Source organism: Anolis carolinensis, chromosome 6, assembly GCF_035594765.1.
Source record: "Anolis carolinensis isolate JA03-04 chromosome 6, rAnoCar3.1.pri, whole genome shotgun sequence".
Classification (NCBI taxonomy): domain Eukaryota; kingdom Metazoa; phylum Chordata; class Lepidosauria; order Squamata; family Dactyloidae; genus Anolis; species Anolis carolinensis.
In genome coordinates this window covers 74,429,150-74,573,328 of record NC_085846.1, presented here as the reverse complement: position 1 = coordinate 74,573,328, position 144,179 = coordinate 74,429,150, and the positions used below count along the sequence as shown (strand labels likewise).

Genomic DNA, 144,179 nt, shown 5'->3' with positions numbered 1-144,179 from the left:
AGCTCCTGCCAACCTAGCAGTTCGAAAACATGCAAATGTGAGTAGATCAATAGGTACTGCTCCGGCGGGAAGGTAACAGCGCTCCATGCAGTCATGCCAGCCACATGCAACTCCGGGTCTTCGGCTTAGAAATGGAGATGAGCACCAACCCCCAGAGTCGGTCACGACTGGACTTAAGGTCAGGGGAAAACCTTTATCTTTACCTAAGGTACTACATTTATGCAAGAGAAATTCAGAGGCACAAAGCTAAGATGGGTGATACGTGCTTTGACAGCAGAATGTGTGAAAACGTTCTCAGGGGCTTTTTAACTGACCATACATAAGTCTTTCTGATAGCAGAAGGAAAATTTGAGGATTCGACTATTCTAGTGTCCCACATGCATTGCTTTCCTTTTTCATGAATGCATTGTGAAGCTATGCTATCTGGCTTCCTAGCATCAAGGCAGCCGGTTTGGATAGCATTGGGAATGTCTTGGCAGAGAAATTTTGAACTGGCAATGGGGAATCCTGTTGGCAAATTAAGAAATGTGATTACAATGAAAACTGTCATTTTAAATTATATTTAAAGAGAGCTTTCTTCTATAAGCAGGAAATAATAGACTTGAACCAAGTTGACACTAGCTGGCATCTATTGGATTTATTTAACACATCATCTGTAAGCTTCTTTAAAAACTTTTTAAGACACCTGAGCAACTTCTCAGGAATGGGGGCAATGAAGAACAAAGAACACAGCTAAAAATCTCAAGTGTGGGTTTGCAACTATTGTAATGCCACAATCTTGTAAAAATTTTTTTTTTTTAAAAAAAACACCCTCTCCAATACCTTCGGCCACACTTGCACCACCAAAGTGTTACTGGAAGCATATGGTTCAGCATGGGGGAGGGAAGGAATATCTTTCCACCTGGGAGATTAGCCTTCTTGGCACCGCATTTGGCAAGGCTCATGCAGATTTGGAAATGATTCCCCGCTAGGGGTGCGCCCTGCTGTGACAATGCTGTCACTCCAATTGAAACGAAAGCTGTTGATTGTGTGGCAGGTTGCCAGTCCCCTTTGTGAAGTTGCTAGCTGGCATTCTACAATATATATAAGATGGAGGGGGCCGGGGAGTTAAACAGATGCTTCCAATGTTGTACTTCCTTAGTTTCAAGGTAAGTACATGAATTCAATCTGTTCCTTTCCACAACCCAAGAGTATAGTAGCTCTCATGCACATACAGTGTCCTTTACTCACTTACTAATTTGTTTATGGACTTACCATTGTTTCAGCATGCCAAGGCTTCCGAACTGATGACTATTAAAATAAATATTAAAAAGATTATTTACACAGGGTTGAGAACTATGCGGCTCATGGTACAAATGTATGTGATAATCACCACCAGATCTCATTTTCCAGCAAACTCCCATTTGAGACTGCTTCAAAAATCGTTAAAATTCTATAAAAGGCTGTTTTGATGGGACCTTTAATAGGAGATCCAAAAGACAAAAAACAAAACAAAACAAAAACAAAAACCAATGTCCCTTCAGGTATCCAAAATTGTGAGGATCTGCTGTGGTTCTTCAGAGCTCCAGAGAGAGAACTGAGTTGTACATCTCACCAATAGTTGGGATGAGCAAGGCTCCTCTCACACAACACAAATTATTATGGCATTATAATTCCATTTAACTGTTATGACAGTATCCTATGGGATCCTGGGATTTGTAGATTACGGTTCTCAGCTACATTTCTGCTCTGGCGCCTCTACAAACCCTAGGATCCATAGAACGCAGACATGACATTTCAAGTGGAATCATAGCACTTTTTTGTGTAGTGTCTCCTTTTGAGGGAGTCTTTTGCCCCTGTAGTGTGAAAAGGCCTTTATACTGGACATTAACCTGAATATTTATTTATTTATTTATTTATTTGCAATATTTATATTCCACCCTTCTCACCCCGAAGGGGACTCAGGGCGGATCACATTGCACACATATACGGCAAACATTCAATGCCATAACATAGAACAGAGACAGAGACAAACGCAGGCACGGGCTGGCCTTCGAACTCATGACCTCTTGGTCAGAGTGATTTGTTGTAGCTGTCTGCTAACCAGCCTGTGCCACAGCCCGGCCTATTTCCCTCGTTGCATAATAAAACACTGCAACTAATTTAAACCAATTTTCACTGCATAGATCAAAGCCGCTCACAGCCATTCATGTGCAAATACTGGCAACAAAGCCTAAAGAAATCTTGCAATGGGACTGTTTCCAGGTGCCTCTTTGATATGGTCACTTGGAAGCATTGCTGCTGGTATTATACTCCCTCCCCACCACATCCCAAATTATTTATCTCTGAGCCATGGTTCTAAAATGCAACATTTTGATTTTTCTCCTCCTCCCCTCCAAAAGCTCTTCTGATTCACATTTCCACTGAAGCTGTGTCCCACCTACAGCAGCATTTGTTATTTCTGAGGCTGTCACTCTCAAAGCATGATTCACTTTTTTCCCATGTTTTGTCATTTTTAATCTTTCTGTTTTTAAGACATTGTTGGGGAATATGGCAGGTGATGGAAAGATCTATGGGAAGATTGGGGAAAATACACCTTAGAGCTCCAGATGAGACAGATGGCAGGCTGTGACATTTCTAACAGTCTCTGTGGAAGGGATCCATCTTCAACCAAAAGGCATCAAAGATTCAGTTGCAGGGGATGTATAAACAAGCACAAATGAGACACATCAGGTAACAATTTTACTATACTCAGTGGAATGATCCTATGCATGTTTACTCAAAAACAAGGCCCACTGTATCCAATGAGACTTATCCTTCTGCAGTATGTTCAGGAATGCCTCCTGAACTATACCTTCTGGTTTTATTGAGGGAGTTGGTGACCTGACCAGAGACCTCCAAGTGATCCTGGGACTTGAACTATAAATGTCTTGGTAGAAAGGAAAGGCTCTAACCTAGTGAGCTTCTTGAAAGTAGGTATACTAAGGATTTAGGTCCTCAGTAGTAGAGCCAACCTTACTATTGGGGAGAATGAAGTAATCCTGCAGAGGCAATTGGTGGGCCAAGCTATGTTCTAGATACCTTGTCTGGACTCACTTCACCCTATACTAACCTACTGCCTTGAGATGCAGTGGAGAATGTTGTTTTTTCACCAGTACTAAAATATTGTTCAGCTCAATCCCATCAGCTTGTGAATACAGAATAGAGGAATACCATCTGAGGCGGTCCACTGGGGAGGCCAATTAAGCAGTCGCTTGTGGCGCAATCATTCCAGGGGCGCAGTTGAGGCCCCCAGGAGGATGACCGCACCCCCTCCCCGCCTCCTTCTTCGGGCCTTGCGGGCCTTCTTTGGCCCTTCTTCGGGCCGCCTGGCCCACCGGAAGACCCGACGCGGGCTCTGGAGTGCCCGATGTGGGCTCCGGAAGGCCCAGCACAGGCTCCAGAAGCCCGCATCAGGCTTTCCGGTGGGCCGGGCGGGCCTTCTGGAGCCCATGTCGGGCACTCCGAAGCCTGCGTCGGGCACTCCAGAACCTTGCACCATCCTCTGTGGCCTGGCACCAGCCTCCAAGGCCTTTGGCCAACCTCTGCGGCCTGGCACCGCCCTCCGCAGCCTTGCGCTGGCCTCCGAGGCCTCTGGCCGGCCTCCGCAGCCTTGCGCCACCCTCCACAGCCTCTTGCTGGCCTCTGAGGTCAGAAGCCCACCTATGGCAGGCATCCTCAGAGGTTGTGAGGGCTGTTGGAATCGAGGTAAGTGAGGTTACATATCTGGTCCTCAATATATGCTTATTATGTTGTTATGTAATGTACTTGTTATTTTTATGATTGGAAACTGCCCTGAGTCCCTTTTGGGAGATAGGGCGGTATATAAATAAATAATAATAATAATAATAATAATAATAATAATAATTATTATTATTATTATTATTATTATTATTATTATTATTTCCAGGGTGGGAGAAAGGATTTTTGGTGCTTAATTTGTAAAATCATAATGTAATTTGATGTTTAATAGGCTTTTCCTTAATCCTTCCTTATTATCCAACATTTTTGCTTATCCAACGCTTTTATTTTTCAGTGATTGGTTTGGGGGGGGGCGCCAAAATTCTGTTAGCTTACACTGGAAAATTATCTTGGGCCTGCCCTGAATACCATCTAATGGATGGGACATCTAACATTACTGTGGAATCTGTTCTCAGTTTAAAGAAGCAATTCCCGATGCTGAACCCTACCTCGAAGTAGGTTTGGTGCCTTGGATAGAGCCTAAAATCTGGGGCAGAATCACTACTCTGCTGATATTGGAGCCCCTATCCCATAGTAAAAAGGTAAAGGTTTCCCCTGATGTTAAATCCAGTCGTGTCCGACTCTGGAGGTTGGTGCTCATCTCCATTTCTAAGCCGAAGAGCCAGCGTTGTCCGTAGACACCTCCAAGGTCATGTGGCTGGCATGACTGCATGGAGCGCCGTTACCTTCCCGCCGGAGCTGTACCTATTGATCTACTCACATTTGCATGTTTTCGAACTGCTAGGTTGGCAGAAGCTGGAGCTAACAGCAGGTGCTCACTCCGCTCCTCGGATTCGAACCTGCGACCTTTTGGTCTGCAAGTTCAGCAGCTCAGCGCTTTAACACACTGCGCCACTGGGGTACCCTATCCCATAGGTATTTTATTTTTTGAGACAGAAAGCAGAATATCTTCAGTTGTCTGGAATTTGAGATTTTCAGAGAATAATCTATTACAAGTCTCATCACTCCTAAATGGTAAGATGCTAAGTATGCAAGGATTTTCTGCAAAAATAACAAACATGCAAAACCAACTTTGATTGTCTTCCTCTCAATGGAAGCCAGGCTGGTTTCATCCTTGTTAAGCTTCCAGAAGGCAACCTCATTTGCATTATTCCCTCTGCCCTTTTCTTCTAAAAATCTTTTTAATTGCCTTTTAAAATGCTCCATTTTCAGTCATGACAAAGGTTGAAATTATGCATGTACTATTGGACTTTTTGCAAGAACGTATTCAGTACCTGCTTTTGCAAGGTCACCAACCCCAGGACAATAAAACTGGGGATTGAGTGAAGTTTTTGTTTTGTTGCAGGAGAGATTTGTTTTTACTGCTTTTGAGAATTGGGAGGGAGGGAGCAAAAATATGCTTAAAAGCAGCCAAAATGAGATTGAAAGCATTCTCATAAATGTTCAGTAGACAAGAAATCAGAACTTTTGGTTTTGATGCAGACCGAGGGAAGCAGCTGGGCAGAGAGAACAGTCTTTCTGCCCTTTGTTGGGAAATGTGAGAAACAATAGTATAAAGTAGAATAATTAAGCTTGGCAAATAGAAGGTGAGCAACAGCCAACCCTACACAATCACCACATACCCACACATCTTCTGTAATAAAAATGCATGCAAATAGTATGGCACTTTCATGACATCCTGGAGGGAAAGACATTATAAACACATCCTTAGTGGTGGAGAGAGGGGGAGGAACTGCAGAATGAGACTAGGGACTTTATCACACAAGTCAGGCACATCACAATTCCAGCTGAAAAACAGTGGACATATCACATAATGGTGCTCCATTCCTTCTGTTTTCCCAGTGTGAAACAGCCTGGAAAGCTTTTCATTTTCAAATAGAAATAATCTGCAATTACCTGTTTTTGAGAAACATCTTCCAATGGTGCCCTCCTGGGAAAGTAGAGAGAAAGAAGTGACATCATGTGATAAGTCCAAGACAAAGAAGCTATTGTCTTGCTGTACAGTGTTCCTTCACTACTTCACGGTTTGCTTTTTGCGGATTTGCTGTTTCACGGTTTTTCAATAACCTCTAAAATAATATTATAAATCATAAAAAATTACAATTTACAGCTTAAGGAAGGTAGGAAGGAGAAGCTGAAGGGAGAGAAAAGGAGCCCAGGTGGCAATGGGAGGAAAAGGAGGTGATTTATCAACACACAATTGGTTGATAAAGACTTAAAATAGTCTATAACTACTAAAATAATGTATAAATATTAAAATAAATATAGTGTCCCTACTTCGTGGATTTTCACTTATTGTGAGTAATCCTGGAATGTTCACCACGATAAGTGAGGGAACACTGTAATTGCCTCATGTGATAAACTCCAAAGAGGTGACGGAAGAGAGAGGATATGGCAAAACTATCCAACAGAAAGTTAGATAAGCACGCTAATTCTAAAACATTCATACTAGCAGTTTAAGTAAACACAAAGGTTGGTTCTACTTCTGTAAGTATGTTAGAAGACATATGCACTCCTCCTGGCCAATGTAGGATCTCAGCCATTGCTTAATCTATGTTATTGCACTTTGCTCTTATAACCCTAATAAACAAAAAAGTGATTAATAAATTGTACAAACAGAAATCAGTCTATCTAACGATCTCTGAGCCCATCCAACCACCAAACAGTATCTTTCGCCAAACTTCAGGCTGTACATCTGCCTTACAGATCTTGGAGAACAGATGCTCCAGGCCTAGAATACAGCCTGTTATGGCCTCCCAGCTGCTTCTCCAGCACCTGTCCTACAAAATATGTTGAACAGGAAATGCCGCAAAGAGATTTTCTCTTCCTCTCAGCATGATGGAAACTCTGCCAACGGTGGTGATGTAGACTAGCAGGAATCAGCATGGAGCTGGAACAAATCCTACACAGTTTGAAGGCAATGTCAAACACACTGATTCAGCTGGTTTGATGATGATTGCTAATACCCGTCTGGGAGCAGTGTAAGATTTCATCAAAGGAAAACAGAATTATGAAAAATCTGGTATCAAAGATAAGGCTGGAAGTGAAGTGGTAACAGAAGCCAAGGGCTCACAAACTGCAGGAAACACACTTGTTGCTGTTGTTACTGATACTAGGGTTGTCAAACTGAAACTGGAATGGACTCTTGAATCTTTAATGGTTATTAGGGGTGTGTGCAATTTTGTTTTTGTGCACCGGATTCAAATGATTTGGTGGATTCGGTTACCGAATGCATGAAAACAAGACTGGGGTGGGGCAACCAAAGCCTTATCTGGTACAGATCACTGCAGCTGGATCTTTTCAGCTAATCTTTTCAGCCTGGTTGGCTGTGTCTATTCATTCCATTCTCTTCTTGTGGCATGCGCTTGGGTCTTCAATTCCCAGAACCCTCTCTTGTGGGTTTTTAAAAAAAGTTATGGTATTTTTTTTATAAATTCAAAAAAATTAGTAGATCGGTGAAATGTTTTGAAACTTGGCAGGCTTGCAGTAGAAGATGTGGCCTATAAGCGAGGCATGTTTCATGCTGATAGGCCTAAAATGACAAAGAAATGAGCCTCTAAAGTTTCCCCATTGGCACCAATGGATTAATCTTTCCGCCATGAAAACAGAAACCCCTCCTGAATTCAGAAAGTTCCCTAAAAATGGAACAGAGGGGCAGCCAAAAACAGAACATCGGACACCGAAAACAGCATGGATTTTTCCCAAATTGCACACCCCTAATGGTTATACAGGATAAGGCATTTCAACAGGTGTTGTATTGTACCTTTACAAATGTTTGACAATACATGTTTTCTCTAGGCATTTTCTAGGTCTTCCGAGCAATTCAAGCCATGAGGAGAAGTGAGTAGGAAATAAAATTATTATTTTTTATGACACAGCAAACAAGATAGATATGCTGGATTTTGTATCACAAGTTGAACACTTCCCAAGTGTCTAGGACTGTGTGATGTATTTTCGGATGATGCGTGCAGATCCCAGTAGGGTGGCCTTTTGCAGTTGGCAAATCGTAATTTTGTCAATGTCTATTGTTTCCAAATGCCGGCTGAAATCTTTTGGGACGGAACCCAATGTTTATTGGGTGCCGTGTCAAAAGATTTCGGCCGGCAGTAATAATAATAATAATAATAATAATTATTATTATTATTATTATTATTATTATTATTATTATTATTATTATTATTATTATTATTCTACGGTATGCTTCCATGAGAATTTGACCATAGAGTTCCACTGGAAGACTCAAAAATCACTAGGTCTTTGCTAGGTTCTCCTGTGTAGTTATTCAATCAATTCTGCTGGAAATCATTTGCTATTTCCCACCTACAGTCTCACATACAGAAACAAAGTTTACCTGCAGATATGGGGGGTCATATTGTATTTCCTTTTTAAAAGTAACTCTCCAAAATTCTGCAGTTTCGCATCTTAAAATCTTTTCATCCTAAACATGATGGAATTTGTGGATTTTGGTAAATTATTCTAAAAACAACTGAAACTAAATCTCTGCCCTTTTCTAGTTGACAATGCCTATGGCACAACTTGAGGTTCAAGTCAACCTTCGTGACTTGAAGGCTGGGTTGCTGACCTGAAAGCTGCCAGGTTTGAATCCCACCCAGGGAGAGCACGGATGAGCTCCCTCTTTCAGCTCCAGCTCCATGCGGGGACATGAGAGAAGCCTCCCACAAGGATGGTAAAACATCAAAACATCCGGACGTCCCCTGGGTAACGTCCTTGCAGATGGCCAATTCTCTCACTCCAGAAGCAACTCCGGTTGCTCCTGACACGAAAAAAAAAAAACTTGAGGCAGTGCTTTAATTATGATGAATAATAAGCAAATTACAACCTTGTCAATGCAGATGGGGATTAGCATAAAGTGCTACAAATCCAATTGCAATGCCAGGGGCCCCTCCTGATTAATCTCTGCTTCCTCCTGATTAATCTTTACTTGACCAGAAATCTTCAGCCTGGAAGACTCATTTACCACTTGGGGGAGTAGAAGAACTGAGTTATGATGCCTATCAGCACAAAGATCTTATGCAAACATTGGATCATAGGGGAATCCTAAATTGGCTATGGCATGCCAGCTTCATCAGATAAATGTTTTTGTGGGTATTGTGGCTGCTAAGCAGCCTCTGAATCAATGTGTTATCCAGCTCCAGTTGATTATGTCACCTTGAAACAAAAATAGTTCAAAATGTGTGTTAATCTACAGAGTGATCTACAAGCGAGGAAAGATGCTGTTACAGAAAATATTCCCTTGTTTTTTCATCACATGCTTTCAGTCACAGAAAACGATCTCCAGGAGTGGATATGGTAGACTAATCTAAGCCAAATTGTTCTTAAATATTATGTCCTTCCTTTTGTGATATTTCTTGTAACCATTTTTGTAGGCAGGAAAGCAGTTTGCTGGTTGACATGCATTAACGGGTTCTTGGCTTGCCAGCTCAGAATATATTCATCCATCATGAAAAGCAGTTTCATAATTTAGAATATGATCACATTGGGACTGCTCAACTCTAGCTAATGCCTTCCTAATTATCCAAGCTGCCTTCTTCCCAGCATTTCCCATTCATAGCCAATCAAGTAAGCAGAAGGCTGTATTTGCACAGCTTCTCTTGAAATGGGTTTTCAGACTTTTGAATATATGCTACTTGAAAAGGGTTCATGCTCTGCTTTTCTAAAAACATGAATAGAAAATATGAGCCAATAGGTTGCGCCCTGAACAAATTGGTTGAATTTTGAGCTGATAGATTATATCCTAAGAGGGGGGCAAAGCACTAAGAAGAGGAGGCAGCACCAGTAAAACAACCCTGTAATAACATCAATCAAATAAATCAGGACTTTAAGGTCCAATTACTGCATTTTTTAAAAATCCATATGGTCCATAAATACAACTAATAATCAGAGATATGCAATATCTTCTACTATTGCATTGTTTGTTCAATTAAAGTTATACAAACACTTGTTCTATCCTTAAAAATTGAAATCTCAAAAAATACAGGCCAGCATCCTGAAATATGTGATGTATCATCAAGTTCTGCCACTGTTGTTACTGTGTACTTCAGGTCATTATTATTATTATTGACACAAAGACACGGTATGACACAGCAAATGAGATATATATGATGGATTTCAGATCACAAAATCACAAGTCAAACACTTCCCAAGTGTTTAGGACTATGTGATGTATTTTCGGATGATGCGCGCAGAGCCCAGTAAGGTGGCCTTTTGCAGTTGACTTCTTCTTTATTCGTTCAGTCGTTTCCGACTCTTCGTGACCTCATGGACCAGCCCACGCCAGAGCTCCATAGGCCGTCGCTGCCCCCACTTCCTTCAAGGTCAAGCCAGTCACTTCAAGGATACCGTCCATCCATCTTGCCCTTGGTCAGCCTCTCTTCCTTTTTCCTTCCATTTTCCCCAGCATCATAATCTTTTCCAAGCTTCCCTGTCTTCTCATGATGTGGCCAAAGTACTTAATCTTTGCCTCTAATATCCTTCCCTCCAGTGAGCAGCAGGGCATTATTTCCTTATGGTCCAGCTCTCACATCCATAGGTTACTATGGAGAATACCATTGCTTTCACTATGCGGACCTTCGTTGCCAGTGTGATGTCTCTGCTCTTCACTATTTTATTGAGGTTGGCCATTGTTCTTCTCCCAAGAAGTAAACATCTTCTGATCTCTTGGCTGTAGTCTGCATCTGCAGTAATCTTTGCGCCTAAAACACAAAGTGACTACGTCTCCCCCTGTGTCTGTGTTCATTATCCAGATCTTCAACTAATGGGCAACTTTGTAGTGATGAGTGTCTCCATAGTTAGCTAGAGTGGTCCTCGGGCAGCAGGCACTGGGGGCATACTCAAAGTCATACCAACATAGTAGAACTTGCTAGAGCTTGAATTCTGTCGATATAGCCTTTGAGAGATCAGACTCATCTCCATGCTATGATGAAACAGCAGAATGGGGTTTTGCAGAGGTGGATTCTTGAAGTGTTGTGATACAATGACGGTGTCAACAGACTGCTCACTCCTGCGCTCCTTCTGTGTGTCCCCAGCCTGACACCCTATCTTTTGGCATTCCTTACTGCACAGCATCTGGAGAATGTAGTCTCAGACAGATGATGTGGTAGGTCAGTTGGAGGAGTGCAGAAGGAGACCTGTGCCAACTGGCAAACCCACAGGAGTTGAGCCAGATGTTACTTAGTTGAGGATAATTAACAAAATAACTGATCTTAAATGTTGCTTGAAAAAACATTCAAATGAAAAAATAAGTAATATTTAACAACAAGATAAAACAACATTTTGAAAACTACAGCAAGTCCAGGATTCTGCAGCCAGAATGTGACTGGAGACAGTTGTGGAACCACGGCATTGGTTTATTTCTGGGCACATGTCACAGTGTTGGTCATGACTCAAAAAGCCCTGTATAATTTAAGTCTAGTGTATCTGAAAGACCATAACTATATGAACTTGACATATTTGTTTGTATGGAGATAGGGATTTTATATCCACCCCTACCTTAAGATATCACATTTGTATCCTGCCTTTCCCAAAGGAACTCAAGGTAGCATAGGATGATCCACCTTCATGTATTTATTCCTGCAACAACTTTGTGAGGGATGCAGATAATAATATTCATATATATATATATATATATATATATATATATATATAGTGCTATACCAATTCACAAGAGTTCTCCCCCCGCCCCCAACACACACACACACACTTTTTAATATAATAAATTTGGAATAGAATGAAACTAAAGTGGAGCCCTGGTGGCAAAGTGTGTTAAAGCACTGAGCTGCTGAACTTGCAGACTGAAAGGTCCCAGGTTCAAATCCTGGGAGCGGAGTGAGCGCCTGCTGTTAGCTTCAGCTTCTGCCAACCTAGCAGTTCGAAAACATGCCAATGTGAGTAGATCAATAGGTACCGCTCCGGTGGGAAGGTAACAGCGCTCCGTGCAGTCATGCCGGCCACATGACTTGGTGTCTACAGACAACACCGGCTCTTCGGCTTAGAAATGGAGATGAGCACCAACCCCCAGAGTCAAACATGACTGGACTGGTCTGGAAGCCAGTATGACGAATGGCATAGGGAGCTGGATATGTTGAGCTCAGGGGGGGGGGAAAAGCTGAGAGGGGGCATGGTAACCCATGTTTAAATATTTGAAAGGATGACATATTGAGGGAGGAGCAAGCTTGTTTGCCCTGGCTCCAGAAGCTATGATACGGAGTGACTGATTCAAATAACAGGAAAAGAAATTCCACCTAAGCACTAAGAAAACCTCCTGATCCTAAGATCTGTTTAACAGTGAAATATGCTGCCTTACAGCACGGTGAAATCCCCTTCTCTGGAGGTTTTTAAACAGAGGCTAAATGGGCATATATCAGGAGTACTTTGATTCCTGCACGACATGGGGTTGGACTGGATGTCCCTTGGGATCTCTTCCAACTCTTGATTCTATGAATAATATCCCCAAGTGTCTTGATTTCATTCAAATAGTGAATTTAGGGTTGAGTGAATTTTAGAACTTCTGGGAGATTATTTCAGATGTATTGTATCTAATTGACTCCCCGAGAAGAGAACACAGTACTGAAAAGTAGCATCATCTCAAGTGATGCGTGAGAAACAGTGCAAACTCCCTATCATTGCTTCAGTAGTTCATTGAGAAATAATCATCACCCCCAAGTGACTCATCCTCTTTCCAGTCTAATTCACTGGAAAACTAACCAGTATGAAGTGACTATCAGATAGCTCGGGAGAGGCAGTTTCCTGGAACTATGTCCTATAGCGATCAGTGCATTTTTATCCACACAGAGAACATATACCTTTCTCTCGACTTGATTACATTACATATGCCATGCACACAAATGTCTTTCCATCTGTCCTTTCTGAACATTGCTTTAAATCATTACTGCTTGCTACCGGTAGCTTTTAGCAAGAGGAGCCAATAATAATTGGCCCTAGATTTTATTTCCCAGCACATTTGTGAACCACAAGGCAGGCACATCTTGTTCAACATCAGCCTCTTTGCACACAGAGTAATCAACTCCATCTTATATCCGAACCATCTCTGAATTTCAAATAATCTTTGACATTCTAATTCTTCATAGTGGGCTTTGCCCTTTGGTGCCATTGTGCATTGAGGTTAAATGACCTCGTTCCTTTCTTTATCAAAGTGGCAGCATTAAAATCCAGCAAGGGCATCAAAGTAGCAAGAGCCACCCAGGCATCAATGAGAAATGCTCGGCTGTGCATAAAAGCTCTCCCATGTGGTGAGTCACCAGGGCTGCTCTTTCAAGCATGTTATAGCATGGTGATACAGTCTCGGACTTTGAATTGGCCACGCAAGCAGAACACTGGGTCCTTCTAAACATGGAGTACAATAAAAATGGCCATATCTTCAATGGATTCTCTGTGCCAGTGATATTTAAGTACAGAATGAGCATCCCTTATCAAGATTTCTGAAATCTGAAATGCTACAAAATCCAAAACTGTCCACGTGGGTGGCTGAGATTGTGAAACCCTTGCTTTATGGTGATTCAGTGTACACACCTTATTTCATGTACAAAATTATTACAAATCTATATATATATAAGGGTAATGAAATTTCAGCCTAGGACAAAACAACAAAACTACACATCCCAGAGACACTAAACTTGGCAGCACAAACCCTCATCCATGCCTCTACGTTCATACAACAAAAAGAAAAGAAAAATAAAGTCCTAATTAGAGGGAGAGGAATAATTGTTTTTATCCAATTGCTGCCAGTTAGAAAGCTAAGTTCCGCCCACTTGGTCTCCTAGCAACTCACTCAGCCCAGGGGACAGGCACAGTTAGGCCTCAGGCCTCTTCCACACTGCCTATAAAATACAGATTATCAGATTTGAACTGGATTATATGGCAGTGTAGACTCAAGGCCCTTCCACACAGCTATATAACTCATTTATAATCTTATATTATCTGCTTTGAACTAGATTATCTTGACTCCACACTGCCATATAATCCACTTCAGTGTGCAGTCGGACACAACTGGACTTAATGTCAGGAGAAAACCTTTACCCTTTACCTTAATTACCACCAATTCCTCAATACTTTATTTCCCATACCACCATACTTTGCCACAGCAATGTGTGGCCGGGCACAGCTAGTATTTTATAAAAGGATCCTGGGAGGTCATAGAGGTTGCTTCATAGCTGTGGGATGTTCCCAGCTATGGGAACATAACTAAACCTATATCCATCACCAACATCCCCAGAGAAGCAGATGGCGAAAACAGGAGAATGGCCTGGCTCAGGGCAGCGTGCTTGCTCCATCAATGTTTAATATCTACACAAATGACTAGCCATTGCCAGAAGGCACAGAGAGTTTCATCTGTGCTGATGATCATGCCATCACTGCCCAAGCAGGGAGCTTTGAAATGGTTGAACAGAAGCCCTCTGAAGCTTTAGGTGCTCTTACTGCCTATTACAGTGAAAACCAGCTGATCCCTAATCAATCTAAAATGCAGACATGCGCTTTCCACCTTAAGAACAGACAAGCATCTCGAGCTCCAAGGATTACCTGGGAAGGAATCCCACTGGAGCATTGCAGCACACCAAAATAGTTGTGAGTTACCCTCACAGGGGCCGGGCTGTGGTGCAGCTGGCTAGTAACCAGCTGCTATAAATCACTACTGACCGAGAGGTCATGAGTTCGAAGCCCGGGTCGGGTTAAGCCTCCGACCATTAATAGCCCCGGCTTGATGTTGACCTATGCAGCCCCGAAAGACAGTTGCACCTGTCAATTAGGGAAATTTAGGGACGCTTTATGCAGGAGGATAATTTACAACACCATAAAACTGCCAGAAAAACACGAGGAAAGGAATGAGGAAGTACAGCCACTTCTGGACGGTGAAGCAACAGCTCCCCCTGTGGCCGGAATCGTGAAGCTGGAAAAATGTTAAAAATGCCTCTGAGTCTGTCTAATGCAGGGGTCCCCAAACTAAGGCCCGGGGGCCGGATGCGGCCCTCCAAGGTCATTTACCTGGCCCCTGCCCTCAGTTTTATAATATAATATTTTTATATCATTTTAAATAATCTATATATATAAAAGAGTGATGGAATCCTGGCGACCGACAAAACAACAAAACTAAAGGCCCCCCAACTCCGAAAACTGACAGCACAACCCCTCATCCACACCTCTAGGTTGATACAAGAAAAAGAAAAGAAAAAGAAAGTCCTAATTAGAGGGAGAGGAATAATTGTTTTTATCCAATTGCTGCCAGTTAGAAGGCTAAGCTCTGCCCACTCCTAGCAACCCACTCAGCCCAGGGGAAAGGCAGAATTAGGCCTCGCTTAGGCCTCTTCCACACTGCCTATAAAATACATAGACCCCCTCTGCCCTCACCACTTTCACAGTACACAAACAACCAAATGCATACTAAACATAAAGACAACCATACAACAGACATTCAATACAACTACTACCTCAACAATTTCTCACTAACACCACCAGACAATGCCACAGCAACGCGTGGCCAGGCACAGCTAGTATAATATATTGTATATACATATAATATTGATAATAATATTATAATGTTATACAATATAATACTAATAATAATACCATATAATAATATTAATTATATGTTATATATTACATATAATATTACAGTATAGTGGTATAGTTCAATGTAGTAATATATAATGCTAATATTGTGCTATGCTAATAATATAATATATTGTATGTACATACAGCTGCTCTGAGTCCCCTTCAGGGTGAGAAGGGCAGGATATAAATGTAATAAATAAATGTAGTAAATGAATAAATAAATAATTTTAGACTTAGGCTCGCCTAAAGTCTGAAATGACTTGAAGGCACACAACAACAACAATCCTAATGAACCTGACTATCTCATTGGCCAGAAGCAGGCCCACACTTCCCATTGAAATCCTGATAGGTTTATGTTGTTTACAATTGTTTTCATTTTTAAATATTGTTCTTTCATTGTTGTTGTTGTTTTGCACTACGAATAAGACATGTGCAGTGTGCACAGGAATTTGTTCATTTTTTTTTTCAAATGATAATTCGGCCCCTCCACAGTCTGAAAGATTGTGGACTGGCCCTCTGCTTTAAAAGTTTGGGGACCCCTGGTCTAATGTATGTTGTTTGTCTGTTGGCATTGAATGTTTGCCATATATGTGTTCATTGTAATCTGCCCTGAGTCCCTTTCGGGGTGAGAAGGGCGGAATATAAATACTGTAAATAAATAAATACCCTGGACCACGCCCTGACTTACAAGAAGTACTGCTTGACTATCAAGCAAGAAGTGGGCACTAGAAATAACATCATGCGAAAGCTGACTGACACAACCTGGGGATCACAACCAGACACAGTGAAGACATCTGCCCTTGTGCTTTGCTACTCTGCTGCTGAATATGCATGCCCAGTGTGGAATATATCTGACCACGTTAAAACAGTGGGTGTGGCAGGGTTGTTGTTTGTTTTTCAGGCTGTATGGCCATGGTCCAGAAGTATTCTTTCCTGACGTTTCGCCCACATCTATGGCAGGCATCCTCAGAGGTTGTGAGGTGAGTGGGTGTGGCTCTTAATGAGATATGCCGCATTATCACGGGATGTCTACACCCCACACCACTGGAGAAATTATACTGTTTAGCCAGCATTTTATCACCTGACATCCATCGGGAAGTAGCAGCCAGCAATGAAAGGACCAAGGCATTGACATCTCTGGCCCTGTTCTGATATCAGCTAGCACGGCAACACCTTAAATCAAGAAATAATTTTTAAAGATCTACAGAGACACTTGCAGGAACACCTCAGCAAGTGAGAGTCCAAAAGTGGCAGGCTAAAACATGGAATCTCAATCAGTGGCTGACACTGGATGAGAGACTCCCTCCTGGGTGCACAGAAGACTGGGTGACTTGGAAGGCGCTGAACAGACTGCACTCTGGCACCATGAGATGCAGAACCAACCTTAAGAAATGGGGCTACAAAGTAGAGTTCATGGCATGCGAGTGTGGAGAAGAACAAACCACAAACCACCTATTACAATGCAGTCTGAGCTCTGCCACATACACAATGGAGGACCTTCTTACAACAACACCAGAGATACTCAAAGTGGCCAACTTCTAGTCAAAAGACATTTAGTATAATGCCAAGTTGTTGTTATGTTTTTTAAACTTTGTTTTCAAATACATTACAACTTGTACCCTCGGTTCGCTTCTGACATGGTAGACAGATAAATAAATAAATACCTACATCCCACCACTACTGCACATTGGCTAATAAATGGCTGAACTGGGGGATTTCAGCAGGAAAAGATGGGATTTGGTGCGTTGATGGAGGGTGTTGCACATTCCCCGGGCAGCATATTTACGCCATCTCTCTCTAATCGAGGATCTCTGTCAATATTATACCATATCCATTATATTGGCATCATTTATTAGATAAAAAGGAGTAATATCCATGAGACCTCAGAGTGGTCAGTCAAAATCTGAACTTTTATTTTCTGGAAGCCAGTTGAGCAACCAAACTAGCTGCAATTAAGGCTTCCTGATTTTTTAAAAAGATGTGTTAATCATGTTGATGTTCAGACACTAAGAATAAACAGCTTGCCCATTATTGCTTCCAGAACATGGCATTTTATTCGGCTACCACCTCAGCACATTTTTCAGGTGTGAGAAAAATGTCATTCAGTGCGTGGCCATGTAGAATTTCCTGCAGTGACCCATTTTAGTCAAATGAATGTTTTCACTGAGGTTAATTTACACATTTCCTCTTGAGGAAATAAAATGATTTAGTATAAACAGACCCAAGATCCACTTAGTGTGTGCCTGCTGAGGGCATGCCTCCAGAACAAAGCAGTGAATCATTCCGAATGTGCAGTTCTCTCAGTCTAATATACCCCCTCCCACTACCATTACAAAACTGAATTGCAGAAAGAAAGATCCTGCTAAAACAGTGGTTTTCAACCTGGGATCCCCAGATGTTTTTGGCCTACAACTCCCAGAAATCCCAGTCAGTTCACCACCTGTTAGGATTTCTGGGAGTTGAAGGCCAACAACATCTGGGGACCCCAGGCTGAGAACCACTGCGCTAGAAGGAAGTGCTTTGGAAGATGACTTTACAAACACCAGCGCAACCACCGTTGGTCCTCCACATTTGTGTGTTTTATCCATGCTGGAGAACATAGAGAAAACTGGAGAGAATACTGCTTTGGGCATCTATATGTTATCCAGGGAAGTTCTATGGTCAGCCTACAGTGGATGTTTACTACAGCTTCCTCCTCACTCCTGTGAAATCAGGATCTGAAGCATATGAAAAAGATATAGGGCTTGTCTACATGGACTAAAACTGGTCAAAATTGCAATCTGGACATTCAACACCTTTTGCAATTCACTTGAACTATGTTTTGTTAGCTTCAAACTTGTTCAAAAATCTCGCCTTTCCCCATGCAGTTTTTCAGAAAATCTGGATTTTGGGGCATGTGGATGGTGGGAAGTGACTTGAGCCAGGCATCAACATGATCATTCCCACCAAAAACTAGTTCTATCCTAATGTGTTTTTTTTTTTCATTTAAGAAGGTGTGTGTGTTTTGGTGTTTGTGGATGCTTGCTTATATTAGTATTAGCACACCCCAGCTTAGCAGGAAATACATATACAGTAGAGTCTCACTTATCCAACAGTCATTTATCCAATGCATTTTTGTAGTCAATGTTTTCAATACATCATGATATTTTGGTGCTAAATTCGTAAATACAGTAATTACTACGTAGCATTACTGCATATTGAACTACTTTTTCTGTCAAATTTGTTGTATAACATGATGTTTTGGTGCTTAATTTGTAAAACCATAACCTAATTTGATGTTTAATAGGCTTTTCCTTAATCTCTCATTATCCAACATATTCGCTTATCCAATGTTTTGCCGGCCCGTTTACGTTAAGTGAGACTCTACTGTATTCACATGCATGATGATGGAATAGAAGCATAGCAGCCATGGCTAAAAATAATGTGAAGGATTGGAGATTGTTGACTACGCCCTTACACTGAGTGAGTTTGCCAAAGAAAAACATGTGGCTACTTATGATTTCACTATGGTGTGTGTGATACATGTGGTGATAATGGTGTGAAACAGTTTTGGGATTTTGAGGGAGGGGTTGTTTGGGTAGACAAAAGAGGAGCAGCAAAAACATAAACAAGGAACCAGCCATTTACTTCTCAGCTCATGAATGAACTCCTAGGAGCCTCCGGTGGCCTAGGGGATAAAAGCCTTATGACTTGAAGGTTGGGTTGCTGACCTGAAGGCTGCCAGGTTCAAATCCCACCTGGGGAGAGCGCGGATGTGCTCCCTCTATCAGCTCCAGCTCCATGCGGGGACATGAGAGAAGCCTCCCACAAAGATGGTAAAACATCAAAACATCCGGTCGTCCCCGGGCAACGTCCTTGCAGACGGCCAATTCTCTCACTCCAGAAGCAACTCCGGTTGCTCCTGACACGAAAAAAAAAGAACTCCTAAAGCAGTGGTTCTCAGCCTGTGGGCCCCCAAGTGTTTTGGCCCACAGCTCCCGGAAATTCCAGCCAATTTACCAGCTGTTAGGATTTCTGGGAGTTGAAGACCAAAACATCTGGGGACCCACAGGTTGAGAACCACTGTCCTAAAGTAACCTCAGCTTTTTAGGTGACATATTACATGGGAAGGTGAGGATGGGAGACCCACATCCACAATGCCAGTTCTGCTGCTCTTGCCATTTTAATACAGTAGAGTCTCACTTATCCAACATAAATGGGCTGGCAGAATGTTGGATAAGCGAATATGTTGGGTAATAAGAAGAGATTAAGAAAAAGCCTATTAAACATCAAAATAGGTTATGATTTTACAAAATAAGCACCAAAACATCATGTTATACAACAAATTTGACAGAAAAAGTAGTTCATTACACATTAATGCTATGTAGTAACTACTGTATTTACGAATTTCGAACCAAAATATCACAATGCATTGAAAACATTGACTACAAAAAATGCGTTGGATAATCCAGAACATTGGATAAGCAAGTGCTGGATAAGTGAGACTCTACTGTACTATGTTTCTTCAATTTTCAGACACCATGGACTGTAAGACACACATTAATTTCAGCACCACTAAGAGAACCCCCCCCTCTCTCTCTATATATATATATATATATTTATATATATACACATCTCCACCTGCGATTCTAAAACATACCCCATTGCTAATTGCAAAGCCTCCCTGAGTCCCCCCTCAAGGGTGAGAAGGATGGGATATAAATGTGTTAAATAAATAAATAAGTTTTAGAGATGTCCATATAGTGATAAAAATGTCTTAAAATCGAAGAGATGTTGAATCTGTGCTGGATCAGTCTGTCCCAGACTTGAGGCTGAACCACTTACTGCTCGGTGCTGTTGTGGTTCAGCCTGATGATGAAGAAAAGGGATTTGGGGATGTCCCTGGGAATGTGGACGTTTCTGAAATGCAGTTCGAACAGAAGTCTGTCCCTGGGAATTTTGATGTTTCTGAAGTGCAGGTGGATTCAGAAAGTGTTGACAGCTTAGAAAAACAGAGGTCCGTGGATGCCTCTGAGTCTAGCAGAGATGTTGCCAAAGTTTGTGATAAGGATGACCTTTCACTTGAATCTGAGAACTGTCAACAGAATGCAGATGGGAGCGAAGAGGATGAGTTTGTGTTAGATAGGGATTCCAGGTTGAAATTAAAAACAGGACTCAGATGGTCCGTGAGAATCGAAGGCAAGCGTGGGGCTAGAGCTCAAAGGAACATGTTTTTCAGTTGCAAGGAGGTTTTAAAGTAGATGTTTGGGGGAAAAGATTTTAGTCAAAGCAACCTCGCTTTTGGAGAAGCAACTCTTGCCTTGTTCAAGCCTTGAATCTGTGTCTGGATTACTTTTGAAGCTCATGTATTCATGTTACCTTGGTTTTACTGTGCTATTTTTGGATATTGGACTAATATCTACGAATTTCTTGAACTGTGTTTAAGGATTGCACTTGCAATGGGTTTTTACTTATTTTTTCTGCTTTTTAATAAGTTTTGCAATCTTTCTTCAATAAACTGAAAAGACTTAAGCCTGCTGTGGTGGAGTTTGTGTGTTGGAGCAAGGTGAACCAATGCTGAGGTGTGACAGGTGCCATCTTCCAGTTCTAGAGAAGATCTCCCAAGTTCCCTACCAGATGTACCTGTGGAGGTGGTGGGACAAAGAGAAGGTCCTGCGCTGAAGATTTCAAAACATGGCAAACTTGTGGTGATGGAGTCTGTGAAACAACTATATGGCTTTAGCAATCATAACCAACATGTTTAATTGTACCTAGTGGCTGTGGCCATGAAAGCAATAAACAAAACATTGGAGGTTAGCACTTGGTAAGCAACAGTCCAGTGGGGGACCTCAGATTTTGGTCCCAAATATGGCTATTTGGCTTTCCTTAGTCGGGTGATACAGGTTGAGTTATCCAAAATGCTTGGGATCGGAAGTATTTTAGATTCTGGATTTTGGGGGATGGGATTTTGGAATACCTGCATTTACACATATATGTACGTAATGACATGTCTTGAAGATTGGACCTATATCTAAACATAACTTTCACAAAGACATAGCCTATAGATAATTTTATACAGAACATTGTAAATACTTTCATGTTCATGTTCTATCTCAGCCACCTATGTGGACAATTTTTATGGATGAAGCAACGATGTCACTATCTTGGCTATCCATGTAATAAAAATTGGATTTTGAAGTATTTTGGATTTCAGAATTCTGGGTAAGGTATAGTCAACCAGTACTATACTTTGGTGGCTATCAATATTTATGTGTTTTCTTACTAGCCTAAAGAGGTTCCAGTAAGACTCAGTTATCAATAGTAAGAACTTCAAAGTAAAATGCATCCCACCTTTTTGTCATTGACCTTGCACACTATTGGAATACTGTACCTCCCTCCATACCTCCCTATGATTTGAAATTGAATTTGCCCTGCAAGTAGAAAGATATTCTTCATTCTTGCTTTAAAAACATGATATAAATGCCCGACATCCACCATGCTTGTGAGTTTCTTGCATGCATGAAGTAGAACCACATAGTTTGTAATCCCAATGTGTATTTGTGGATGCTTCTGGCCTCTAGTATTCATGTTTTTAAATTAAAGCCTGCAGCTTGAAAGCAATGAATAAATCACGATACACACAGAGATATGAATATCATAACTAGAGAGAGCCAAAGTACCAGAAAATAATTTGTCCAGTCAAGCAAGCAAAGGTGTCACAGTTGGGTCAGCAGCAGTAGAGATATCCAAGCAGTTTTTTTCCAGCTAACAATGCAGTATAATGAATTTAGATGGAATATTTGGTATCCTGATTAACCATGGGTGTAGGAATGGAAATTTGAGATGCCTTTTTAAAAAAAGATTTTAAGAATTCTGTTAGATCCAAGAGTACTGGGGAAATTGCAACAGATGGGGACCCAAGATAGTTCCAGAAAAGAATGGGAGAGAAGGTTCTGTTGTGCCTTAATTTATTCTCTTTTATAACCAGATGGACTAAAGGTTTGTTATCTTTTGATGACTCCTATTGTATCTGGTGCATATGCTTTAAACACACATAAACCGTACAATTGATTTACATCGGTTTTATCTCATAAATATCATGATTATGCATCAAATGAAGAATGTATTTAGTACAGGAACCTGATATAATGATGCATCTTATCTGTCCTCTATTTTCATTATGTTTGTAAGTAATAAACACAGAGAGAGAGGGGGGGGAGTTGCAGTTTTGTAATTCTGATAGCCAGCCATGGCCGAACTACGGGCTGTTTGCAATATTATATTTATTATTATTATATTTATTTATACCCTGCTTTATCTCTCCGGGGCCGGGCTGTGGCGCAGGCTGGTAAACAGCTGCTGCAATAAATCACTCTGACTATGAGGACATGAGTTCAAGGCCAGCTCGTGGCAGGGTGAGCACCCGTCAATTAAAAATAAAATATAGCCCCTGCTCGTTGCTGACCTAGCAACCCGAAAGATAGTTGCATCTATCAAGTAGGAAATAAGGTACCACTTATAAAAGTGGGGAGGCAAGTTTAACTAATTTACAACGTTGGAATGAGGAAGTGAGGAAGTACCATCAGAGTGGATGATGAAGCAGCTGCTCCCCCCTGTGGCCAGAATTGAACATCGCCTCAGGAGAAGGTTAAATTGCCTCTGCGTCTGTCTGTCTGTTGTCTCTGTCTCGGTTCGATGTGTTTATGGGCATTGAATGTTTGCCCTATATGTACATAATGTGATCCGCCCTGAGTCCCCTTCGGGGTGAGAAGGGTGGAATATAAATACTGTAAATAAATAAAATAAATAAATCTCTCCGCAAGGGGACTCAAAGTGGCCTAATATTAAAGCATCAGCATACAATTTAAACTATATAAATATGCAAACATTAAAACAGGATTAAAAATAAACAATATTTAAAATTCCCAGTTTAAAACCATTAAAACATATTCAAAGTTAAAAACCACTGCACCCCTTGAATTGATCTTTAAAAAAGCTTCTTCTCTTACAGCCTGTCTCAATAAAAAGTTTGTAGCCTGATGGAAATTAATGTTATACCTAAAAAATTATACAATGGCAGAAGATTTGAAAGGTATAGTCATATCTATGTAATCTCCACGACACACCAGCCACATTTTAAAGCATCTTGAAAAGTGGAGGAGGGATAATAGTAGTTGCTGCAGCTCAACTGGGACAAACTTCTGTGTGCCTGAAAGCTGCAATGGGTTTTGGAAATGGAGTAGTGCCCACCTGAGGCCTCCAATCTGTCCTTTGAGTCAACGCTTGCAGGCATGGGCAAACCTCATTCCACCAAAGGGAATGGAAATGCCAACCAGTCCTACAGCCAAACTCAAACCTCCTTGTCCTCCCTATGCCAAAGTCCCACACTTAGCTTGCTGTCCTCCTCATTTGCAGGTTCTTCAAGACAAATCAGCCACACAAGGGCTAGACCAGAGTATGTAACAAACTTCGAGTCTGGACTCTTTGGACTATGTGCCAAAAACAGAGGTAGACCAGAGGTAGCCAAAGTGTAGCCTGTGTGTGGTGTGTGCCATTTTTGCGCCCTTGAGGTCTTCCAGTGTCCCTAATGGATAAAAGTGAAAACAAACACTTCTTAATGACACCCAATAGCACCCCCCCATCCAAATTTGGAACCAAGAAGGACATTTTTTTTTCTAATAGGAAATAACATGAATATTGAGCTTCTGGTCACTTATTTTTAAAAGGGCATCTGCTGGGGACTAGAATTTCTCAGACCTTGCATTACCAGACTGAAAATGGAAGACAACCTTTGTACCTTTAACGGTTATGTAGAAAAAGGCAATTCAGCATATTTTTCTTATCACACAACTTTTTAACAAGCAACCTCAGCTGGAATTCCCTCTTCTAAACATCCATTACTGATAGAGGAACGCTTTCCAATTTCCAGTGGTACAGCTTCCTCAATAGTCTCTGGGGTTTAATTGTGTAGACAATGAAACTTCTCTAATTGTGTAGACAATGAAATTGTTTACACAGAGAAACTGGCATTGACAAATCTAAACTGCAAATCCACTGCAATTCAAGAGACTTAAAGATGTGTGTTCTAAGAAAGAACTCACTTTGGCAAGATTGGGAAATCCCAGAGAATTCTATCATTATGCACCTTTGCCAATGGGCATTCAAAATGGACAAGGTATACATCGCCCTCAGCTATATCATTACGGTTCTTCATGAGTTTACTTTATGGACCAATGTTGAAAGACATAATTCAAGAAATTACAATTTCAAGAATCCACCAGCCAATTGTTAACCATGCTGGATTAGGAATTTTTTTATTTCAAAGATGAAGCTGAAAGAGAATATTGTGTAATCGAGAATAGAATCCTAGAGTTGGAAGAGGCCACAAGGGCTATCTAGTCCAACCTTTTGCTATGTAGAAACACACAATCAAAACACTCCCTACATATGGTTATCCAGCCTCTGTTTAAAATCCCCCAGAGACTGTTTAAAATCCCCCAGATTCCTCCATGTTCCAAGGCAGCATATTCCACTACCAAACAGCTGTTACCATCTGGAGTTCTTCTGAATGTTTAGGTGGAATCTCTTTTCCTGTAATTTGAATCCATTGCTCTGTGCCCTAGTCTCCAGAGCAGCAGAAAACAAGCCTGCATTCTCTTCTATGTGACATCCTTTCAAATGTTTAATCGTGGCTATCATGTTCCCACTCAGCCTTCCTTTCTCCAAACTAAATACACCCAGCATTCTGCCAGAAGGTGACCATCTGAGGACCTAGACATCCCTGTTTCCCACTTTTACAGAGGTCATGTGCCCCTCAGCCCAGTGAAAATGAAGTGTTAACCATATTTTAGCTTTTAAAATGTTGTTAAATTAAAAGAAACGATGGCAGTGAGATGAAGAGTGACCTCCAAGATCCTGTGGAAGGTCAGCACAATCCCACCAAGTCCCTGTGTCAGTCCTTGGAAGCTATAGGACACAATGCAAGCTCACACAGGTAGTTCCATGGAAACACTTTATTGAAATCCTTCTTTCCAAGATGAACACAAAGCTACTACTAACCAATTCCCGCCCAGACCCTAGCATATCAAACTACTACTTCCCCCCAGACCACCTTCCACATTCACACCTATCTGTCGATAGTCCTTTCCCAGGCTTGAAAACCAGATCAGGCCATAAATCAATCCTCCTAGCCAGATGGCCCTTATCCTTTACGCTATTTCTACCCCAATTGCTTTTGGCAGTGTGAATGCTGGGCGATCACATCCTGACACCCTGTTGCAGTTGCCCATGCCATACACAAAGCCATTGACAGCATTCATATTGCATCTTTTCTATATAGAAAGGGGGAAAAAAGATTCAAAAGAATGGGAAAGGTAACAAACTGCAGTTTAAACATCCCCATATGTAGTTGGTTTGGGAAAGATTTGTTGCTGTGTCCAGCTGCAGGGGGAAAATGTTCATCACAAGGAAGACACATCTGCACAAAACCACTAAAGGGGGGGGGGGGGTTGTAAACACCATAATGTGCATCTGCAAAGTTTTTGCCTGATTTTTGTAGATTGTCTTCTGATTCCAAAGCCATACTGGTTCATAAGGATTATGTTCTGCTCAGAAGCTATGATTTGATTACAAGTTATCTTTCCCCCAGTACTAGAATCCATTGCAGTAGTAAACAGAGCCTGAAGCAACAATGAGCAAATAATGAGATTTAAAAACAAAAACAGTGGACTGAACAATGGACTGGGAAATCCCACCACCAGGAACGACAACAAGAAAAAAATCATATGCATGGTATTCCAATGTGAGCATCTAAGACTCTCAGTCTAATTTCATCAGCAAACGTGAATTATTTATATCCCTATTATTGCAGTCTCATTTCTGGAAAAAGCAATTGCAGCAGGGAAATGTGTAATCAAGGAAGTGAAGAAACATTTCAGTAATATCTTTGCAAATTTAATCTGCAACAAGGGATGCTCGATTCATAATAGGCCACCTGGGGAAGAGACATCTTTTTCAGATTTATTGAGTAAAATTTTTGCCAATGTCAAAGTGCCAAAACTGATTTGTGAGAAAGAAGTGGGTCATGTAGACAAATTAGAGGCAAGGCACCTGAACTATTCTGATGATGAATCAAAATATGTTAAAGAATGTTACTGCGGTCCAGTAGTTTCTAGTATGCTCACATTTATATACAGCACTCTCCCTTGCTCCACTGCAAAGACTATTTCTCTCATCTCTAAGATTCCTGTCCTCCAGGTTGTTTTTAAGCTCTTGGACCATCTACAAACACCACTCTTGACTTCTGGAAAGATTCCATCAGTGTTGCCTCCAAAAAAAATTCCTGCAAATTTATTGAGGGGGGCAAATGTCAGCATTCTAGAAGAAGCAAAGACCACCTGCATTGAAGCAATGGTCCTCTGTCATCAGTTTCACTGGGCTGGCCACGTGGTCCAAATGACTGATCACAATCTCCTAAAACAGTTACTTTACTCTCAGCTCAATAATGAAAAATGGAATGTCAGTGGACAGCAAAAAAGATTTAATGATGGACCTAAAGTTAACCTTCAAACATGTGGTATAAACACTGAGAACTGGGAATCTGTGGCATTTGAATGTTCTAACTTACGGTCAGCTGTTACCAACAGTGCTATGGATTTTGAAGAGGCACAGATAGGGGGCAAAGGGGAGAAATGTGCCTAGAAGATGTCAAGAAAACCCTTGTTGTGATTGCTTTCCATCTATGTCCTTATTGCAAAAAACCATGCTGATCCAGAATAGGTCTCTACAGTCACTTACAGACCCACCATCAAGTCTCTACGATTTACCCTTCTGTGCCTAAAGTTGAGGCAGGGGATACCCACATCATCTAGAGGGTGGTCTGGGGCAGATAAGTGGAAATGTAATGACTAAAATGTTGGGTTTTCTTTTTTTTGCATGTTGTCATGGCTAGTGCCAACAATGAGGAGGTGGAGGAAGAATTACTTCTCCCAGCATTTGAGTTGGGCTCAAACACAGAGCAAGAGCAGGTGCAGCCAGACACTGAAGTGGCCATCACTTTGGAACAGGAATAACAGCAACCCCAAATGGACAATGAAAGACTTACCACTCCTTTGGGCTCACAGCAATGGCAGGACTGGGACCTTGAGTTGGGAGACCAGAGGTTAAGTATTCCCAACCAGCTACAATTAAGGACAGATGGGGTTCAAGTGTGGAGATCTAGTCATTTGGCTGAGAAGAGGGCCAACAGGTGGGAACATATTAGAGATTTGCTGAAGTTTGAAATAGTTGCTGGTAGCGACATAAGTTTTTGAGCTGCAGCCTGAAGCATCGTGTCTTGAACTCTTGAAAGACAGATTGTACCTTGGATGTTGGATCATGGAGTATTCCTGGAAACTGTGTTGCTGAGATAACGTGACTTTGGAATATTGAAACAGACTTACGGCTAACCCTCATCTTATCTTTGCTTGGCTGATTGATTACTGTATCAGCCTCAGACTGTCCCTGGTCTATGTTTGTGTGCTCAGCTACTTTGCAGTCATGAGCAGGGCAGGACTTTGACACAGGCGGATGAAGCAATCTAAGGTCTTCTACTGGGCCAATGTTACCCTGAAGTCTAACAGCTGCAAACCCCAATATGAACAACAGTGTGATGGTACAATGGATGGTGTCTGTACCTCTTTTCTAGCTTCCAAACTGGGACAAATATTATAGCTTAGCTCTTCAGGCATCATATGTTGTAGAGAAGATGTGGAGAAGTCTCTGAATGCATTGCTGCAATAGCAAAATGCATGCATACTGTGACATTTCAACTTAAGATTTCTATACCTCTGCAAATGTTTCATTTTCAGCACATATTGTATGTATACCTCTTTTTTAAAAAAAATTATTTATGATTATATATCATATCCTCCAACTGTCTTGGTTGTGAGTTGCTTTTGTTTCTCTTCTTCTCACTTTTTGTCTTTAGTTTACTTCATTGCTGTCAAATGAGTTCAAAGTGCAAATGCTGTACTCTTCTCTCATTTTAACTGACTTAAAAGAGGTGAAACCTTGTCCTTCTCTGCCATTTCATGCAAAAGCAAGCAGCTGCACTGTTTCATAGCTTGAATGTTTCTCATTTATTTTTTGCTCTCTTGACCATGCTCTGATGTTCCTAGTTTTCATCTGTGAAATGCCTGGCAGTAAGATGTATCAAGTCAAAGTATGTAAGTGAAAACACAACAGACTTTCTAATAAAATCAATGCATGATACAAAATGTACTTATGGGTTGACAGCAGAAGAGAAAGAGATGGAAAAAAGTGCCTAGCTCATTGGCTAGGCTTGGAAAACAGGTCTTTCAGGGATATCTTTCTCACTTCAGCTGCCATTTCTTTTCCTGTGACAGGGAATGAGACATCAAACAACAAAGTTTATGTATTTATTTCTGGCAAAGCATGATTGTCATATGGCTCCTCTTCCTCATGGGTTGTTTCATGTTTTATAGGAATTTGATACATTTAATATCTCTTGATAGGACTTAGCTTCCCTCTCTTCCCTCTCCATCTCTGTCCCTTTTGTCTTATGTCTCATGTCTTGTAAACCTTCATGCAGGGACATCCTATTGGTCTTTTCAGGAGCCTTTTTTGTTGAAAAAAAAGGGTTTAAGTGCTGTGAATAATTAAATGCGGACATTAACACATTACAGTTTTATCCAAATACAGTGGGTTTTCATCAAACCAAGTAAGCCAATACCCTTGCAGTTTCCTTGAGTTGTTGACAAGATCCAAAAAGAAAAGCTGGTGGTACTTGGACGGGAAATCATCAAGTAATATCAGGTGCTATGATCTATATTACAGGGAAAGGAACTGGCTTGAAGGGACAGATACACAGTCACATTATTCAATATAAGTATGTGTAATAAAGAGAAAATTGCAGTCCAGTGTCATGTTTAAACTGCTCATCTCAATCACTTAGCTATTTTAAAAAATCAGTCATGTTACAATTTTAAGAGGCTCAACTATTTCCACAAAAACATTACCTGGAGGTACAATGGCAATGAATACTTTTTATCCCTGAAAGCATGGAACACTCTGAAGTCATGTTGTGTTGTCCTTATCCCTTTTCCTATAGCAATACTATAACTCATATATCTTCTCTTGAGATTGAGAAACACTTCAAAGCAATGTATTTGAACCAGAGAAGCTAGTCTCCTCAACTTGGAATCTCCTCTTCTTACAGGACATGGATGTAGTCAAATCATAACTTGCATACTCTAATGTAGTTGTGATCAAAGAACTAAAAAGGCAATACCTTTCAGTTGTATTTGCCTACCAAGATTCTATATGGAATCTAAAGTTGTTATTCTCATTTCTTTGAGATTTGCTTTCATCTTGTGACATTTTTTAAATTTCATCAATGGGTAAAGTGGAATGCAAACCAGGTCAATGGTTACATTAATTTGAGCACAATGAACCATGTTTCAATTAATAACTTTTTCAAACCGGCTTCCACTTCTCTATAAGATTATGATGACAGGCTTGTTAATGCAAAGTACAAACACCTCCTCTTAAAACAATTTTGAAGAGTATCCGAAAGACCTTACTGAACATATAACATCCCATAAAGGTAGTTTTCAAAGGTCCAAGCTAGGTCCAGAGTTCAAGAGTACAACATAGCACGAGTCCAAGTTTGTAGCTTCTAGAACTGACATTGCAGCCAGTAGCAAGGTGCCGCCCATGGTCCTTAAGTCCTAAATTCACAGGTGTTGCACTTGTTGCTGGCTCTCTTCTCAGCTAATCTTAAGGACCTGCACAGCTGAAACCTCTTTCTTCACAGGTCTATGAAAGCTGGAACAGTTAACTCTTCCTCATCCCGTTCAGAAGAGCTCTCTGGCACTTGTTCTGCAGACTTGATCTGTAGCTCCGGTCATAAATGCTGCTTCAAAGCTTGGCTGAGGAAGCTGCTGAAAACTGCTTGAGCTACAGCTCAGTCTTCTACCAGCATCTCCTCATCATTGCTTTCCAAGCTATCCACAACACCACAAAGGGCTACTACAGGCTTGGGACAGCTTTGGCCTTCCAGGTGTTTTGGACTTCAACTCCCACAATTCCTATCAGCTGTTAGGAATTGTGGAAGTTGATATCCAAAACACCTAGAAGGCCAAAGTTTGTCCATGCCTGGGCTACAAGCTATCTGTATCAAATACGGGAAAACATATTGCCAGATTTTTTTTTCTAAAAAGTTATTATGAGATTCTTTTAATGAAGTTTTTTTTTTCAGTCCTTCTTTGGAAAAAAAATTGCAAGCTGTCATCCTGCAAAGCCTGATTTTGCCAATTAAGACAGTGCTTGTCTGTTAATATTGGTTAGTCCTTGAATCTAATAAAACTCATTTTCCATTCAGTCCTTGAGATGTTCTCATGACGGCAGTTCTTTCAAATAAGAAGTCTTACCGACAAATCCCAAGGCTCCATTAATTCTCTTTGGAATCAAAATCAAAACTGTAAATTAATATTTAATGCCTGAAGGTCAAGGAATGAAGTAGGTGTATAAGACATACATGCCTATTTTAGTTCAAGAATTCTTTCAACACCCCAGTTCAGCTGAAAAAGAAAAATCTTTAGCAGAAGTTGCTTTTATACATAGTTTCCATATTGAACAAAAATAGTTTCAAGTTTTATACTTTACCTGCTAGTGAGTGAAATATAAAAGGTAAAGGTTTTCCCCTGACGATAAGTCCAGTCATGACCAACTCTGGGGGTTGGTGCTCATCTCCATTTCTAAGCTGATGAGCCGGCATTGTCCATAGACACCTCCAAGGTCATGTGGCCGGCATGACTGCATGGAGCGCCGTTACCTTCCCGCCGGAGCAGTACCTATTGATCTACTCACATTTGCATGTTTTCAAACTGCTAGGTTGGCAGGAGCTGGGGCTAACAGCGGGCGCTCATTCCGCTCCCGGGATTTGAACCTGGCACCTTTTGGCCCGCAAGTGCAGCAGCTCAGCGCTTTAACACACTGTGCCACCAGAGGCCCCTATATAGAAGGTAGAATATAAACATTTTAATAAATGTATATATAAAACAATTACAAATATAACACTAAGTAGGGAACTACCGAACAATGAGACTCCAGCACATGGGAGTGTTGGTGGCATCATTCGTTGTGTGGATACATACTAAATGCAGCTCATATGAAATATTTCCAAATTAGCATCAGGGGATAGCAGCCCATATCACTGTATCAGGATAGTATGTATATCACTATACCATGACATGTTTTGGAGCTAAACATAACCACACTCACAATGTAGGGCTACCTCATTGTTATCTGGTCCACAATGGGTCGGAAATGTGAGGATCCAGCACAGGGAAGTCTGGGGTGGGGATCTGGTTCAGTATCTCAAAATGGATCCTCACCCAACACATAAATTATGCTTTCACAAAGTGCATGATACTGTTCATGAACAGGTTCCTTTTAATGCAATGAGAGGGACATGTAGGTATGTGACTCTCTATGGCTACTCTAAGAACAGGAGGTGAAGGCGCACCATCTGAAGCTTGGAAATAGAACCAATGTTTTTAGAGCAGTGGTTCTCAACCTGTGGGTCCCCAAATGTTTTGGCCTACAACTCCCAAAAATCCCAGCCAGTTTCCTAGCTGTTAGGATTTCTGGGAGTTGAAGGCCAAAACATCTGGGGACCCACAGGTTGAAAATCACTGTTTTAGAGGCTGTCAGGAAGAGTGGGGACAATACTGACTTATTCAAGATTATTGCATCCCATAGAATGGATACATGAGCTGCACCAGTTGACTGAACTCGAGACACAACACTAAGCAACTGGGGTAGGATAGCTAGTTACTCAAAGCCAAGATCCCCTCAATGGAGCTGATGAACTGGGGTAGCCCTGGAAAGCTGTCAGGTCATGGTCCCATACATTTGCTCTAGGCCGTGTGGAGCTGCAAAGTGTGATAGCCTTGGTAGAAATTGCTTATTTGTGTCTACACCTCTGTGGTTCTTAAGTAGAGAGGGTTATGAGGGCTGAGCCTCTTCCAGTGTTCCCTTTGAAGTAGGAGAAGCAGACAGTAATCTCAGAACTGGTGTGAAGCTGGAAATGCAATTAGGTGATTTGTGCTGTCCATTATTCTTCCAAACAAAGCAGCCAGTTTGCAATAGCAATTGATATTAACTAATATTGCTTCTTCACATAAAGTAGCACCAGGCAATGGTAAGATTGCAAACTCGGGTTTGAGATAATAATAATAATAATAATAATAATAATAATAATAATAATAATAATAATAATAATAATAACAACAACAACAACTTTATTTATACCCCGCCACCATCTCCCCAGCGGGGACTCGGGGCGGCTTACATGGGGCCATGCCCAGAGCAAAACAATATAACAAGTATGAATACAACATAATATAGAGCAATAAACGATACAGTAAATAATAATATACAATATACACTACAACACAAATCACAAAAAACAGTAAAAACAGCCGCATGAATACAAAGATTAAAACTCGGGTGAGAAAGATAAGGGAATGGAGACCACGGGGAGCAGGGACATACAAAGGTGGAACCGTCTAGAGGAAAGATGTTGGAGAGGAACAAGAAGAAGAATAAAAACAGTTACTCTCCAAAAGCACAGCGGAAGAGCCATGTTTTTAAATCTTTTTTAAAAGCTAACAGAGTGGGAGCTTGCCTGATCTCAATGGGCAGTGAGTTCCATAGTCGAGGGGCCACAACAGAAAAGGCCCTCTCCCTAGTACCCACAAGGCGGGCTTGGGAAATAGGAATTGGCGTAAGGAGGGCCTCCCCAGATGATCGGAGAGATCGGGCAGGTTTATAGTGGGAGATACGGTCACGAAGGTAGGTGGGTCCCAAACCGAGATGAGACAGTGTGTGGAGCATCTGCCAAGTATGAATACTACGTGCTATTTTTTTCCCTTCCTGTGTTCAGGAAGTCTTCAAGTCACCAATATTGGGTGTACTCAGTCTGGTCTGAACTATTTCCCATTAGAGTAGAGTCTCACTTATCCAACATAAACGGGCCGGCAGAATGTTGGATAAGCAAATTTGTTGGACAATAAGGAGCCATTAAGGAAAAGCCTATTAAACATCAAAATATGTTATGCTTTTACAAATTAAGCACCAAAACATCATGTTATACAACAAATTTGACAGAAAAGTAGTTCAATACGCAGTAATGCTATGTAGTAATTACTGTATTTAAAAATTTAGCACCAAAATATCACGATGTATTGAAAACATTGACTACAAAAATGCGTTGGATAATCCCGAAAGTTGGATAAGCAAGTGTTGGGTAAGTGAGACTCTACTGTATTACTATTCAAGGAGTATCATTAATGTTGATTTACAACTGCTTCCTGTTACTGCAGAACAAGGCACATCTTTGCCATGGCTCAAAGCAAGATAAGCATTCATCCATAATGCAATTTTGGTTTTTTTGCGCAGAGAGGCAACACTCAATGCCACTACAAAGGAGGGTGGTTGGTAGAGGACAAAGTAGTATTTTCTTGCATAGCTCCAGGTTAAAGTAATCAAACATTCACGGTTGTTGTGGTTCACATCTTGTAAAACTTTCAAAAAAGAACAAGCTACCTTGGCCTTTCTGCAGGCTAATGTGTAAATCCTCACAGTCCACTGCCCTCACATGGTATGACTAAAGCACACCTGGAAAATTTATCCATAGACTGCAAAGACCATGTTTGGGTTTCTTTGTCTTCTAGGATAGCAATGGGAAGTGGGAGCAGCAATATGGGGGAAAGCAGTGGAAGAAAGTAACAAAGGTGACAGTGAGTGTCTCTTTCTAGATGTATTTATAAATAAGTTTTTAGCAAATCTAGCCAGATCTGACTCCTGAAATTGATAGGTATAACCCCCTTGCATCCAGTTGATAAGTCAACTATTTTCTCCAGTTCTAAAAATGAGAACGAATGTTCTATTTCAGGATTTCTAAAGAAAATGAATAGGAGACGTGAACCTTCAGATTTCTGAATTCTGAAGCAGGTTTGGGACCCAGGTTGACAAATCTTGGACATTTTCTGAGGCACCACATTTTGGTTCAAGTAGAATCTTGTGCTCAGTGTATCTTCCTATTTTTTAGGTAGCAGGATTTTTTCTCTCTTCACCAAACGATTAAATCACAAATATTACAAGTGGAAATTCTTCTTCTCTTCAGTGATTGTGGTATATAATATTCTAAAAATAGTAAGATGCCATGATTACTTTACTATTCCCGAGATGATGAATGCTGAGTTTGATGGTTACCAGTATAATTACACACGTTTTTAAAAGCAATCAGCATACTTTATTATCTGAAATTTCAAAATGTGTAATCACTTCTCAGAATGGTCCCTGTTTCACAATTTAACAGGGCATTACAGATGGTATTTTGAAATTCAGTTTCATTGTATAAGCATTTGGTTTGAAGATTTTCATAGCAACATGAATTACAAGCCTATATGTGTGTGTGTGTGTGTGTGTGTGTGTGTGTGTATTCATATTCCTAGGTACCTTGTAGTATTAACAATTGTATGGAATTTATGGCAGGCCATATATTTACTTAGAACTAAGAGCATATATCCTGCTGTGAGATGGATGCCGGAAAGCAAGAGAGGCATCTCAATGTTGGTTTAGTTCAAACTCATAGAATGTGTCACTGTCTATGTATTGGTATATAAATCTGTGTGTGATTTTTCCAAGCAGTTTCTTCTGTGACTAAATTTCGATTCCTCTATCCCAATTAATATCTCCCATTCTACATTTCATGTTGCTATGAAAAATTATGATCCTTGGGAACAACTTTTGGGGGAGTGTAAAAATGCCATTGTGTGGAAAGTGCTTCTGTGTGAGAAAAAAAATTGCTCTTGGTTTTATAGATCCAAACAATTGTTGTCAGATATGTAACAATACTGTTGTACTATTTCCAATGAGCTATACGTGGTACTATTAGCTAGCATACAATAGAACCTACAAGAATTTCTATATGAAATGTCCTGCCCCTTGTTACAGAAGTGTTTATCATCCATAAGTCATTTAGATGATTTCACCAGGGTAAACAAGAAAAATATGGAAAGGATATGTGAAACTCCAAGAATAAAATGGCCATCCCTTGCCTGGCTTATTATTGTGCCCAAGAGGGTCCACTGAGTATTCTGGGATGTGTACTTTCTCTATATACTCACTGCAGCAAACATTGCTAGAATATAACCTTGATGGAAAGCACAAAGCATTGCAATAATACTTAACTTAAAAAACCTTTACTCATGGTGTTCTTGAAGTACTTTTGTCTAGTTTTCAAATAGTATTCTTTTCTGACTGATACCAAAGTTAATCAACAATGGTGGTGCCAAACTGAGATAGGGGCAGTGGGGACATATACAATCTATCCTACATTCTAAATTTATCTCAAACTATGAGGTTATCTATATTAGTAACATGCTCACTAGTAATGAAGGCATGTAATAAATAATCTAGTCTAGAAACAACATCAGTGCATACATACTAGGGGTGTCTGAATCCCTTCTGTTTTCGTTTCGGGAAGAACCTTCCTAAAACAAGAACCTGGGGGGCACCTGAAAACAGAACAGATTCTGTGTCGTTTCGCACACTCCTAACACATACATTGTACACTATGGATGAAGCATAATTGTGTCCATCTGCCAAAAAAACAGACACTACAAGTGGAACAAAATTTCCAGCTCCTGTAACCTCATCCAATTCTGCTCTTGAAGATCAAAAGAGTCTTTGGGGGTTTCATGGGTAGATATGGGAGAGGAAAAGCCCTGTTGCATGAACTATTTGTATGGTGCTGTATGTCATCTTAAATACAGAAGAACCCAGAGCTAAAATGGAGATCTACCATGAATTGAATCCCATTAAAATTTATTTTAGACAATATATCTAGTCACTGTAGCTGAAATTTCAGAGAAAAACATTTTGATAAAAATTAATTGCACATACACATTTTACATGCATTTTTCATAAACATACAGTTTTTCCAAAGTGCATTGTGTGCTAATCTATCAATAAAAATACACTTAAATATATTTATTTGTATATGCCTGTATGTATCTATATATAGCTATATATAGCATTACATATAAATATACCCTTTTGAAATGTCTTATGTACACTACCATTCCTTTGTTTATAGAATCTGAATTCCCTTAAAGCTATAGTTTTGATAGTAAACAATTAACAGAAGTTACAGACTTGTTAATACTGTCTACAGCAGAAATCCCCAATACCCCAAAGGCTACATATATTTAGGATGACTACTGTGAATTAATCTGCATTCTAAATGGATTTGAGATAATTTCCTGTCCTGACTTAGCAAAGATGTTAAATATTCATTCATCACCCCCAATCTGATATGTTTTAATTATAAAATATACCCTTCATATGAATATAAATCTCTGATATAATAGCAAATTTAAAAAATGAAAATGTTTCCAACAATCCTGAATAACCATCAGTGCTTTCCAAATAATATAAAGGAAAAATTAACTGGAAGTATTATGTTCTCCTCTTGATGCAGATCTACCGAAGACTGTCCATAGTACACATTCAAAAAGGTATCAGAAGTGGTGTACAGTACTTCCATTCTACTGCTTGGATGACTCTTCGTAAGCTCCTTGGAGCATAATGATTTTTCTCTTCCTGTGATTTAAGGAAAGTGCTTCCCTTTGGCAATAAGACAATAACAGCTGAAGTCAAGGCACTTAGACCTCATTACAAAACATGCCAATCTAGACAGAAATCCAGGTGCTCATCTTCTGGCTGGATGATTCCTTGCTCCCCATGGATAATATTGATACCTAAGATTTAAGGAGCTGTAAGTGTTTTTATGGAACGAGAAAATCCATAACATTTATACTCACCTAGCCATGACTGGCTCTTTCTGCTTTTAACCTGGCATATAGCAGAGATGCATCAGCAGAATAAGGAAGACTTATCACCTCCCCCTGCGGAAGTTATTGGCTATTTTTCACTTGCAGAACAGTTGATAAGTGAAATCCCAGAAATTGGTAGAAATGGTAGGTGAAGAATATTGGGTACTGTTTCATTATCTGGGCGGAGGCCAAAGGGGGGGTAGTATAGAGAGAAGGATATGGGGGTGGAGGGTGGGTTGAAGGAGGAAAACCATTTTCCCCTGTTTTCCTGTTATTCCTCTCATCCACGTCTCCGTTGTGGAAACAACCCTCGTTTATGGCATGGGAAGGGGGGTGGGAGAATAACCAGCAAAAAGCAGGGAAATTGTTTTCCTCCTTCAACCCACCCTCCACCCCCATAGAATGAACTATCCTTCTCTCTCTAGTACCCCCTTGTGGCCTCTGCCTAGATAATGGAACACTACTTGATATTGAGACATAAACAATTTGCAGTAAGCTTCAGTTTGTTCACTTTCATCTGGTTTGCCATTGAAATTAGCCACTGCTTTATAACCAAAGTAGCTTCCTTTGAGATGGATGGGAAAAGTAGAGTTGGACATAAGAAAGATCTTTTGAGAGCGACTGCCAAAGTACATATAGTATAGGTTGCATTAATTTTTGTAACAATATAAGGACGGTTCATATTTTCACATGACCATTTGATTCCAATTACTGGTAAATTAATTGACCAGAGAGGCATTGTGTTCAATAATGAAAAGCTTGCACTTATTATGAACAATGGTGGAGGAGCAAAAGGACAGCAGTTACCAAAGCCAGAATAATGGTTATTTTAGGATTCATCTACACTGTACAATTAATGCAGCTCAACACCACTTTAACTGCCATGGCTCAATGTTATGGAATCATGGCTGCTGTAATTTTCACGAGGTCTTTATGTTTCTCCTACAGAGTGCTAGTGTCTCACCTGACTATAACTCCCATGATTCCACAGCATTGAGATAGTGAAAGTGGTGCCAACCTATATTAATTCTAGAGCAGTGGTTCCCAACCTTTGCATCTCCAGGTGCATCCCAGACATCTTACCAGCTGTTGGGAATTGTGGAAGCTGAAGTTCAAAACACCTGGAGTTCCAAAGGATGGAAACCACTGTTCTAGAGTGTAGATGAACCTTTCATCACTGTTGTTTATAGTGGCCAGTTTCTTTCAATTAATTCTAAATTTTACCTCCATCTTACTTTCTCACACTAGTTTTTTTGTACTACATTCAAACAGCATATCAGATAGTCTTTTTAGCCCTGAAATTTATTTATTTATTTTTACAAGGACATGTATAACAAAGTCACATCTATAAAAATGATTACAAGCCTCCTCATTTTGAACTTCTACTGGGTAAAAGAACGTAACACGCAAAAATGTATTACAAGGTATGGTGCTATTGTTTGTTAATTTAGCAGCTATGGCTACTCAAAATATAGGCTAAAATGTTATGAGTTCTGTGAAGCACATACTCGCCTATCATGAAGTCATGCACTCAATTAAAATTAAATACACGAGTGTGTACTAAACCTTCCATATTGCTCCAGATATGGGACCCAACTCAGTTTAGAACACAGATTAAAACAAAGTGCAACTGCAAAGTAATTATTAGAATGTTAAAAATGTTTTTAAAACTATCCTATTAAATGCAAAATTACTTTAAAACAGCTTAAAAGCATTTTAAACATAACCTGCAAGTAAAAGCCCAGACTCAGTTAATAGCCAAAAGAATGTTTAAATAAGAAGGGCTTTGCTTGCTGTCAAAAGCAAAGCAGAAAAGGAGCAAGGAAATGATACTTACCTATTTGAGGTGAAATGGTAATAACCACATTCCTCCAGAACCTCTTCAATCACAGTCTGTGGAAATCAAGCACTCAGGTTTTCATTATGTGTTACAAGAACAGAACTACACGAATTTACAAAATTGCTAAAACAATGTAATGTCTCACCTGCATTTGTTCGTATGTCATTCCTTCATTCATGTCAAAAGTTCTAGGAAAACCTATGAGTAAATTAAATCAAATAATACTGGATAGCAAGATAAGGCTCATACAAGTATGTGCCACATGGGGACTGTATTCTTAACTATATAAACTTGTCATTATTTTATGATATAATTTATTACAATAATAACCAAACAAAACCGAAATCTTATTGGACACTGGCTGATTTTTAGATATGGGAGGAACATTTCACAAAGCCCTAACTTTGGTCCCAAAGTTAGAGCAAAAAAGCCTGAATTAAAAGGATGAATAGTTAGACTTTGTCAATTAATAAGTAATGTATTCTGGGCTTGAAAGATACAGTGCATGTACAGGAGGATATGTTATGGAATTAGGGCTGTCAGGTCATCTAGTCACCTGAGCTTTATCTGGAATCTAGGCATCTGATCCAGTGCCTGTTGGCAAAAAAACAAGTCTCTAGCCCTCATAGGAGCCAAGATATGCAGCAAAATGTATAACTATTGTTCTGATCAAACAATGATGCAATGATTTCTGGGACGTTTTTGCCCAGCTCTGTTCCCCACCCCCCCCCCCCCCACCCCCAATTGCACTGTCAAAATAAACTGAGAAACTATCTGCTCAACGCGGTAAGGGGTTAACTCCCATTAAGATCATTGCCTCCACCCAGTGTCTAATAAATAACTGCTTACATTTCATTTCAGGCCACAGCTATTCAAGAATGTGACAATCTGTCAATTAGGATTTTGTTTCGATTCTCTTTTTTAGATTTTATGTTGTCATTTATTAAGATCCTGCTTTTGGCAGTTCACTATTACATGTATTTTTTTTTTTCTTTTGTAGTGTCTGGACTGCAATTTTGAAACTTCCACGAAATTTTGTATTGATTTCTGCATAGATATTTTAATGCACTTATATGCATCACCTTTTTTTGGAATATACACACTTTTTGTGCTTTTTTTCTCTGTTTGTGATTTCCTACTGAAGAATGTACATTTCACCGTTTTTACCAATATAAGCATGCTAATGCATTTTGAACAATGTGTAAGTCTTTTGATTGTATGTTTTAAAATGTATACAATTCCTGAGGAAACTGTTTTGCAGGTTTTAGAAATACATGGATTTCAAGGGCAAACTGCATTTTAAATAATAGTTACATTTCACAAGTGCAAGGTTTGTCCTGAAATGCAAATTTAATGAATTTCTCCCAAAGTCTTATTAACTAGATAAGGGCTACTTAAACGTTTTCCACTTGTGATCCCTTTCTGCCCAAGAAAGGTTTATGTGACCCTGGTAAAATCTTATATACATAAAAATGTAATATCCATAACTGGACCAAATCGCACCAAATTTGGCCACAAAACTTATAACTTCCCAAGGAGTGACCATAAAACACACACACACACACACACACACACACACACACACACAGAAAACGCCAGAAAAATCTCAAAATATCAAATAACCACTCTGCGCAGGTGCAAGAAATCTCCCGCTTGCACCGCCCCCTCCAGTGTGAAGAGAAAACCCGCTCTCCCTATGGTGCCTTCCATCTTTGCTGAGGACTGGAAACATTGAATACCACTGAACAGCCTTCCACCTTCAAAGCCAGGCTGCTTCCTAACCAGAGGGATTCTCCATTAGCTACCTTGAATAGCACTGAACAGCCTTGCACCTTCAAAGCCAGGCTGCTTCCTAACCAGAGGGATCCTCCGTTGGCCACCTTGAATAGAACTCAACACTCTTTCAGCTTTAAAGCCAGGCTCCTTCCTAACCAGAAGGATTCTCCGTTAGCCACCTTGAATAGCACAGAACAATCCTGCAGCTACAAAGCCAGGCTACTTCCTAACCAGAGGAATCCTCTGTTAGCCACCTTAAATAGCACTGAATAGCCTTGCAGTTTCAAAGACAGCTTGCTTCCTAACAACAGGGATCCTAACCACCAGACTATTCCACAGCAAAGCGTGGCTGGGCACAGCTAGTAGGTATATACATTAGGTATAATAACAAAATATTTATTGATAATAAAGGAGCATTTGCAAGGGTTGCTAAATAGGGTATTTTCCCCTTTTTGTGGAGTACAGTTGAAGTATTTTCTGCACAGTCCACTGTAAACATTGGTGCTAACAGATTTTTGTAAATGTGTGCATTCAGAAACCAAAGAGTTTCTGAACACAACACATTTACAGAAATCTGTGACTTCAAAATTGAACTAAGGGGACCCCATTTGGGGCCAGGACCCATAACTTAAGAAGCAGTGAACTAGATAACAAAATTGGACAGAAAAATTTCACCACCTACACACTAGTCTTATATGTCCTTTTTGTAACTAGAGAAGATCCTGAGGGGAAGGCAGAAAAGCACATGGTTGAACAAGTTCTGATGAGATCACCAGTGGTCAAAGAGAGTGGATTTGGGCTGTTTTAAAGTCTATTTAAAGAGCTGTCTACTTTTGATGAAAGCAAACGGTGCTCAACCCATCAGCTCCTGAAAAAAAATACCAGTAAATTCCTTTATTGTGTTATTTGGTCTTTTGTAACATCTTATCTGTATCAGCAGAAGGATGAGAGAGAAGGGAAGAGGAAGAGAGAGAATAGCAGAACACAAAAACACACACTTACCACATTTTGCTGTGCCTGGCCACAAGTGAAATTTCTATTTTTATTCTCATCACAAGAAAGTACACAAAATGTGTCTCCCTTTCAAAATTGTTTCTTACATAAAATTTGTTCTCACATGACCTATCTACCAATATACATTGCTCCACAACAAAGGTATTAACCTCTTTTCACCACTCCCGAGCACTGGCCATGCTAGCTAGAGCTGATGGGAATCTGGTGCTAAAAATGTAGAAATAAGTTGAATATCAGTAATTTGTATTGACTAAACATGGTCAATATTATCATTAATGGCTGAATATAGTGGTGTCTGCTACAATTACCTGGTCTGTCATCTAGGACCAAGGTACTTCCTGCTGAAGAATGAAGCAACAGGTGATAATCTGATGTCAAAAAGTTAGGCTCAATTAGCTCTGGAGAACCTTGGAGAAGCTGTAAAAAGGCCAAAGATAAATGTCAACCAAATTCCTTGTCACCCATTTAGGCTGTGTAATTACCCCTCCCTGATGACTTGACATTTTTTCTGCACCTTGGCCCAGATCTTTTGATCCAACTCATGATTTTAACATCATTTTGTATATTGACCTTTTATAATTGTTTTAACCATGTTGATGTTTTATTGTTGGCTGATTTGTTTATTGTTCTTGTTTTGATTTTGTGCTGTTGCGTCCGGGCATGGCCCCATGTAAGCCGCCCCGAGTTCCTTCGGGGAGATGGGGCGGGGTATAAGAATAAAGTTGTTGTTGTTGTTATTATTATTATTATTATTATTATTATTATTATTATTATTATTATTAGGTAATAAACTCAGAGCCAGTGATCTATTAGTAGAGGAAGTTAATCTAAGTACAGAAACACTGTTACATGCACATCAGCAAGAGAATATGCACTTTGTCATGAATTAGGGGGTCCTGGAACTATGGTGAGGCTTTCTTTGGACCAGGCATGGTCACCTGGAAATGGAGTGGTCAGGATCTATGGTAGAAAGGATGCCAAAGTGGATAAAACCTTTCTCCTAACAGCAATCATGAAACACATACACTAAAAGCCTCCAAGCAGTGGCTCCTCAATTAATCATGTTAAGTTTGTGTGATTTGTGTTAAGCTGATGTGGGAAGAGCTCCTTGATCTCCTGACTGAAGGAAGTCCAATCAGGTAATGTCCAAGTGACTTTGCAGTGAGCAAGCAGGCTCCCCATCCTCCTCCTCCTTCTCAAGAGATCTCCCCTCTCTGCTTCCTTCCCTTTAAAAATTAGTCATCGGCTTTCCACTCCTTGCCCTGCTCTGTCCCTTACCTCATAAGTCTTTCATTCCACACAGCGTCCAGGTCAAGAAGAGGCATTCATCACCTTCTTCCTAACCAGATACTGCTAGTTTTTCTAGTCTGCAGCCAGTCTCCTTCCTAATGCTGCTGCCCCCACTCACCTAAGTGCCCTGGTATGGCGGGTCCCTGCATAACACTCCGTCATAGCTACAAAGACACATTAAAGAGCTTGACATCATAAGAACAGGATAGCTATTGATGTATTTATTATTTCCACCTTTTTCTCAATATAGGGACTCAATGCAGCATAGATATATCATCTATATACAGGAAAATCTGAATCCTTAATGCTATTTTTTCCACAGAGTTTATAAGGGGCTACTTTCCTGAGCTGCATCACAACAGAGTGCTTTGATCCACTGATAATGTGAATTCAATTTTTTTAATACTTCCAGGATACTCTACCCTTTTAAGACTGCTCAGAAAAATGACAGCTGGCATACCAAATAAAATGTCTAATCCTGAAAGTGACAGGTAGTCATCCTTGCACTGGTTGGTTTTCAGATGGATGAATAACTTTCTAGAAATATAAATTCGTATAAGGTTTTCATATTAAAGACTATCAAGTTTAATTTGCAGTTTTGAGCTAAAGTCAGCATACTGTCATTTCCATTTACAGAAGTAAAAGTTCACAACTCAGATGCTGTTGTCTGCTTCAGTTTTACTATATGATGTGTATTCAACCCATGCAGGAGGAGTGTTGGCAAGGTGCATTAGTACTTGGTTATGGATCACTCTCCCAGCCTCTGGGGAATATCCTGCTCATTTCAATTACATCTTCACCTTCCACTTCTACTTTCCCATGAACATTTCCAGCCTATTCATTTTCATTCATTTAAAAATGAGAATGAAGCTAGAAATGTAAATCATGGGTGAGATAAATGAGCTCCAGATAAAATTTACACATCACAATTAACATTTTTCAACATAGATCACCATTATGAAACGATAACTAGATTTGCCCTGTTATCACATGGGAGAAGTGGGGAATCGCTGAAGTGATATTGAGAATCAATGCAGGAAACCCTACCCAGGAATAGACACAAGGAACGATGCACTATTTTTAAATTAAGGTCATGTGCAGGATGACCAAGCACAAAAGCACACACACTTTAATTTGCACTGAGAGATTAACGGAAAGCTGCGATTTCTCTTGTTCTCTACCTGAATTACAGAAATTTAACCACATAACGTAAGACCAGCTGATTCACAGCAATGTAACATCCAACAAAAAGATCAATGAATGTGCAAGAAAGAGCAAATCTCTTGATCTACTTTCAGGGTTCAGAGTACGTAAGGTTGTGTTATTTTTGCACAATAAAGAAAAATGATTTGATTTAGCTGATTGTTGTTATTTATTTGATACTTGTTATTTTACTTTTCCTTGCATTAACTCAGTAACTTAAAATAAAAATAAATAAGATAATAAAAACAATAATTATATATCTATGTGTGTGCCTTCATGTCACCTCTCCACTTATGGCAACCTCATAAATTTTATAGTATTTTTAAAGGCAAGGAATGTTCAGAGGTGATTTTGCTATTTCCTCCTCCTAAAATATAATTTGGGGCATTTGAATAACGATGGCTGATACTGCTTAGCTTCCTAGATCAGATGGGATCTGGTGCCTTAGTGGTATTTATACCAATGACAAAACAAGATAAAATGGGATCCCAGACAACAAAAAAGATATAAAGTAGCAATCAGTCTGCACCAAAACCTTCTCTAAAACCCCATACAGTAAAACCCCGCTCGTTCGAGCCCCGCTCGTTCGAGCCTCCGTGTAATCCGAGCAGGTGAATGGGGAGGGCCGCAAAGGCCCTCCCCGTTCACCTGCTCACTGGCGTTCGTGTTGCTAGGTAGATAGCAAGCTACCTAGCAACATGCACGGGGCGCTCGCCCCTTGGAAGGCGGCCCCTGCGTGTTGCTAGGTAGTTAGTAAGATACCTAGCAACACGCAGGGGGCACCTCCCAAGGGGCGAGTGCCCCGTGCGTGTTGCTAGGTAGCTTGCTATCTACCTAGCAACACGCACGTCTGACTCCTTCGCCATGCCGGGCACCGGTGTTGCCGGCCCCGGCGTAACGAAGGAGCCGAGGCACGGGCGGGCAGGTGGGTGGGTGAACGGGGAGGGCTTTTGCGGCCCTTTATAGTGCCTGAAACATTGCCTTTTAATTTTCCTTTTGCAATTCCACTCAAAATCCAAATCACTCAAGATCATCTCCCATTTTTACAATAAAGCAGACAGACAGATGACTGCTCTGTGAATATTAACATGGAATCTTTGCATCACAGTGTGTCAGGCCGCCATTGCTATTATTCCAAACTGATTGTTTAAAACAACAACAACACATTTTATGAAAACAGGAGATCCAAATCATTATGCAATTACTTATACATTAAATTCTATGAAGCATTATATAGTGAGTGTGTATTCTTTGAATTTTGTTTCTGAATCCCTACTTCATGATCATATCGATGAAATATAATTCTTCAGTCTCCAACAGAAATGGTTTGGTATCTCCATTTATAGGCAGATATCAGGCTTTCCCTCCTATTTTATGCATATTGCCATGCTTTTTTTTAAATGCACCACTAGGCTAAATGTATCAATGTTGCAAACCTAAATGGATCTATTGAGATGAATATTGAGATCTTAATCACGCCTAACTTATACCCTATTAATTTTGATGGATCTACTTTAACACTGGAAATAGTAGATCCAAATTTGTTGTTTATCTCCAGATTAATTTACAATTTCAAACAACTAATTATTGTTTATAAAGTCAATTTAATGCAATTCAAATTAATTTAATTCAAATTTAAAGTGAATTGTTTTCCAAATAACTATCTTCAAGGACGATGGTGCGATGCTAATCAAGGGCATGCATTTTTATGGATATGTGGTCCATATTTCAATAACAACAACAACAAAACCATGTTTACTTCTGGAGCGAAATTTAGAATACTGCACCTTTTTGATTTCTGCTTTCAAGTTACATGGATTGCTCTGCTGACTGAACAATGATTTCTTGAATCTCTCGATGACTCTTCTTTTCAAGTTGCAATGTAAGGTTGGTGGAAGCTGTTTGAAGATGCAAGAAAAAGTTAATAGCTTTCGGTACTCTTTCATATTGTAAAGAGAAACGTGAAAACATAACCATTGCTACAAGGGATAAAATGAATGACTAGCATGCACAATTTTATTTTAGAAAATGCAGTTAGGACTCATTCTTTTATCTCCTTTGTTTATACAACTCTCACAAATTCAATGATGATTTTCAGGACATAAATGCTATTCATTATTACTCCCCCTTATAATAGTTTTTATGTAGCAGTCACTTAATGTCCTTATTCAGTAATAATGCAAAACAGTTTAGTACGATTGCACCAGTGTGAGGCTTCAGGTTATTCATCCTAATCAGGTTACTCATAGCAGCAACTCCTAAGTTGAAGAAAAACAAAAATCCAAACTGGGGTCTTTCCAGAAAGTCGAATATTGAAAGGTCTACTTGTGGCCAAGTGTAAACTATACACTATCAGGATATCTTCAGCATATCTCACTATCATAATACATTTTCCACTCCAAATTAATTGGTTTCTTCTCCATTGATTGACCCTTAAGTGCTGATCTACAAAAGTGGATTCAGTTTTCCAGATCTGGCACATTTTGAATCAGTAAAATATTATATTCTCTCCACCTTTTCCTTATTTCTGAAACTCTCCACTCCTTCTAAACACCACTGTCTATTCCATTAATCTTTCCTTGATATTCAAATATTAAAATAACACAATGCCCTTGGACTTGACCCCCAAAGAAAATGGAAACAACTGAACCAATCCTAGGGCATGATCTCAAGATACATAATTAAGTAGTCTTGCTGAAATGTGCTTAAACAGGAAACTGCCTGAAAAACTCATATATACTACTGAAAATTCAATAATGGAAGGAACATAGGATGCAAATGTCAATAGCAAGAAAAAAATCCCGTGGTGATGCAAATTTGTTCATGTTCATACTTGGTCACTCTTGTCTATCTACATTTAAATTCTGCATTTAAAAAGATTTTTGGTTTGTTTTGTTTTGCTTTGTTTCTGATGCTATGTAAAGCTAATGTACACCGAAGATGCTGTATCAATAATATTTTAAAGCTACAGGCTTATTTCTTCATTCTTTATTGATTAAAACTTTAACTGCAGATTTTTCAAATACTTCAGCTTCCAATCTTTTAAAAAATATCCATATAGCTGGGAGACAATGGCTTACAACAAGCATCCATGCTCTCTACACGATTCCAAACACATGTGTTCCTCAGACAATATTTTACACTTTTTTGGGGGTACATAATACATTTAAAGGACAGATCCTAAAAAATTAAGTCAATTGAGACAACTTTTAATATGCACTAAAATACTGGTTTTGGGGTATGGATGATTTAAGCGAAAAATAGATGGGCTGCATTGATTTCATGATATGATCCAGACATACTACATATCAAGATTTTCAAATAACAGTGTTCCCTCACTTATTGCTGGGATTAGGTTCCAGGACCACCTGCAATAAGTGAAAATCCATGAAGTAGGGATGCTATATTTATTTTAATATTTATACATTATTTTAGTAGTTATACACTATTTTAAGTCTTGTATTGATAAATTGCCTCCTTGTACAACCAATCTTGTATTGATAAATTGCCTCCTTCTCCTTCTGTTGCCGCTTGGGCTCCCTTTTCTCTCCCTTTGGCTTCTCCTTCCTTCCTTCCTTAGGCTGTAAATTGCAATTTTTTATGATTTATAATAGTCTTTTAGAGTTTATTGAGAAACCACGAAAGGGCGAATCTGCAAAAAGTGAACTGTGAAGTAGTGAGGGAACACTGTAGACTTGAGATGAAGCAACTTCACTTCTAGAAATTAAATATGAGTCACAAGTGACATAGCGGATAGTTTAAGGAAATAAATGCATATTACTCTGAAATGGCTTGGACTTTAAAGTTCATATATGTGTTGAAAAGTGATCAACAATGAACATCCAAAGCAATGGTAAGAGAGAAGAAAGAAGTTTCCTCATACTGGATTCTCTTCAAATAAATAAGGAGGCTGGGAGGCCACCACCAATTGAAGAAATTGTGCAAAGTTGCTTCTACTACTGGCTTTCATTTCTGCTTCTGTTTTTAGAGACTTAGATGTCAAATGAGTGGAAATAAGGTAAGAGGTTTACATAATCATTTCTTAAAGCTTGTGAGTTTTTTCCCCCAGATCAGAATGAAACCTGTTGCCATGGAAACAGAACAGGAAAGGCTGCTGGGAGCCCAGAACTAACAATGGGAACTCTTGCTTTATGAACTCCAGCTCTTTTGCTTGTTAGAGAAAAGTTGCAACTGATGGGTTTAAACACTTGCTTTTAATCACCCTGTTTCACAACACTATAGGTTGTACAGAAGCATCTGAAAGCTCTAGGGACTAATCAGTGAGCTGCTGTACTTCCTTTACCATATTATTTGATTAAATTCAAAGTACAGATGGCACTTTGATTTAATGGAATTATTTCCTGCATTGCAGAATTACTTAAGTGGTGACAAACTTTAGTTATCAGGAGTAGAAACATCTTCCTTCTGGTTGAGACTCAACAGAAAATTAGAAAAAGCTATGCCTCAGTATCCATGTTATCAAACAGTCATTAATTTTTTTATACTGTCCTGTGGCCAAAATAAAGCATCAAGCAAAGGAGCAGAAAGATCAGCCAAGCCAAGTCTTCTAATGCTTCCCTAACATGGATGAAGCAGATCTTCAATTTGGTTTTACATGTGGAGTTTTGTAGAAATGTGCTATTAATGTTCTTTGGGCCAATCTTCTTTTCTCTCGTCTTGAACAGATACTCCTTAGAAATATACTTCTCAAAATCTTATATTAGATTTTTTTTTCGTGTCAGGAGCGACTTGAGAAACTGCAAGTCACTTCTGGTGTGAGAAGAATTGGCCGTCTGCAAGGATGTTGCCCAGGGGATGCCCGGATGTTTTGATGTTTTTATCATCCTTGTGGGAGGCTTCTCTCATGTCCCCGCATGGAATTGGAGGTGATAGAGGGAGCTCATCCGTGCTTTCCCCGGGTGGGATTCGAACCTGGCAGCTTTCAGATCAGCAACCCAACCTTCAAGTCACAAGGATTTAATTCACTACGCCATCGGGGGCTCCATATCTTATATTAGATACAGCTATATAGATATGATAATATTAATATCCAGCAATCTATACACATAATAAAAGTGAAAATCTCTATGTGTGTATGTGGCAGAGGTATCTACTTACACAGACAGCCTCCCACCTTCACAAACAGCTATAGTTCCAAGTGTTGAAAAACTCCAAAGGCACTCTTTCCACTCACATTGCAGGTTATAGTGACGGCCATGAACATGTAGCCCAAACCCTGCCAATGTTTTCCCCAAACACTTCAGCCCACCACCCAAGGAATGCTTTCATTCGGGGACAATTTAATCCTAGATTTTACGTGTTTCCTCAGACATCCCAAGGTTCCTTTCTCTTTCCACTGGTGTAGAATTTGCATGACCCCACCCACTGCCTCTCCCTTAACCCTTTCCTAAACTTTTCAACTTTGTCTGCGTAACAGAGCATAACTGAGCAGCAACTAACATACTGGAAGAGTTTGGGGGATTGACTCCACATAATGGAAGTTGTAGATCACCCTGCATCAAGTCAGAGCACTGTGACCCCCCACTGACAATGGACCTGGACCACATTTGGCACACAGAACCCCATGACCAACAGAACATACTGGAGGGATTTGGAGGAGACTTCACCTAGATTTATAGCCATTGTAGGTATTTTGATGTATAGTTCACCTGCAATCAAAGAGCACTCTGGTTTCCACCAATGATGGACCTGGAACTAACTTGCCACACAGAACCCCCATGACCAACAAAAAATACTGGAGGTCATCAGAGGAAAGTGATATTACCTAACATCCCAAAACAACCAATGCCTTCTTCTAATAACCCAGGCACTGCTGGGTCCCCAAGCTAGTCTAAAATAAGTGGACTTAACAGTGAACATTTCTTGCCAAATATTAACATGGAATTTAAGGGTATCACATTAAAATACTGACATACAGCAACAATAATCAAGGGTTTTACAACCTGATGTCCTCTAGATACATTGGGCTATAAGTTCCATCATGCTTTCTGAAAGGAGTTATAATTCAACATATCTGAAAAGTGCCAGGTTGAGGTTGACTGATTGGGAAGCTATCATTGCATTGACAGGAAACCTCAAAGCATATTTTTTTATCAACATTGCTAGCATTTATCATTTGATTATGACTTCTAGGTTACTGCTATTTCAGGGAATATACCTTTTGTGAAAATTCACAACTAGCTAAATATACATCCATGACTCCTTAATGGGGAGGGGGGCTTGAACAAGAGAAAAAATATTTCAGAAATTCCTTAAAGAAATCTGAATGTGTGGACATGAAACAAGATATATTTTTAATCCTGTAAGACTGCCCATCACATACATTTACATCTTCAGTACTGTGCATTCAGGAAGAAAATCCCCTTCCCTGAACTTGAGACAAATGGAATCATATTGGTTTACAAAATCTTGCCAAGCAGAATGCCTTCTTGAAAACAACAAGGAACATAACAATGGAAAATCATTGATAGAAGCATTGTTTCACACTTTATGCTGCAGCCGAAGTACAACTGTGATGTAATGAGCCTTGGTTGTATTTTAATTTAGAGGAGCTCAGTGAGAGTCATAATAAAGAATCTCTGTTATGGAGTCACAGAATATATTATAAAAAAAAGCTTTGGATGTATTAACCAGGCTTGCCAATGTGGACCCTGATTTTGAGAAGAACAAAAAAGTTATGCTTTCAAAAGAGGAAAGTTGGTAAAGCCTGATAAAAAAGCAAGCAGGTTTAAGATACAAAGCATGGAAGTAACAAATCTTACAACATATGATAAGACTGCCCTAGAAACAAAGAGGTCTTGAACAAAAAAACACACACATCAAGAATAGTGAATAACAGGATGACCACAAGGGTGTAAAGGAAAGGTGGCTGAATGAATACTCAAAGATAATGAATGAAGACCAATGACATGAAGATATTACTAGGACCTGGATTGAGCTGCCAATAAATTCAGATGTACATTCTGAATTTAGAGGGTAATAGCTAAGAAAGTGTAGAGTGCAATCTTATGCCTATTTTCTCAGAAGTAAGATCCACTGTGAAAATCTGAAGCCTCATTATAAATCAAGGTCACTTGTCAAAATAAACAGGAATGTCTAGAAGTTTAGGGGGAAAAGTTATTTGCTGATCCAAAATGTGGCAGCTTAGCTATCTTCATACCATCCTCTTTTGCTTTGCAACATCTACTAATTCTACTCATTCATCAATATATGCTTACAAGTTCTATTCTATTTCTATAACTATTTATCAGAAACATCTAGAACACTGCTTCTTAAACTGTGGGTCTTGACCCCAAATAGGGCCCACTTAACTCAATGTTGAGGTCACAAAAATTGGCAATAGAAGGTTTCTGAACAATATCCATTTACAAAGATCTGTTAGCAACAATATGCAGTGTTTACAGTGGACTCTGAAGAAAATGCTTCAGCTATATTCCACAAAAATGGAAAATCAGCCTATTTAGCAAGTTTTGTATGTGATGATTTATTTTCAAATAAATGTTTGATTTTTATACCTATTTTATATATCAATATATTTAGGATTACATAAAAATTTCTTGGGCAGAAAGGGGTTGTGAGTGGAAAAACTTTTAAGAAATCCTGATCTAGATCACTACTACTGAAATGCACACAAACACACACACACCATTGTGAAGTCAAGTTTTGTAAGTAGTATAATTTTAGGCAAAAAAAATAGAGTTTGGGAAAAGCAGGGTTAATTTTGGAGTTTTGTTGTATCTCATATATTATTTTTAATAAACCCAAATCCAGCCTGAAAAATATGGAATATTGAATTGGAGGCATTAAATTGGAACTTATGAGTAATGAGAAGGAATTGAGTTCAAGGTCCAAATAGAAGGAGGGGCTACATAAAGATACATGTTGTGAAATTTTGAAATTTTTCAGAAATATGCAATGGGAAAGAGACATATTTTCTCCAGACAGGACCACCACCATCCTAGTTTGCTAGACAACCATCTTCAAACCTGACTCTGAGCCCTTCCAGACAGGACCTATATCCCAGGATCTGATCCCAGGTTTTCTGCTTTAAATTGGATTATATGTGACCACACTGCCAGATAATCTGGGATAAATGGAAAACCTGGGATCAGATCCTAGGAAATAGGGCTTGTCTGGAAGTGCCCTATCTTTCCACTTCTCTACTGAAACACTCCCAAAGATCTACAGCCCTTTTATACCACATAGGTATGGCATTAGGATACCACTTTAACTACCATGGCAACATCCTATGGAATCGTGGAGTTTCTACAGCTCTCTGTCAGTAAATTTTAAATATTCCGTCTGTATTCCATAGGATGTTGTCATGAGAGTTATAGTGTAAAGTAGTCCTTTAATTGTATACCATGAAAAGGCCCCATTACTTATATTACGAACTGATTGGAACTACGAGAAGGGGCACTCCCTATAATAGTGGAAGGCAAGGTCCTTTTGCTCCCCCTAATATTGAAGTTCATGGTCATCCACAAGTATATTTGGTAGCAAAAAGGGTTAGTTAATAGTTTCTGTATAGGGTCCCTCTCCAATAAGTAATAATACAATTATAAATCAAAAAACAACTGAACAGGAACAAAATGAAAACTAATCTTACTCCTACATAGGTCTTATAAAATCTGTTATGGTTTATCTAAACATTGGAAACGTTTAATAAAGAGAACAAGAGATCAGAAAACCATCTTAGAATGATAGGAAAGTAGCCTCTTTGTGGGTATGGGGGACACAAGAAAGAATCAAAAGACTAGCAGCTACTGGACAAAAGCTCTAGAACAGTTCTAACTCTGGAAAAACCCCCATAAAATTGACAGTAAAGACTGACTATCAAGATGAATACAAGCACTTTTCTAGGATGATTTTTAAAAAGAAAAAAGCATATTTTGGAATAAAAGTCTGTTGTTTTCAGGTTGCTTTTGCAGGAACTGTGATGCCCTGTCATAAGCAGTGTTCAGATTTCAAGGAGGGCTCTGGTTTACCTTCAGAGATGACCCTGAATATACCCTGTTTCCCCTAAAATAAGACATCCCCAGAAAATAAGACCTAGTAGAGGTTTTGCTGAATTGCTAAATATAAGGCCTCCCCCCAAAAGTAAGACCTAGTAAAGTTTTTATTTGGAAGCATGCCTGCCGAACAGAACACCAGAGCATGAGGGATTGGTAAATGTACATACCATAGAGTGTTGTACATGGAAATAATGGTAGTAACAAGAAATTCTTGATAGGATTCACAGTTTGTCTGGTTATGGTGGTTTATGATGACAACTACTGTACGGTATATAATAAATGTTCATTTTTTTGTTCATTAATAAATGTGAATTCTTCTTCATGGAAAAATAAGACATCCCCTGAAAATAAGACATCTTTGGGAGTAAAAATAAATATAAGACACTGTCTTATTTTTGGGGAAACACAGTATATTGTTTTTAGAGATTTGCTTACAGGCATGAGCATTTAGAAATCAATGCATGTACATTTGATTAACTCCGATATTATTTTCTACCCTCCACTCAAACACAACCTAGAACCAAGAAAAGGACTGCTGTGCACATAGAACAGTAATAGACAAGAAAGAAGATTTTCTGTTTGATCCACATGAAGAAAACATTGGCAAAACATACCTGTGTGATATAGATGATCTTGTGCAGCTGAATTAGAATCTGTTGAATAGGATCACTGATCTGACGCACCTTCCGTTGTGACACAGCAATCCCTGCAGATGCTGTGGATGATAAATTATAATCAGCTGTGAAAATCCATTTGTGACTTTCAGTATTTTTTTTCAAATGCAGATAAGGAAATAGCAAGAAAGGGACAAAATACAGGAGGGCACAGGCAGCATTTCGATCTTGAAGTCTGTCAGAGGATTTAGTGTGGCCTCTTATGATGAAACCATCAATATTTCTAGAAATGTATTCAATTATAAAATGAAATCAGACAGTCTAAAAATAAAACATTCATCCTTTAAATCTGGGGGAAACGCTTATTACCTAGAAGCAAGAGAAAAAGGAATAGCTCCTGGAGTACAAAAATACAGTAAAAATTTATGGTAGTCCTTTAAAGGCTGTAAACAAATCACTACTTTCATATGCTCTTTCAACATTCTCAGAAAAAAGGCAACACATTCTGCACATCATTGCTTAAAACAGAGTATATTTAATCTTTCCATTTCCCTTCTGACTAAGTATCATAGAATATGGATGAACCACATGCTGCAAGGTTTTCAAAAAATGTGTTGTTTCAAGACAATTAGTGTGTGATATGTAAATAGCAACTCCTGCATGGGGTTTCTTGGCTTAAAATAGAAATGCAACATCTAAAATGGCATGAAGTATATGGAGGATGGGCATTAATTGATGTTTAAAGCTGTAACTGCAAGAAACTAAAGCCCAAAGTTATTACTTTTATGACACAATATTGCCACCACAAGGTAATTTTTGTACAAAAGACTATGTGTTACTTGTTCAAATATAAAGCTGCCACCAATGAAACATCCATTTGTTGTGTGCCTTCAAGTACTTTCCGACATATCATAATCCTAAGGCAAATCTATCAAGGAGTTTTCTGGTGCTGACAGTATGTGACTTTCCCAAAGTCACCCAGTGCATTTCTATGACTGAATAAGGAATTGAACCCTGGTCTCTATAGAGTCATAGCACACTACACCATGTTGACTCTCATTCAAAACACCAATGTTTAAATGTAAATGAAGATGCCAAATATTATTACTCATCAAATATCATACTAAGTTCTTGAAATATAAGAATTTCAGAAAAGTGTAAACAACTTTTGGAATTTAACCACTGAATCACTGAAAGGCTAGGAACACAGCAAGCCAAAAAGATTATGGCTAATTTTTTAAAATAGCTTTTTAGGACCACTAAGTCTCTGAGCATGAGGCCTTATAACTTATTGCCAAGATTACAATATAGATGCAATTTTCATTGTAGACTGGAGAAACTGTTAAACCTGCTACTCTAAAGACTTTATGTAGTCTCACCATAAATGCTCACTTGGTAAGAATATGAGAAAGCCTTCTCAGTGGCTGCTCCTCCATCTGAAACTCCCTCTCTGCTTTCTTTTTGCAACCATACAAACCCCTTTTTGTTTAAGCAGGCTTTTAATGTGTAAGCAGGGGAGGCATTTATCTTTTTAAACATTTATATGTTTTTCTAAAAAATAATTTGAGGTGATTGTAATTGTTTTTACATTTTATCATGGAGGGTTTTTAATTTACTCTCTCTCTGAAAATCACTGTGGATCCCACTCTGGGAGAAAGATGATGGACAAATGAAATACATCCATAGTCAGAATTAAAACCGGCATAATAACAATAGCTACTGGGTCAAAAGATAGTATGATACCATCTTCCTGTGAAGTTGTGAACATTATTTGAAAAAAAAAAGACCTTTCACTTACATTTTTTGCATAATACGTTAGGTGAATTTATATTAGGCTAGAAAGGGACATATATAATGAAATGTTAACATTTGAATTATTCAGTGAAAAAAGAAACTGAAATGTTTGTTGCAAAGGCCAGGGCGAGGCAGCTTTGTCCCAAATAATCACTTTTACAAACTGTGCTCATTGGAAAAACAAAGGCCACAACTTTATTGATTAGAGCTAACAATATGGCTTGGGGAGGTCACATATGGGTCCTGGATCTCAGCATTTGCCCAACCACTTGATAGATGAGGCTGATGTTCCAGACCAATTCGGAACCTATGGTGTGGCATGAGGGATAGACCAGGCAGCGTGGTGCACATTTGCCTTCTCCCTCTGCTACTGGGGAGTATCACAGAAGCCGCCATCCCACTGCCGATTCAAAATAACCTTGATCACAAACACAGTGAGACCCCCATAAGGGACCCCCCTTTCTTGTGACCAATGCTGTAGGGGGCACTCATTGATCCAGGGTCCATGCCAGCCTCCCCCAGAGTTATGACAAAAGGCAGTTTTGTCATTGGCAGAACAGCAAAAGGCAGCATACCGCTGAAAGGGTAGATGAATGGTATACAACAGGAAACCACTTTTATTGGCAGAACAGCAAAAGGCAGCATACCGCTGAAAGGGTAGATGAATGGTATACAACAGGAAACCACTTTTATCGCACCAGCCCCAACCAGAAGGAAAACCTGGTCTCCTGTCTGGGTGGCAATTTACTGCCAATTTATTGCAGTGATGGAAGGGCAAGATGGACCCAATCCGTTCTCTTTTCTCTGCACCATTGACAAGTTCGGTTTAGAACCAGTCCTGCTGTGCACATTCACCCTGAAAGTGCAGGGCTTCTTCTAGAGATTCTCCAAATTTTCAGAGCATTCCTCAACTGTCCAAAATGCTGAGGGAACTCATGCAGAGGGAAAAAACACTCCATCTAGAAATCTCTGAACATCATTTGAGAATCTAGGTTTGACATCTGTACCAATGCGGGGTTGGGGGCCAGTGTAGATAAGCTGTATGTCTATACAGCTTGTGTAATGAACAGTACTGGCTTATGATTAAGTAAAAGTGAAGAAGTCAATGAAACTGAATTTATAGTGTGTTTGTGACAAATGTGCCATTCTAGAAGACATTTCTGAGTAAATGGCATATCCATGTATACCTGACCCGCAAGGCTTGATTCTACTCTCATGACTGATATTACATAGGTACATTCAGGAATCACCTGAAAGATGTTTAATCATGTTTAGTCATCGTAGGCTACTAATAAATCAGTTTGAATTCCCAAATTTTCTCTGAGTTCCTGCCCTATATGAAAATATCTCTGATTGTGAAATTCTGCAAGTTTTTTGCCAGTTTCTTAACACTTTGGATGAAAATGTTTATGCTTCACCCAGAGAAGTGGGATTCTACTGAAGGAAGGGAAAGAATCATGATCAACCATGAGTGATAGCTTATGATGACTGGAGGAGTTATTTTCCTTCTGAATGCCAGAGCAGCTTCTAGATACAAGGAAGAGAAACTTGTTAAATCCACAAGATGGTTTTCTTTTAGCTTTTCTTTGTGCCTTTGGAGTGATGTCTGTCAGCGCCAGAAAGTTCCAGTCTACTTTAATCAAGATGGGCATAATTTTTGAACACAGTTATTAAATATAAAGTTAGAGCAAGCAGTTGAAGAGATTTAGGGATACTTTGAGGTAAAAACACACATAAGGTCCAGAAGGAAGGTGAGCATAAAGCCTTTGTTCAAGTGCAGCCATCATGCCTCTGAAACCTGAAGCATTATTATATGATAAAGATAAAAGCTATATTATTAATGGCTTAGTTGAGTTGCTATATTTGATCGGTCCCAAGACTTCTTTCATGTCTTTGGCACTGATTATACAGAAAGATACTACTGGCTAATACTATTGTTTAAAAATGAAATTCCTTACAGTACTTTTCAAAAGTGTTTTTTCTCGTTGTCTGCCTTTGTGATTTTTTTCCAGTAAGATTGGAGATTAAGACCAGATATTATGAAGCTTTGTGAAAATTAATTCACTTACTTAAGCAATGTTGTAATATTCAGCATTTAGCAAAGTACACCAAGCAAATTATGCACAGAAAAAGCAATAAAAAGTTAACTATGCACAGGGAAATAGAAAATGCTGTTGTACATTAGACAGTCTGTATATTTTCAAATTCCAGCTTTAAGAAACCATTGATTCTTAAAGTATGAAAGAATCAGTAGATTCTTAAATCCAGAAAGATATTAACACTGCAAACAATTATCTATGTAGCATTCATTGAGAAAAGTAAATATACTTTTAAAAAATATAATGGACAGAACAATTGAGTTACGCCTATATATACCAGTAGTAAAATAATAATTTTATTATGTTTTATGATATTCCCTATGAACATCAGCACAAATATTTGTAAATTATGGATGTATCAGTTTAGAAGAGCAATTCTGATAGAGGATGTTTTCTCCAATCTCCTTCTATTACTATGACTTAGAAGAAAGCCTTGTCAACAAGGGAGGCAACTCTAACTAACATCTGCCAGCTGGAGTCTCAGGAGGAATGATCCAGGGTTACTGCAGTACCTAATTTGTAAGTGTCACAGAGCATTTTTTGCCTTATGGCAAAAATAATCATGTCCTGTGTATTTTGGGATTTCTAACATGAGTGAGATGCCCTAATCTGCTATCAGGCCATCTGGCAAGCACAGAGATGAACAGCATAACTACAAGGACTGTATTCTGTATTCATTTGTTTTCTGAAATAGAACTTTTTCCACTTGAGTTTTTTCAAAATGTAACATCCCTCACTTTTTAAATGTATAGTGCATATAAAAATTCAAAGAAAAGGGATTATATTATAAAATAAGGGTTTCTACATTTTTAAATAATGTTTAATGCTTGTTTTTAGAATTTCTTACTTATTGAACTATTTCACATTTTTGAACTATATTTATTATACATTAATTTTGGAAGCTCCATTTTGTGGGGAAAAGTTTGGTACAAACCAAAGCAAAAGCAAAGAATAGCAAAGCAAAGCAAAAATATTAGAGTGGAGGAGCAGGCAAATGGTAGCTAAACGCAACCCTCAGAAGAATTATTTAAGGCTTCAAAACATACCCTTAATAAGACATAGGCAAAGAGAATTCTCTGCCTTCCCTCTTTCAATATGAACAGAGAGATTGTCAAAGTCTTCCCTTTTAAAAAAGAATCTAAATACTGGGCTAAAATGGAGTCAAGGTGCGAGTTAAACTACCTGTTACGCTGAACTGCACATGTGAAAATTGTGAGCATACACTTATTTCCCAAAATCCTGAAAAGGGTTGGTTTTCAACAGAGAAATGTGATGGCTGAGAGCTATGTTGAGACTCTTTTCTGTTACAATTTTCCCACCCTGTCTGCATCCACCTCTGAAATTCCAGAGATGCATTTGAAAAGAGAGAGAAAAGCAGGAGGTGGGGAAAAGATTAAGTCCAGTTGTTTCCCAAAAGCTCCATTTTCAGCACAGAAGTGGGATGTTGGGTTTTCTTTACAACTGCTTACATATTGACAGGGCCTCTGTTGCTAACCTTATTGGGGAAGGCAGGAGGAACTTAAAAGAGATTTTTGATGTCTATGTTGGAGCAAGTAAGTGGAATACACAAAAAGGAGAAGACTTTTCAAAACCCCAATTGCAGTTTTCACCAAAGAGGAGAAGATGAAAGAGCCTTTGTTACTTTGAATATTACTGGCCATTCATAAAATAAGGACTGATTTTTAAAAGGCTAATGGGTACTATGGAGTTTACCATCTTGCAGAAACTGATGTACATGGTTACTGTCATGGAATCCGTGTTTTACATATTATATCCATATCAGAAGCCCTCTGTTTGTCTGGAAGCAATGGAATAAGCATTAAGATGTCATCCCATAAGTAACGGTGATATGTCATGATAGAAGCTTATAGGCTAGAGATCCTAATGCCTAAAGCTACAGATCAATAATCTGTATCAAGCCTGTAGTTGGTCCTGTGGTGTTGAATGAGACTCATTTCCTCCCTTATTTTGGCAGGCTTCTACAACTATGGAATTTGGCAGTAGATGTATGAACAAGGATGCCAGGAGATGAGAGCAGGCTTTTCCCAGGACTGCTTGGGGAACTGTAGCAGGGCTGATAGTTGAGAAATGGTTGAAGTATTGACTTGCTGAAAAACTGGCCAGTTTAGAACAATTGTTTTTGCCCTTTGCAGCACTACATTAGCAAGTACCTTAACATTTTTAGGCAGGGAAAGAGGTGTAGTGCCATCCACTGCAGCAGAGAGTGAAAACGCTTGAGGTGAAGGGGACTCATGAGAAGATGGTTCTGACTCATAGTTGATATTGGGGAAATCTGAACTCCACCTTGGCAAATACTAAGTGCTTCTGGTGACATCGGTATACATGTAGATAGTCTGCTATAGCCAGTACTGAGAGAGTAGAAGTAGTGGTAGTGGCCCAAGGTAGAGGGTGAATCTGGGCAGAAATAATGTGCCCCACAATGAAAACAGGATGCAAAGATGAGACTGAATATGCCAAAGAAATCAAGTCCAAACAGATCATAGAAGTTAAAAAGAGCTGATGAAGACATAACAGTAACTGGTGATAAAGACAGCAGACCTCTTGAAACTGTTATAGTAGTTCATGGTGTCAGAAACAGGGGACATCTTGGTCCTGGTAATCTCTTTTTGTATGGAGTCAGTGACAGCAAAAGAGAGTGATACCTGGGTGATCTAAAGTGAGTTTGACATCTGTACCAAGATGGGTGGTGGTCTTTCTGAGTCCGAGGTGCCAGGGGTTGGGGCAGAGGAGATTCCTGCTTCCCAGCAGAGAGCTAAAGATGCCATAGAACCATTGGGATTGTGCTACACTCCCAATAGTTATTAAGTAGGAAACACAGTCCTAATTAGGTAGCTAATGCCTAAAGACATCTTCCTATAAATCTACCAGGCACTCCTTGGCAGCTTTGTTGCTTTCAGTTCCTTTTTTGATGACTAGTAGTACTCTGGTGTTTCTGTTTTCTTACCCTTGGATAGGATGTTCTACTCTGTTTTAGGTCTTGCTGGCTTTGTTTATTTGGACTACTGACTTCTTGAACAACTGGATTGGTTGACAACTACTCTATTACGCCTTCCTTCATCCTGATAGATAGCCTATGACTGACCTGGACTGAATCAATTTCTTGATAAGTCTTGTATTCTGACTGGGACATAGGACAATCAGTACTGATGGCTAGTGATTGTGCCTTGAATTTTCTGACTCTTCTACTTTGATCTGTGTTCATGCAGTACCAAAGGTAATGACATGTTGGCCATTTCTGAGCCACGAGTCCAGAACCAGGGTCATCATTTGGGAAGGTGTCAGTAACCGAATCTCCAGCTTCTAATGATAGAGACACATTTGAGGAAGGTATGTCTGAAGCCAGTGCAATCGGCGATGCCATCGCAATTAGGATTGATTTTGACTGTACCAAGGATGGTCAAGAGAATACAAAACCAAATGGCCATCACTCTTACGACATTTGCACCGAAGAGTCATAATCGATAATGCTTTCTTAGTTGCTTGCAAGTTTTCCTCCCCAAGAATTATGATTCAACACTGAGGCTTGGTTCTGATGAGCTTACAAGGTGAATCTCCTACAAACAGTGCACATTGTGAGCTTCTCATCCAGAGAAAATAAATACTTCTTGTGGGTGTCAGACAAAGAACCTTGCACCCACATGTGACAGAGTCTAAACAAAGATGAAGGGGGGGGGGAGAGAAACTGAGATATACAGAATGTTTTTAACAAAAGTTAGCAAGAAAATACTAAAAGAAAGATAAGGAATAACTAATAAGAGTACAATGTAAGCTATTCAGCAAGCAACAGTCACAAACAATATGCACTATATGTATGGAGGAGAAAGAGTCCCTATCATAGAATCAAGAATCGTAGAGTTGGAAGAGACCTCGGGGCCATCCAGTCCAACCCCCTGCAAAAAGCAGGAGAATCTCATTCAAAGCACCCCCGACAGATGGTCATCCAGCTTCTGCTTAAAAGCCTCCAAAAAAGGAGCCTCCACTCAGCTTTAGAGATTTTCAAATGTGGCCTCTGTACAGGCGCAAAACCTATTTAGTGAAGCACAGAGATGAGGAAGAAGCAGTAGTGCTGCTTTTTCAATTTACTAGTTGCCCACTTACATGTCTTCATCATTCCATCCTTCCTTTGATTGCTATAACTAAACTTTGCAACCACCTCCATTCCTTCTTCTGCTGTATGTAATATTTCTGGGCTCTTTGGGGAACTCTGAACATATCTTTTCTGAGTAAAAACTAAAAAAACATATTGCATATTTCCAGAAAATATCTACACTGTTGGCTAACCCAGTTATAAGTTCTTGTTCTATTATAATTTAAAATTACTCTACTACCATGATCTTTCAAATTGCGAAGAATCACAGCTGGAAGGCTATGGGATTTCCATCCTGTTACTAGGGAGTCCTCTATGTTCTTAACGTTGGCATTGAACATGAGTGAAGGTGCTTTCAGAAGCAGATCAAAAGGCAGCAAAGCTGAAGAATAAAAGAAGAAACTGCATGTAAAATTATAGCAAACTTTACATAAGATTAGAAATGGCAAGTTGAATCCCATTCTGATCTACTTGCAGAATTACCTGGTCTAGGTCTGGATCCTGTGATACCAAAATAATCCCTGTTAAAAAAATAGAACAAAACTCTGAAGTCTATTGATAAGATAGATCTTTCAAAAAGAATGCATGAAAAATTTAATCTACAGTAGACTTCTAGTTAACCATAACTCAAGCAACCAGGACTCTCAGGCAACCAGCAAAAAATATCAAAGAAATAATTATTTGTTGTCTCTTTTAACAATACCTGTTTTTATGAAATAGTAAATGAGTAAAACTGTGTTACTTTAAATTTGTCTTTATTTGCTTCCAATTATTATATTTCAAGACTAATATCAAGTCAATCCAGAGTTTAAGGTATGGCACAGTATTAGTTAGACCTATTTTTATTAGTAGCTCACAAGCAATCAGAAACTACAATGTATCCAGCATTCACCAATCTCCAGAAAAGCTGAAGGGTCCCACAGGGAGATATTCTCTCTCCTCTATTATTTAACATCTATATGCGACCGCTTGCCCGACTGGTGCGGAGCTTTGGGCTTGAGTGCCACCAGTACGCGGATGACACTCAGCTCATTCTGAGGATGGAGGGTCAGCCGGACTCCGTACCCAATAGTTTCCATCAGTGCCTTGAGGCCGTTACTGGATGGTTGTGTGCCAGCAGGTTGAGGGTGAATCCAGCGAAGACGGAGATCATTTGGCTGGGCCGTCCGGGTGAGAGGGAGATCCAGCTGCTTACCCTGGATGGCGAGACACTAGGTCCGTCATCTTCTGTAAAAAGTCTTGGTGTCTTATTGGACCCTCTGCTCACAATGGAGGCCCAGGTCTCTGCTGTGAGCAGATCTGCGTTTTCCATCTACGTCAGGCTAGGCGACTGGCTCCCTACCTATATAGGAACGACCTGGCTACGGTGATCCAGGCGAAGGTCATCTCGAGGCTCGACTACTGCAATGCCCTCTACATTGGCCTTCCTCTGTCAGTGATCCGGAAACTGAAGCTGGTGCAGAATGTGGCAGCTCGTCTTCTCGCCGGGGTGCTGGCGAGGTGGCGTATCACCCCAATTATACAACAGCTGCACTGGCTACCGATTGAGTACCGGATTACTTTCAAGATACTGGTACTAACCTTTAAGGCCTTACATGGTTTGGGGCCGGCGTACCTGAGGGCCCGCTTATCCCCCTACCAACCCCAGAGATTACTTCGGTCCAAAGACCAAAATTTGCTTCAAGTCCCTAACATATGGACTTATCATTTGTCTTCTTCTAGGCAGAGAGCCTTCTCGATTGTAGCCCCTCATTTATGGAATGCCTTGCCAGTTGAAACTCGAACTATCTGAGACCTACTTGCCTTTCGGAAAGCCTGCAAAACCTTGCTCTTCCGACAAGCTTTCGATGGATGAAAAAGCAGGGGCTATGTCTGTTTTTATTGTTGTTTTTATTGTTGTTTTTATTGTTTTCATTGTTATTTTAAAGCAAAGTATATTGCTGTAAACCGCTCCGAGCCAAACTGGGAGTAGCGGTATACAAGTCTAAGAAATAAATAAATACATACATACAGGGCCGGCCCCACTATTGAGGCACCTGACGCCGCCGCCTCGGGCGCAGGCCCGGGGGGCGCCGTCAGGCTGGGCACCGCCCTGACGGTGCCCCGCCTCCCGCCCAGTGCGCCCTGGCCCGTCTGGCCTTTTCTAGCAGGCCAGAAAGCAGCGGAGGTCCCTCCAGGCCGCAATCGCGGCCTGGAGGGACCTCCGCTGCTTTCTGGCCTGCTAGAAAAGGCCAGACGGGCGAGCGGGAGTAGCGTGGGAGGCGGAGCCAGCTCTGACGCCGCTCCCCCCCGCCCAGCGTGCCTTGGCCCCGCCTCCCACGCAGCGTGGGAGGCGGGGCCAGGGCACGCTGGGCGGGGGGGGCGGCGCCAGAGCTGGCCCCGCCTCCCACGCTACTCCCGCTCGCCCGTCTGGCCTTTTCTAGCAGGCCAGAAAGCAGCGGAGGTCCCTGTAGGCCGCGATTGCGTGGGAGGCGGGGCCAAGGCACGCTGGGCGGGGGGGGAGCGGCGTCAGAGCTGGCTCCGCCTCCCACGCTACTCCCGCTCGCCCGTCTGGCCTTTTCTAGCAGGCCAGAAAGCAGCGGAGGTCCCTCCAGGCCGCGATTGCGGCCTGGAGGGACCTCCGCTGCTTTCTGGCCTGCTAGAAAAGGCCAGACGGGCGAGCGGGAGTAGCGTGGGAGGCGGAGCCAGCTCTGGCCCTGCCCCCCCGCCCAGCGTGCCCTGGCCCCGCCTCCCACGCTGCGTGGGAGGCGGGGCCAGGGCACGCTGGGCGGGGGGCGGGGCCAACTCTGGCCCCGCCCCCCTCACTAATCGCCCTGGCCCCGCCTCCCACGCAGCGTGGGAGGCAGGGCCAGGGCACGCTGGGTGGGGCCAGGGCGCGGGAGGCGGGGCCGGTGGCGGGGGCGCTTTTCAGCACCCCCGCTTCCCATTAAAAAATATCTCCGGCCGGCCCTGCATACATACATACATAAAATTAACTGAAAATCTACTGTATTATTCTGGAATTTATCAGCACCTGAGAACCCTGTCTATACCACCTTAAATTTTTATCACAGAAGAAATTTGGGATATAAAAGTAACAAACATTTATGTATGCAATATTCATCTACCTAGACTGAACTATTTGGCTTCACAATGAAAGAAATTGCTATCTGAGTACTCCTATTCAAAAACAGGTATTTGTGACACATAATATTGCAAGTGGACCTTTCATTTCAATAGCCTTGCCTACCAAATATTTTCTCAAAGGTGTTAAGTGTTTCTTACAATTGATACCAATAAATTCTATTATAATGGCCAAAATAATAGATTGTGTTATATTCTTATAACATTCATTAACTAAGAAGTGTTATTTTGCTCATTTCTTGGGGGGGGGGGGGGGGGAGGGAGGGAGGGAGAGAGAGAGAGAGAGAGAGAGAGAGGGAGAGGGAGAGAGAGAGAGAGAGACCAGGTAACAAAATATACCAATATGGTATTCACTTTATGACTGCCATCTATGTTCCAGAGCTTCCACAGCCATGTACATTTTTCCCCAACAAAGAAGAAATGCTGGGAAAGCGGGGGGGCTGTCATAACAAACTTTTTGTTAAGGGCAAAAGCAACAATTTGTTGGGAAATGATTACATTTGAGCCAATATCATGCACTAGGTCATAAAATATTTATGATTTCCAGAGTTTAATTAGCAGTCATGTCTTTATGAACCAAGATGCTGAGAAGCAAAAGTGATATATTCCAATTGTCAGTAGGCTGGCTCATTTGGAGACAGGACAAACAAAATCATTGTGTTCCCGGAACACAAAATATGTAAAGTTAACCTGTTTTCTAACTTAACTCTGATTCTCAGCACTCTGGATTTTCCATGGAGTCAGAAAACACTACATGATTCACTCTATGCATGTTTGTTTTGTATTTACCTGAATGAGACTTAAAGTGCAAGTTTTTTTGTGTGGAAATCTTGAAAGTATTTAACAATTTGAGCACTTTAAAGTTGCCATATATGGCACAGTCATGGTTTGGGAGAATGTCAAGACGTTTTACATCTTTAATTTTACATTTCAAACCTGCCTTGCTTGAGGCTGCCTTTCCAAAGCACTGAAGCTCCGTTTTATCATACCTGCAACAAAAGCACAATAGGTATTATTCTTAGTGCTGAAAATATTTTAGATGGCTGAGATAGATTCAGTCATCCACCATTTTTGTCTTATCACAGCACCTCTGAAAATATTCTGAAAATAAAAAGAGCTCTAAATTTAAAATTTATCAAGATATACAGTGTATAATTTTATTCACTGTGATTGAAATGTCAAATTGCGTAGAGATTCGAAAACTGGAAGAATATTTTTCCTAGCTTGCCATATTGCAAGGGTGAGAAGCAGAATTAATCCTTGTTGTTGCATTTTTTCCCCATAACCAATTGCACAGGCTAGATGACATTGAAGAAAAGTTCCCCCCTCCCAACACCTTGGCTCTAATGTCAACCCACCCAATTTTGATTTCTGTGTGCAGTGAGAAACATGGCATCTTGTGCCTCTATGGACCCGTTACAAACAGGCCTTTAATTCCCATCTAATCAGGCTGGATTGGAGTCCATATGCCTTCTCCCAAAACCCGCACTTTGGGGGGGGGGGTTCTAGATGCAGCAGGGCACCCAAACATGAAAGAACTCCCCCAAAAGGGCTAAAAAGTAAAAATTACTCACTCAGCCACCATTAAAGTGGTGCTGAAGTTCTCCTGGTGCATAGTAGTGACGTACCAGAAAAAGGGGGGGGGGGGTGAGGAGAGATTTTCTCTCCCCCCCCCCCTCGTGTGTTATTTTTATGCGTCAGGAGAGCTCTGGCACCACTTTAATGGCAATCAAGTAATTTTTACTTTTTAGCCCTTTTGGGGGGAATGTGAGGGGTAGGTGCTGTTTTGGATTTTCCAGGCCCGAGGAGCCCAGAAATCCTGAGACAGCTGTGTGGATTGGACCTGGAAGTCGTGAAACATGATCCCCAGGTCCAATCCACACAGAGCCCACAGCTGGGAAGATCCAGGCCTTATGAAAAACCTGGGTCTTTCCAGGTGTCAAATTAATTTGGGAAAAAGCAGAGTTTTCCTGTTTTGTCCCAAATTAATTCGCTTTTACCTGAAGTGTACCGGTAGTTTGGACACCTCAGGTAAAAGTGCATGAGTTCACGCATTTTGGGCGCTGTGTGGATGCACCCTTGGACACTTCTTGGAGGATTGCTCCTTCAAATACCAGTTTACCTACAATTTGTGGTGGACAAGTTTGACCACTCCAGCAGCCATTTTTATGCCCTAGGCTCCTTTAGGTCAACATGGATTATCAGAAATACAACAAGCATTCTGAAATTGCCAATAGTCTACTTGTGCTTCTCTAAAAATGAGTATTTTAATGTTAAAACTACGCAGGAAGGACTTTCAACTCATTTAAATCATAAACTGTTCCACCTGGAGCTTCCTCTCTTTTTTATCCAGAAAAAAGGTTAGTTGGGATTCGAGAAGTCTTAAGGCCACAGAACTATACTTTGCCCAAGTTTGGGCAAATATGGCAATCCACTGACATCTCCTCCAACAAGGTATTATGGAACAAGTCACCACCTGTGGATAATCACCAGTTCTGAATTATCTGGGACCGGTGGTGGCATTTTTCCAGGCAAGGAAAAAGCAGAGTTTTTTCGTGAAAACTGAGTTCTGCCTCTGATGTCTTGCCAAGACACTGTTTTTTAATGGCAAGCACAGATGTGCTAGGGGTTAGAAAATACATCTGTCCCAAGATGGCAGATGTAAGTCACAGCAAAAGAAACATCTAATTGCAATTTTAATGAATATTTTAAAGAAGATTGTGCTTTGAGATTCACTCCTGGATCAGTTGGATAATTAACTTCCCGTCAGCCTCCAATTTCTGCTCTCAAGATATGAATTATCTAAATCTCTTATCTGAAATTAAATGGAATACAACAAGAAACAACTGTTGTCAACAACTCTAAAGACCTAATGGACTTTTAAAAAAGCCTTTTTTAATAAATGTTGTGTGGTGTGGTCCATCGTAACACCTAAAAGTATTCTAACTCATCAAAGGGTTAAAATTAGCTTTTTCTCAAAGTCATAACAAAGGAATTTCTCCTGAATGAGGAAATTGGAAGTAGACATTTGAATTATAAAGCCTCCCCTTTTGGGGATAAACCGTAACCTAGCAACAGCAACAACAACAACAACAAAACTGAAGAAAGTATAAAAATGTATTTTACTTCCACCTTGTGTTCAGATATTAATAACTTTTAAGACAAAATGACTATGGAAGGCACATTTGCTGATTGGAACCAGTTGGATTTAACCAAAATTTGATAGAACTGTGATGACCCATGGGCCTTGTAGTCCTGCTCATGACATTGTGGTGCCTGATGAAGAAGAAAACTTGGGTTTTTTACCTTCCCAGTCAGAACTGGATTCTTCCCAGACAGATTCTTCCCAGCCAGATCTGGGAACCTTGCACCTGCAAGAGGATTATGTTCCAGAAGTATGTCAAACAAATACTGAGGCTACATCTCCAGTGTTTTCTCGCCATGAGTTTTGTAAACAACAGAGAGGCTTGGAAGCAGCCTCGCGCAGGAGTGCGAGAATAATTGCTAAGAATTTGCCAATTAAGCCTACTTTCCATGAGAATCTTTAAGGAGTCAAACATCTGGTCTCAGAGATTAGCTTTCGTTTCTGGTTCCCAGAGAACTGCTCTCGGCGGGAAAGTTAGACTCTATATAGGTGTTTTCCCCGCGGAGTAACTTTGCGGAGTCAATTCGTCAGCCTCCGGAGCGAGTTGTGTCTGGACAGCGCGCTCCGTCTCTAGCCTCGTTCCTGCTCAAGCCTTGCCTTGTTTCCAGCCTTCGCTCCTGTTTCCCAGCCTTTGTTTACCAACGGACCTTGCCTTGTTTTCCCAGGACTAAACCTTGCCTTGTTTCACGGATTTTACCAAGTTATTCCACGGACCTTGTTCTTGTTCCTCGTTACCTTGTTCCACGTTTCAAGCCTTGTTCAAGTATCAAGTTATTTCCTAGCCTTGCTCAAGTTCATGGACTAAAGGACCTTGTCATCTCCCCTCACTTTGCCTGGCAAAGTGAGTGTTTCGGTTATTGGATTACAACTTTGGACCTTAATATTTCATATTGGACATTGTTTCTTTGGACTAATTTTGACCTTCCCTGAAAGGTCTACTTCTGGACTAACTTTTACATTTGCTTTTACTAACTTTATATATTTCCTTAATAAAGATATTAGATAGAATCTGGCCTCTGCGTATGGTTATTGGTGCTCTGTAGCCTGGGTCGTGACAAGAACTGAGAATTATTTTTAAAAAGAAGTAACAGCAGAATTGAAAGGAACACATAATTCTCTGGCAAAGCTGACTGAGGAACCAATTCAGACAAGCCAGAATTTGGTGAAATTTGAAAGAGAAGTAAAGAAGTGGATGCTCACCTGTATAAATTGTTTCATAATTTAAGATGGAATGGAAAAGAGATGTCTAGAGTTTATGATAACGGCTAACGAAGATTTGTGACATAATTAAGATTGACAGATTGATAAAGCTAATGGAGAAGAAGTACTTGTTTAACTTCAAGAGACACTGGGGGTTTATTGATTAATATGAGGTTGGGGAATTGACTAATTGTGGGATTTATGAGCTAGCAATATATTACTAAATGTAGTTACTAAGTGTGATTACACAATATTTCTTAAAGGGAGTAGAGGAGTCAGAACTACAAAACCATCAGATAATGTGAGAGGTCAGTAGTTTAGTTTTTAAATTTGTTAGTTTTGCTTTTGAATGTACATTTTGCGTATTGATTTGATTTAGTAGTTTTGTTAGTTGTTGGAAGTTAGTGTTTTATATTAAGAAAAATGTTTGTTTTTGTGTTTGCTAAATTTTTCTTTGCATATGTCTGTTTGTTTGTATGATGATATGTTGTTTCTTTGAATAAAAAAGTTAATCCCGTCTGGATTACTGTAATACACTCTACATGGGGCTGCCTCTGAAGAGTGCTCAATAACTTCAGTTGGTCCAAAGAGATGAGGCCAGGTTGCTCACTGAGGCTGGCTACAGGAAGCAGACAACCCTCCTGTTGCAGCAGCTCCACTAGTTGCCAGTGTGTTTCCGGGCACAATTCAAAGTGCTGGTGATGACCTTTAAAGCCCTAGATGGTTCAGGTCCAGGCTATTTAGCTGACCGCCTCCCCTTGTATGAACCTGCCTGGGCCCTGAGATCTTCAGGAGAGACCCTTCTCTCAGTCCCACCTCCATCTTAAGCTTGGTTGGTGGCTGCTCTCAACTCTAGATCTCCCTGCCCAGGAAAGCCAGAATGGCCCCCTCTTGTTGTCCTTCCAGCGACAGACGAAAATCTTTTTGTTTAGACAGGCTTTTAAAGATGAAGGTTCTTATGATTAATTCAGGGGGTGCTGTGGTTTATAACTTTGAATTTGTTTTAATGATTTTAACTGGGCATTTTTAAATACTTTTTATATTCAATCCTGTTTTAATGTTCGTATATTTGTATATTTTAAATGGTTACACTGATGCTTTTATGTTAAGCCGTTCTGAGTTCCCTTCGGGGAGATAAAGGGAGGTATAAATAAATATAATAATAATATAATAAATCAATAATAAAAGAACTACTTTTTGCCCATCCCTTGCCTACCATGTATCATTCAGATGTCGAGTGGTGGGGAAAAGTAGCCCGGGAAATAACTTGGTCAGTATTTTAAGGAACCCGTTCTCCAGGCATAAACTCGTTTCCTTTATATGTCTTTTTTTTTTTTTTTTTGCTTTCTGGTTCCATTTCCCTTTTGAGGGGATGATGCTTTGAGGAAGAGCACAAATCTGAGGATCACAGTAGCTCCATGGGCCAGAGGTTTGATATCTGTGTGGAAATCACTATTTGCAAACCTAGCAGCTGAATGACTTTTGTTAATAATTGCATTGCTACTCCCACAAGGACTAAAGTATTGCAAGAAATGTTTCTTTTTCCCTAAGGAATGCCACTTTCATAAAAACATTTTAAGGTTTGCCTTTTATCAGGAGTTTTCACAAAAGAGGACAGAGCAATAGATTTAACTTTATCAGATTTTTTAAAAAAGGAATTTGCATCCCTAGTTTCCTTCCTCTATTTGTGCAAGGTTTGGTAATTGTGGAGCAGAGAAAGAAATACAGTAGCGTCTCATTTATCCAACATAAACGGGCCAGCAGAATGTTGGATAAGCAAAAATATTGGATAATAAGGAGGGATTGAGGAAAAGCCTATTAAATGTCAAATTACGTTATGATTTTACAAATTAAGCACCCAAAACCTCATGTTTTACAACAAATCGACAGAAAAAGCAGTCCAAAACACGGTAACGTTATGTAGTAATTACTGTATTTATGAATTTAGCACCAAAACATTGCAATATATTGAAAGCATAGACTACGATAACATTGGCTACTAACAAATTGACAATAAATAAAGATAGAATTGCATAAAATGAACTTAAAGTAACAACATTGTTGGAAATTAAATCCATAAAAAGTTCAATCCTTGTGCCTAGAGAAACAGCTGTGGATCGGGGGCGGGAGGCAAACTGCATTGCATAATCCAGAACGTTGGATAAGCGAATTTGGATAAGTGAGACTCTACTGTAATACATAATATCAACAACAAAGTGTGGGGCTGGTAAGGGATGGAAGCTGGCGATTTGCATTAGTCCATAGGCAGAAACTGCCCACTTCTGACTTCTAGGGTTGCTCAGAAAAAAATTACCTAAAAGGCTACTTGGAACAATGCCATCCTTTCCTTTGGTAAATGCCAAGTATATGTTTTAAACTCTTCAAAGAATTGCTTATTAAATTCCGTTTGAAATCCCTTTTCAATATCTTAATTAATTTTCTGAGGCTAACTCTGGTCTTAAAAATCTATACGTTATGGATTGTATCACTTCTTTTTTCTTAAGGATTTCTAGCATTGAGAAATAATGCCTAGAATAAGCTATTTTTGAATTCTACAATTTAATTACTAGAATGGATATTCAAAGTTTTGATGTCTCTTCCTTAACATTATCATTAACTTGCCTTTGCTTTCTAATATGGTTTCTTTTAGTCACTGTCTCTGATTCAATTTCTTATGCATGCATTGGTTACTTTCAAATAACTTTTCTTTCATTCATTTTTTATTTCATAAGATAGAATCTTGGTGTGTTCTTAATACCTAAATATCTAAAGTTGTTATCTAATTCTAAAATTAAACTTATTTTAATTAAAACCAGGTCCCAAATATAATAGCTATTACCAAATGAAGAAGAAAGATCTTGATAGATAGATAAATAAATACAGGAACAAAGATATGCACAAGGAACAAAATCTAATTCATGTATATATTATGGAACTGCTTTTACATAAAATATGTTAGGATCAAATAGAAAGAAAATAGGAGCAATGACAGTGATTGTTTTATGAACAGGCACTGTTGTGTTTATTTTTGGGCTAGGACATTCGAAGAACCCTAGCAAAAAGCAGGAAACTGCACCTGTGTTAACCTGTGATACACCTCTAAAATATTAATGGCTTGATTTTTGAAGAAAAGGTGGCATCATGAAATGACTAAGGTCAGTCGATATTTTATGATATAGAAACAGAAAATCAGAACTTGAAGGCGTTTGAAAGTACAGATGTGCATTACATAGATTTGATGATTTATTTAATATTTATATTGCAGTCATAGATCTGGACCCACATCAGTTGCTATGTGACTAGTATAAGGATGAAAATAGAATTTTTGCAAACAGGAGAAGCTTTATGCCACTGAAATTACTTGGATTCAACCTTAGGATGTTTAAATCAGAAGTATAGATACTGGGGGTACACCTCTCTCCACATTATATTTTTAACTGAAAAAGTCTGCTCATATGTACAGTTATGTTTGGTACATTTGCTAAGATCCAGATCTGTGCGGGATCTGTTGGGTTCTCCTTACCATCACAGCTAAGACAATGAACTGGTTTTGAAAACAATCCTTTTAAAACATATCACAGGGCAGAAAACAAATTGCATCCCATGTCTCCTTATGGTGTGAGCACCATTTTTCCATCCTTGAAGTTTATTTATAAAGTATTTATTTAGAACAGGAGTTCTCAAATTGTGATCTGCGGAGCCCTTTGAAAAAGCACTTAGCTCAGTCTGACTTCTGGTTGAAGCTGAGGATGAAATCGCAGGGGCCTAGCAGAATAATTGAGGATGGGGTCCATCCACAATGCAAAAAAAATCACCCCAAAACTGGTAAATCTAAGACACCATTGATTATACACATCCCATTTTTGAAGCCCCTAAAATGGGGAAAAACTGTGCCTTAGAATCAGTGAAAAACGATATAATATGATTAAAGAAACTATCTGGCTGGAAGATTGAGTTCTGGGCTTTATTTCATTTGTTTTAATTAGTAAGTAATGAGTAATTTTGGGGGAAAGACAGTGCAGAAAATTAATAAAGCATGAACAAGTATATGAGATACTGGAACTCCTGGACATCTGATGAAAAGTGGGTTACAAGGATAATATATTTTCCTAAGCAACCATGACAAGGTACTGTGAACCTATTAGAAGACCAATCATAGAATCATAGAATCATAGAATAGTAGAGTTGGAAGAGACCTCATGGGCCATCCAGTCCAACCCCCTGCCAAGAAGCAGGAAATCGCATTCAAAGAACCCCCGACAGATGGCCATCCAGCCTCTGCTTAAAAGCCTCCAAGGAAGGAGCCTCCACCACAGCCCGGGGGAGAGAGTTCCACTGTCGAACAGCTCTCACAGTGAGAAAGTTCAAAAGGGAATCAAAAAGGGGAAAAAATGACAACAGCATAAAAGAGGTTACTACTGGAATACTATTACAAAGCACATTTGTCAATTTGAGGTCACCAAAAGAGAATGCATGTCATCTAAAAAGGAGTGCTCTGAGAATCTAGGATAGGAAAGCAGTGATTATGTCACCAAAGACATTTTAATTGAAATAACATCTTCTCAAATATAAAACTTGAAGACATACAAAGAAAGGTAAATAAAACAAAGTGATTAGACTGAAGATGAATGTTGTGTTGACAAATGAACAAAAAAAATCCATGCGCCGGGCTGTGGCGCAGCTGTTGAGCAGCTGCCTTAAATCACTCTGACCATGAGGTCATGAGTTCGAGGCCAGCCTGTGGCGGGGTGAGCACCCGTCAATTAAAAATAAAAAATAGCCCCTGCTCGTTGCTGACCTAGCAACCCGAAAGATAGTTGCATCTATCAAGTAGGAGATAAGGTACCACTTATAAAGTGGGGAGGCAAGATTAACTAATTTACGACCTGGAATGAGGAAGTGCCGTCAGTGTGGATGATGAAGCAGCTGCTCCCCCCTGTGGCCAGAATCGAACATCCCCTCAGAAGAAGGTTAACTTGCCTCTGCGTGTCTCTCTCTGTCTCTGTTTGATGTGTTTATGGGCATTGAATGTTTGCCTTATGTGTGTTATAATGTGATCCGCCCTGAGTCCCCTTCGGGGTGAGAAGGGCGGAATATAAATACTGTAAATAAATAAATAAATAAATAACTCTAAATGAGAACCTGTTACAAAATGTGTTTGAAGTCTTTGGGACTTTTGGTGAGCAGAGAGGGAGTGCTTGTTCAACTCAAGTGATCTGAGAACTATCCATTTGACTTGAGCTGCAAAGACCTTTTTCCTCCCAGCATCTTCTATTCAAAGAGATATAACTACCTATTCATTATCAAACAGAAGAAACAGCTTGGATGGATACTGTCACAAGAAAGTTGCAGCCCAAACTGGGACAACGTCAAGATATTCCTCTGACCAATTTTTAGTTCAGAATAAGTGAGACTGATATTAATAGGGGTTTTTTTTTTTCATTCTCTGTTCTTGTAACTATCTTTTCATTTTTAAGATATTGTGAATTTGAATGTCCCAATGTGATAGATCAAAGGGAATACAACTATCACAAAGATATGCGAACACTAACACCTTTGAATCAAGAAAATTGAAGTTACCCTCTGTTTTCACAGATTTTATGTAATGAATTCAGGGCAGCTTGCCAAGGTAAACTAGGCCACATACAGAGCACAAGGTTAGAGAAGAGAGAAATCAATTCAGGAAATACATTTTAAAAACCTTTGCTTTCTTTGTTGATGCCAAAGTTAGTGCCACTAGCAACAGAGATACCTAACTCTAGAACTTTTTTAACAATCAGTTCATAGAAAAAAAAGTTTTAATTTTTCCATTTTTTTTTGAAGCAAAGCAAAGTATGCATATAGGTTCCTTTCAAACACAGTTTTTATTTGTTTTTACTGAATATGATACAATTAAAACTGCACAAATAAACAATGTATCACTCACAACAGACATTGAGTTAATGGCTTCGAAGTGACATTACTTTCTTCAAAATATCATAAGTATTAAAGAGGCATTACTTGGAGTGGAGTAAACTATTTCTAATGTAAATACTGAAATCAAAGATTCATATCAAGAACGGGAATGATGCAGCTTTCTGAATGTTGTTGGACTACAATTCCCAGAAACCCTAATCAGTTAGCCAATTATGATGAATTAAAAAATGGAAGATTGCATTATTCTTACCTCGATTTATACCATGAGCATTGATATTGAAAGCAAAAAAGCATTGAGAGATGTATAGCATAAGTACTAATGTATCATAAGTCGAGAAATGTTTGACAAAAAGTGAACACAAAAAACCAGGGTCGACCTATTTACAGTTCAATGTAACCTGGCTTGACTGATCCATAGGTATACTATTAACCTTGGCAGGATAATAGCAATGGTGGCTTTTTGGCACTTGCCCCTTGCAGCAAGGAGAACAGAAGAGATTTGTTGCTTATTTTAGGTTGGGATGGAGTAAAATGAACTTATTATATCCCAGGAGAATTGAAAAGAAGCATAATCTCCCTTTACTCTCATTACTGCCATGCACGCCAGAAGTCTCTTATCTCGATAACGGGTTTTACTATTCTTCACCAACAAGACCTTCACAAAACTGATGAGCTGGGCAGCCTCATCATCTAGCTAGCCATATGTTCCCTGCTACCACTGCCACTACCACCACTCTAACAGCAGGTTTGTTTTGCCAATATGGTCACTGTTTACCATTGCCATCAGTAACAAGGCAGCAACAGCAGTGGGAGAAAGAGATCTTCTGCCCATTGCCAAGCCCTTCCAATTTGTCGCCCTTCAACTTCCAGCTTTTATGCTGCTTCTCCAAGTTGTCTGATGGCCATCCAAGCCCCCTAGGTTCCTTCTCTGGCTGAGAGAGCTACCCGAGCAGCTTCCTCAGATCTGACAGCCCTAGCAGATTCAGCTGAGTAATTCTTTCTTTTAAAGTTCCCTCTTTGTTTCTGACACTGAGCAGGATGGAGCATAAAGAGGATGGGATGAGAGGAATGTGTTGGAGAGAGAGAAAAGAGAATCCACTCACACCTTCTTTAGGGTGATCCCTTGGGAAGGGGAGACTCCCCACCCCTCTCCCCCATCCTTCTTTTCCCCTTTATCTTCTCTCTAGGAACACAGACTGCAGTCACTTCTAGAAACCCTTCAATTTGAAATATTTTCCTGAAAGGCCTTCAGTTATTTATTTATTTATTTACAGCATTTATATTCCACCCTTCTCACCCCGAAGGGGACTCAGGGCGGATCACATTACACATATAGGCAAACATTCAATGCCTTTTAACATAGAACAAAGACAGACAAACATAAGCTCCGAGCGGGTTATTCGAGTTATTCGGGTTGACTCCTCCTTATTCAAAATGTTTGGGACCTGAAGTGTTTTATATTTTGTAATCTTTCAGATTTTGGAATATCTGCATTTACATATACATACTGAATGAGGAATAAGGAAAGAAAGTTAGTCACACATTCAACACCCAATAAGCTTTTTTTCCTCAAGGAGACCTTGCTCCACCACTGTCAGGAAAGGGATGAGGGGAAAGGACTTAAGTTTCTGCGGCTCTGCTCATAAAAGATCCCTGTAAAAAGCAGATTTCCCTGACTGTCAGCACATTTTCCACCCATTTTGCAAAGTAGCTCTTGGAGCTGGGAAGGGAGGAAGAAGTCTAAGTGGATTTGGTCATCCACTAGCACTTCACTAGGCTATTGCCTCCACCAGTCTCTGACTGGAATTATTCCTATTACAGCATGTCTTGCAAAGCAAACAAAAAGGCATTGTTGGAAGGTTGTTAGATACAATACATTTGGTGAAGAGCCCCTGCAAGCTGGAAAGTGAGGTATCAGTGAGCGAGACTGATGGTAGAAGTGGCCGAGTGAAGCATTAGTTGGTGGTAAATGTGCTATTACTGTTCAATTCCTTCCCAGCTACGAGGGCTACTTTGCTAAAAGGACAGAAAGTGTTTCAAGTAAGTCCAGTGCTTTTTACAGGGGGGCTCTATGAGCAGAGATGCAGGAACTGCAGTCCTCCCCACTTCCCCCTTTTTATTCCCCCACCCCTTGTCTATATTTCTGACAATGGAGGAGCAAGGGCTCCTTAAGGAAAAACTCAGCAGATGCTGGACATGTGACTAACCTCTTTTCCTCAAAGGTTGGAGCAGGCAACCAAAAGCAAAAAAGTTTCAGGTTTTGGATTTTGGATAAGGGAGGCTAAACTGATGTGATTTAGCATTGCAATAAATCCTAGCACAAGCTACCATTCATCCTGGTGTTAATATAGTATCTAAAATAGAAAAGAAATACATGCTTTATATCCTTTGTTATATTCTAAATTTTAACCTTGACTTATACTGCATCAAAATCCATATTTTTGGCTCCCAAACCTGCCCTTGACTTGAACATGAAATCAAACTTATACATACATGGGATACATGTATTGTATACACAGAAGTTTTCATGCAAGAATTTTACTAAGTGATGAGCCTCCACAAAACTAAAATTATATTGCATATAATAGATTTTGCCTTCTCATCACATAACTTTTTTGCCTCAAAATTTCAGTTTCCTTTAAAAAGAGGTAAGGTTTCTATCCTGCACACCTGGGAGAGAAATTCTTAAAATAGGAAGACTTGGAAAGTCAAGGTGACCTAGATAAGCATTTTAGAGCTCCAGTTTAAAACTCTTTTTACGAAAGTTTTATATGCCACATAATTATTTCACTCTGGTCTTTTCATGAAAATATCCTGACACACACACAATATATATCACTCCTTACCTCAAAATCCAGTCAGCCAAAGCCAATGTGCAATTTTAATTGCATTAATGCTAATTATGCAATAAAAATTTCTCATTGGAGAGACATGACTTTAAACTCTAATACAAACTTTCGATTTATTCCCCTGCTGCCCAGTGTATCCAGCCTCAAATGTTCATAATGTACCTCATCTTAAGTTCACTTTGTTTCAGAAAGGGCTATATCTCATGTACAGTTGGCCCTCCATATCCACAGATTATGCATCCATGAATTCAACACAACTTGAAAATATTCCTCAAACAAAAATCCAAAAAGCAAACCTTGATTTTGCTATTTTATATAAAAGACACCATTGTATATCTGAGGACTTAAGCATCCACAGATTTTGATATCCACAAAGGGTCCTGGTATACTACAGAAATGGGTCGGAAATAAATCTGTTTTCCCTTTTTTATTCAGTGCAGTAGATAGACAGAGACTGTAAGCTTTTGCTTCTATATTCAGCTGCAGTTACTCATTTCATCTATATGTGGCCTTTCGCCCCATTGGCAAAATATGATCTGGCCAAAACACCAGAACTGCCAGTCCTGGAAGGTTTCGAGATCAGGAAATCTAAAAACAGAGCCCCTCAATGTTCTGTTGTTTTTTTTTCCAGGGATTTTAGAAAAACAGAAGTGGACTTCTATGTCATTGTATATAAGAGGGCTTGAGCATACATAGATTTTGGTATCCACTCAGTTTTATATAGGATCGGGGGCAAAATTATTATTTTTTTCACTTTTCATTGAGGATGCTTTAGCTGAACTTTCCATGACCACTTACAAAAATTTGAATGAACACTATCTTTCTCCCACAGCCCATGTTGTTAATTAACAGCTGCTCAGATGCATGTATCAAAATTATTTAATTGCACCCCAAACTTCAATTAGTAGATTTCCAATTTCCAATATTAGAGATTAGAAGTTTTGCATTACAGAACTTACCAAATGCTGAATCTTTGAGAGGACTTGAACTTGAGCTACTGGAATTATCTGATACATCTAGTTCATCATCTAATTCTGAGAAGACATCTGTAAAAAAAGTCACAAACAATTTTTTGTATCCAATTCTGATTAGCATGTACTAAAGAAATTATTCATCATCACTACCTTTTTCTGTAGTGCAGTTATCGTCTGACAAGGCTTCATCACAAGTTTTGTCAACATCTTTTCCAGAAGAGTGATGGAAAATTTCAGGCAGGTCAGTGTTTTCAAAAAAATCACTTTTTAAACTGGCTGCTCCACTGCTACTGCTGCTGAGACTTGACTTTTCATAATGTTCCTTCAAAGGAAAAAAGAAACAATTTGTTTTGACACTGCAATTCCCAGAAGATAAGTTAGGTGTAATGTTCTAGCAGCATTATTAATTTTCTTCAACTTTTTAGAAAACTGTTTATAAAAATTGCTACCCAGCACTGTACAAGACATTGTATGACCTACATCTTGCATTTTAATCTGTTGAGAAACTGTTCACAGATGATCTTCAAACATGAAAGCTGCCAACTGAGAAAGGTTAAATCATTTTTGGAGTTGTACCAACACTGATTTCATATTTTTATCCCTTTGCAACCTTGTCTTGATTTCTTAGTTCTATAGGTTTGTTTGATTGATAGAAATATTTTTCTCACCTAATCTAGAGATAGGCAATAAAAGCCATTAACCAATTATGACACTAAATATACATATATTTAAATACAATAGCCCAAACTAATAAACAGATATAAATACAACTATGTACTAAATTCCACACTCTGGTAAAGAGAGATTAAGCCATAATAAGGGCTCCAGAGACCCAGGCTTTCATTTGTCACTGATTGATCTATACCATAGTTAAATATAGCTATTTTGCTGGACTGAAGCAAGTGGTCAGAATACTCGATGGAGACTTTGGAAATCCAATTTCTAGTTTCCAAAGTCACGAAATTCACCAAGTGATCTTGGGCTCTCTTAGGCTGACATACCTCACAGCAAAGAGGAGCCAAAACAGGCATTCTGCCGTGAGTTCAATGGAAGAAAGGTGAGATATAATTATCAAAGCAATGAGTTCAATTTATTAGAGTGAATTAAGCAAATAAGCATTTGGTCTTTGAGTGTTGAGAATTTGTGACACTTTCCACTAACTGTGATCACCAGAGCTTGACAAGCAACCAATACAATTCTTTTCAGTATGAGTCACAAGACAGAACTTTGGTGGCTGAACTTGTGATATTTTCTTTCTCTCCTTTATTCATACAATATACAGAGGCTCATTCGAACATTGTCCAATGCAATGACAGACATGAGAACAGAACAATACTCTACCATGTTGTGTTGTTTTTTTTATACTGTATTTATACCCCACTCTTCTCACCCCCGAAGGGGGACTCAGGGCAGCTTACAAACTATGGCAATTATTCAATGCCAAATTCAGATAATAAAAATATCAATAAAACACAATATTATAAAACTATAAAAATACATATCAATTAAATAGTCTTTCAAATGGTTAAAGCATATCAAACAAATCAAACTTACATTGCATTGAAGCATAATTACAGGTCTTACAATCCAGTGTTTCTAGTTCTATTATCTATGACAAAAACTTTATATATTTACCTACCTGAGATAACACAGCAAGGTGATGGTGACATGTCACTGCATTCCTATTGGCCTCCATGAAATATCTCTGAGTACGCCTTCTCTCCCGTTCCAATTTCCTCTCTAAGACAAGCTGGGTAGTTGATAAACCATCTAGATATTTCATCATAACATCAGATATCATTGAACTGACCTCAACTATGTCAGGACGATTCTCTGCATCAGGGGTTAAACACCTATAGGGAAAAAATCTTTCATCATTCAAGTAATCTACAGCATGAGCAACTAAAACCCACCTAATCCCCAGCGAAGTCAATGAAATGATATGAACATCTGTATAAGTAGATCCAAGAAATGCATCATAAAGACAAAACATGATGAAGTTTCCTCCCAGACAAGCTGTATGAAAATAATGTTATAGTCTCAAGTTCACCAAAATAGAGAACATTCTCCAAAGAGAAACCTGATACCCCCACACTTTTTTCTGTATGTCCCCACTGGTACAATCAAGAGGGCATTCACCACATGAGCCATCACACTCTTTTTTATAGAGGGTGTGATGGTATTATTAATCTCTATCTTCTCATTGTCTATATATGTAAAAGGGTAATGAAATTTCGGCCTAGGACAAAACAACAAAACTACACATCCCAGAAACACTAAACTTGGCAGCACAACCCCTCATCCATGCCTCTACGTTCATACAACAAAAAGAAAAGAAAAATAAAGTCCTAATTAGAGGGAGAGGAATAATTGTTTTTAGCCAATTGCTGCCAGTTAGAAGGCTAAGCTCCACCCACTTGGTCTCCTAGCAACCCACTCAGCCTAGGGGACAGGCAGAGTTAGGCCTCACTTAGGCCTCTTCCCCACTGCCTATAAAATACAGATTATCTGATTTTAACTGGATTATATGGCAGTGCAGATTCAAGGCCCTTCCACACAGCTATATAACCCATTTATAATCTTATATTATGTGCTTTGCACTGGATTATCTTGACTCCACATTGCCATATAATCCACTTCAGTGTGCATTTTATACAGTTGTGTAGAAGGGGCCTCATATAATCCAGTTCTAAGCAGATAATATAAGATACTTTATTTCCCATACCACCATACTTCGCCACAGCAACGCGTGGCCGGGCACAGCTAGTCTATCTATATATATAAAAGAGTGATGGCATCACGGCGATGGACAAAACAACAAATCTACAGCTCCCCCAAACTCTAAAATTGGCAACGCAATCCATCATCCCCGCCTCCAGTAAGATACAACATAATCAAACAAAAAACACAATCACAACACCAAAAAAACACAACAGGCAATCTGCGCACGCGCAGAAACACAGTCCTCCCAACTCTTTCCGCGCGCGCGCACACACACAGAACCGTTCCCCTCCCTCCCTCTCTTGCACCTCCTCCACCGCCGAAGCCAGGGACATCTCCGCCTCACGAGGCTGAGCTCCCCATCCTCGAATCGGGAGTTCTACTCCAAAACACCCGGAGGGCCTAAGCCGACCCTTCCCTGCCCTCACCTCTCGCCTGGAAAACAAAAAGGTCCCTCCCTCGGGACCTTCCTGGTTTTTGGCGCCAACACTGTCATTGCCGCGCCAGGCACTTCTGGGAAAGCGAGTCCTGCCTCTCTCCCTCTGTGTGGAGGGGCAGCCTTTCCCACCCCTTTCTCTTCCTCTCGGGCCTGCAGCGGCGGACGAGCACCACGTTGCCCGCCTTCCTGGCCCGGTTCCCCTCCTCCTCCTCGCCGCTGCTCAGGCCTCCTCCTGTCCTCCGCGGGAAGAACATGGAGGCCGGCATCGGGAAGCGCGGAGGCGGGGAGGAAGGAAGCCGCGACGCCCCAGGCCTGCGCCTCCACTGGAGCCCGCTCTTGCCTGGCCTACAACCCACCACCACACCGGCGCCACCTCCGGTAGGAGGGGAAGGGCCGGGATTGAGGGGCAAAGGGGAAGGGCAGACCTCACCCCGCCACGCCTCCCGCCTGGCCCCTGAGCACGTACAGAGCGCCTTCTCCTCTTCTCTTATTTACCCTTTTCCAGGGCCCGGGGGATGGCGCAAACGCCTTCCTTGCAAAATTATAAATATACAGTAGAATCTCACTTATCCAACATAAACATCCCAGCACAACATTGCATAACTGAATATGTTGGATAATAAGAACGGATTCAGGAAATCCCAATTAAACATCAAATTAGGGAATCATTATACAAATTAACCACCAAAACATCATGTTATACAACAAATTTGACAGAAAAAGTATCACAATTTAAAACACTGAATACACAAAAATTGACTACTAAAACGCAGACTACATTGGATAATCCAGAACATTGCATTACCAAATGTTGGATAACTGAGATTCTACTGTAAGATGAAATAATTACTGTGGTGCAGTAATACACAACAATATAATCTCTACAATCACAACACTAAATAAACAACACCACTCTGAAAACGGGAATTCCAGACAGGAAACAATCAGGGCCAGCTAACACCTCCCAACAAAGTATTCCCATCGCCAAAGTCTGGGAAATCCTCTGTTTTCTGAGGGTCACAGACAGTAGAAGCACATAAAATATCACACACAACACCACTCTGAAAACAAGGAAATTCCAGAGAGGAAACAATCACGGCCAGCTAACACCTCCCAACAAAAAATTCACTCAGGGAGGAAACAGCCAGGCTTTAAAGCTACAAGGTCATTACATGCTAATCATTTTTCCTAATTGCAGCATTCATACTTCCCTCCAACAGACAAAAACAATCAAAAATATTGTATATTCACAACCTTTTGAAAATAATACCCCTGATGGTGCAGCGTGTTAAAGCGCTGAGCTGCTAAACTTCTGGACCGAAAGGTTGCAGGTTTGAATTCGAGGAACAGACAGAGCCCCCACTGTTAGCCCCAACTTCTCCCAACCCTAAAGTTCAAAAACATTCAAATGAGAGTAGATGAATAGGTACCACTCCAGCGGAAAGGTTACGGTACTCCATGCAGTCATACCACATGACCTTGGAGGAGTCTACGGACAACGCCAGCTCTTCAAGCTTACAAATAGAGATAACCACTAACCCCCAAAGTCGGACACGACTGGACTTAATGTCAGGGGAAAACGTTTACTCTTTACCTTAACTACCACCAATTCCTCAATACTTTATTTCCCATACCACCAGACTTCGCCACAGCAACGCGTGGCCGGGCACAGCTAGTATATATATAAAAGGGTAATGAAATTTCGGCCTAGGACAAAACAACAAAACTACACATCTCAGAAACACTAAACTTGGCAGCACAACCCCTCATCCATGCCTCTACGTTCATACAACAAAAAGAAAAGAAAAATAAAGTCCTAATTAGAGGGAGAGGAATAATTGTTTTTATCCAGTTGCTGACAGTTAGAAGGCTAATCTCTGCCCGCTTGGTCTCCTAGCAACCCAATCAGGGGACAGGCAGAGTTAGGCCTCACTTAGGCCTCTTCCACACTCCCTATAAAATACAGATTATCAGATCTGAACTGGATTATATGGCAGTGTAGACTCAAAGCCCTTCCACACAGCTATATAACCCATTTATAATCTTATATTATCTGCTTTGAACTGGATTATTTGGACTCCACACTGCCATATAATCCACTTCAGTGTGCATTTTATACATCTGTGAAGAAGGGGCCTCATATAATCCAGTTCTAAGCAGATAATATAAGATTATAAATACAATATGTAATAATTACTGTGATATAATAATACAGAACAATATAATCTCTAAAATCAGGACAGTAAATAAGGAACAACACTCTGAAAGCATAAGCCACAGTAACGCGTGGCTGGGCAAAGCTAGTACTTTATAAAGAAAGGTAGAAGAACATTTAATCATCAACCCAGAGCTCCCAGATGCCAGTATCCACAACCTTCATTTATAGGGTAAACTGGCTTTCTTGTGTGCATCCCACTGAATTGAAAAAAGCCCATTCTAGCACAGAAGTACAAGAAACCACACAATCAGAGCACTAGACTATGATTTTCTATAATAAATTCTAACTAGTCCAATTTTCAGTGGCTTCTTACATTTTGGCTTGTACTATATGACCATACCTTTTTATTTGACTCAGTCTAAAAGGGTCTATATGTTCACAGGCACACACAGACTGTCATTGAAGTTAAGCAAATTTCCCTCTGCCCAACTTTAATGAGAAACATAAGAAATTACAGAAAGATACTTACCTTTTAATTATAGCTGATACCTTTTCAGAAAAAATACCATCTGGAACTGGCTCATATGCAGCTTCTACTATCTGCAAAATAAATTAATAATAATAATAGTTTTATTTCCTACTCACTTCTCCTTGTGGCTTGAAACAGGTTACAACATTGCTAAAAACACATAATCTTCTAAAAACATTCTATAAAATACACACATTAAAACATGTTTCTACAAAATAAATATTAAAATACACAGGCAGGGGGTCCTGCTATTTGGCAGGGGGTCCTGCTACTTGGCAGGGGGTTGGACTGGATGGCCCATGAGGTCTCTTCCAACTCTACTATTCTATGATTCTATGATTCTGTGAGAACAAAGATCGAACATAAGACACAAGTTTAAAATTCATGATTGGAACTAGATGGGTGAAAACTGGAATTAAAAATAAAGAACAAGTGTTTTTAAATCTTGCCAAATCCCCAAATACTTTCAACTTAATATTTAGCACTCTTGAGTGTATTTATTAAGTAATCTGCAAATCACCCACAAATGCCCTTCATTTATATTATTATTGCTTAGTCTTAATTCCTGTAACCCTCGAATATTTTTGGTCATCAACATTCAAAATTTTAAGTGCTGAAATGAACAACAATGCGGAAAATGGGCATCCTTGCCTAATTCATTTCTGTATCTCATATGGGTTAGAAAACTTTCCAATTATTATCATTCATGCTGTGTGTTCAGAATAAATTGATCTAACACATGTTATAAAATTATTCACAAATTACATCTCCTCCAATACTTTTTTTTAAAAATTCCAGTTTAAGTCATCAAAAGCCTTTTCTGAGTCCCTGAAGAATAATTTTCAATCTATCTGCCAAAATCATCATAAATATTTTCCATTCATTTTTTAACAATGATATTGGTTTATAATACTTTGTCAAAATCAAAGTATTCTCTAGGTAAGTAAAGGTAAAGGTTTCCCCCTGATGTTAAGTCCAGTCATGTCTGACTCTAGGGGTTGGTGCTCATCTCCATTTCTAAGCCGAAGAGCTGGCGTTGTCCATAGACATCTCCAAGGTCATGTGGCCGGCATGACTGCATGGAGCGCCGTTACCTTCCCGCTGGAGCGGTACCTACTGATCTACTCACATTTGCATGTTTTCGAACTGCTAGGTTGGCAGGAGCTGGCGCTAACAGCGGGCGCTCATTTTGCTCCCGGAATTTGAACCTGGGACCTTTCGGTCCACAAGTTCAGCAGCTCAGAGCTTTAACACACTGTGCCACCAGAGGCCCCTATTCTCTAGGTATCATAGTTATATTCACCTCTTTCCAGTTATCAGGGATCTTCCCATTGTGTAAACTGAGCTGATTGTCTGCTGCAGCATAATATCTCAAAAGAGTCTTCCCTGTAGCAGTCTTATTTATAAAAGCACAAATTTCTCTAATTTAATAGGTACATTTATGGCTCTCTTCTGCTCTTCTATAATCTTAGATAACTTCTGCTTAGGCTAATATTGTTCTAATTTTTCCTTCGACATGTTTTGATATTTATGTAAAAAGGATTAAATTGGTGCACTTTCTATATTTTCTCACTATTCTTAATCATAACATTACTCTCTTGTCTTTTCAAAATAATTTTCTTTTCCTTTCTTAGTAGTCTCCCAGCTTTATTTGCAAATTCAAAATTATTTTGCTTTTAAACATTTCATTTTTTTCTTCTAAATATCTTTAGCACTTATTTCCTAAAGAACTAAAAAGCTTTGTTTCTTAAAGATGTTGATGTGTTTTTATGACATCATTATGAGCAATTCTGGAATTCTTCAAGATATTTGTCAAGTGTTGCAAAGTTTTATGGTAAGTACTGACTTTGAGGAGTGTAATAGCCTTTCAGAACCACATTTGCAAAAAAAACAGTGAGCGTTTTATTATGTTATAAAAAGTAATAGCCCAGTTCCAATAAATGACTGTTTGATTGTGAAGTGTATCTCATTTTAGGGAGCCACATACAAAACAGGTATAATAGCAAAGAGAAGAGGAACGATACAATATGGATGATAGGAAGAGCTAAGTATATATATATAAACAATAAATATGTAGATGCTTAGGAGTTAAGCAGAGTATAAGATTCAGTGTCTCAATTTGAGGGCCATGCTCTCTTTCAGTTCTTCAATTCAGCACTGAGAACTAGGCCTGTTCTCTCTATTGTAGCCATTTAATCTAATTTTATGACTCTGCTCCAAAATCCCCATGTGATGCAATAACACTTTACTCAGAAAGTGTTTCATAGAGCCACAAGAAGCAAAGAAGAAAAAGCACGTTCAAAAAGTGTGCATACACATAGTTAAATATTTCCAACCATACTTGCATACTTTTGTGGCTAAGGAGAGCATGTTGGTGCTGTAAAATGGGGGGTTGAGGGTTGCCATCTGATATAGGACACATCCAACAGCCCAGACATCAGCCTTCTCTCCATATGGCTCACTCTTCACAACTTCAGGGCTATGTTAGTAAAAAATAAATAAATAATTCACGTAGGAGAGTTACAGATGTATATAGATAGACAGATAGGTAAGTAGATACAGACATTAGTAGAGAAACTGAAAAAAGAAAAAGCTTATAACATAAAAGCATATTTAGAAAAATACAAAATAATTAAGTTTATCATTAGCTATAATTAATTAGTCGGGATGCCTTTGACTGCAAAACATGTAAAGTGATCCACTGCATATAAAGCTGTGAAGATACAAAATTGTATTATATGTAAAAAAAATATTCAGATGATTAAGGAAACTTTAAATAAATTAGATAAAGCTATTTTAATATGTGCAAAGCATGATCCACTTGCTTATGTCCTTTCCACTTGACTGTTCTCTCTATAAATCTTTACCATGAATATGAAATGAAATAACTTGTGGTAGACTAACTTTAATCAAATTCATCTGCACAATAATTTTATCCCTGTTTGTGGAAAAGGCTGCCTTAATTTGAGGTAAGAGTTTGAAACATGAAATTCAGGTACTCCTCTAATCCTATGTTTATTGTATTGCAGTCATTATCAAATGCAAATTAATTATTTTTATTCTCCTTCCCATTACAAATCACATGTAATCAACAACAGCAGTATAAATGCATGCCTTTTGAAGGAAGATCCTTAATTGCAGGTTCTTTCCCTATATCTCTCTAATTTAAACTAAGCTATGGGAATGAAGAGAGCAATGACCAATCTCAATAAAGTAGTGAAGAGTAGAGACATCACACTGGCCACGAAGGTCCACATAGTTAAAGCAATGGTATTACCCATAGTAACCTATGAATGTGAGAGCTGGACCATAAGGAAGGCTGAGCGAAGGAAGATAGACACTTTTGAAGTGTGGTATTGGAGGAAGATTCTGTGAGTGCCTTGGACCGCAAGATCAAACCAGTCCATACTCCAGGAAATAATGCCCGACTGCTCACTGAAGGGAAGGATAATAGAGGAAAAGATGAAGTAGTTTGGCCACATAATGAAAAGACTGGAAAAATGATGATGCTGGGGAAAATGGAAGAAAAAAGGAAGAGGGGCTGACCAAGGGCAAGATGGATGGATGCTATCCTTGAAGTGATCAGCTTGACCTTGAAGGAGCTGGGGGTGGCGGAGGCCAACAGGGAACTCTAGCCTGGGCCGTGAAGAATTGGAAGCAACTGAACGAATGAACAACAACAATGGGAATAAGGCAACATTACCAGATTTCAAAGCCTAGCCTTGAGTTATCAGTTTTCATTGGCCACATTCAGGTAGATGAGTTTGTAAATGCTCCAGTTTTGGGCAAGAAATGAGAGCTTTAAGCAAATCTGTAGCACATCAAAGTAGAGAACATACATTTGAACAGAATAAGGAGTCAGACTTCTTCAGAAGATGCACTGAAGACCTGAAAACATCACCCATATGTAGAATAGATCAAAATGCCCCATATCTCAAGTGCGGGGGAGCGTATTTTCTTTTTCTCTCTTTTTCGCACTGAAAAGTCTACATCACTAAAGAGAAGAATTCTTAGAGAATTGATTATGGATACCAATTAACTACTGGTATTAGTAAAGAGCAAGCTTGCTCTAGAGAGCCTTCTCCATTGTCACTCCCAGTTGGCCTCCTCCCTATTGTCTTTATTTATTTATTTATTTATTTATTTATTGCATTTATATGCTTTTCTTACTCCTGGGGGGACTCAAAGCGGTTCACAGCATAATCTTTCTATCTTTTTTAAGGAGGTATTTTGGCTTTTAATATGATATGGTTGACAGTGCTTTTAAGGGAGCGGCATTTTCTATTTAATGTATGTGTGTGTGTTTTTTTAACCTACATTTTAGACTAATGTTTTTAAATTAGAAATTTGATTTAATTGTATTTCAATGTTTGTACTAGAAGCTTTTTGATTGTGTTTTTAAATTCTTATGCATCACCTTCGATCCTATGTTGCAAAAAAAGTAGGGCAAAATTAGTAAAAAATTAATTAATTAATTAATTAATGCATACATTCATTCTACAAATTTGCACTTTTAAAAAATGTCATAAGAGTTTGGCACCTGCATCATTGAGAAGTCTGCAGAGTGAGCTCAGTTCTAAAGTACAATATACTGCCATGATGAGATAGATGTATAGGTGTGATAGGAATGATGTTTAAAGTCATCTGGATTTTGCAAACACTTCATGATCTGGTTTTAAGTTTTCAAATCCACATCTTGTATGCAAGCAGAAAGATTTTTGCTTCACCAGTTTCTTGGATAAAATAGATTACTGTATCCCCTACTAAACAAATGATTACAAGCAAGAACAAAGCAAGTTTAGCTGAACATTTTTCAGTATCATTTTTTTAATAGAATGAGCCACATTCTATGTTTTCTTTGAAAGACTTAGCATCTGCTGCTCGACTCAGAATGCATATTTTCTTTAATAACAGATCTTCTTGCATACTAAACCTGATCTTAAAATGGGTTTGGCAGCTGAAGACATTTTTATAGCAGAAACAGAAGATAATCTAATCTTTTACATTTACAAAAATGACTTCAAAATATAATAGAATGCATTTAAGTAGCGTAAATTAAAATAAAAGAAAGTAAAGACATTGGTCTCCCTTGCAAGCTATGTCATAATGCTATTTATAGAGCAGTCTATTTTCATACTGCTTCGTTTTCACTGACATTTTCATGATTTTTTTAATGTTTAAGTATTCATTTCCAATTTTATTCAGTTAATATTTTATTACAATATTTGCATAAGTTTAATTTTAATAAGGATGAAGAGAAAGATTCTTCTTCCTGAAGCAGAATCTTGATGAGCTGATTGACAGTATCCTACTTGTTTTCAGACTGCCTTACAAGGATTAGCTTGTATAAATATTAGTTTTGAATTGATGATTCTCTGTGTAAAGGTCATAATAAAAGTGACTACTGTTTGAGTGATATCTTGGTAAAATTAGAGGACTTAGGAAAGCAAATAATGATAAAGACTGAGAGAGGTTAAGCCCAAATTCAACAGCCATGTTGATAAGTTCAACCTGCCACAAAAGAACTTCCTATCAAGTTTCATGTCTTGGACGTTTTAAACCAACATGCTTCTAGTGTCAGATTCACAGGTCTATGCTGAACAAGCAATGATCAAAGTATAGTTCTACATCCATGTTGTCATAATCTTCTTGTTATTGTTATACCCCATGAATCTCTCTCATTCTGAGGTGGAGAATTGCTTTTTATGGGCAATATTATTTGAGTCTCCCTTTTCTCCTTAACTCCTCCAGGCTTTACCTATCTTTGATGTATACTCATCATACTAAGTAACATTATTTCCCCCTCTTTCAGCTTTCTTTAGTAGTCCTGTTCCATCCTTCTGTTATGATAATGGACTTGACAAATGATCTAAACCAGCTGCATTTAAGGCCTACTGAAATGAAAAGTCTGAAATCAGACATGAATAATTGTCTTCCTGACTTCCAGGGAATCTTAGGCAACTCAATCCAATATGTGTTAATCCAATATGTTTTTATAAATGTCATTCAATTAAAATATTTTTCACACATACACACCCCGGATAATTACTATTACCCTGGCTGTTTTCACCATTGTTATCAACACTCACATATTCCTGCTCAACTTATTGTGAATTTCCATTGGCCTTTCCACTGCTAATTGAGAAGAATTATGGGTTTCTAATGGTCCCCTCAATATATATGTAGCATCTCAGTTTTTAATTATATTGCTGTGTATTGGTAGTCCTGCTCAAAATAATTGCTTTTAAAATTGCCCCTAGTTACCAATGAAATTATTATTGTTGAGGTTATCATTCTGCATCAACTAAGTTCACTGCTGGCTCTTCCTTACATCTTTTTTCTCAGGAGAAACCAAGCCATGGGGCACAGATATATTCTTACACAGACCAATAATACATTTTTCATGTTGCCACTGTATTTTAAGAATACCTCAACAACAAACACATGCATTGTAAAATATCCCAATGATCTAATCATGGCACACACATTTATTCTGGGCTGAAGAAATCTAAATGGTGTGTTCACCACTTTATAATTTATTACGCATGAACCAGATGGTCTGTTTCTATGCTCAAGATAAACAATGCAGTCAATAAACTGCAAGATGGCATTCCTTGGGTCAATGGAAACCAATAAATTAAAAAGAGATGCACAACATTCAGTCCCCACTAAATAAAGAAAACACATGAACTGAATAACATTCAACTAAATGCCAGCATATTTCTATTTTTAATACAATATGAAATATACATATTTATAAAAACTCTAAAGTTACCTTTCTAAAGCAATTATAAAAGTGATAATATATTCTTAACATTAAGACCTAATAGTAGTTAAAAATTGAAATAAATTAGCAACTAAAAACAAATAAAGATGAAACATATCAGAAATAAAACCATAAAACATAGAAGTTGAGGATAAAACATAGGCATAAGATGATGAAATGGCTGTCAAAAAAGAAAGAACAAATACACTAATTCAGCAAAATATACATTTTCAAGAGAGTTCATCTAATAGAATCAGCTCTATGACAGACAGGACCCTGTCTGTACAAGTTGTATCACATTTGAATGGAGGACTGCTTCTTTTGCATATCTCAGAGAAGGTGGAAACTAATCTCTCTGTGGATCAAACTCTGGAAAAGTTAATATACGAACCATCTTGGAGGTTAAGATCATCCAGGGAGGCTCTGCTTTCAGTCCCACACGACTGGTGGAGATGAGAGACAGGGATTTCTCAGTGGGGGCCCCTCGTCTATGGAACTCTCTCCCCAGTGAAATTAGATCAGCCCCTTTTCTCCTGACCTTCAGGAAAAGTTTTAAACTGTGGCTTTGAGATCAAGCTTTTGGAAAGTAATTGGAGCAATGCAATAAGTAACCATGAATCAAAGTGATTGACAAATGGAACAGCCCTGGATTACGATTTGGATGGTGTGATTTTAATTGCGGTTTTAATAATGTATGTTTTAATTATTTGGTTTTAACTGTAACTGTTATTTTTAATATATTTGAGTATGGCATCAAATTGTTGTCTGTTGTAAAGCCACCTTGAGTCCCCTCCGTGGTGAGAAAGGCGAGGTCTAAGTATGGTAAATAGAAATAATAAATAAATAAATACTTCATTTAACTGCAATGCTCTCAATATCTCAGCATAAGTAGTATGCCAGCTCAGGAGATAACGTACTTGGCCAAAAGTGTGGCTTTTCCAAGAGCTACTGAAGATGCTGGTATTAAGATTTTCAAATATAAACTTTGAAAATCCAGATTTCCCAAGTATTTGATTTTAAAAACAAAGCCCAAGTACCAAAGGACCTAGATATCAAATACAGTAGAGTCTCACTTATCCAACACTCACTTATCCAATGTTCTGGATTATCCAATGCATTTTTGTAGTCAATGTTTTCAATATATCATGATATTTTGATGCTAAATTCATAAATACAGTAATTACTACATAGCATTACTGCATATTGAACTACTTTTTTCTGTCAAATTTGTTGTATAACATGATGTTTTGGTTCTTAATTTGTAAAATCATAACCTAATTTGATGTTTAATAGCCTTTTCCTTAATCTCTCCTTATTATCCAACATATTCACTTATCCAACGTTCTGCCAGCCCGTTTATGTTGGATAAGTGAGACTCTACTGTACTTGGTTCACTGCAAATTATAAAACCTATTTGTGTTTATGCTTCAATATATGTTATCTCTTTCCACAATTTTATTTTACTGCTGACTCTATAAATATTTCTTCTTACTGTTTCCTAAAACCAAAGCAGTTTCTGAAAATCTCCAGCATCTATAAAATGTCATTACCTCACTTCTATGGGATGTTATATAAATTTCTACTATACTGACCTTACATTTAATATTCACAAACTCAAAAGTGCAAAGTTTTTCTCACAGCTCTGTGACAAAGAAGCATCACTTTCAGAATGATTAATTGGTTTTCAGTGGTCTCAAGACTACACTAGCCATTCTCCACGAGACCCAAAGCATCCAAAACTGCATTGGGCTTGCATTTCATGCTCAATAGTCTTTTCATGTCATGGGAAAATTATTCCTTAAGATAGGATGATTTTGAAAAGACTTTGTCATATGGCACAGAGGTCTGCTGCTCAATGAAAAACAAAGTATGTCTTAAAGCAGCTTTTGCATTTCAACATCTAAACTTAGCCAAGTAGATGTTTACAAACAACATCCTCCTTCTATATAACAGGGTCCACATGTGATGCTGTCTTCTCTATAGCCCAAGTCATCTGAGTTCAAAACTCCCATTTCCCCCTTCCCAGAGTACCTATCATTGTGACCTGGATTCTGTTGGGTCTACATTAGTTGTTTGACAAAACACTACTTGAGTGGCTACTTTATGGAGAATAACAATTGATTTGACAAATACAGTATCAATATTGGAACATTTGTATTTTAATTACCAAATAGCACACCATCCTCTTTGTCACAAACCAAAGATATTAATTCTTGATGTCTTGGTTTTTAGAGCTGTTCCTGAGGTTATTTGGGGCTCTGGTTCAGAAAATGGCATTGGATATATTACATCAGGTCTAGTTTCTTACGTATGATTGAATTTATAAAATTTTAATTTGTATCATAGATCTGTGCTTTTGGAATTAAGTAGATTTTCATTTTCGCTTCTTTAATTTTGAATATGTTTGCTTCATGCGTAATAGATATCTTTTCAAACACTACATTAAGATATGATCTTTAAGGGGCAAGCAGAGTGAAGAGTGGTATATGGCATACGTTCTGTAACTCAAAGACTAGAGCTGATAAGAGAAAATTGGTGGTATTTTTGGAATCAGCAGGTCAAATATACCCAGAAACAGGTCTAACATTTGAAGCACCAAAAATGTGTGTTGGACAGAGTTATGGGTTTAGACTTATGTGAATTATTGGTTTTAATCAAAACATAAAAACATCTCCCTTTTACCCAGAATTGGATATTATCTTCCATCATATGTAGCAAAATGTATAAAATTAAAATGCAAGAACCTTTGTACAAACTTTTGGGCAAGAACTCATAGTTCTTCCTCTGCAGTTAGATTAGGTAGATTCAGATGGATCCTGTTGGAATAATGCTGATGAATAACTAGCTGTAGAAGCCTTGGAAAACATATTGCTACAACAATGCTTATACAGCAGACCTAGGCAAAAATGTACAGTAAAGTGGTTGGGAGGCAAACGTGACTGGAGAAAACAGGATACACTGGAGTTCTTACTGACAAGCCAAACATAGAGTTATATTGATTTGGCCAGTTTTTTAATGGCATGTCAGTCGATTAGAAAGTAATTGCTGACCTTCGTAGGATAGCCTGCCAATATAACAAAAGGAAGGGAAAAGTCCAAGTGTGGTTCTGAATACTTATTTCTGGTATGCAAAATAAGTTGGTGCTGGTTCTGTATTTTATACTAAAACATGGTGATGTCATTCTATTTTAGTTATTAACTTTACTTTTTCAAACGATACCCTTTGGTTAAGTAATAGAGCTTAAATATAAAGGAAAATAGTTAATTAGAATTAAAATGACTAGTGAGAGAAAACTACAGAGGTATAGAGACTGATAGAGAGAGGAAAGTCTGACTCTGGCTTGTGATGGGGGTAAAAACCCACTTTGTGTAGATTCCTCCTCTCACCACATCAGAGAAAAAGGAACCAAGAGAACAGGGGTAAATTGTAAAGGAAAGTAAATGTATTTAAGACAAACATTTGCTCACTTGCTCAGCCTGTTATTATGGTCACATTTCCAACGCAGCTGAAGAAGTAAATACTAACTTCCTAAACAAAGAAGGTTCTCAAGTAAACTACGGAAATTAAGTACAATAAACGTACTTCTAGTCTTAGGAAATGCAAGACCTTGTTAGCAATCCTGAGGCTGAGATAATACATACATTTATAATGGGAGCATGTAAAAAGTAGGAATGAAATGTGTTACATGCTTCAAATAGTTCAAGGCTATGATTAGTATACTGTAGACGCAGTTAATTTGCAGAAACAGAAGTGTTATAGTTTATTGAGATTTGCCTACTTTCACACGAATGCAGATGTATTTTACTGCTTTTATGCTTGTGCAAATGACATGGTTTGTCATACAATATGCTTATGTTCAAAAGAATAAAGATGCTAAAAAAGCACTAAGGGAAATAAGACCCACAGTTTAAGACCCCAAATTGTTCTCAGACCAAAACCAAAAGAAATCGCAATCTCCTAAGCCTGGACGTCATAGAGAACTGTTGAATGTCTAAAATTAAAACCAATTTTTAAAATCTCACTGTGTCCATGAAAGAAGAGATGGGAGGGAGTGTGCACAAATGTAATTCCTCATACAATCTAGTCTTTCAGTGTATTTTTCCACTAGCAATATTAAAAATCCATAACACAGTTGTCAAAATTATGCTTTGAAGCTAAAGCATATACCTCCAGACTTTAGCACTGACATTCACTTACCAGGAGTAGAGAATAGTTCCAACAACTGAGGTGAGTTTGCTGTTTTCTTGTTTTTGCTTTGCAAGACCAAAGTCAGCTGGAATAAAGGGGAGAAAAACTTCAGGGAATAACAACAGAAATGTGGAAAATATTGTCTCCTCCTCTTCATCTTTATACCAACCAGCAATACACCAGATTATTTATTCATCTTTCATATACTCCTGTGCTCTTAATGAAATATAGTTTCATAATATTTATCCGTTCTTCTTCTTTTAGGTAGCAGCTGTTCACAGTATCAGTTTATAATGCTATATTTCCTGATGCTCCATATCATCAGCATTGAAATGAAACATGACTGAAATTAAAATTAAAATCAATTTATGTAGATTAGAATGGGATTCATGCCAAGTCCAGAAAGATACTAACTACAGAAGCACTTACTTAAGCAACTTAAGTATATCAGCTACTGTTTTGGCAGCACCTGGAAACTGCAATTCCTTAAAGCTAAATCCTGAGTTAATCTAGAAAGTGTGATATCTGACAAGGGTATTTTAAAATATTTTAATTGTCAGTGGACTTTGTCACTGGACTCATTGCCAGGACAATATTGAATTAGCTCTGTCAAGATTAGGAGAAAGAAAGAGAGGCTAGGCAGCTGATCTTCCCCAGTCTAGAGGACCTTCTACAATGTGACCATCTGAGAACTGGTGCTACCCCTCAGCCACTGCTTAAGTAGTTCAGAAGCACTGCATCAAAGGGAAATTTGATACTATGCAGAGCAATCTTTCATTCAACCAACTCAAATAATCATGAGATGTCATATCCAAAAACAACGTTCAGTTATCATTGAAATAGAGCTTCCTTCCACATCTTGAAATGGGTATGCACAAAACACTTCCACTGCCAGAACACATACCTTCACAATATATTCACCTCCTTAAAGCTTGAATCATATGAACACTTTCTGGAATCCAAGTCTCATTTTAAAAAAAGAAAGTGGAACTGTTTTTAGTAAATAAACACACAGCCAATTGTATGTAAGAAATGGTAGATTAAGAGCAAGATGGCAAACCCAGGCATGATGAGACTAATAGAAGATGGAGGTATGTGGCAGAGCTGGAAATGAAATACAGTTTTCCATTTTCTCAAGCTGTCTAAGCCATCACATGCTCCTTCCATTTAGTTCAAATTAAGCCATATGACCTATTAGTTAATCCAAATGTCAAAAATTTAAAATGTCATTTTACACCAAACCACGCTCAGTGACAGGATTATTCATTTTTTAAAAGTCAAAATGACAAGTCCGGGCTCTGGACTGGATCTCATATTTGTTTCTTATGAAATGCACAGTGGAGAAAGGAAAATGACACCAAATCAAGAATTTGCTGTCCAAAGGGATTGTTCCTCATTGTGTTGTAACAGAAATATTCCTACTATTATTTAAAAATCAATGCAGAATTTGAGTTCTAAAACATTGTCATTCTGATTTATGATAGGGTTGTTTTATGTCTCCTGTCCTGTAATTTCCTCAAGTAATATTCCGTAACAATACAATAACTAATTGCAGTAATATTTTAGGCCCTCGACAAAACTTATTAAAATGCTCTCATCATCCAATATTAAACACATTTTAAAAAGATGAAAAAGACATGTAGATGCAAAGAGAAACTGAAGATAAGCCATACATAATTCAAAACTAATATAAAAAGGATAAAAAGTAATAATAAAAATAATGTTTTCTCCCTCAAATCAATCGCTTTTACCACATAGATTTCCATAATTCCGGGCCATTAATTCAGGATTGGTTAATTGGGTTTTTTCTCCCCACTTTAACAGCTTTCCTAACATCCAATGTATACTACCTACCTACATTCTAATCCATTTAGGCAGAAAAGCAGGATCCAAAATTAATGTGTCTGTCTGTCCTGCTCAAATTTACAAAATTCAGACTGAACCATCTGCCAATTCTCTGATACCTTCCCTTGCTGATATAGTTTCAATCAGAAAAGCATTCTCACAGAAGTCTTTCTGTTTGGTTCATATGAGAATTCTGTAAGTTTCTTCAACATCAAATTCAGGTTCCACACCAGAAAGTAGTGGACTGTTGGACAAGATGCTGAACTCCTTAGAAATGTTTTTACATGTGGGCATCCCAAAAGCAGGATTCCATCAATTTTTTTTAAAACTTTTAAAAACTTTAAAAAAAAACACTGCTAGTACAGAAACAGGATGTTTCAATATGTTTGGTCCCAAAGCCTTTTGAAACCCATGGTGCAAAACTTGTAATACTGTACATGTCTCACTTGCTCCAATTTCCATCAGATAAGAATTTTCCACTAACTTTCGTTCTTGTTCCATCTGTATCCTTTGTCACTGGAGATGGAAAGTATCTGCTTATCATTATTATTTTTACACTTGAGTCACTAAATTAATGACCAACTGGTCTGATGGAATTTCCAACTAGAAGATATTCCTGACAATATTGAGATGTACTCCTTCGGGGCTCTGATCTTCTTCCTTGACCCTGTCTACTATACTGTTCTGTTCATCCAAGTTGAGAATATGGCCTAAGCCACCGTTGACATTGATACATGAAATCTGATTGCTCACCATCTCCTCTTCTTCCATGAAAGGAAGATAAAACTTTCTTTAAATGGTTTTCTATCCAATCTCTTCCTGTATATAGTAGGCATGACCTGTTTCCTCTCCTTACTCTTTACCTATACTTTCTCCTAGGTCTATTTCAGAAAGAGCAATTCTGTTTTGAATGAAATATAGGGCATATTATTTCTAGATTTCAAGTGTGCTTCCTAATGACACAGCCACAGTGATCTCCTTGATACTGATATCACATTTATATGCCTTGCAGGAAATGCAGAATTATGTCCTACATCTGCCACATATTCTAATAATTTCTGAATGCTATTCAACACTTTATGGAAAGCAAATCATATACACTCAAATTCCAACTTTCCATGGTCTCTTGCACCAATAAAACTGCTGCCTGAGCAAACACAGGCATAACCTCCAATGTCCTTATAGTTAAAGCTGAAGCTTCATGTGCTTCATTCAGGATAACCTCAGTCTTCCTCTCATCTACTTACTTAATAGTCCTGTGACCTTTCCTCAGAATAATTGCTACAGAAAGAAAAGCAGCTTTCATCAATAACATCATTCTCCATTGTTATATCCTGCCAATCAACCTCTTTGTGTTGTCGAAGGCTTTCATGGCCGGGATCACAGGGTTGTTGTATGTTTTCCAGGCTGTGTGGCCATGTTCCAGAGGTATTCTCTCCTGACATTTTGTCCACATCTCACAACCTCTGAGGATACCTGCCATAGATGTGGGCGAAACGTCAGGAGAGAATACTTCTGGAACATGGTCATACAGCCCAGAAAACATACAACAACCCAGCCATCCTCTTTTTCTAAATTTACATCCCTGTGTGACCAATCAGCATTTTGTTTTATTTTTGAGCACCTCTCTTGGTCTGCATTTACATCTATTTCGTCTTTCCCTCTTTTTCCTTTTTTAAGACCCTATCTTCATTTAAACTCTGCTTGTCAGATATACCCTTTCAATGAGAGCTCATTGGTTGCTGTAACCCATGCTCATAAAAATTCATAATCTTTATCAAATTCATTGCATTTATTGCATTTGTATGCAAGTATCAATTTCTTGGGTTTAAATTCACTGGATTAAAATTTCTAAATTCATTGCTATGCAGTACCAACTGATTATTACACCCCGACAAAATAGTGGTTAATTCATTATTTACTGCTTCTCTGGTCATGTATTGGAAGGCTGGAGCAGTATGAGGATTTACATTCACTTTGGAAGCATAGGGATTTAGATTAATTTGTGAAGTACTGGCATTCAAATTAACTCTTACCTCTGTGGACATATTGTCTACCTGATCACACCAACATTTATGGTTCTACTTTTGCTCCCCAAGACTACATTGACTCCCACTTGGTACATTTACAAACAGTGTCTTAAAACAGCTTGTAAATCCGGTGTCTCATGAATCCCTGGGAAATATACCTAATCACTTTCTTGAGACAGCTTCTGTGCTCCTGTATCATAGTTTATAAGTCTGTTGACGGCTGTGGAACTGAGCTTGCCCTCTTTGCCCTACATGCTACCATAGGTCTACCCTCCACTTTGAAATCCTGAATTTTAAGGTGGAGGATGGAAGTGACCTTCAGAAATTTTGTGCTGCAACATTTCTCTTCAATATTAAAAGAAACGTAGCACTAATATTCTTTTCTTTTCTGTAACTCCATAAGACCCATAGCTTCTTTCACTTTTAAAACTTGCCTGCACTCACATTATTCCCTATGCTCACAGATATAATTTTATTTAAAATCATCTAACTGAATACGCTAATTAAAATATTCTATAATTCTCCCCTTTTTCATCTTCTAAGATTCAATGGACAGTGGCCATATGGGCACACTATGTTTTGTCACATCTCCCAGTATGTTCAATAACCACGGGAACAACGTTGTATTTATTTTTAACCTCCGTTTGTTGCTTTTAATTTCCATGGAAGCCCCTCTTTGATCCACTTTAACAACAACAACAACAACAACAGAATTTATTACCTGCCTCTCCTGATGGCTCAACGCAGGATACAACAAAGTAAAAAAATATGAACATAAAATATATACAATAAATTAAACAGATAAAAACACAAAAATATATTAAAAACTTACACTAAACACAGATACAGAATTGGCATCTAGTAGCAATAAAATGTAAATCAAAACTTATGATTGAAAGTTGACTGGGAAAACCTGTCAGAAGAGATGGGTCTTCAATTGAGTTTTAAATTCCGACAGCTCTTTTAGCTGGTCATTCCACAGTCATGGGGTAGCCAATGAAAAACTCCTGTGGGTAACGGTGACCAGTTGGGCACTAACTGGTTGGAATAAGCATCTATTAGAGGACCTCCTAAAGGGTGGATTATGCAGGAGGTGATCCTGTACGTAACCTGGACCCAACCATGTAGGGCTTTCAAGGTTGCCTGCCATTCATTTTCTTTTACAATAGTTAAATAACATGTTCCATAATAATTGCAAATGATTACAATTAATGAGGGTTAACCCCACTCTTCCTGAGAAGTAATTACAATTGTTTTGTATTTTAAATGCAATTCTCACTGATATTTTTATTTTTAGAGGTTTAAACATTTGAGGGGGTATATGGCCTCATCATGACTTTGGTGCATTTGGTACCAGAAGCCAGTGGATTATTGCAGTTTTTTTTAAAGTAACTAGAATTGTTTATATTTTAGTTAGTTCTGAAAGGGGAACTAAAAGTATTGTGGAGGGTCTTAGAATGATAAGTACAGTAATTACATTTTTAAGGCAATGTTTTCAGGTTCAGGGTGGTGGCGGCAGGGATATTTGTTCTACAAATTCTAATAATGCAGTGAGAGAGTCCAGATTCAGTGGAAAAAAACTGGAATAACTCCACTGCCTTGCCATCTTTCTGTTTTATTCTATGCTAATATTTTTCAAATAGCTATTGAATTCTCAGCATATTAAAAAACCTATTTAATGAAAGGAGTTGAATTAGCAAGAGAATTCTAAATATAATGCAAGAGCTCCATGTTGTGGCTCCTTGCTTTAGTACACCCTGTGTCCATTTTAACTAATCTTCCAGAAAGCATTTTAAATGTACAAGTAGGTCATAATGTGCCTTTTTGTACAAAGCTGGTATGACTTCTTGTTTGTTTGATAGCTTTCTATACAATCTGCACATGTATTGCTTCCCTAAACATCTGAAAAAGTTTTCAGAGATAGCATTCTCATCTGTGACAACAATTCAGCCATATCTGAAGCATACAGTGTACAGTCTGCAAAGACACCCTGAGCAATGCACATTTTAGTTCTTGTCTGTCTCATATGGTTAATGCATCAGTGTCAGTTGTTCAGAAGAGAAATTTAAATCCATACCATTACATGCATTGTACTTTACATATGAATATAAGCATCCGATGCCTCCAAACTGAAATTACAATCCATACTAGCACATGGTATTAAAATTTAGCACTCAGAACCAGTGTGAACCAGAGAGATGCTGCCAATTATATACACATTACTGAAAAGTGAAATCTACTAAATCAGCATGAAAATAATTCCCAATACTAACATTAAAAATGTAAAAGATATAAGGCCCTTAGAAATTTTAAACAGAATAAAAATACTATACTTAAGATTTTCTAGCTAATGCATAATTACTACATATACCCAACTTACAATTTCAGTCCTGGTACCTGCTTTAATTTTGCAGGATTTTACTTAATATATTTATGACCATATATATGCAATACTTAAATCAGAAGAATTTAAAACACTGTGCAATAAGACCAGTGGGCGCTGGAGCAATCCAGGGGGGCGGTGATGGCACCTATTAGGACACGGGGGCGGGGCCAGAGGAGGGGCGGGGCCTCTTCCCAAGTGCTGGAGACAGGGATGAGCACCTGAGGTGCCTGTTAGGACACACAGGGGGCAGAGCTAGAGGAGTGGGCGTGGCTTCTTCCCAAGAGCCCGAGACAGGGCTGAGAGTCTATACCTCTCCTGAGGCGCTTGTTGGGACACAGAGGGCGGAGCTAGGGAAGGAGACAAGGCCTCCTTCCAAGAGCCCGAGACAGGGCTGAGCCTCTATACCTCTCCTGAGAGGCCTTTTAGGACTAAAGGGTGGAGCTAGGGCCTCTCCCAAGAGCGCAAGACAGGGCTGAGCCTCTGTATAGCTCCCTGAGGCACTTGTTAGAACACAGGGGCGGGGTATAGAGGTTCAGCCCCATCAGGCATTTGGATAGAGGCTCCACCCCCTCATCTAGCCCCGCCTCCTGTGTCCTGGCAGGCACCACAGGACAGAGATAGAAGCGCATCCCTGCCTCAGAGCTCGTAACTCCACCCATCCCAGTCCTGGCCGCCCATTTGTGACCCCACCCACCTCCCCCTCCCAGCCCTGAATCTTGGACTAGGGGAGAGGCTCAGCCCCACCCTCTTGAGCAGGAGCCACGCCCACCCCTCTAAGCCACGCCCCCCTTTCCAGGGGGTGCTGAGTCATATATTTTCTGGAAAGGGGGCAGCAGGGCAAATAAGTTTGGGAACCACTGCTGTAGACCATTCAACAAGTAATCTAATCTTGTAGTTGCCAGTGAATGAAACAATGTGACTAAGTTACCCCTGCACAGGAAATGCCACAATTGGGAAGCCACTCCAAATTAGCCCGAAGCAGCCCAAGCCACAGAGTCTACCTGGGCCTTCAATGATAAAGAATGGATCCATGAATACTCTCAAGTTATGTATTTGCTTCCTCAGGAGATGTCTAATGTCATCCAACATAGGCTGTTTATTCAACTCCTATACCTGAAAACCATGAATCTACAAAATCTACAATTCAGCTTCAGTTGCCTAACTTTCATCCAGTGCATCATAACATCCAGATACCGGTCCAGTACTTGTACAACCCCATCTGACTATGATAACAAGAAGAAATAAAAAGGTCTACTATCCAAGATTATTATGTTCTTCCCAAACACCTACTGACTCTGCATGCAAATGAAGTACATTGGTTAAGGTGCTGATTAATAGCTAACAGTTTCAGTGATCATGAAAGAAGTCTGAATGTTTATTGACTTCTCAAATGAAAAGTATATCAACACAGCATGGTAACCTCAAAATATATTTAATTATGTCAAATCCAGCCTACTGCCTTTAATGTCCCTCTATATCTTCTAATGATATATAAGACAAGGCAAAGCATCCCCAGTTCAATTCCAGTTTATGTTTATTTAGACGTTAATGTGATACAGCCTTGTCTTTCAAAGTGTTTTGTAGCATAGCTGCAGTTACTTAAACACATGCTCAGAAACTCATAATGATACTATTTAATTATTCATGAAACTCAAATGAGAACGGGAAACATTAAGAAGGCGCTTCTGCCCCAAAGGAAACAAAGCTAAATGCTTCCCCCGCCCCCATAGTGCTTATTTGTTCTTCATCTAAAACATCATTATTACAGCCCACTAAACTGAATCGTATGCCTGTCTTCCAAAGATACATGGCCCTACTCCAAACGGCAAACTAATTGAATGAAGAATTATTAAGTTTCTAATTTGCAATAACAATGAAGACTACTGCATTCAACTTCCTTCTGCTTAATTATGTGTATGAAGATAACACTACAGGTTTTATTTTCACTTGCAATGCAAATTGAAGGAGTAGATCAGGTTATTTCCCATGTATATCTAGGAAAGACATGTCTAACAAGTATTAAAACATACTATCCATACTTGCACACTCTTAGATATGTTGACTTATTGAGAAAGAGTAAGCATCACCATGAACACTGCTCAACTACTCCACTTGGCTCCTCCACTGGGATGTCTGGCCTCTTGTACTTTCAGAAGGTGCACTCGACTGTATAAATTATCCTATTTGCAAACTGCAAGTGGGAGTTTCCTCACTGCATTTAGCTATTGTGGCATCTGAACTAGATCACTGAATGAATGCCAGCAACTGGGCTACATTTTGGCATAGATCCCCTATAACTGCCTCCCATCTACTTCACATTTGACAACTGACTATCAAACAGTAAATACACTCAGCTCAAAATGGGCTTCTGTTTTAGAGAGCCATGTCTTCCAAAAAGTAAACGTTAAAGTAACGATGGCATTAATTGGTCTGAATAATCTTTTCTATATGTACAACAGTGAGAATTTGGACCATCATATCAAAGAGAACAAAGAGTGGGGATCTTCCCAAAGTCTGCGGGTCACACATGACTCAACACCAAAATTGTGGAGGAGCGTCTACACATTACCCCAACATAGCCACATTTGTAACTTAAGGGGTTGGGGAAGCAATTCAGTAGGCCTCTCTCTAAGCTATCAATTAATGAGCTGTAGAAATGGGCTTGGGGTTCAGATGGGGTGCTTAGCCTACCCTGGTTTATAATAGCTCCAAATAAAACATCTTAATTAAAAGCCAGCATAAAGACATTTTGTAACAGCATGCCATTCAAAGGAAGTTAATATTTGCATTTGTAAATCAATTGATGCATCAATGAAAGGTTTTTAAAATGCAAATAAGGATCATAAGCTGGTGCAGATAACATCCCTGCCTTGCCATCTGAACACAATAAATACCAGTGGATAGTTAACCAGCAATGCTTTTTAAGCTGTCTGATGTTGAAAACCCCAAGGTGTGCAGGGACCAGTACTCCCATTCATGCCCATTTATTACAGCTGTTTCTTTCTTTTCTGAAATCCCATCATGGACTGCCACCAATTCATGGACCATGCCTTTAAGTAGGAGTGGTTTCAAGGACCCCTTCAAATTATCTAATTGATTAACTATCCCTGTTGAGTCAGACATGGCTTAATGGACTGCTGAAAAGGTAAATAAATTTTATATATGCACAAGGCCCCTTTGCATTTCTTCTTTTCCAAAAATAATAAGTGGGAAATTGCTGTCCTCATGCAAAAAAGGAGAAAAAATAGGAAACACCTGGCTTAGAAGTGTACCCCCTGTATTCAAATACAGAGCAAAAGTACGTCATGAATATTGTTTTAAAAAACATTCAATAGCATACTGAAAAGTTTGAAAAAAAGGTATCCAATAACTATATACAGTCACCTGTCCACATTTGTGGAGGTTATGAGCACAGGACCCCTGAAAAAGTGAAAAAAAGTGACTATCTCTAGGCTGCCTAAACTGTATTCAACATGCCCCCAAAGTCCCAGTACTTGCTGGGTGGTTAGGCCCATACATTCACCTGCTTCTTCACTCACTGACTCACTTAAGGAGGAGAGAAGCAAGTGTGTACACAAGAGAATGGCATGTAGACGCCTCTCACATCCCATCCTCTTCCCCCAACCAAGTGAGCAAATGTACAAACACACTAATGTGCATGTCCTCCCTCTCTCTCCCCATATTTCCTCTTTCCCCCACCTGCCCAAGAGAGTATGAGAAGGAATGCATACAATGCACCCTTCCTTCCTTGAACTCTTTTGTCCAATCCTCTTCTGCCATGCTTACCTGAGCAAATGTCTGAGGGAATACATACAGGGCCAGGCTCAGCTATCCAGCTAGTTTGATTTTGTCACTGTAATTGGAGATTTGACTGCTGACTAAGCCTGATGGAGCTGAATACATCTCAAGATAGACACCACTGTTATCAAATTCTCTAAAATGGCATAGGGCAGCAGCAGAGATGGTAGCAATGATTTGTAAAACTTAAACCAAAAGAGGGATGACTATATGCAAAAGTATACACAGCACACTTAACAGTACAGTTTTATTAAAATAAAATATTTTATTTGTAAATAATCACTGGAAACAATGTTTCAATTTATCCTGACTTCACTGCGACAAATCTACTAGTACTGTGAAATTTCAACTTACTGATTGTTACTTTATCTTTATCTCCCAGCATGATGTTGTTTGGAGTTAAGTCTCGATGGACAATCCTCTTCTCTTTGTGCAAATACCGAAGAGCTAAGCAGAGCTTTACAATTTAAAAAAAGTTAAATAGAACACAGTGTCAACTACATCTGCTAACTAGATGGTAGTTTAAATCCTAGTATGGGAGAAGAATGCACCCTATAATGAAGCATGAAAACCACATACAGACCATGGAAAGAATGGTTGCAGGATGAAACTAGAACAATGGCCCTCAATTAAACAAAATAATGTCTATCTTTCATCAAATTAATTAGCACAAGAAAAGTCTTAGTTACACTGTTTGGCTTGCACAGGTCCCCGTCGCATTATATCTAGCATGCAAGGACACAAATGGCTTGCTTCAGAGAAGACAGCCTTCTTTCCAGTGGACTGGTTTTTTTGTTGTGAAGGCTAGATGTGGTCTTCGAAAGAGGACACCTTATTGCAGTAAATTAATCCATTTCACTTCTGCTAAATACCATAACCTTGCTTTCTCCATCTAGAAAGATCCTTAATATATTGCTCCTGGATCTGTGATTTTTAATTTCGATCACTTCTTTGGAACAATTAATAATTATTATTTATCATCATAACCCATGTGTTACTGAAAAACAATGCTTTATAGAGTACAAAAATACAGATCCCTGTTTTTTAAGCACCAAAACTCAGGGCGCTTCCAGACCAGGCCCAAAATACAGGCCCTGTCGAGCTTCTACCTGAGGCATCCAAACAACACCTCAGGTAAAAGCTAATTGATTTCAGACAAATCAGGTAAACCCTGTTTTGTCCCAAATTAATTTGATACCCCATTAGACCTGGGCATTCGTGGAAGGCCTGGGTCTAATGGGGTATGGGGCATGTGGGGACTGACCCATAGGACTGCTTCCACAGTACCCGGGTCAGTCCCCAGAGCTCATCTCGGTTCTTCAGGCTTCCAAAAGCCCAGAGAACTGGGGAGGGCACCCCCCCCAAGCTCTTAAAATACAAGAAAACTTACCAGGTTGCCATTCTGCCTCTCCAGCAGGCCTCCTGGCACATAGAAATGACACACCAGGAGGTGGGGTGAGGAGAATCACTCCTGGCCCTCTGCCTCCTGCCATGTCATTTCTATGTGGCAGGAGGGCTGGCGGAGACACCACGGCAGCCCAGTAAGTTTTTGCCGGCATAGGGGACACTCCCCCCCCCCCCGGGAAAGTCTGGGTTTTTGGCAAAGGCATGGGGACTTAAACCCACAATGAAGCAGGTTTCTTAAACCCACTTGGTCATGGGTTTAAGCCCAGTGGAAGCATCCTCATTATCTCTGAAAATATACATAGGAAAGCAATAAAGATAAATAGATTCTTACCTGAATAAATATATTCCATATCCTTTCTTCTGAAAAGTGTTGTTGCTTCTCTTTCAAAGAGTGAAAATGTTCTCCTAGGGGTGCCCCTTCAATGAGCTCCATGATTATGTACAGCTTGTCATCTATGCATAACAAAATGAAACTGCAATGGCAATAAAATACTCAATTTCCATCACCAGTGGCTGGCTAGGTAATATTATTCTGGTATGCCTTCTGAAAACCTTGGAATCTACTTTGATAAATGACTGTGGGAGAAGACTAATTAGTCTTAGAGTTTTTTGGGGGGGGAAATTACAACACTGTGGTCTATATGATCAAAATGAAATTATTAAATGATTACAATGACTTTCAGAATAGGACTGCCTGGGCAAAACAGTGTATATACTAAATGCATAGTATGATGGGTTAGACTGGAACAGACCCACTGCAGTTAACAAATCAAAAAGATCCTGACTTGACTTCAGCTTTAACACTGAAGCTATCCAAGAAAACAAATTTGGGCTCCAACACAGAGCTACAATCAGCTCAGATCTGTCAGATGGTTGATACATCAGCGGAATCTGTAATCTACTGAGGTCTCCAACACAATGAAGATACAGCCAATGTTGGATGTCTCAATTTCTTTGACTATTTATCTGAAGTCTATTCATGAGGGACAAAGTTGTCCAAATGTTAAAATTGCAGGAATGTGAGCTATGGTGTGGTCATCTGGGAAAGAAAAACTGCATTTTCCAAACTGAAATAATCTGACCTACATATACATTAGGTCTTCTGGAGTCTCTCACATAACATTTTCTCTTTTCAAATTTAACTAAAGCAATTTTAAAGACACCCAATGAGAAGTAATATCTACTGAGTGCTTTCTTCCTTGGAAATAAGTACCAATTTTTTTTTTAAAAAAAAATCTAAACCTAAGTCAAATTATCCTAAGTCTCCTAAAGTATGGACCCTACAGTAAATATCACAAGCTTCTTTACTGAGAAAGTACACACATCATTATCTTCTTATAGCTCCGTTATTAAAAATCTTAGTATGGTAACACATTAGCTGCAGATTGTAGCCCTGTAAGTTTATACTTACTTTCTAAGAATGTTCTGTAATATCGTACCACATTAGGATGATAAAGCTACAATAAAAATAATGTATACAGTTAAGGTTAAATGGAACATCCATTTCTATGTTGTTTTAGAATGTTCCTCTAAGTGGAAGCTATTCTAAGTAAGTGCTAGGATTACGGTCATCATTATAACCTTTCAGATTGTGCTATTATCAATAATCAAAGGTACTGTAACAAGATCCATTAAAAATACAATGCTGAATCTTATTTTTTCTGTATTGCCTATAAATATGCAACTACCTCTCATTAACTTCTCCATTATAAAAATATCTTTCTCTAATTAAACCAAAAGATTTATCTAGCCCAGCATTCCATCCAAGAATAGGCCAGCTGCATTCTCTGAAAAGAATAGTGGATTAGAAAGTTTGCTGTTCACATCCAGGATAGTTACTACCTTCTTAATTTAGAGCTTTAAATTAATTTCTCTCTTTTAAAAAGTCTTTCTTTGTAATTTAAGTTCTACCCTGGCAAACACTGCAACATATTGTCATTAGCCACCCTACAAAGATTACTACTGGTGTGGAAAACCTGAAATAAAACACATTTATAACATCTGCAAAGTGCAGCTACGTAGTAGAGTCCTATTCACAATTGCAGCACCTTCAGTCCAATTAATCTGATTTGGGGAAAAGGACATTATATTATGTTTAAAGAACTTAGTCCAAAATAAGCCAAATATGTAAAATTCTACTTGTAAACTTGGTGAAACTTGCTGACAGTAGTGTCCCCTCAAAAGTAGTTTTATTCCCACTGTCTGTTCTACCCATTTCTAAATCCTTTTTCATCCGGAAGTTCAGTAATACATTAAACAACACTAACAAATCTGTGCTAACTATCATGGTGCCCCACTTTTAAACATCTCAGTCTACAAAGTAAGTAATCCAATTTTCTCCAAGACAAGAGCAAACTCAGTATACAGGTTGGGACAGGGTGTACATCAATGTGCCAATGTTCTGAGTTAGCATGGAGGAGGGGGAATGATCTGTGGAATGAATATTTTGCTTTGAACCAGAAAATAAACAAAGCAAACAACCATAACTGCCTGGACTCAAGGTGTAAATGGTGCAAATTTTTCCCAATCTATTCCGGCTTGATCTTTAAGACAATAATATCCATACACACAAACTGATGAGTTGTTGTTGCTATGTCTCTTAAATAGTCCCTGTACCACACAAAATGTTACTTATAAACATGGTGTTAGTATCCTTGTAAAAGTTGTCCATGAGACAATGTATTTCAGGATCAAGTGTTCCACTAGAAGGATGGAACATCTATGGTTCTACTTAAAGATTAGGTGGAGAAATAAAAAGCTACAATTTTCATTTAATCATTTTCCATTGTGCACTTGATTAAAAAGCACAACTAGGAAATTCTGGCTTTCTATGGAAATAATAGAAATCTCTTGTCAGTTGTAAATATACTGTGACCAGAGCAACTATAAAAATACACAAACTTATATACATGATATATATACAATTTTCATACACTAATATGAATATCTGTGCTAGAAATAAAATAAGAGGCACAACTGCCAATAACTGAATCCTATAGGCAACTCAGGATAAAATCAGACATGTTTCTTAGCTCATACCTTTTCTGCCGTCTTTATGAGTTAAATTAGATAGGAGTCAATAGCCAATTAAAATCCTGTGCTTAGGTCTTTTATGTTCCTCCTGTTACAGAAACTGTTACGGTAAAAATGTGTTGTCGAAGGCTTTCATGCCCGGAATCACAGGGTTGTTGTGTGTTTTCCGGACTGTATGGCCATGTTCCAGAAGGCTGTATAGCCATGTTCTGGAACATGGCCATACAGCCCGGAAAACACATAACAACCCTGTTACAGTAAAACATTGTTCTCTTGTGATTTGCTACTTCTTAAGTCACAGCAAAAAGATTAGTATCATTGTACTGGTCAATGAGATTAGTTGACAGTCAAATATTGCACACAGCTTTTGGGAACTTGAATAATTTTCCTATTCAATCTTTACATTCATTAACATTAGTTCAGACCATAAAGAAAACCCCAATCCACAGCTGTAACATATATGAAACTGGTTTTCAACATTCTTTCCAGAGGATGAGTCATCACTTATGTGGACCTTCTTTCCATGTCCGGGTCCCTCTTTCTCCATAGAAAGGGATAGTGAAGTCCATGAGGACATTACAAATATGAACATATACAATTGTAAGAGATCGCTATTGCTGAAGGTATATTTAAAATTAACTACTGTATATACTTATGTATTAGTTGAACTGATGTATAAATCAAGGATATGTTTGCGGGTCAAAATTATGAATTTTGTTATGACCCATGGAAAAGCTATAGGTAAAGCTTAAATGTGTGTAACACAGAATGTAATGGATGGACCTTAGGAAAACGATGCTAAAGTTTTATTATTATTCTGTATTGACTCTTGTTTTAATGTCTTACTGTGTTTTGTATATTGCTCAATGTATTTATGCTGTTGTTTCTGTAAATTGTGCTAGTTGGGCCTTGCCCCGTGTTAGCCGCCCCGAGTGCCCATGGGGAGATGGTGGCGGGGTATAAATAAAGTTTTTATTATTATTATTATTATTATTATTATTATTATTATTATTATTATTATTATTAAAGAACCAGTCATGGCTGACATTTTCCCACTGACATTCAGGAGTAGTGCCATTGAGGACTGAGTAATAAGTCGGTGCTTCTTTTAGCTTGTCCTGGGATGGACTAAGCCCCCACCTTTTGCCATTTTACTTCAAGAAAAGGTTAAGACTCAAGGTACAGTATTTACATTGACATGTGGAGAAGTTGACCAACATATTTTGGGCCAATTTTTGACTCAAATTTCTAGACTTATAGTGTATCTATGGGATATTTGAGCATGCCACATTTGATAAGTTACTATTGTTTATTCAATTCAACAAAGGATAATGTCCAGTTTATAAGGGCCCTAGGCAATATGCCCTATTTCTAGGTAGCTGTGCCCTCTGAACTTTCCAAGCAGATGGATATGGACAGGCAGTGAGTGGGGAGGGGTGCTGACTACTCTTCAACTCAGTGATATAAAAGAGAATCACACAGCACTGCAGCTATAGCCACTGTCATTATCTGTCTGTGACATGGATATCACTCATGGGCAAAACACAGGAACAAAATCCCGCAACCTAATCTTACCTGATTTTAGAAGCTAAGCAGAGATGGGCTCAAGAAGAACTGGATGCAAGCCCATGAGAGAATATGAGGACTCTGCAGGCAGAGCAAGGGAAAACTCTTTTGTGAAACACTAGAGGGGCAGTGTTGCCAGTTTGAATTGTCAGTTCTAAGAGAGCTACAGCAGATCAGTAGAGTGACTCAACATAAAACAAGCTCATCAAAGCACAATTACCATAATCCAGTTTCTTTTTGCCATCAACAATCCTGAACCCATTTACTTAGGGCAAACCCCCACTGATTTCTATGAAATATATTTACACCTGTTCTTCAGAACTCACCTGTTCTTTAATTATGGTTAATTCAGAGACAATGCTCTTCACACTGCTGTCTCTGTCTTTTTTATCCTTACCAAATGCTGGATTGTGTAAACTGATTTCTTTCATTGCTAAAAGGTTTTGGTTACTATGTTTTCTAACCTTTTGACAAGGAAAAACAAACACAGATATGAACAACAGTGGACAGAACATGAAGGAAAATAAATACTATTAATTTGTTACAATTAATTGCTCTATGGCTATACCAAAAATCATGTTTTCCCTCAATATCTAATAACCACCTTAAAGTGCTTAAGCCCTAATGATGCAATTAAAATACTTTGACATCAAAAGATATTTGAAATAATATCACAACAGAATATAGAAATGGGGAATATCTATGACTAATCCAGATTCAAGCAAAGACTGAAATAATACTCTTTGGTATTTATTGTGTTGTACTGTAAGTCATTTGACATGCATGGCATTTGTTAGCTTAAGAATTATTTGAGCAGAACTATAAGATGGCACTTACAACAAACTTAATAAGGGAACTATGGCTTCCTAAAGGAACACAGTGAGTTCATGCCTAGGTTGAGTTTTGAAATGGCAACATCTTACCACATGCTATTAAAATTCTATTAGGGTTGTTGTATGTCTTTCGGGCTGTGTGGCCATGTTCCAGAAGCATTCTATTATTAGAAAAATTCTAGAAAAATTCTATTATTTCAGTGTTCCCAAGAACTGTTACTTTTTAATGGAAAAAAATTATTAATAGGGCAAATCTGATTCAGACATATGACTCAAGTTTACTGATAGAAAAATGAGTGCAACCAATTTCCAGTATCAACATATATGGAGATCAGAATAAGAATGCCAATACCCTGAAATGTTTAAATATATCAAATACAATTTTACCTTATAAACACTTCCAAAACCGCCACTGCCAAGATGGTCCAAAATTGCATAGTTGCCTATGTATTTTGTAGGTGCTTTGTTCTGATTAATGTTTTCAATATTTTCAGCAATTTGCTTGACTTCATCCTCCTAGTTACAAAATAGGTTAAAAGTCTGATTTAACTGATGGAATGTTTTGCTAACACATTCTAATTTACACAAATTCAAATAGTGTGGGGCAACTACATATCACCTTCTCCTTTATTTCCCTTCTCAGTTTTTCAAATCAACCAAGAAATCTTTTGTAATTATTTTGTTGAAGTCTTAAGCTTATGCGACAAGAGTACAAGACAAGAACTATTTTATTCTTGTTTGTGAGCATGATGATGGCCTTTGTTCGGTTTCTTCTGTTTCTTGTTTGCTCTGAGGGTACTAATCTGTGCATCTTGTGCCTTTTTGTCATTGCCTCGGGCTTGTACAATAAAACTATTTGAGTGTATTCTTATTTGTTATTAACTGTCCTAAAATTTGCAGATTCCCTTTTTTGGATAATTTGAAGCCCAAGTGATTTTTCAGGAAGAAGGGGGGATTTTATAAAATATTTTTTATTGAAACTGAAATTTTAAAATCAAATTAAAACAGAACACTGTGTTCATGATGAAAGTTCCTTTTTTGCAGTTGTATGGAGGGAATCCTCCATGCTGGGTCCTTCCTTGTGCTCCTTCCTTGTGCTTCACTGGAAGGCTTTAAATCTCCTGGGGAATCTTTTGTGTACTGATTAACTTTGAATTTGTTTAAATGATTTTTAACTGGGAATTTTTTATACTATTTATATTTAATCCTGTTTTAATATTTGTATAGTTGTATATTTTAAATGGCTATGCTGATGCTTTTATGTTAAGCTGCTTTGAGTCCCCTTCAGGGGAGATAAAAGAGGGGTATAAGTAATAATAATAATAATAATAATAATAATAATAATAATAATATCAAGGTAGAAGTGTCACCCACATGACTGAAGCCTCACTAGTCTTGAACAGTATGTCCTGGTGTGTAAAACCATGTCACTCTCCTCAACTCTATGCCAACTCCACTGAACCTGCTTCTAAACTCAATAAAGAGTCTACTATTGTGATCCTTCAGCATGTCCTATGTACATCACTTCCATCATGCCTTCCATAACTGACTCAGAGGAAAAATCAGAGCAGTGTGCACTTGTTGTCACCAAGAACAGCCATCCCTGTTAAGATGATAAAGACTGAAGGGAAAAGAGAAAGAACTGTTCCCGTTATGGTGCTGAAGTCTCAATGGCACTTATGCACACCATTCCCATAAAAGTGGTAATTGCTGAGGCATATGTAACCCCTTGGCCACAAAGAAAATTCCTCCACACACAATGTCTAAATGAAATTTTAGCTAGAGCACTAAAATCCCTGTCCTGATCCAAACGGAGGCAGGATGGAGCTGGGCAGCCTGGCCCTCCATCTTATGTTGGTAAGGATGACCAGTAAATTGAAAGCCCTGGCTCTGAAGCAGGAGGAAGCAGCTAGAACTAGCATGAAGGATTGTCTCCCTAGACTGCAGGAAAATGACAGATGTCTCTAAAGTTAAACTAGATTAAGGACTCCTTAGAACAAAAACAACCACTAAGTTATTTCCTACTTACCAGTAATGCATTTAGCTTAAATACCAAATCTTCATAAGCACTGATTTCACGAACATAATGTCCAACATCAATGAAACTCTCAAACAGATCTGTAGGGAAGAGTCTACAGAAAATGTAAATTTGCACACTTTGCAGATCCAATTATGATTTCCATATTGGAAAGAATACATACTTTTACTTAATTTAATTAATTCTTCATGTTAGATCATTGTTCTTAGGACAAATAGCTTTAAGAAAAGATTATAAACATTTCAGCAAACTGTCTTTAGAGAAAGATAAAGCTGATTAGTCAGTATCCTCTAATAAAGTAGAACATAATGTTTCCAGGGAAGCCAATGGAAGCTAACTCTGACAGCTGCCTAGCTTTTAGATCAGTGGTTTTCAATTTGTGGGTCCCCAGGTGTTTTGGCCTACAACTCCCAGAAATCCCAACCAGTTTACCAGCTGTCAGGGTTTCTGGGAGTTGAAGGCCAAAACATCTGGGGGCCCACAGGTTGAGAACCACAACTTTAGATCATGATTTGTCTAGACTTTGAATCTTACTGTATTCTATTCCAGGCTTAGAAAGTATGATATAAAACAGTTGAGCATATGTCCAGACAATGCGTATTAGATGCATCCTTTGGGTAGAACACCTAAAAATTTCTTGGTTTTGGTTTCCATTAATTTCACCTGACTGGAATGATAGCTTTGGATCCAATTGTTAAACAACTGGAAATAATATATCTACACACACCTACCTATTTTGCTCAGAGTTCTGATTTCATTTGTGCTTCTTCACTAAACTTTGCAATGAAAATGTATGAAATTAACCATCTGATGAAGTCCCTAAATGCAGTTACATTTTTTCCCCCACAGACATCTAGTGACAACAGTAATCATTTATCACACTTTCCATTCCTCCAGTTAAAAATCATTAAATATAACTAAGGCTAATCCAACGTATTAACCTGTGGCCTTTTTGTTGTAACTCAAGTGAATGCTTTTAGAACATAATTTCTCCCACTGATTCATCTGCATACCTTTTGAAGAGATGCCTATTCCTTTCCATACTGAAAAGAAATCTCAAGGCTCTGAAGGCATAACACTGGAATAAAGGAAATGCACATATTTCAGATAATTCCATGCAAACTACATTTTGTTTCCTTTTTAATTAAGAGAAGATGGGAGTCAAAACAAATAGCTTGAAAGCCTGATGTCTTTTTAAAAGTAATGGAATAGAGATGGTTTATTAGTAGGTCAGAAAGACATCCTACTCAGTTTTAACTGAATGCCTGATGGTAAAAACTGTTAATACCAGACGAGTTTGCTGGAACTCCCAAGCCTATCCTTCCCTCCTCCTGTTTAAAATCCTTGTTTAAATAAACATTACAAAAATGACTGAGACAATTCCCTTTACAATGATGGCAAATCATAGCCGCTTAATGGTCAGACGGGTTCAAAGTAAACTTCAGAATATCACAAAGATAAATGCTTTATTTTACTTTACTGTACTTCAGCAAAGCACAAAACTGCATTTTGTGTGTTGTATGTTGATAGTGCTGTTGCATGCACCATACAAAATTTCTGCATTGAATAGTTCAATAGTTCATAATAGTTCTGCATTGAATAGTGCAATAGTTCATAATAGTTTTAAAAGAGTCTGTACATTAACTGAAATGATTACCTGCAATAAATTAGCTTTATCTACATTCCTTTGTTTGTTAGGTAAAATCAGCTTTGCTATTGTATAGACTCCATTCTCCTGAGAAAACACACATTAAAAAAGCAATGAAGAAACAAATATGGAAAAAAACTACTTACAATGTTTTTAAAAATTAATTACAATGTTTGTGAAATGAATCTACTGTATTAAGTTTCATGTGTAAGGTGAAGAATGCAGCTCTCTAAAATCCCTATGGAGGTAAATGTAGCGCCCCCCCCCCCAATCTTTGACAGCTGCCCTTCGCTGTTTCAACATTTCTATTCTGAAATGTCTTTAAGATGGTATTTTCTTTCTTAAAGTTCAATTTTTTTTCGTGTCAGGAGCAACCGGAGTTGCTTCTGGAGTGAGAGAATTGGCAGTCTGCAAGGACGTTGCCCAGGGGATGCCCGGATGTTTTTGATGTTTTTACCATCCTTGTGGGAGGCTTCTCTCATGTCCCCGCATGGAGCTGGAGCTGATAGAGGGAGCTCATCCGCACTCTCCCCAGGTGGGATTCGAACCTGACAGCTTTCAGGTCAGCAACCCAACCTTCAAGTCCCGAGGCTTTTATCCCCTAGGCCACCGGACACTCCTCTTAAAGTTCAATCAAAAGCTTGTTATTCAGTCTTTTCCAATCTGAAACAATGTTGCCTTTAGCCTCACAATAACCATCCCTTTGAACTTGAGCAAAACATGTGTGTAAAGGAATATTTTGCTTAACAAATATGCATGACAAAATGAAAGAAATTGAAATGAACAAACGAACATATTATTAAAGGTATTAAAAGATCTCTTACCTGAACTACTTGATGAGCATTGGTGTCATTAAGAACCAGTTCAGTAATTGCAGCACAACAAGCTAGAATAAAATCGCAAATATGCATCTCAAATTCTTCTTATACAAAATTACAGATGATGGCGTGTCTGCTACATATGTGTTCATTAATTCAATTCAATTACTAGTCCTAAACTGAATAGACTTGTTGAATCAACTGGATTTATGTAAGTACTGACTTGCTAAATTCCACTGATTCAATGAATTTACTCTATTTGGGACTAGGATTGCATTTAAGCTAAAGTTTGCAAGACACAGGCATGTCTCAGTTAACAAAGACTCTGCAAAAAAAGAGTCATTTTTACAAAGTATTTAATGAACACTCAGCCCCCTTTGCTTCCTTGTCCTCTGTCTGGTTGTAAATTTTTAGCAACACTGGAAGGAGGGCTGGAGACACACATACACTCGGTATCAGGTTCCAGCAAAATGTCTGCAGTAAAGAATACAATAAAAAGTTGAATGAGAAAAAAAAACTTCTCCAGTTGGTCCTACTGTACTTATGTGTTCCTGTCTGAAATAAGACAAGGCAAGCAGCAACTGTCTCCAGATTTCTTTACTGAGCAAGCATACATGAATGGTAAAACAGAAAATGGAAGAGCAGACAAGCCTTACTGGCAACGACAGAATAGAAATCATTAAAAAGTAGATGTTTACATAAAGCCTACCTGACTATTCCATTTCATGTGTTCCTATTGTTAGGTTTGGATAAAATATTGCTGAAACACATTAAACTGCTCTTTTTTTGTGGTGCAGTCAGTTTGCACTTTGGCAACTACGTGGACTGCCCCAATTATCACATAGGCAAACAAACACTAGAGAAGTCTAGAAATCCACTACCTGTTTTGAAAACAGGCTCTTTAAAATATTAAAGTGTAGGAGGCCTCACAAGCTATCTAAAATGGTGGCCTGCTACTCCTGAAGCATTCAGGACATTTGACGAAACAAATTAGACAATTCACTATGAGTAAATTACCCATGAATAAATAAATAGTGCCAATGATGTTCTCCTCTAGCCTGGGAATCCATGATACCATAAGACAAAGATACAATTTGAGACCCCAAACTGAAAACCATTCATTAGAAATCAGTTTTCTGCTCCAACATAACATGTATTTCACTGAAGTCAGGCTTTTTTTTCCATCATCCCATTCCTGCTTTGGCCTCTCTTACAACACTGACAGACCCAGAGAGAGAAAATCTATAAATCTACAGTATGACCTACTGAAAATATAGTATCTTTAACTATTATCCAGACTGATAATATCACCATGTGCAAATCTTAACACAGTAGTTTTAAAATGATATACCCGCTTGAAGTGAAAACACATTTTCTTGTATCTCATGAGGGCTTAAATCTTCTGAAAAGTGAAACTCTTGGATTCTCCCTGCTGCATTTGCACTAGATAAACTTCCAATGGAAGATCGATCTGAAAATAGACTTCTCTCTCTGAAAAAATAAAAACATAATTTATAACTTTGGATACATCTGATAGCCATTTGGCAATTGAAAACTGTTTACGTCTAAATTAAGAGCACGAATGTTCTATGTTTTAATGTAAAGAATAGCAAAATTCAGGATACAGAACAAGAACTGACTGCAAAATCTTGGAAGGAGAGAACTAGACTTATAATCAATCTATTTGGTTTAAAGGAGGCAATGTGGTAAGGTTGGACTTACATATAAACATATCATAAAAATAAACTTGCATCTGTCTTCTAACACTAATTAATGACCTTAAAAGATCTAGATATATATGAAAGACCTATGGTCTAAGAATTAAATAAACTATCTGTATAATATATTTATCATTAACAACTATTTTAGAAAATCACTCTCTTAGCACAGCATTTTTTATCATGTCAGAAGTGACTTGAGAACATACTGCAAGTCACTTCTGGTGTGAGAAAATCAGCTGTCTACATAGACATTGCCCAGGGGATGCCCAAACATGTTACCATCCTGTGGGAGGCTTGTCCCTGCATGGGAAGCTGAAGCTGACAGACAGGAGCTCCCCCGTCTCACAGATTTGAACCGCCAACCTTCAGGTCAGCAGTTCAGCCGGTACAAGGGTTTAACCCATTGCGCCACCATGGCTTTCAACACAGCATTAGGAAGCACATTCAGTTGTGTATTCTATTATATTCTCCCTTTAAAACAAACATTCCTGGCTGATATATATTAAGAGCTCAATGCCAGAATAATTGAGACTTTCTTGCACTCATCCAGCAGCCCAATATACATCCTAAAACCTGCTCCAGGGGGGTTTTTGAGTCCTCCGGAATAATATTTTAAAGGTGAACTGGGGCTCTGAAAAATGTGGCGGGGGCAGGATTGTCATCAATTTTACTTGAAGCAGCAGTGCAGTGGTAGAACATCATTAGATTCTGGCCTTTGCCTTGTACCTTTTCAAACATTTAATTGAAATTAGGTCAGATAGGAAATACTATATAGAATAAAAGACACAACAAATATACAGTTTGAGATTCTGAGGAATTGAATTTCCAAATGAATGTGAAGGTTACATGCAGCTCTAGTTAAGGGGATTATGATTGCAGGTTATAGGTTATTCAACTGCATGAGCACTAAGGGCTTTTTGGGTTATATCCTGACTGTGGTAGCTGCACACAGTTCCTGTTGAATCCTACAGAAGTTATGATTTAATCTGTCACACAAATTTAAACTGGCACTAAGAGCAACCTACAGTGCAATCCTTTATATATTTATTAAGGAGTAAGAAACATTGTGTTCACACATAAGACATAGTGATTCAGTGATACTTCTTTCCAGTAGTGATACACTGAATCACAACATTATTCATTTGAATCACACTGTTTTAAGCTGTATTCTCACCACAGTTATTTTCCTTAGGAGTAGGTAGAACTATAGACTTTGCAAGTGATACCTCATATTCTTATGATGGAAAAGTGATGACAAACGCTACAATAAAACCTTATGACTAGAATGGGTAGCAATTTTTACAAGAAGTTAGGAAAGTGGCTTGCATTGTTATTTTTAGAACTTTATCTGTGACTGAAGTAGATGTATAGAGCTCATTCTTTCAAAAATATGCTAAACCTTGTGGGTGGCCTCATTACTTACAACTGCAAAAAACTTACCCTTGTAAAATATGTAGGAGTTGCTTAATACCACCCCAGATACGGATTTCAGCACTAGTATCGGGATCTTCACAAATTTGGACTAGAATCCAAACTATACTCCACAATAGCTTTATGTGATCTGAATGGAGCAAACTGAGGAGGATGGGGACACCTTCATAGATTTTTACTTGCTCTTTAATTTGGGATTCTAAACAGAGCAGTCGGAGCAATTCTGCTGTCAGCCTGCAAGAAAACCAAGTAATTATGATAATGTAAGCAATTAAACCTCAATTTCCCTACTAAATCATCCAGACAAATATATTCACTGTGACACCTAGAAGCAAGCTATAGGGCAAACATTCTTAGTTTAAGTTATGTACATAGTTTCTTCATCCAATTGCTATAAATACATTTTTGTTTACTCAAAAACAAAAGAAGTATTATTGCTTAGCATTACAAATTCTACAATTAACTATTTATACTCATTCTAATAGTCAAGTACATTAAGTCTAGGAATAAAAAAGAGAACATACTTTAGGGTTCTGCATTTTCTCTTTTAATTATTATTATTATTATTATTATTATTATTACTACAGTAGAGTCTCACTTATCCAACATAAACGGGCCGGCAGAACGTTGGATAAGCGAATATGTTGGATAATAAGGAGAGATTAAGAAAAAGCCTATTAAACATCAAAATAGGTTATGATTTTACAAATTAAGCACCAAAACATCATGTTATACAACAAATTTGACAGAAAAAGTAGTTCATTACACATTCATGCAATGTAGTAATTACTGTATTTACGAATTTAGCACCAAAATATCATGATATATTGAAAACATTGACTACAAAAATGTGTTGGATAATCCAGAACATTGGATAAGTGAGACTCTACTGTATTTAAAATACAGCACTTAACAAAATTAAGAATAAAATTATGAACATTAGAATACTGAGTAGAGTAATGCGGGTGCAATGCCAGCTATCAAGAATGCTACTTCTTTTTCTGTCTTTGTTTGTTTTTAAGGGGCATTTTACATGGAAAACCCTACCAGAAGTTCTACCACAAAAAGCATAGGCTCTTGTTTCCCAGGAGAATATAACCCCACCCCTTGGGCAAGGTAGTACTATTGATGGGAGTCCAGTTAATATTTCTTTTTTAAAAACATGCCATATGTCTAAAATGCCGGATTTAGAAATAGATTTGCCTAAGAAATGTATGCTTCATGCATAAGTGCCTGACTCAGAAATCGATTTACCTCCGAAGTATATTTCCATTTAAGAAAAATAATATTCTGTTTCAGAAACAGAAAGTGAATGCTGAACAGATGGCATGAACACTGGCTAAGTGGCTGGAAATTCTCCACACATAAAATGTAAATTGAGACATACTCTACCTTTTTGAGAGCAAGTCATATTCATGCAATATCACCAACAAACTTTCCATAACGTTGAGCTCGCTTATCTTTTCTCGGCATTCAGGACTAAAATGAAGACATAATAATATTCATTTGGAAACTGTGTGGAGATAATGTTTCTTGCAAAGCATTTCCCTGAATGTAGGTTCCCTAAATTCAAACTATTAATAGCATGTAAAATGTGTGATATATTCTGTCATAATGAAAAGTATTTATGTTTCAATTCCACTTCAATTAAAACAAACAAATGCCAGCTAACAACGTGACTATTATCAAACATGAAAAAGAAGCCTATACTTTACACTATTTCCTGAGTTGAGAGACTTGGCACTTGATAAACTGCCAGGAGAAATATGTTGTATAACCCTACAGCAGCTGTTTCAGAAATGAACTTGTCATTCAAGCACAGTGAACCTTAGTATTATGATAAGGGGTCTGTAAGTCATTCCTAAGACCAGACATTAAATTATGTGCACCACATTACACTTCAGAAACTAAAAAAATCCAGCATAAATTCAATAGTACTGATATAATGTAGGAGGAAAAGACTTCCTGTTTACTGTAGAAGCACAGAGTCTCAATGTTATAGAGATGCATGAGTTGCTCCATGCCCCAGGTCATTGCCAATCTAAATTCTGAGACCCCTCGGGTGAGAAGGGCGGGGTATATATGTTGTAAATAAATGAATAAAATAAATAAATTCTGAAATAATTCTATAAACTTGGGGCTAGTTGGTAATGTATAAATATCAGTATATCATTATCTATATGTATCAAGGCATAAAAAGCAAATGCAAAAACATTGCAGAATCTGTGAAACATGAACAACTGAAAACCTTGAGTACTAATAGCCTTTTGGGATACCTCTAGATAAAGGTAGTTACATTTGGTTGCCAAACAAGTTGGCATTGGTTTGTGACTAGCTTTTTTCATAGGCTTCAGTGAATCCCAAGTATAATTAACTTTGTCTAGCTCTAATACTGTAATATTAAAGTGGAACAGGCTGTGATATTGCATAGAAGGATAAATACTATATAAAACAAACACAGTGAATCACTCATTACAGGAGCAGTTAGTGATAATTTCCCAGATTCTCCAGCATGTCTTGGCCTTATTCAATAAGGTTTGTTATTACCCACAATAAGTCCTGACAGCATCTCCTGCTCAAATGGGGGTCATACTATATAATTGAGGAAATCATGCCAAAATGGCATTCTTCAGTGGCAACAGTCAGGGCCGGCCGGAGATAATTTTTAATGGGAAGCGGGGGTGCTGAAAAGCGCCCCCGCCACCGGCCCCGCCTCCCGCGCCCTGGCCCCGCCTCCCACGCTGCGTGGGAGGCGGGGCCATGGCGATTAGTGAGGGGGCGGGGCCACAGTTGGCCCCGCCCCCGCCCAGCGTGCCCTGGCCCCGCCTCCCACGCTGCGTGGGAGGCGGGGCCAGGGCACGCTGGGCGGGGGGGCGGGGCCAGAGTTGGCCCCGCCTCCCACGCTACTCCCACTCGCCCGTCTGGCCTTCCTAGCAGGCCAGAAAGCAGCGGAGGTCCCTCCAGGCCGCAATCGCGGCCTGGAGGGACCTCCGCTGCTTTCTGGCCTTCTAGGAAGGCCAGACGGGCGAGCGGGAGTAGCGTGGGAGGCGGAGCCAGCTCTGACGCCGCTCCCCCCCCGCCCAGCGTGCCTTGGCCCTGCCTCCCACGCAGCGTGGGAGGCGGGGCCAAGGCACGCTGGGCGGGGGGGGAGCGGCGTCAGAGCTGGCTCCGCCTCCGCTACTCCCGCTCGCCCGTCTGGCCTTTCCTACCAGGCCAGAAAGCAGCGGAGGTCCCTCCAGGCCGCAATCGCGGCCTGGAGGGACCTCCGCTGCTTTCTGGCCTTCTAGGAAGGCCAGACGGGCGAGCGGGAGTAGCGTGGGAGGCGGAGCCAGCTCTGACGCCGCTCCCCCCCCCGCCCAGCGTGCCTTGGCCCTGCCTCCCACGCAGCGTGGGAGGCGGGGCCAAGGCACGCTGGGCGGGGGGGGGAGCGGCGTCAGAGCTGGCCCCGCCTCCCACGCTACTCCCGCTCGCCCGTCTGGCCTTTTCAAGCAGGCCAGACGGGCCAGGGCGCACTGGGCGGGAGGCGGGGCACCGTCAGGGCGGTGCCCCGCCTCCCGCCCAGCCTGACGGCGCCCCCCCGGGCCTGCGCCCGAGGCGGCGGCGTCAGCTGCCGCATGAGTGGGGCCGGCCCTGGCAACAGTGTACCTTAGAGATAAGTCAATTGCTGGCCAAATGCAAATTAAGTATAACAATAACATATGCCTTCATGTTTTCATGATAAGGAGTTTATCATGAGATTATCAAAATTGTGCTCCCATTAAATACATTGCTCATTTTTCCAAGCAAAGACAAATCAATGGTCATGATACTGGAACTTACCTTTCAGCTAAGCTAGTAAGAGCAAGCAATGCACCTAAGAGTACATTATTTTCCTTAGCTCCAAGTAAATTTATTAAAGTCTGAAAAACAATTGTTACATTAATTATTAAAAAGTTAAAAGCAAGCTATTGTTTAGAAACAATTACAAACACACTGCTGTTTTTAAAATAGAAATTTAGCACATTTTTACAATTCTGTATTTGTTTTGTAAAGTCCGAATGGTTATAAACAAATAAAATTGCTTGTAATTGCGTAAGCCAACAAAACTCCTAAATGATCTCACAAAAAACTCTGGCATTAAAACATTTAAAATCAGATCCTCTTACTATTGTTGCATGCTATAATAGGAGATGAATTTTACCCCTATTTTAATACAGGACACATGCTGTAAGTAAAGTATGTGCAAGCACATGCCCCTCACAGGCCACAATTAAACAGTTCATAAAAGATATATGCACTCAACAGATCCATTTCACACTTAACTAGCAGTAGTGTGGGACTTTCCATGCCATCCTTGACATCTTTTCATGTCGCCCTGGGACTATTTAGCTACAAGAACCTTGGTACTGTTTAACCCTACAGTTTCTTCCCACTTAAATATTATCTGTGCTCCCAATTCATCCACAACAATAAAATAGGAACTACACAACCACTCCTACCCATGTGTCCTTAAAAGCAAACTACTCGGGAGCAGCATTAGAAGAAGTCAGGGAAATTATTCTCAATCTTCTGGTGCATCAGTATAAATTAAAGTTAACTTTCATGGGCTTGAAAATGCTCCTTCAGAGACTCTGATTTGGATCTTGTGTAAAGCTGCTCATCCTGGTAGTTTAACATTTTTGTGACTCATGAATTGAGGCATCTAGACTCTCGTTGCACAAATAGAAGATCCTATGACCATTCTTGTATGTTACTATTGTGGTGTTCAATAACATCTAAGCCTTGGCTTGAAGTTATTTTATATCACAATTGCTTCTATATTAGCCCTCTTTTCTGGAATCACTATTTTTGTACTAAGATTGCAAGAAGTCATGCTTTCAAATTACTGTTTCTCTGTGATCATCCTGATTTTTTATTGCTTTGTTCACAATTTCTTAATAACTAAGTATTTTTTTATTTATTTACTACATTTATATCCTGCCCTTCTCACCCCGAAGGGGACTCAGAACGGCTTACAAATTATATGTACATACAACATATTATATTATTAGCATAGTACAATATTAGCATTAAATTACTATATTGTACTGTATCACTATACAGTAATATTATTAGTAATATTACATGTAATATAAATATATAATTAATATTATTATATTGTATCATTAATAGTATTGTATTACATTATAACATTATTATAAATATTAGATGTATATGCAATATATTATATTATATATTATTGTATATTGTATTGTATATTATTGTGCCCCCAACTGATGGCAAAGGAGACAGATGGAACTGTCTTCTTGGCTCCCCTTTTCGCTCTGGTCTCAGAGCATCAGTTGAGTATGACAGACCAGCCTAAAGAACCTATTTATTTATTTATTTATTTATTTATTTATTTACAGTATTTATATTCTGCCCTTCTCACCCCGAAGGGAACTCAGGGCGGATCACATTATATACATATAAGGCAAACATTCAATGCCATATACACAAAGAACATAGAACAGAGACAGACGCAGAGGCAATTTAACCTTCTCCTGAGGTTAGTAAAATGGACAAATCATTCAGCATTTCAAGGATAACATGAACTGCACCACCTTACTCTGCTTACTAATTAACTGATTCATCACTTCAGGACCTAAATCATAATTTAAAAACAAAAGCAATTTCTAAATGTGAAGTAATTCCGTTGTATTTTTAAAAAATGTTTTAGAAATCAGAAAACTTCCCACTAAAAGTGGATTAACAGATAGATTTTACTTACCTTATGTGCTCCACAGGTTATAACCCATTCTCTTTGATCTTTAACAGCTGACAGTTTTTGGAAAATATCTGTGAAGTAAGGAAAACGAAGTATTTCACAAACCTCTGAAAAGGAACTATGTTTATTAACTAAGGAAAAACTCTCCAAACCCTAGGTTACAACTCTAAAATAGTAATGTGTAAAGAAGTCACATGATTCTTTGACATTCGTATAAATCAACACTGCAAACTAAACAAAGATTAATCTGGAGAAAGGGGGTCAGTCTTGAGATTCAAACTTACATGTCATATTGACCAATTTGTCTATATTATGTTGTTGCTCTCCGTAGCCAAGATAGTCATTTGCTACTGCATCCATATACTATAGGTGAAAAAACATTTAAAATGTGTTATTATACTGTGGAAAGAAATAGACAGCTAAATTTCAAAACAAAGTACACATGGATCAACAGTAGATGGCACACTAGCTTTACGTGTATTGCAAACTATTTACAAAAGATACAGTTACAATACTAGGAAAACTCACTGAAATTGCTACAAAAAGACATTCCTATAATAAACTGGAATAGAGGACTCTATGGTTTCTTCAATGTTCTTTTTGCAAGGAAGTGTGCAAAGCACAAGTTTTGTATGCAAAGGATCCTTAGGGAGTCCTTGCAATTTTTATTTGAAGTTTAAGAAAGAAACGTCAGAATCTGCAAAAGTTTCTCTTAATCAACATAAACAATATTCAATTATGTAGACCAGAACATGTTATGAGCCAGTTTGCTAGGTTGCGCATGTATGATTAGGAAATGCATATGTATGATTAGGAAAATTGCTGGGCTGCTGCTACTAAGAAGCAGTAGTGACAATTTCACTATTTACAGGTTATGAGTTTAATACAGTTCAGACATGATTAACTAGCTTCCTCTTGGCCTTTACTAAAATTTTAAAAACATAGGAAAAAACTTAAATGAATAGTAGGTTGACATCTTTAATGCAGGAATGAGAAATCCTGGCTCTTCAGATATGGATAAGACTATAAACCCAATTACTATGGGAAACTAGATATGCTGACCAGATCTGATAAGATAACATGTAGAGGGCTACTGTCTTCTTACATCTGCTTCAAAGTGGCCAACTAAAACAAGACAAAATGGTGGGAAATCTTTTGAATTCACCAAAGTGGATGTGAGAGATAACTATTTCAATTTAATGAACTTCTAATGAGGGTACAGAAAAAACAAAACTACAAGATTTTTCATGCATCTTCTCTCCCACCCCCTTCTGCCCCTCTTTTCTGCTTAACTTCTAACCCAAAGAAGAGCTCCGATGAACTCTAAAGCTTGCACACTATAGCTTTCTGTTGGATTTATAGAAGTAATATAAATATGAACAAAATATACTAAAAGGGTTGAATTTAAAATTAATATATTTATTGATAGAAAAAAGCACAGAATGTAGCAAGCATGTGTTAACTGCTTCTTGTTATTTTGTGCCTTCAAGTCATTTTGAACTTATGGTGATCCTAAGGTGAACCTATGATGAGTTTTTTTTGGCAAGATTTGTTCTGAGGAGGATTGCCTTTGCCTCCTACTGAGATTGTGACCAAAAGCCACTCAGTTTGTTTGTATGTCCCTGCAGGGATTCACATTCTGGTCTCCAGAACTGCTGCTAAAATCTTCAAACCACCACACCACACTGACTTTTTCTTAGCTGTTTCTATGCGATATTGGCTATCTGAGCTGTTTCTACTGTACTCAAGCTGTATGTTTCAATTCTTGTTTTTTTCCCCAACAGCATCCAATTATAAAAAATAAGCCAGATGGCCCAACCCAGCAAGTCAGGCAATTCTGTTCTCTCACAAAGAGAAATTCTCTTTTTTTCCTGAAGCAAGCCATTTAAAAGTTTAACCAAATTATAAAGGAGTCACTGCTGCAACGCAGCTGAACTGCAGGAAACATTGTTTTGCAGTTGCATAGAAACAGAAAACATTGCATGTGTTTAGAGTGGCTTACACAACTTTCTTTTCAAAAGCAACAATGACCTGCTTGGTTGTCATGTCACATCTTTATACATTGCAGTTAATGTGCAACAAAACATGAAGGGCAAGACAAAAAATTGTTACCTGAGCCAAGCTTTCAATCCCACCCAGGTTGTGGAGAGCTTCCTAGTTGAGAGGAAATAAGTAGAACAAACTAAGTATGTTAATCTTCCAAATGATCACAGGCATCCTAGCACCTACACTACCAGGTCACTCTAGGTCCACCAACTTTCATTTAATTGATGTCACAATCTTAAGCTCATAGTGTGGACATCAGAGGAAGCTGGATCAAGCTTTGATCTCAGAAGCTTAGCTACAGGCAAGATTCTTGGCTGCCAGAGAATCAATTATTTGCTAGGGGTGTTGTGAGGTTGCCTTTTTCCCCTCTGCAAGAAAAGTGTCAATTTCTCACCCGCAGGATCTAAACCAATCTGAATTACGCTTATACTAAAATTAAGACCCATCATTCGTCATGCCTCACTTCACAGATTGTGTAGGATCTCTAAGCCATTCCAGTGAATATGTGTCCATCATTATGCTTTTTAGCACAAAACTGCCCTGCAAGGAGGCAGGAATTACAAGGGTTCAAACAGTGACACGGTTACTCATAATTTGGACAGAATGACAGAGAGTTACAAGAGGTGGACTAACCATTTAGTCCTGGTAAAAAGGGGTTATAAACAAAAGCTTGCCAAGAGCTCTTTTGTCTCCATCCCAGTCTTTGTTTTGTGTTGGTCTTTGCTCACTCAGCCAGTGAAGGTTTTGGCAAATGTTGCATCTCTTCCTATCATAATGATAGCATGGAGACTGTAAAATAACTTGTGTGTGTGTGGGGGGGGGGGGGCAGACTACTGAGCAGTTAGTTAGATGCACAGAGATTTAAATTATTTTCATAGCTTTGTCCATGATTTATATGAAATTCTGTGACTGAATCTCTTCTTTTACCTTAAATTTGCACTTGGAGTAGTGCCATGATCCTATGATTCTGACTTCCTTTGTGATGCAATCTTTCGTGTTCAAGAGTTTTATTTTTCCCCAACTTCTCAACTTACCAATGTTTTACTGTCGAGATATGCATGACCAGAATACCCAACTACAGAGGAAAGGGTTCAGGTTAGTTGCACCTTCTAGGAGAGGAGAATACGGAAAGATTCCTCATATATAACGCCTCCTCAATCACCTTAGGGAGAGGAGGACCTGAGGATTGCTATCATGAAATGGTTTGTGGAACAAGAAGTTTTAAATTCACCTCTTTTCTCACTAAACATTTGGAAGGACGAAGGTGTCTTTCCACACTACACTGGTATACTGTTAACATGTTAAAGGGATGTGTGTTAAATACAGGATTTGGCAAATGATGTATCTCAGTTAATTAATACGAAATAGTGCAGTTCTATTAAACTGCTGAATTTGATATATAATCAGAAACACACCTTCCAATAGAAAGTGTGCTATATCCTGATTTTATTTGCCAACAGAAAAAATTACCTGATAACATGCATCTCTCACTAACAATCTCACACAAATTAAAATTCTCAGGAAATGGGTAGATGAAGCTCGGTTAGCCCATTCCCTGCAAATAAGCAGATCAAAACAACATGCCATTAGCTCTCTGTTGAAATTGAAAAAAAAATCCATGTAACAGACTGTAGTTTGAAAATCTTTTTAGCAATATTCATGCAAGTATACACACAATACAGCACACAATTTGCTACTTATATATCTCAATGATTTCAGACTAAACTACTTAACTTTATTTGAACTGCATTTAATCTTTAATCTAAACTACTATATTGTCTAGATCACAGAATATAAATGTTTTAAATAAATAAATGTAACACAGAAATAAAAAGCAGACTGTCTGCAAACTTGACAGTTATATGAATATTCAGATAGATTTTTATATTAATTTATTTTTATATGAGTAAAGGTATAATGAACAACTTTGTTCTTGGCTATGGATGGCTCCTTCTCAGGGTATATGGTAAAGTATCCACATAAATTCAATACAAAACATTTATTTGTATTTTCACGTCTCTCATTCCCTCCCAGAAACAGAGATGGTTGATTACTATGCTCGTTCAATTCCATATTGGGAATGAAGCCAAAGGCTAAAAATAATATGATAAAAATAAAGACTATGTTGAGTAGATGCAAGTAGTCTCCCAAGACCTGAGTTATTCTGTGTAATCTTGCTGGACCAAAAGGTTTACCGGACCCAATGTATTTTTCCATGTTTTCACAAGGACTCAATTTTCTTACATATAAAATAAAACAAGATTAAGAAAGTGTTTCAAGGGCAGATTTGATTTCAGTCATATAGAGAAAAGACTTATTTCAACCATTTAACAACTCATTGCTATAAGTGTTAATTTCAGTTAACTGTAAACCATAGCATGATGTCTACTATACACCTGAAGAGAGTCAGGAAACTTTCTATGGTGACTAAAAAAAACTAGATTCAATCACACATGAAGACATAATTAATGTAAGTTCAATTCCAATGCATCAATTTCAACTATGACTAAGGACCTAATCCCTTGTGCTTATATGTTCATGTTTAGCCTTTATAACAGTAACAACTGACATTTCCAAAAGCAGTATGAAAACTTTGCTTGAATAGTTTCAGAAATATGGAATAACTTGGGCTTGCCTTGTGTGGGAAACTTTACCCCTTGCCCCCACATGGTGCCCACCCTTGTTTTTGTGTGCTTTTGGGTTCTGATATTGAGACAAAGGAAGGATATAAAGGAAACAAATAAAACAAACGTTTCATACCTGCAAATAAGACGGTTCTTAACCAAAGCTGTGAAGATATCTTGAAACAATTCATGCTGTGGATGCTGGCTAAAATGTCTTTCATTCTTGTAATTCATACTATAAAGGCAAACACAGTACAGGCATATGAACCAGTCAGCTAACCAAGTATCTCTTAAAGAAGTTTTTTTAATCAAAATTGTATTCACCCAGCCTCCCCTTTTTTCTCTTGTCTGCCTGAAGATTTTTTGACAGCACTGGAAGTGGCAAGATGATTTTTTAAAAATAGACTTTTGGTGCCAGATTCAGATAGTATGTCTCCAGTAAACAGTGAAATAAAGTTTGATCTGGGGAAAAACATAATCCTACTGTAAATGATCCTACTGTAAGTATGTGTACCTGCCTACAACAGGCAAGGTGAACAACAGCTGCTCCTATAATCTCTTACTGAGAATGCATAGATAAGACTATCTGACCAGCTACCTCCAGCACATTGATAGAAGAATAGAACTCTAATTTTGGTCACCAAAAATCAAATCATTAGAAAAGTAAAGGCTGGTGAAAGAAAGACTTATGTCTGGATGCATTCTGGAAAATGCTTTCAGATAGCCTCTAAAAGATTCAACATGTTTTTCTTTTTTTCTGCAAGGATTACCTGACCCAATTATTCCATTTCACATGTGCATCTTGTTTGTTTTCAACAGTTTTCAACACATTTCTATGACTTAACCCTAATAAAAATAATATGGAGATCTCCAAATATCAAGCAGTGTCATCCAATAACTAGAATTTTAGTCTCATATCAGAACTGCATCCATATACTTGCTCAGCCATTGACAAATACCAATTACCCATATTTTGAGAATGCTATGACTGTCAAAATACTGGAACAGAGAATTAACTAAATTCATATGACAGGGCAAAAAAAACCCCCAAGAATTAAGTATACAAATCTAATCGATGAGAAAAAAGAGGCGGCTTTGGATTATATCTAAGATCATACTACGAGGCACATAGACTGGTTTGGATCAAAGATTGGACTACATTAGAAAGACAAAACATACTGACAATAGAGGGATTCGATCTGAGAAGGGGCTGGCATGCATATGTTTGGTATGGGAAAAGAAAAATAGAAAAAAATTACAAAGCACTATATAAGATCTCATTAAAATCTGGGAAAGACATAAAGAGAAATTATATAGGAAAACTCCAATATGGATATCCCTGCTGGATGCAAATGAAAGAAGAGAACTAGGATGGCAAATCTGTCCAACATACAAAGACATGATAATAAAAGACAAGCAAAATTATGAACTGAGAAAAAAAGAAATCAAACAAAATTTTAGAAACTTCTCATGGTTTCAGTATAGAGAGACAAAAGAACTCTTTACCAAAGAAAAAGAAGTAGGGTCCGCGGAAAAAGATGCATTTTGGGACAAAATAATGAAAACAGAAAATAAAGTAATAACAAAAATTTATAACAAAGTTATTAGAAACTGCCACCAAAACAGAACAAATTAAAGAATGTATGATTAAATGGGTGGCAAATTTAGGCCACACAATCAAACTGGAAGAATGGGAGAAAAATTTGGAAATACAAAATTAAATACACATATTTCTAAAAGAAAATTGGCTAAAAATGAAGTACCAGTGGTACATCACTCCGCAAAAACTTTCTAAGTGTTACAAGAGTATATTAAATAAATGTTGGAAATGCGGCAATCGGATAGGCACTTTCTTCCACACATGGTGGACCTGTGAAAAAGCAAAAAAATACTAGAAGAAAATACATGGGAAAATTAAAAAAAACATTAGAAATAAAAATCAAGAAGGAACCCAAATACTTCTTACTAGAAATGCTAATATCTTGAAAAGGAAAAAAATAAAGAGATCCTGTTTAACTACCTAATCACAGCGGCTAGGATAATATATGCAAGGAATTGGAGGCTTAAAGAACCACCTCCGATAGAAGACAGACAGAATAAGATAATGGAAATAATGAACATGGGCAGACTCTTATTTTTGTTAACACCAAATCAAGGATTACCAAAAAAAAAGCAGACTGACTAGCAACCAGTTTTAAATGACTATTTTTCTTCTTCTTTTTTTTCTTTTTTCTTCTTCCCATTTTTCTTCTTTTTCTCTCTTTCTCTTTTTCTTCCCTTATCAATTTTCTTTTTTCTCTTTTATCTTTTTTGATTTTATTGAAATGTAAAATTAACCATGTGTTACCAATAAAAACTATTTCAAAAAAAAAGAGAGAGAATGCTATGACTATCTTTACCTTTCTTGAAGGTCTGGCATTATTTTACTGGAAGTGTCCATTTAAAAATGAACAGAGTTTCTAAGTGCTATTAAGTTGAACTCAAAGAATATGAACATGCTTTGGGTTGAGATTGGCTAAAAGCTAAGAGAAAATAAATACAGTGTTCTCCTACGAAGCTGTTATCTACTAACTGTTCCCGTTAACGGGGGTTGTACAGCAAGAAAAAAGTGACACAAAGACTTATATTTCCTTTCTGATCCAATAGACTGGGCTTACTGCTGACAAATACCAACTGAAGGAGGAGATATATCCTCCCACCCACGTAATCTGTTCTGAGAATGGATATTCAGTCAAGTTCAAACTGGAAAGAATAACACCTTGATGAAAACAAACTCTGACATGATACTGTTGTGCTACCTGAAAGTATGAATTCCTGGACAAATCCCCACCTACCAGAAGAGATTTCTGGAATACCACCTCTTCCTAAACTCAGTGATACATGTACACTAGAATTCAGGGTGACTGCATCATAATTTTCAATCAGTCTTTATATATAAGTCAGTAATTAATAAATGTCACTTTAAGCTAAAAAGGAAAGAACAACTATTGTTCTGCCTAAAAGTTCAAGAGTACATTCAGTAGCAAAATGGGAAAGGAACAGTGTATGACAGGAATCCACTGGATCCACAAAAATAATATAAATATTTACTATCTTCAGTATGCTATACCTAAAGCGTTCAAGTTCAACAGCTTCAGTTGATTCTTGCCATTGACCTCTACTTCTCTCTCCAGAAGTGTTGCTGCAGAATTGCTCGGACTTCACCATACTATTATTAGCACATTCAAAATTAAGAGCTGGCAGCTGCAAATGCAAGGGAGATTTAATATTAGGCAAATGGCGTAAAGTAATTAAGCAAGACTGACAAATATTCATGATTGTTACTAGGACACTAAGTCACTTACTTGGTGCTAATACACACAGCAGTTTTAAAGAGCTAATATGCACAGCAGTTTAAAAGGCACCCTGGAGTTCTTAATGCTTTTTCTCTATGGTTAGATGCAGAATATGACGGGATGGAGCACTCATATTGAAGAGAGTACTGAGAGGAAAAGGTTATGATGACACACTAGGCACTCTCACAATAGCAACAGGCAAACTATAGAGAAATAGGAGCAGCATAGTTCCTTGTACTGGGAAGGAAAAAGAAAGAAACTTGAATCTTTACTTCTCATGAAATTTCCACAAAAACAGACATAAAACTGAAATATTTTCAAAAACCTTCCTGATGAAGGAATAACCAGCTTAATGGATAATGCAGAAATGGTTTCTGGAAATGTTAATGCAACCGAAGAGGGAGGCAAAAAGATCTCCTCCCCATGGATCCATCATGGCCTCCCCACCATAGCCTCTTTCCCTGCCTCCTTCCCCCTGCTATGCCTGGTGTCTCCACAGTCACAAGAGTTACAAGAGAGAAGCAGGAGAAAAAGAGTCAGGAAGGGCGAGTAAGCCCCCTGGGAACTGTGGCTGTGATACAAGCCCACTGGAAACCACAGCAATTACAGGAGCCCTAACAGGAACTGTAGCAGTGACAATGGCCGCCTGGGAACCATGGTGGTAGCAACAGCATCCTCTCCTCTCTCCCTGGCCCCTTGCTGTTGTTAAGCAGGTCTTGAATATATTGGTGGATTTTCTATTCATGAGGGTCCTCCAACCTTAACCTCCACAAATGTAGGAGGATATACATGATGGACATTGGAACAGTTCAAGATTTTCTATACTTTGGCCCAGTCATTAAGAAGAGTGGGCTCTGCAGTCAAGAAATCAGAAGAAAACTAGAATTGGAAAGAGCAGCTAAGAAGCTAGACTTTGTCATGTTAATTATTTCTTATTCTTATTATTCTTATTAAAAAATTACAATTATATAAACATATTCTATACATTTCCCCCTCTTTTATTTACATTCACCCCTGTGCTTCCCTTCCCCAGAGCCATCTCGTCTTCTGTAGTCCCACCAAAAGTTCAATTCTTCATTTGGAGGTAAATTCCCATCTTCTTTTTCCAATAATTTTTCTAGAAATTTTCTCCAAATACTTTCAAAATCATTTTTCCCATAATCCCTTCTTTACTTTTAAATTTGATGTTAGCTTGTCATTCAGTGCCATTAGCCAAACTTCTTTATACCATTCATTAATTTGTATTTTCATTTCTCCTTTCCAATATTTTGCAATTAGTAATCTAGCTGCTGTTAATAGCATGTCTATTAAATCTTTCCCTCTTATCTTTCTCATCCTCTTTTTTAATTAAAAGTAATATTTCCACTGGATTCCTTCTAATTTTTATATTCATAATATTTTCTATTTCCCTTATGATCAATTCCCAAAAACCTTTTACATGTTTACAATCCCACCACATATGCATGTAGGTTCCAATTTCCTGGCACCCTCGCCAAGAAGAAACTAGACTTTGAGTGTCATGTCTTTGTAAACTGCAATTTCAATTGCCCATGCTATCGTATTTCCCATTTCTATATATGGTTGTAAAAGAGAACACTGAAATTTTTTGAAAAGCCAGTAGGAAGAAAATCAATTATTTGAAATGTGCTGATGAAGAGTTCTACAAGGATCATGAATTCCTAAAAAGACAAATCAGGGAGTCCTATCGCAAATCAAGCCTGAACTCCTCCTAAGTAGGACTGTCATACTTTGGACATATCATGAGAAGACATGACATAATAGAAAAGATAAAAATGATTAGTAATGTGGAAGACAGGAGGAAAGGAGAAAGGCCATACTCCAAATGAATAGTCTCAAACAAGAAATCTGGGGGCTGAGTCTATTTAGGGTAACTATCATCATTCATCTCTAATTCATGGGTTCACCAGAAGTCAAAGTCAACAATGATATTTAATAACAAACCAGAAAAGCTTGCCGCTCTGTGCAAATGTGGCCTTGAGAATAAAAGAAACATCATATATGTATTATAGACTTACATACAACCTAAACTTCTTTTACTACTTTAACAACATAAACTTATTTACTACATAAAATAATGAACATCAAAGTAAAAATGTTTTACAGTACAATGGTATACAAGGTGACTCAAAAGTAAGTCCCACAAAGTTCAATGCATTACTGAGTTAGGTAAAGGTTTTCCCCTGACGTTAAGTCCAGTCGTGACCGACTCTGGGGGTTGGTGCTCATCTCCATTTCTAAGCCGAAGAGCCAGTGTTGTCCATAGACATCTCCAGGTCATGTGGCCGGCATGACTGCATGGAGCGCCATTACCTTCCTGCCGGAGCAGTATCTATTGATCTACTCACATTTGCATGTTTTCAAACTGCTAGGTTGGCAGGAGCTGGGGCTAACAGCGGGCGCTCATTCAGCTCCCGGGATTTGAACCTGGCACCTTTTGGTCCGCAAGTTCAGCAACTCACCGCTTTAACACACTGTGCCACCAGGGGCCCCAGTACTGTGTTACTCCCAACTAAATGGTCATATTAAGAGTCTTAGTTTGATACAGGCATAAGGACAACAATACTTAGGCCCATGTTTCTAACATGTCCATACTAGATTAAAAATCATCAAAAGATGGCAAGCAATAATTATGAAGAAATGAAAGACCATGCATGATACTCTCAGAAGACAGAATTCTTGGGTGTTAACATTATACACATCGACAATTCTGTCTTCTGAGAGTATCATGCATGGTCTTTCATTTCTTCATAATTATTGCTTATTATTAAAAAACAAAACATTATACACATCGACAGAAGAGTGATACATATATCTGCATTCCAGGAGTTATTCTGATGCTGTAAATTATGTTGCACAAATTCTTCACACTATTTATGGGATTGAATAAACATTTGTTTTAATACTTTAATGGGACTGCAAAAAAAGATGGGAGATGTAACAAATGGACCATATACTTAGTAACTCTGCATTATGGAGTACAAGAACAGAGATTTATTGATAGAGGGAGGAGAGAGCAGGCTGTTTCAATGGCTATGTCTTTCAACAAGACTGACAACATTTAGTACAGCAATAGACAATGTAGCGCCTGCCCTAGTTGCAGCCTAAGGATATTGTCTTTCTAAAGTCTCGAGTTACTCTGTAAGCAAAAATAACAAAAGAAAAAAACACAAATAGTATAACTCTTCATTTATATGAGCCATTGCACAGTAACAAGAGTTTGAAACAAGGAAGTAAACTGTGTAAGGGTAAGATTTAAAAAGTTTTTTAACCTCATGTTTTGTATTGAGAAACAGATCAATAAAACAAAATTAATTGCTACTCTCTTTAATAAAGTGACAGGTTAAACAAAGGTTATTGAAAAATACCTGTTGCTTGCTTGATTGGACATTTAGAAGTGCAAGAAGCCTTTTAAGATCAGAGTAATCGCTAGAAGAAAAATAAATTTTGTATGTATTAATAACACATTACTACATTACCCTCTTTTGTCAATATATAATGCAAATTAATTCATATTCATGTTGATATTTCTATGAAGAACATAATTTCTGGTATTGCCTAAACAGCCTACCCTTTTCCCCACTCCCCATGTTCGTAGACATGCCTTAAGCACTCATTGTCTCTGTCAAAGTTAAAATGGTCTGAATAAACTTGGTGACCAGAGTAACAGTTACTAAGTACACATAGCATTTCAGATTAAACTGTTCTGTTCAACAGCTGGTGCACATACCAGAGAGCCATGACTGACATTTAGTGAAAAGCACAGTACCCTTGAGGTATAGTATCTGTTGTCTTTTCCGAGGTCATCACCTTCTTGAATTGATCAGGCATTGTATAACATCAAGGCATCAAGATGAACACATTGTGTCTTTAAATAGATAACAAAATGTAAAGAATGCAGTTATTGTTTTGTCAATATGTGAAAGTCAACAAAAAAAGAAACTTGCGAATTTGTAATAGATCAACCATTCAAAACACAAAGTAAACTTGGAAACAAAATTTACTGAGATCTTTCAGACCTTGGTCACAGATAATATGCAGTCACAATATCAATTTCTTTGGAATTTTTAAAATGACTTTTTGAACAGTATTTATTTATTTATTCTAGAATGAGAACATTCCAATATTTGCTTCCCTAAAAAATAATTAAGTGGCGATTTAGAAATCACTGCCCATAAGCTTTTCCCAGAGTTAAAAAGAAATGTGCTATGTCCAATACCCAGCTAAAGTCTCCAATTGTACATGTTTGGCCCTGTGACTTTCTTCCCTAAATTAGAAGCACTGGGCCAAGGTTGAGGTGAGGAGAGACACTAGCAACAAGCAGACGAGGACAGGTTTTTGCTGATGTAGTGACAATGTGCTTAAGTATGATGATAAAAATAGATACAGTGACCTACCTTTCACATTTAACCTACGCAGATGCTTTACAGCAAGGTGTTCCAAAATGGAATGACTTTTTTTCTAATACTGTCACAAATTAAACTCCCACATACATGAACTCTTGAGAGATAGATTAACTTTCTAATATCAAAATGTAATGCAAAAGCAAATTATGTGAGGCTCCTCGAACCACCTGGAAGTCTTAATCACAGAAAACAATCTTCAAAGGAGGAGTAGACTTAGGCCCCTTCAACACAGCTGTATAAAATCCCACATTATCTGCTTTGAATCAGGTTATATGGCAGTATGGACTCAGATAACAGAGTTCAAAGAAGATATTATGGGATTTTCTGCCTTGATATTCTGGGTTATATGGTTGTGTGGAGGGGCCTTGAGTCTACACTGCCATATATTTCAGTTCAAAGCAGATAATGTCGTATTTATTCAGCTGTGTGGAAGGGGCCCTAGGACCCTTCCACACTGTCCCTATATTCCAGGATCTAATCCCAGGCCCCTTCCACACAGCCATAAAACCCAGGCCCCTTCCACACAGCTGAATAAAATCCCAAATTATTTGCTTTGAACTGTAATATATGGCAGTGCCCTTCCACACAGCCATAAAACCAGAATACCAAGGCAGAAAATCCCACAATATCTGCTTTGAACTGGGTTATGAGTCCACACTGTCATATATTCCAGTAAATAATGTGGGATTTTATTCAGCTAAGTGGAGGGGGCCTGAGATATGGTTAAATGACAGTCTAATGTAAATAAATATACCGGGTCCTCCAAACAGGCCTGTACTCTATTAGAGGCCTAGACTGTTATGCTATCATGAGAAGTCATGAGTTCCCATAAAAGATCATAATATTTGGGAAGCTAGAAGGCAGTAGGAAAAGAAGCAGAAACTCAATCATGGAGGCTGCCAAAGGCTTTCATGGCCGGAATCACTGGGTTGCTTTGAGTTTTCCGGGTTGTATAGCCATGTTTCAGAAGCATTCTCTCCTGAAATTTCACCCACATCTATGACAGGCATCCTCAGAGATTGTGGTCTGTTGGAAACTAGGCAAGTAGGATTTATGTATCTGTGGAATGCCTAGGTGGGAGAAATAACTTGTCTGTTTGAGGCAAGTGTGAAAATTACAATTTACCACCTTGGTTAGCATAGAATAACCTTGCAGCTTTAAAGTCTGGCTGCTTCCTGTCTGGAGGAATCCTTTGTAGGGAGGTGTTAGCCAGCCCTGATTGTTTCTTGTCTGAAATTCCCCTGTCTTCTGAGTGTTGTTCTTTATTTATTAACCTGATTTTAGAGTATTTCTAATAACAGTAGCCAGATTTTTTTTCTTTTTCATGGTTTCCTCCTTTTTGCTGAAATTGGCCACATGCGTTCTAATCCAACCCACAGCCAATCCAGCTAATCACCTCCAAAAAAAAAGGATTCCCCCAGGTAGGAAGCAGCCAGACTTTGAAGCTGCAAGGTTTTCCAGTGCTAATCAAGGTGGTCAATTGCAACGTTCACACTTGCCTCTAACAGACAAGAGTTCTTTCTCCCACCCTGGACATTATTCCACCGATATATAAAGCCCTCTTGGAGGTATACCTCACAACCTAGGAGGATACCTGTCATAGTTGTGGGCGAAACGTCAGGAGAGAATGCCTCTGAAACATGGTCATACAGCCCGGAAAACTCACAGTAACCCAACCAAGGAGGCTGTAACTGTTGAGTCTGCATGACCTGAGTGGGGCTGTTAATGACAGGCGAAAGATGCGTCCACACTATGGAATTAATGCAGTTTGATACCACTATCATGGCTCAATGCTACGGAATCATGGGAGTTGCAGTTCGACAAGGTATTTAACCTTTTCTGTCAAACAGTTCTGGGGCCTTACCTAGCTTCAATTCCCAGAGTTCCATAGCCTTGAGCAATGGCAGTCAAAGCGATGTCAAACTGTGTTAATTCTACAGTGTAGATGCTCCTTTAAAGGTCTCCCATTCATGGTGTTGCTGTAAGTTGACATGAAGGTAGTTCATAGCAACAAGGACTGTAATATACAAGAGGGGTGTGTTTTTGGGGCTTCTCTCCAAGTAGGCAACTGACCCCAGGAGCACGAGGCCCCACGAACCCCCTCCCCCGCCCTTTCTACTCACGTGGCGCCACCACCGCGCGACTGTTTATTACGACTCCTAACTCAAGCCAAAAAAAAATACAAACACCACCACAGCCGCACGGCCCTATCAAGCGGGCCAACCGAAATACGCCCCAGCCAATCCAAGCGCGCCTTCTTCCCCAAGGTCATCCGCCCCGACCAATGGGAAGGCGGGATAGTAACACGCGGCACGACTCCCGGGAAACGGATAACGCCAGCGCCGTTGTCATAGGAACGGGAAAGCATCCTGAGGATTGGGAGGAGGGGAGAAAAGACTTCCTCGCAAAGCTCACAGTGGGCGTGGCTTGCTGGGGACGTAAGTAACGCGTCAGAGCCCGGCACCGCCCCGCTCTCTGATTGGCTAATGCTTCCTTCTTCTTTTCAAAGCGGAAGAGGCGGGGGGGGGGGAGGTAGGCAGTGCTTTCCTCCAAGAAAGAGAAGTTTACTGGTGGGCGGATGCCACGTTGGTGATGAAGGCCTCCCAGGCCAAGAGAAACAATCAGGGCCAGCTAACGCCTCCTAACAAAGGATTCCCCAGGCAGGAAGAAGCCAGGCTTTGAAGCTGCAAAGCCGTTCAATGCTAATCAAGGTGGCCAATTGCAACATTCACACTTGCCTCCAATAGACAAGAGTTCTTTCTCCTACCCTGGACCTTCCATATACAGTAGTCTCACTTACCCAACATTCGCTTATCCAATGTTCTAGATTATGCAACATAAGTCTTTTTTTCGTAGTCAGTGTTTTTGTAGTCAATGTTTTCAATACATTGTGATGTTTTGCTGCTAAATTTGTAAATACAGTAATTACTACATAGCATGTAGTACATCTATATATATAAAAGAGTGATGGCATCAGGGCAGTGGACAAAACAACAAAAGTACAGGCCCCGCAACCTCGAAATTTGACAACACAACCCATCATCCATGCCTCAGGGTTGATACAACAAAAAGAAAAGAAAAATAAAGTCCTAATTAGAGGGAGAGCAATATTTTTTTTATCCAATTGCTGCCAGTTTAGAGGGTTAATCTCTGCCCACTTCGTTGCCTAGCAACCAAGGGACAGCCAGGCTTCAGTTAGGGGACATGCAGCCTTAGGCCTCACTTAGACTTCTTCCACAGATTATCTGATTTTAACTGGATTATATGGCAGTGTAGACTCAAGGCCCTTCCACACAGCTATATAACCCATTTATAATCTTACATTATCTGCTTTGCACTGGATTATCTTGACTCCACACTGCCATATAATCCACTTCAGTGTGCATTTTATCCAGCTGTGTAGAAGGGGCCTCATATAATCCAGTTCTAAGCAGAGAATATAAGATTATCAATATACAGTAGAGTCTCACTTATCCAACGTAAACAGGCCGGCAGGATAAGTGAATATGTTGGATAATAAGAAGGGATTCAGGAAAAGCCGATTAAACATCAAATTAGGTAATCGTTTTACAAATTAAGCACCAAAGCATCATATTATACAACAAATTTGACAGAAAAAGTAGTTCCATGCGCAGTAATGCTATGTAGTAATTACAGTAGAGTCTCACTTATCCAACACTCGCTTATCCAATGTTCTGGATTATCCAATGCATTTTTGTAGTCAATGTTTTCAATATATTGTGATATTTTGGTGCTAAATTCATAAATACAGTAATTACTACATAGCATTACTGTGTATTGAACTACTTTTTCTGCCAAATTTGTTGTCTAAGATGATATTTTGGTGCTTCATTTGTAAAATCATAACCTAATTTGATGTTTAATAGGCTTATCCTTAATGCCTCCTTATTATCCAACATATTCGCTTATCCAATATTCTGCCAGCCTGTTTATGTTGGATAAGTGAGACTCTACTGTACTGTATTTACAAATTTACCACTACAATATCACAATGAATTTAAAACACTGACTACAAAAACATTGATTATGAAAAGGCAGACTGCGTTGGATAATCCAGAACATTATATACGTGAATGTTGGATAAGTGAGATTCTATTTTAATATGAAATAATTACTGGGATAGAATAATGCAGAACAATATAATCTCTAAAACCAGGACAGTAAATAAACAGGGGAATTCCACACAGGAAACAATCAGGGCCAGCTAACACCTCCCAACAAAGTATTCCCATCATCAAAGTCTGGCAAATCCTCTGTTTTCTCAGGGCCACAGACAGTAGAAGCACATAAAATATCGCAAACAACACCACTCTGAAAACAAGGGAATTCCAGACAGGAAACAATCAGGGCCAGCTAACACCTCCCAACAAAAAATTCACTCAGGGAGGAAACAGCCAGGCTTTAAAGCTGCAAGGCCATTACATCCTAATCATTTTTCCTAATTGCAGCATTCATACTTGCCTCCAACAGACAAAAAAACCAATCAGAAATATTGTATATTCACAACCTTTAGGAAATAATATCCCCTGATGGCGCAGCGTGTTAAAGCGCTGAGCTGCTGAACTTCTGGACCGAAAGGCTGCAGGTTTGAATTGGGGGAGCGGAGAGCCCCCACTGTTAGCCCCAGCTTCTGCCAACCCAGAAGTTCAAAAACATGCAAATGTGAGTGCATCAATAGGTACTGCTCTGGCGAGAAGGTAACGCCGCTCTATGCAGTCATCCCACATGACCTTGGAGGAGTCTATGGACAACGCTGGCTCTTCGGCTTAGAAATGGAGATGAGCACCAACACTCTGAGTCAGACATGACTGGACTTAATGTCTGGGGAAAACGTTTACCCTTTACCTTAACTACCACCAGTTCCTCAATACTTTATTTCCCATACCACCATATTTTGCCACAGCAACGCGTGGCCGGGCACAGCTAGTAGCATATAAAACTGCTTTTTCTGTCAAATTTGTTGTAAAACATGTTTATCTAATTTGATATTTAATAGGCTTTTCCTTAATCCCTCCATATTATCCAACATATTCGCTTATCCAACGTTCTGCCGACCCATTTATGTTGGATAAGTGAAACGCTACTGTATATATAAACCCCACTTGCCTAGTTTCCAACAGACCTCACAACCGCTGAGGATGTCTGCCATAGATGTGGGCGAAACGTCAGGAGATAATGCTTCTGGAACATGGCCACACATCCAGGAAAACTCACATCCTGGGACTTGCCAGATGTTGCATACTGTTTTATCATAGGCCATGGTGGCTGTGGTTTCTAGAAACAAGTGGCCTCATCATACTTGAGCCTCATCACATTTATCCACTTAAATTCACTTTAAATGCTGTGACTGCCTCCTGCAGAATTCTAGGGCTTGTAGTTCAGGGAGGGCCAGGGCTTCTCTGGATGAGCAGTTTAAAAGCCCTTCCACGCAGACTGGTATCCATGAGGTGTCCAG

The 144,179-nt window shown here is 38.9% G+C and overlaps 1 protein-coding gene across 15 annotated transcripts; it reads right to left on the bottom strand.

Annotated features, from left to right (window-relative positions):
• Positions 1-34,583: 34,583 nt before the first annotated feature.
• Positions 34,584-141,104, bottom strand: nek10 (NIMA related kinase 10). 15 transcript variants are annotated; one of them, XM_062983783.1, is made up of 37 exons: positions 140,827-141,073; positions 138,028-138,165; positions 137,666-137,726; positions 134,054-134,187; positions 131,081-131,179; positions 129,791-129,875; positions 128,387-128,428; positions 126,559-126,637; positions 126,278-126,345; positions 124,348-124,427; positions 121,921-122,007; positions 120,538-120,762; positions 118,728-118,867; positions 117,383-117,444; positions 116,568-116,645; positions 115,924-115,988; positions 114,902-115,004; positions 113,260-113,388; positions 112,366-112,503; positions 108,852-108,897; positions 107,772-107,893; positions 106,388-106,490; positions 95,984-96,059; positions 87,370-87,499; positions 85,021-85,091; positions 80,813-81,026; positions 79,324-79,495; positions 79,159-79,245; positions 66,030-66,078; positions 62,450-62,487; positions 62,208-62,348; positions 53,966-54,066; positions 46,104-46,214; positions 42,132-42,240; positions 39,179-39,231; positions 39,031-39,086; positions 34,584-37,118 (listed from the first exon to the last, which is right to left on the bottom strand). In XM_062983783.1, exons 2-37 carry the CDS (start codon positions 138,045-138,047, stop codon positions 37,070-37,072), a joined length of 3,423 nt encoding a protein of 1,140 aa, XP_062839853.1. In that variant the 5' UTR covers positions 138,048-138,165; positions 140,827-141,073; the 3' UTR covers positions 34,584-37,069. The 15 variants fall into 15 exon arrangements, 12 of the variants coding, with proteins under 12 accessions (XP_062839853.1, XP_062839850.1, XP_062839852.1 ...); XM_062983780.1 differs by having other exon boundaries at positions 138,067-138,165; XM_062983782.1 differs by lacking the exon at positions 140,827-141,073 and adding an exon at positions 140,568-140,810 and having other exon boundaries at positions 138,067-138,165.
• Between the last annotated feature and the right edge of the window lie 3,075 nt (positions 141,105-144,179).

Coding starts and splice junctions, on each gene's coding strand:
- nek10 (XM_062983780.1), bottom strand. CDS start 138,128: ATGCCTGATCAATTCAAGAAGGTGATGACCTCGGAAAAGACAACAGAT. Junction 117,445..118,727: donor TGTGTTTTCACTTCAAGCGG/GTATATCATTTT, acceptor ATTTTATTCTAG/CTTGTTGTGCTGCAATTACT. Junction 62,349..62,449: donor AGGATCCAGACCTAGACCAG/GTAATTCTGCAA, acceptor TTTATTCTTCAG/CTTTGCTGCCTTTTGATCTG.